Consider the following 107,075-nt stretch of genomic DNA (forward strand, 5'->3'; position numbering starts at 1 on the left):
AATCTGCACATTCCTTATGTTAGAAAAATATTGATCCGATTGGATCATTTAATAAGAAATCAGTCGTTTTCAGAAAGATTTGATTAGCTTATATATAGCTTTGAACAAGAAATTTTTTCCTATCTCAGTTTGTTTTAACATGCTTTTGTATGTCTCTATAATGAGCGTCCCGCCCGTTTACTATTTGCTAGTACTTATAATTTAACTTATTCAATTTATTTACTTTAAAAAAAGGTTAATGAATAGTGTTTGTTATCAATTATGAATAATCACTTATTAGATTTTCTAGTTTACTTGACTCAAAAAATGTAGATTATTTTAAGCTCTAATTTGATTTTTTTTTTTTAAGCTCTTATAACATGAATATACAAAAGATTATTTTGAAAAGAATCCTAAAGTTAATAAGTTATTCTTCCTCAAGTTTTAACGACAATCTAGACAATATGTTTATAAAAAGCTTGTATTTGATAATTATTTAACAAAAACATGTTATATAATTGTAGTTGCGGTAAATCCTAAACGGTACCTGATATTTGACCAGTACCGATACGTACCTTACAAGTAGGAAAACCGATATCATGACCGATACGATATTCAAAACCTTGCTAGTAGCCACCAAAGAACAATTTTCAATGACAGTGACCAAAGAGGAACTTCCCAAAATATTTTGGAGCATTGGGGAGGTAATGACTCATGAAGACAATTTTATGACGTTAATTTTTTTATGTATGGTATTTTGTCAACATGTAAATTAAATTTTTTTTTTTTTGACATTTTAGAGTAAGCATATACTCCTCTTGTGGTTTTGAATTTGCATTAACCGATTATGCTTAGATTGGAAAGTCCTCTTTTTTATAAGTCAAATATTTTTATTCACCCAAAATATTGTTTTGAATTTGCTAAAATAATTTTTAGAAGTTAGAATATAAAAATCTGTCAAAATGATTTTTCGCAAACACCCACTTCAAGTGTTTGCCCAAAATTTTGAATAACGAATTCTTGCATTGTACAGATTCTAAAAAGTTTAAAAAAGAATAAAATTCTCAAAATTTCAAAACTGGGTTTGGAAGGTTTTTTTAAAAAATTTTACAATACAAATTCTCAAAAAAGGAATAAAATTGTCATAATCTCTCTCTCTCTCTCTCTCTCTCTCTCTCTCTCTCTCTCTCTCTCTCTCTCTCTCTCTCTCTCTCTCTCTCTCTCTCTCTCTCTCTCTCTCTCTCTCTCAACCCACTCCCATCAATGGCCACCCCCTCCTCCTCACCACCACCACAAGATCCACACCAAAACCCTAACCTTAACTACCACCACTCTTCTCCCTCACAATCCCCTTCATCAAACCCTAGCAGCTCCCAAAATTCACTATTCCAACCCACTTATACTACCCTTCGTCCAATAAAAAACCCTAGGCCTCGCTCTGGTCCCATCGAGAAACGATTCACCTCATTGAGTCTTATCTGGAAAGATGGTACTCCCTCAAGCGGGACCCGCTCAAGGCTAGCCAGTGGGAGGAGATTGCAGTCATTGTCGCCGCCACATTGCGGCTACGTGACGGGAAAGGGGCCATGCCCCAATTGGTCCATGAGATCGAAAAACTCCTGGGCGGCGCAAGGATTTAGACTGTAAATTTGTAGTCTAAAATTAATTTGCACTTTAGACAGCAAAGTTTATGATAGTGCCTTTATTTGCATTCTAAAAGTATAAATTTGCAGTCTAAATTTTCTCTAGCGTTGGTGTTCATTGAACAAATTTGCAGTCTAAATTCTCATTGGTGTTAGTGTTCATTGAATAATTTGCAGTCTAAAAGTGCAAATTTGCAGTCTAAATATATAATGAAAAGTATGTATTGTGCAGTTGGTCATTGTGGTGGTGGTGGTGGTCATTGTGGTCGTGGTGGTTGAGGTGGTGGTCGAGGCGGGGTGGCAGGGTCGTAGTGGTAATTATGGTGGAGGTTGCGGTATTGTGGTTGAGGTGGTGGCGGCGGCGTGGTGGTTGAGGTGGTGGCGGCGGCGTGATGGTGTGGGAGGGGGTGGGGGGGGGGGGGATGGGGTGGGGCCGGGGGGGTGGGGGGGGGGGGGGGGTGGGGTTGTGGTGGAGGTGGAGGTGGTGGTGGTGGTTGTGTTGATGAGAATTATGGTAGAGGTTGTGGCATTGTGGCGGTGTTGTTGGTGGTGGTGGAGTGGCTGTGGTTGCGGTGTTGTTGTGGTGGTGGTGGTGGGGGCGGCAGGGTGGTGGTGGTGATGGTGGTGTGGGCGGGGTGGTGGTGGAGGTGGCGGTGGTGGTGGTGGAGTGGTGGTGGTAATTGTGGTGGAGGTTGCGGAATTGTGGTGGTGGTGGCAACAGCGGCGTGGTGGTAGTGGAACGGTAGTGGTAGTGGTGGTGGAGTCGTGGTGGCGGTGGGGCGGCGTTGTGGTGATGGTGGCGGCGGCGGCAGCGTGGTGGTGGTGATGGATGTGGTGGTGAGGGTGTGGTGGTGGTGGATGTGGTGGTGGTGGTGGAGCGATGGTGGTGGCATCGTGGTGGACGTGGTGGTTGTGGTTATGGTGGCAGCGTAGTGGTTGTAATTGTGGTGGAGGTTGCAGCATTGTGGTGGTGGTGGCGGCGGCAAGATGGTTGCGGTGGCGGTGGTGGTTGTGTAAAGTTTAATGAAAGGACAATTTTGTCCTGTCAAAAAATAAAGTGGACCTGAGGCTTTAAAAAAAGTATTGGGCTGGACTAGAGATATTTTGGAAATATGAGATGGATTGGACATGTTACAAAATCCTATAATGGACCTTACAATAATTCTTTATTAATTAAAGTTCTGCTAGTTGCTGGAATTATAAACATATATATTTTTACATATGCAAAGAGCCTATTTCTTTGATCAATTTGTTTATAGGGATGTTACATTCGTATTGACCCTGAACTGATTCTAAACCTCTATGGGCCAACTCACGATCGAGAAGGCCTAGAATATTTCAATTACATTTTTGAACGTGTTGTGACGTGAAGTAATTGGCAAATAGGTCCATTCGAGATTTAAGCAAGAACTTGGTCAAGTCTTTAACTTAGCACACGAGAAGTCAAAGGTGAGATACTCTATTCTTAGTTATATTGCTTTTCCAAGCAAATTATGTTATGTGTTTCATATGCCCAAAGTTATGATATGTATACAAGTTATCAAGAAAGCATGATCCGTTGAAAATGATGCTTGCTTCTCATTTTATGCCATGGAAATATGCTATGAACTCATTATTCAAAGATGACAATTTTATGAGAATGGCTATGTTTAAGAAGGGATGATTCCATGAACCTTGCTATCTAAAGGTGACGGTGTAATGTTATTATGATTCCATGAACACCTTGTCATCTAAAGGTGAAGATGTTATGACGTTATGATGTTATGAACTCAAAAGAAAGTTGATGTATCCAGGCAGCAGTGTCCCGGGTCAGGGGGATGGATTTTAAAGATATCATGACCAACGAAGTGGTTATAAGGGAGGAATGTTATGTGGCACCAGCTACCAGTGATTTGATCATTTCACACCACGTGGGGTCGCTCCCCTATGCATGTTAAGCTGTTGGATGTTCATCACAAGATTGTGCAAGTGTTACATGATGCAAGCTGTTCTTATGAGTTTTATGCTAAAGTTACGTTATGCTATGTACAAGAAGTTTATGAATAATATTTCCATGGTAAAACGTATAACTATGGTATAGTATCTCACACGAGCTGTCGGCTTATGAAAATTAATTATTTTCCTATAGGTATTGCCAAGTAAGAACGAGAAACACTGCTGCCTAGGGGACATGTAAAGCAAGTATTTAGTTAACATTTTAAGAACTTCAAAGTTGGGAATTGACTAATTCTTATTTTGTGTAAGTTCACTTTATGTTGATAAGATTTTAAATCTTTAAGGCTCTGACGGTATCTTTATGTCAATTATGCTTCCGCACTTTAAATTTTTACAGTCTTTACATTGCTTGGATTGAGTAATGAGGCCTCGGGTGGAGGTTAGATCCATTGGCCAGTCACGATAATCCCTTTATCTTAATTACTGGGATAGGGTCGTGACAAACGGTGACGACGATCTCCTCCCACTGGTTGGCCTTGAGTGGGCCTTGCTTGAGGGCGTACCTGGTAGGACTCAATTAGGTGGACCGTTTCTCGGTGGGACTAAAGCGAAGGCTGGGGTTTTTTATTGGACGAAGGGGTAGTAAAGGTGGGTTGGAGTAGTGGGTTTTTGGAACAGTTAAGGTTAGGGTTTTGGTGTGGGTCCTTTGTGGTGGTGCTGAGGAGGAGGGGGTGGCCATTTGATGGGATTGGGTTAAGAGAGAGAGAGAGAGAGAGAGAGAGAGAGAGCACCTTTCAAAACAACATTTTGGCTGAACAAAAATATTATTCTTATCCCTTTTAAACTCCCAAGTGTAACCCTAAAACAGCCGCCACACTCCTTCTTCTTCCCTTCCTTCCCTCTAGGTTTATACCTAAATTTGGGCAGCAAACCGCTTGTCGCTCACCGATGCACTGCTTCTGGGTTTGTAGCCGCGTAGTTGCTGATGACTTTATGGGTTGCCAGCTTGGGAGCTTGATCGATAGGAGGCTAGGCAAGAGAAGGGCTGCTCAATGACGAATGTGAGTGTATTTTTTTTTTGCTTTATTTAGTTTTTTTGTTCGATTTCTGTCCGGATTTAATCCGGTGGTTTGTTGGTCGTGTGCTTGGTATTAATTTTATTTTATGCGAACCTGATCTCGTTAGGCAAGTTTAAAATAGGGCTGCACATACTATATTCTGATTGCCCTTTCTAATAGTTTGTCCGGTCTGTAAATGTCCATTTGCCCCCATGGAGTTATTCTCTGTTATGTAAGTTTTTGCCTCACAGTTGAATACAACTTCTCACATATGTAAAAAAATAAAATAAAATAGCCCTTATTTCTTGTTCTTTTTTCTTCATGAATTAACTCGTATTTTCGTTTCGCCTTGTTGTAGATATTCCAATCCTAGAGAAGGAAACCTCTCGAAAGGGAATTTTTATTTCATACAACGTAGTTCTAGTTATTTGTAATGCCTCACATACTAAGGACCCATGTCTCACCCTATATAGGAAGGCGTCACAAATAAACAGTGTCCAAATATTTTCCCTTAGAAGGCTAAATGTTAGTCCAAGGGTTAGTCCAGTTGGTTGGTGGGTTTGGTCTCCGAATAATTGACCAGTGTTCAATCATTGCGGTCAGACCGTAAGAAAGTACTCCCTCCGTCCCAATTTGTTTGTCTAATTTCGACATACGAGTTATTCAAAAAATTGTCTATATCTCACAATCCATAATGTTTTATATAATTTCAAAAACATAGTATTACTAATCGAGATCTATCAAACAAGATCCATATTGCATATACAAAACATTATATACCGAAATATATAAACAATTTTGTAGAAGGTCCCAAATAGTGAAAATGAACAAACAAATCGGGACGGAAGGAGTAATTTTTTGTGAATTTCCTAGTCCCGGTGTGAATGGCTTGCTTTAGATCGGATCAGGAAGGGGATTAATTGAGGTGCGCATAAGTTAGCCCAGACCCTGACCGGAAACAAAAAAAGAAGAAGAAGAAGTAAATGTGACATTCGAGTTAATCTTCGGGCTCCGAGTGTCATTAGCAACTGATTTGGCACTTAGGATTTCAGAATTGGGGAAAACACCCGCCAAAACCCAAAAGGAGAAAACACACAGACAACAGTTTCAACTTTTATTGGTGTAAGGTTAATTTCTTTGAGGAATTGCAGTTGTGGAGGCGACCCATTCTAGCTAAGGAGATGTATGCAAAGAAGGCGTGCGAATTAGTGAAAGAATTTTCGAGCAGCGAATCTGGGCAGCTTTCAGCTTTCAATGTAAGTTCAGCCCTAATTTTCAACTCACAGAGTTTTTCTCTTTTTCGAACGGGATCTCGAAGTTAGTCAATCGTTAGAGGTGTTTCTTGAGGTTATTAAATGGGTAAATTGATATTTTGATTGTGTTTGATTGTTCGTCTTCTTTGAAGAATTGCTTCATCTGGTTACGGCATGAAGGTGTCGGGGACCCGGACCCCTGCTTGCACCCCCTTGGTCCGCCCTGGGTGAACTCATTATTACTGTAGATGGGGATATTATCAGTGCTTTAATTTCTTTGATTCTTCACCAATCTTCGTATTTTCTGTTGCAATTACCTTTTCACTGGCACTATACCCGAATTTGATTTCGGTCTCCATGCAGTACGTGTTAATTGAGCTTGAGGCTCGTGTCTGGGTTCAGGATTAGATTTCCAGATCAGTTTTGATAGTTTTATCTTTTGCGCTAGATTGGTTGTATAGAACTTTTTCATTGTCTTCTGGTGATATCCAGTTGTAAGAGCCGTTTAGCTTGCTTGAATGAAATTTCCCTACTTGTTCTTTTTTTCTTTTTTTTTTTGAAAAAACCCTGATTACTGTTCCATCAAATGCAATCCTCAAGCTTTGTTTTGTTCTGGGTCAAGGTGTACCTTTTTAATCAATTAACTGTGTTTATTTTATGCATATGTAGAGTGATGTGTTTGCTCAAGTAATTGAAGAATGCAATACTCATTTCAGTCAGCTCCAATCCTTGCTGAGGTAACCTTCTTTGCATTGTTTACCATATGATTCTTTTGGCGTTACCCCCCTTTATTTGTTTACTTCTACTATATTTGTATACGACTGCTGACCATTCTGTGCATCCAATATTTAGTTGCAATAATATGCTTTTGTTTTCTTACTTCCCTTTCTGGTTTTTGAGTAGTAGACATGGTTGTTATGGTCTTGTCCCTATCTTAAATCCACCTGCACAAGAGGGTGCCTGTGCCACTCCGATTTCCTTCAGTGATGTGGCAGACCAGGAGCAAAGCCTAGGTTAGGGGGTTTCAACCTGATGCACACCGACCATTTTCTGCATGTTCCTGATGTTACTCATGAGATCTTAATTTTAGGGGTCAAGTAGAGATACTTGTTGTCGTCTTGAAACAAAGAAAAACAAGAAAATGTGAACTTGATTATGTTTTGGCTTCTTTATAGCATATGGATTTTGGGACAGCAGGTTCAGAGACTAGCACGTTAACTCAAAACGTAAAAAATCATAGTTGAGCACTTTTTGGGTTGACGTAAATGAACTTGACATCAGGATGTCTACTTGCTGAGATGACCAGTGTTTGATTGAGTTTGTGCGAAGAATAAATTTCAGGATGTGACAACATTGCATTTAGTTTGATTTTGCAATGCACCCACTAATGGTATATGATATTGTCATAGCAAAATGCAAGAAGAAGGGTTGGACAACCAAACAGCTAGAAATGCGGACCACTTTGGAGCACTCATCCATCACCTTTCTTTAGTCCGTAACAAGCGCTGCCTTATGGCTTATGTGTAAGAATGCATCATCCGTTGCGTTTATGTTTCTCTAACTGAATGGTTTCTAGCTTGTTTTCCCCCCTCAAATCTTTTTCATCTACATTTTGTGTGTTGTTCTTTGTATTTAACAGATATAACCGAGCAGAAGTCATTCGAAGTTTGGGCTGGATAAAAGAGGCTCCACTTCCTGAAGGAATACAAGAGAAGCTCAGCAGTTCGGAGAAAGATTATTCGCAGAATCATTCCGCAACTATTAGATCCTATCAGTTAGAAATGGATATTGATTTGGCTGTGGTAGTTGTTCTCTCTCTCTCTCACACACACACACACGAAATGTCGTCTGTGATAATGTTTTCCAAGAATTGCATCTCCTACTGAGAAACTTGAATATGGTTTAAAGAATTAAGGTGTTGTATACGGCAGTAAATAGCTCAGATTAATGATTCCTCCATAACCTCTGTGTGATCTTTGTTTGAACCTTAAGAACCGTGGGTAATGGTTGAAGATTTCTATATGTATCCAACTACATTTTTCATCAGAGGACACTTCACTTCACAAAGCATTTGTATGTGACGGTCTAGTTCAGCCTCCATAAACCTCTCAAGGCTGTAACCTCTTTGATGATCCTTTTGCGAGAAGATGACTCTTGTAAACAGATCAACTAAAACTCTCAAGTTCTGTTTACATTGAGGGCACAAACTGGGTGTTTTTTATGGTGTCGTAGTCCCAAGACTCCCAACTGCTCAACTGTTTACTTAGGCAATTGTGGTGCGGACCTTGTTACGCCTGTACATAGCTTTGTGGATGTAAGTTTGATTTGCACTCTTCTGGTTGCTGTGGTGCAGAGACGTAGCTGCAGATTGCTGAAGAAATGGTTTCAAACTTCCAATACACTTCAAAATGGGTGTTTTAGTGTCAACTGCAACATTGCTTAATCAGTTGGCTATGTGGACCTCATTGTGCCTATAGAAAGCTTCATAGATTTACTGCATAAGCTTGAATCTCACACTTGCTGGAACTGGTGTGAAAACATAGCTTCAAGACACAAAAGAAATGGTGACAATGCACTCACGTCTCACAACCATTGCTAGTAATTTTTATGAAACGATGGGGATGTCCACTTGAACCGTGAAATACTTAACATTACTTTCTCTACAGTGCATGCTTATAAACTTGGACTAAACACGCCTTTTATCTTTTTGTGTGTGTGTGCAAGGATATGGTGCCTCCTAAAGATCCATACATTAAGGTTCGTGTCCTCGAGGACATTGGCAGTGTGGCACTCAGTGATCAGATAGCCAACCTTGCTCGCCATGCAATTCTCTTTCTTAGACGAACTGATGCTGAGACCTACATCTCACAGGTGGTTTACTTTCTTAAATTTTGCATCAATTCACTCACGAGTTTATAGAAGTCCTGACAAAATCAATATCGGCCATGATGAACAGGGCCTGATGGAAGAGCTTACAGATTGAGCCATCTATTTGTTTCTCTTACAGCATACAACAACGTTTTCTGAAGTATCCAGAACCAATCAAGGTCAACCATGGGTTGGCCGATGTGATTGATATTGAAAGGTCCAAAGTAGCAAAATCTGTGGAAAAACAAGCTGGAGTGCTGTGGACCAATGGTGACCTCCCCTAACTGCTCACCAAATTTGTAAAATTTTATCATTTGCACTTTCATTCAGGTGTTAACGAGAAGTTTATATGTTTGATGGTGTGATCTTCAAATCTAATGTATGATTTGCTGCCCTTTCGTTATCTAGTTATTTAGTTCTTACAATGACTATGGTAAATCGTTGGAGGGTTGCTGACTGCAGTACCCAGTGCCTTATGATGGAAGTCGAATAACGTGGTTAATGCTTGAATATATTCCTCGCTTAATGTGTATTCACTAATTCGCAGGCCTTTTAAGTTCATTATTTTTGTCACCTTTGGTAGCAGCAGCTGTCTGTGTAATAGTGGAAATTTGCCTACCAAACTGTCAAGTTACAGACAAATTCCTTCTGCATTCATAATGGTTGTAATTTTATTCTCTTTCGGTGGTACGTATAATGAACAAGCTTCATTCTTTCATTGAAGTATTGAACTCAAGAAAGACAATGCTTTCTGTCTACTACCACCACTTCTACCAAAGCCTCTTGTTTCCTTGAGACATTCCTGCATCTACAGATGCTAAAATTCCGGTTCCGGATCTATCGCCTTTCGCTGTTGCTCTCACCTTCCTCACCACTTGCAGTTAAAACGAATCTCTCTTGACGAGAAACAGGATACCTAATGTTCTTGTTTGACGTTCCGAGCCCTTGATTTTGTCACCTAAGCCCCAAACAAGAAGCACCAAGGTTTGGGTGAAGAACCACTCCTTTGATGGGGAAATTCTGAACTTGTTTTCCTCTCATGGAGCAGCACCCATCAACCCAAATCCATTCCCACCTACCTTTCTCCACATCTTCTCTCCAAACCACCATTCCAGACCCAAGGTCCTTGTACAAGCACACTGCCCCATCAATCCCCACACATTTAGTACCACCCCACCCCACCTTAAGCCCTAAAAATCTCCTCCCCAACTCAGCAGGCACCTTGCCAATCAAACTCCAAGTATCATCACCACTTAGCTCCCACACAAATGCATCTTCAACGCACGTGCCTCCGACAAGTGTCAGCTTCTCGTTTCGCCAAACCAACGCGGCAAACTCGAGCCGGTCCGCCATCGGCACGCTTAATTCTCTCCACGTGTTGGTGCCGATCTCGAAGCCCATAACACTATAGGCACGGGCTGAGGTCATCCAATATATGATCCCGTTCGAGTGCACGCTCTCATTGGGGGTCCAAACTGTCAACCTCACAGCAAACTCCACCGGCATTGGCCCGATAATCTGCCACGCGTCCATCTGTGAATCGTACATTTCCAATGTGGTCTCGTATGAGGAGCCACGTGGCGCCTCGGACATGCCTCCAGCGATGTAGACCCTGAATTGAGGGATTGCAACTTGTGGGCTTGGTCCTACCTCTATTAGGCCCACTGCTGGATTAGTACGAGTGATGTTTAGCAATGGCAGGGGCTTGAATTGCTTAGTGAATGGATTGCATACGGATAATCGGAGGGATGTGGTGCTTGTCTGCCTAAAGAGTATAAGCCCACAAACCGAAGCGATTGGACGGATTGGATGGGGAACAAAGTCGAGGGACAGGACGTGCCAATTGTCGGTAATCGGGTTGTGGGCGTAGCAAAGGTGCCCACGGTGGCGCGTGGGGAAGGCGAAGAACCACGGTGCGTGGCGGCACGAATAATCCGGCGGAGCCGCGTAAGCCGACATGGCACATTTGTTCCAGTGCGAACAAGCTGACCTAGCGTGTACCAAGGAGTCCGGGGGAAGGAAGGAGAAGATGGTGGAAAGGAGGTCGAAGGGGAGGTTGCTCCACATGCTGGGAATTGTGGTGAAAGGTTCTTGCAATAATAAGTTGCAATGGGACTTTATACACATACGGATCTTGAAAATGTTGGGTTGGCTGTAAGAATTAACTATTGAAAGTGAATTATTGGAGGGGAATAATTTGCATAGGGATGTGTGACCCACTGAAATATATACAATCAGATCCACATGGGTAAAGTCAGATCTTTATGGCTGTCTTTTTGTACATTTTTTTGTTGTTTTGTAGGGTACAACTAAGATGGCTCTTGGAAGAGCCGATAGGACAAGATACATAAATGAAAATTGTCCCTACTCTTTTGCGTTTATTTATTTTTAATTTAATGCAGTTTTTTTTTTTTTGACACCAGAAAATGGAAAAAACATGAAACTCTGTCAAAAGCCACTTCTCGCATGTCCGCCTCCAGGTGTGGGATTAGACATATCGTTCGGCAGAATGATACGAGGCACCATTTTAATGCAGGTAATGTGCGAATATACTAATGAGTTGACTGTTAAAAAATTTGCATACAGTTTAAGGTCCCCATCGTTGTTTCCTCAAGACAGAATGATGATGATAACTGAAAAAGAAAAACATTAACAGCTATAATTAAACCAATTTGCTTATTTGCTTCTTGGCTTGAATAAGATTAACTGTTTGATCAATCTCAAATCCAATAGTCTTGACCATTTTTTGGCTGCTAAAGCCAACTTCTGGCTTGCTACAAAGCTTTTTGCTGTAATTTGGCTAAACACAGTGACAAAGATAAAATTTGGCTACTTCCCCGACTACCATCTGACAACCATTTTTTTTGAACAACTTTGATCTATCAACTAATTCTCTATGTACCCAACTATCTCTAATCACCATTTGTATCTAAGATTTCAGTGATCAATAACTAATTTCCTATAAGAGAACCACTGGTGGTTCAATACTTCAACGGTGAAAAATTTTTGCAAGGCAAATGATGATTTCGTTCAGCTTGTCATATCCACATAGCAGTAGCCAATATATCGAGTCTCGCTATACGGAACTTTTTCTTGTTCTATGGAAGAATATCAATTGCTCCGCCACAAATTGGCGTGAGCTCCACCAAGCCCGGGGCTCCCTGTTCGATTCCCTAGCGCAAAAGGGGGAAAAAAAAAATTTGAAGTAGCTCCAAAATTCTGTCAATAAAGATGAATGCTGCCCAACAAACATCATACCATGTGGTGATTGACACATGACATTCTCAGACAGGTCAGGGATAAACTGACAAAACTCAAAGGCATCTTTGCATTGAAAGGTCACATTTCTAACAGCCTTGATGGCTATGTATGCTATGCGCCAATTAACTTCTTTTCCCTGTTGCAAAAAGACTTTTGTTAACACCTAATCAATAGAATATTATCTTTTGCGCAAACTGGTCCGTACAGCCGGTTATCGAATAAAATAAAAAGTTATATCTTCAGTATTCAAGAAGAAGAATTACAGGTGAATCTCATATGCTCTATTATTCGTAATTACCAAAAGAGATGTGAAAGTAAAAGATCATTGGAGAGAAACTGTGCTCGTAACTGGATTACATTTAACATGTGAATTCAGGCCCTATTTCTCGTTTTATTTTGGGATGAGGTATTCTGGATAACGGTAACACTTGAGCTACTATCACTCCTCTCTCGAACAAATTCGTTCTAATTTTTTTTTTTTCGAAACGATTATTCTTTTTTTCGAAACAATTATTCTTTTTTTCTCAAACTAATTCAAATCGTATAAATTGTTCTCTATAAGTATCTCTTATTTTGAAACTTTGGTCATTTCTGTCTACCTCTTATATATATCTTGTTACCTCTTAGCCATTTTGATCCTTTCTTTTTCCTTTTACCCTCTCTCTGTCATTTGATTTGTAAAAGAGGTCAATGACTCAGATTTGGTCCTGCGTCAAGGTTTTAGATGTCCAACTTTCTTTCTTTTTCTGAATAATGCAAGGTGTTTAGGCAACAACCGTACCTCAGATTAATCCCTATAGGCCCTCCGATCAAATACAATCGAAAATAAAAATAGGACCCCATGTAGCTTTGATATGAATTCATAAATGCAGAGGTTTGGTTGTGGGGACTATTGAATCTTAACCTATGAACTAAGTTGCGATTTCAGATTTTTGTTGAAAGTACTTGAATATTAACAAACTAGAATCGTGAACCGAACAAGAATTGGCAATTAAATAAGAATCACACTGGTCTTGCTGGCGTTCTAATTGCTACCCCCTTTTGAAAAACTAAACTTTATTATTTTTATGGTTGGAATCAACCATCTTTTAGAACCTTAAAAATCCTTTTCAACGATATATTATAGGTCTTTATCTGATTTAAAATAAAGGAGATGCGAGCGTTTTACCGAAATGATTTATATTTCAACTTACCGAGAGTAAATTGATCATATCTTTTTATGCACAAATAATTTTAAATCCAAACTACTTGGGTTTGAAAGTATACTCAACAAGCTTTCTTAACGGCTTAAACCTTGCAAAAATCGGAACTCAGTAGTGTCCGGAGCGAACCCGCAAAGTTTGACCAATTACTGAGTGTTAATGCGCCCCAGGCGCAAAGCCCTGCGCCCCAGGCGCATTTCATCGCGCCCTAGGCGCATTCTTGAAATTTCAAAAGTGACCAAACTTTACGGCCTTGCCAATGACACTCTTGAACTCCGATTTGCTTGTGGTTTGAACCATTGAAAAGTTTGTCTAGCCTACTTTCCAACCAATTTTGTTTGGCTCTAAAATTATTTATACATCAAAATATAGACAACTTTACCCTCAACAGGTCAAAGAACAAACTGTTTCGGAAAAATTCTTGAATCAAACTAACGTTAAACCGAAACGAAACCTATTGTATATATATAAAGAGGGTATTCAGAGTCTTAAAAGATGGTGAGATCAAACCATAAAAATAATGTATTTTGATTTACATTGACAGTGTTGGTAGTGGAAGGGTAGTAGTGCTCAGATAATTTTTGTAGCGGTCTAATTGCTACCCTTTTTTATAAACTAAACTTTATCATTTCTATGATTGGAATCAACCATCTTTTACTTTAAAATCCTCTTCATTATATAGGTTTTTATCCTATTTAAAATGAAGAAGATGCGAGCATTTTACTGGAATGATTTGAATTTTTAACTTACTGAGAGTAAATTGTTCATATCATTTTATGTACAAATACTTTTAAATCCAAACTACTTGGGTTAGAAAGTACACTCAACAAGATTTTTAATGGTTCAAACCTTGCAAAAATCCAAGCTCGGGAGTGTCCGGAGCGAATCTGCAAAGTTTAACCAATTACTGAGTGTTAATGCGCCCGAAGCGCAAATCAGTGCGCCTGAGGCGCATCTTGGGGAGCCACCCCCACTAGCCATGTTGGAAGATCCACACAAGATAACAAATGCAACCGTCAGCTTTTTCTTTGTCTCCTGTTATTTCTTGGCCAATTTATTCCATTTTAGCAAGTGAGAACATGAGATAGAAGACGAACACGAAGCTTCCTTTTTTCATTCAGTTGAAATCTCTCAATGATTGTTGCATATCATCAAATCTTCACTGTCTCTATTCAATTCAGTCCCTTACCCAATAAAATTTGACATAGGTGCTGCCCTTTTCCTTCAGGCATTCCAGAGAGAAAATTCTGGGTTTTTCCACCGTTGGAGCTGTTCGTCAGAAAACCTAGTTCGGATCAGTCGAAGTGCACGTAAACTGGTCCAGACATTTTAGTTCAAAAAAATAGTGTTTTCCTTGGGTACATGATAGTGGGATAGAGGCATGACAATATCTTTCCACTCTCTGAATTACCCTTATCATACATTTGGCTATGTGAATAAGAATAGAATTAGCCAGTATTCAACAAGGACAAATCCAGCTTTAGCCATTCCTCCTCCATCTTCAATTCTCCTACAAAATGATGAGAGTGGAAATTTATTGGACTCCAACAAAATACCTGGTTCAAATGCAGCTTGCGATTCTGTTGGTACTTCCCTACTCAATCATGATAATACAGTAGGAATCATCGGAGGCGTATCTATTCATTCCACTCTAAATTTCTTGAAAAAACTTGTTCATTGGAGTACCAAAGTAGGAGATGATTGCCCTCCATTTGTTCTTTGCTCTAATCCTGCACCAAGCATAAGTGAGGGTTTCCAAACGGATTGCGCTCCATTGGAAAACCTGAGGCGTGAACGGGTTTTTCTTGAGAAGTCTGGAGCCAGGTGTATAGTAATGCCTTGTCACGTATCGCACACGTGGCACGATGAAGTTTCAAGGGGATGTTCTGTTCCTTTCCTTCACATGGGTGAATGTGTGGCTAGGGAGCTTAAGGAAGCAAATTTGAGGCCAGTTGAAACAGGAAGCCCTCTGCGGATTGGGGTACTTGCCGCTGATGCAGTGCTGAAGACAGATTTTTATCAGGAGAAACTCCGGAATGAGGTATATCTATCTATTTGGTATGGTCATATAGCTACTTGTATACTTATATGCTATGTAGAGTTCAATTGAACGATTTCGTGTGGAAGATTAAAGAACACCGTGTTTTACACCTGGGGTGAAGATCATTCGTTCGGTTTGTAATACATTTCCCTTACCTCCAGTCTTCAGTAAATGTGTAATCTGCTTAGAAAATATGTTGGAGGGAGTAAGTCATACTGTAGTCTGAATTATCAGTTGGAAAGTCTTTTCTGAAGTTAGCTCTCCCGCTTCATCGTTTAGAAGTCAAAGTTTTTCCTATTGTTGTTGTTCATGACACAGTTAAGCTAGTGCTCTAGGTTCTCAGGGAACTGCGTTCGGTTAGTAATCAAGTAAAACCGTTCTTGTCTATGCTGAAGATGATTTGCAAGTGTTTCGTTTTGATTTTCCGACTACATCAGGGATCGTGTTTTTGTTGCACTCTGGAATGGAATTCATCCGCCTGGCTCTACATAGCACATTAATTGTGTTTGGAGTTGTGATTTTCCTTTGTCATTGCACTTGAATTCCCTTGAGTTTCCTGGTTATGTTTTTAGCTTTAAGTTGACATTCTACCATCTGTGAAATAATTTCCTTGTAATGTTCTTAGCCTCCTATTCCTATTGGAGTACAAATTACTGCAATTTCACTGGAAATAATTGCGATTTCTTGTACAAGCAGGGTTTTGAGGTTGTGCTGCCTGACAAAGCAACTATTGAACATACTGTAATTCCTGCAGTTGAAGCTTTAAACAGAAGGGATATGGAAGGGGCACGGAACCTGTTAAGAATCGCGCTACAAGTTCTTCTGCTTAGGGCCGTGCATACTGTCATCCTCGCGTCGGATAACATGCGGGAGCTGTTGCCTCATGATGATCCAATTCTTAAGAAATGTGTTGATCCATTGGATGCTTTAGCAAGGTCAACTATTAAGTGGACTCGATCTGCTCAAAAAGGTATATGAAAAACCTAGAATATAATGCATACAATTCACCATAGGGATATGATAATGCCAAAACTGTTTTTGTTGGTGCCAAAACTCTAGTACACAAAAGGCTTGTACCATTTGCAATGTACAAGACTTTTATGCACCAGAGTTTTGGCACCAACAAAAACAGTTTTGGCATTATCATCTCCCTTCACCATATCATTAAATAGTTAGCAAAGCCTTTCCTCTAGTATTTTAGGTAGTTGGTTGTTTATCTGTTATAGATTGTAGTTTTGATGTAGCACATAATATTGCTATTGTGTTAGGTATATTGGAGTTGTAATCTGGTCCATAGATTCTCTCTGTTGTATTGATCATAATTTTAGTAAAAGGGACCTATATATTCTGAAAATTGTTTGTTCTTTTGATCTCATATATTCTGAAAATGGGTTGTGCAACATAACGTGAGTTCTTCATCTGTGTCCTGATTATGGCACAAAGAAATCTTGAGCAAACAAAAGAATCACAGTGACGTAAACGTAGTAGTTTTTCATCGCTTCATATCTGGTGTTTGCAAAAAGCAACAAGTGCTTGGATAATTGAGAATTAATGCGACTTCACACCCTGTACAAGCAATTAAGATGATAATGGCAGACCAAAATAAGCATGAAGCAAACCTTTGGTATTCAACATTCAGTTAGTCTATGATTCATAATTCCCAGAGGTGACGAGTTTGCGACAACAGTAGGTAGAACTCTCATTCGGTAAAAAAGACTCGCGACTGATATTCGATCGGTGGTCAGATCGGTGGTCAGATCAGTGGTTAAGAACCAGCAACAACAGGAATCTAAACACGACAAACTTTTTCTCAGCCTGTACAAAACGGTGCCATAAAACGAACTCGCACTATGATGATAATCTCACATAACATAAGCATGAAGGAAACTCTTTGAACGCATCATTCACAAGGAACTTTGTTTTTCATCATTCCTACAGTTTATACTTCATAACACCCACTTGTGACAAGTTTGTGGTAACAACAGTAAGAAGCAACATTTGGTATAAGACACCCGACTCATGTTCAATCGATGACTTGATTGATGGTTGCAGAAACTCTCAACCCATAGTAATCTAAAGATTCTAAACACAACTAACTTTTCCCAACCTGTGCAAAATGGTGCAATGAAACAACAGATGACACAAATCGTATACAAACTAGCTCCCCACTTTTCCCAGTGAGGTATGCACAAGAGGCATATCGTCAATCCAATCAGCGTAGATGTGACTAATCTTCTCAAATGCTTTCCACTTGAGTAAGCACTTCTTACCCTGCATTTTCTTCTCACAAGAAGTCCCATTCCCTGTTGTCGTTGATGATGCATGCAGGACAGCAGTTGGTGTCATATTTGAAGTAGAAACATTCCCAAATTCCATGGCAGTCCGAGACCTCACCTTCTTCAGTTCTGTGAATCAAAGTAACAGAATTATCAAACAGATGGAAGTCTTTTCGCTTGCCACCATGCTTAGACTTACTATGGCATCAAGAATGGCACCACAGGAATTTGTGTCGCATGAGTGACGTGTCTGCATGAGGTTTTGCATTCAGCTAATGCCTCAGTCACCAAGATTTGTATAGGTGACGAGTAGAAAATTCATTCATTAACAAATAGGAGTACCATTTAAACCTTTTAAATCTGTTTGTGCTGTGTCTGCAAAATAATTTCTTATGGGCCCCTCTTCGATGAATATGCCCACAAAGGATTGTAGATTTGTGCAGCCAAATGCTCATAAAACTCAAAAGCCACCAAAGTTCCTAGTTTCCACAGGACATCTGAAATAAGTACTGATATCTTCCACTCGAAGCGTAAGTATTCCTGTCTTGCTGGTAAGGAGAACTCAAGATACCAAAATTGCAGTTATTTACAAACACAATGTATAAACGAATCAGCTTCCGGAGCTACCGCGAAGTCAAAAACAAAATTGAAAAATGATCCAAAAGGATGTCATCAGTTGTAATGAACTGGGCTGTAATCTGACATCAAATGCGACAGAATTGCCAACTAGTGCACCATAAATAAGACTATAATTAGCTATTCTCAATTAATCGTCCTCACAAAAGTTGATTACCATTAGCCCAAAGTAAAAATCTAGATACGTTCAGTCACATCCAAATACCCCTGCTACTATCTAATCTCCTTGAAGAGTTGATGCAGGTTATGCCAGTGACCGGAAAAAGCATAAAAGCTGAACCAAACAAACAATGGCTGGACAGCAGCAGCCAAAATAATCTTCTAATCATGATTGAAAGCATCTGAATGTAGTTAGATATATTCCTCTTTAACAAAGAAATTAGAGGAAGTTTGGGTTCAAGTACTTTCAAGACAGTGAATGGCTAAGTAAATACAAGACAATGCAAAATCGCTCCATCTCAAGAGCCCATACTGGTTAAACGCGAATTGAATTGTAGTTTCCCCTTTTGTTTTTTTAACACGAAAGATTCCTTGAACCGAAATGGTTTCGTGAACTATCTCAGCAGATGTATTGGAATAAAATTGCAGCAGCTGGTTCGATAAATCAAGGTCGACAGTAATGACATAGTTTAGGAGACTAGGCATAAGGCCATTCAGAATACCTGCATGTCCATGAGCAAAGCCACAACTGATGCCATAGGGACAGTTACCGGTCGCCCCCCACTTGTTACACAGCCTTGTCTTCCAATACACCGGCTTCTGAGACACTTCAATAGCATCCAAACTTTGTTTCACAAGAGCCTTACATTCCAATTGCTCACTCTCAATTCTGGAAAACCCTCCAGACCCATTACTCCCAGTACTTGTAGCAAAATTCTTCCGAAATTTCGCAGGAACTTCATGACGGAAATGACATCTCATACCAAAAGGGCATTGTTCCCCATTACAAAACCTCCAACACAGCTTCATAGATGAGATAATTATTTGGTCCTCATTCCAAGTCTCGTTGCTCATCAGTTCCTCCCTTTGAGGTAAAATCTTCTGGGTGGTATCCACAATACCATGGGAATACTGACAATTGTCCCCATAAGTGCAATGACCCCTACTAAATTGCAAGCATGGTACATTCTTGAAAGGAATTCCCATGTTAGGTTTGTTAAACAACACGGGAATCCTCGAATTCACCGGTGTTTGAGAAGTTCTGGGCTTCTTGAAAGATGGATATTCAGCATTGGAGGCATTCGCATACTGTTCGTCACAAGTCAAGAATTGGGGCGAGAAATTAACGGCATTGCCACCAGATTCAAGAGTTGGATGGAAATGAGCATGGGCTATCTGGTTTGTGGTAACAGGATTTAGGGTTGTCAAGTTTGGATCCATTTGTACGCAAATCAGAAAGCCCCGATGAAAATATCAAAAAAAAAAAATGCAGATGAAAATTTGAAACTAGACGTTGTTCAAGAGGAATTTAAGAGAAAACCCAGATGGGTTTGAGAATTTCATTGGCATTCAACTAACCCATTTGCGCAAAACCATCTGAACGAGCTATCACTATCAAGAAATCACGAGATGTTAAAGCAGATGGGAAAAGAAAATTTCATTAAAGTGTGTTCTGATGTGAACTTTCTTGAATGGGGTTAAGTTTGCAGAGGCACAGACTGTATTTACAAAACATCAACATCAGAACGCCAAGAATGGCGTTCGATGTGCAAGCAACGAGAGAAACCCTAGGAAATAGTAGTACTATCTCCTGAGCCTAGACGAAAACGGAAAGAATTTTGTCGGGTTCAGGAAATATTACCCAAGAGGGAAATTTTTTTGCGAAGAAGCTAAAGGGACAGACGATGTGCATGCCGATAAGGTAAAAAGGGCACGCAGAGCTCACTTTGGGCCTTCACGGATATAAGAGCCGTTCAATTATATATTTAGGTGTTCAATTCAATTTTTATTTTTTTTCATTCAGATTTCAAGATTCTGTAATCTGAATGAAAAAATTGAAGATTGAATCAAGTACCTACACATATCATATCGGATTAAGATGATTTTTTGTAGGCCCACTCATTTTTTGGTAAAATTATTAAACGGCTCGAATCATCTATGAGAGACCCGGAGTAGGTCCCGCGTGCCTGTCGGTACCTATAGTAGGTTTTTTTGGATGCAACTACTCCCTCTGTTCCGATTTGTTTGTCTCTCTTTAAAGAGCATTTGACCTCTAAAAAAATTGTCTATAATTTTTAATTCGTAATGGTTTTAATATGCAATATAGATATTGTTTAGTAGATTTCAATTAGTTTTATTATACAAAATCTTAAAAATCATAAAAAATATTATAAAATGTAAGATATAAGTATATTTTTGAAAAACACGAATTTCGATAATTGGACAAACAAATTGAGACTGAGGATGTATCATTTCTAATGTTCTTTCACATGTGATGGGTCATATGTATGCGTAGAGTTCACCAATATGAAAGGAGCGCTGCAAATAAGCAACTTCAAAAAAAAGAGAGAGGAGGACTAGGAGAGAGAACGGCCTCACTGAAACTCACCATCTGGAGCCGCAGATCGGAGGAAACAGTTAGGATTCTATTCCAAATGGGAATAATTAAACTTACCCAAATATTTTAGGTATTCAAACTCAAATATTCTTCGTCGTTTTGTTATGTTTGAAGTGGTTCGATGCATGCAAATTTTTATGGTGCATTTGTGGTTCTGCGTCAACCAATATACATTAGACTATTCAAAATACATATATGTCCTAATTTGGATTTAGATACTAGTGTTCCAAGCATTATTGAAGTAGGAGGAGGAATAAACTTTTCTTGGGGCTTTCGTGTTGTCCCTTGCGGACAACAAGAACCCCGGGTTCCTTCCCTTCCCTTCCCTTCCAACGCAAGAACCCCATGTTCCTTCCCTTCCCTTCCCTTCCAACGCATCTGCTCTGGCTTGATAAAAAGAAATTATCGTTCACGTTTCGCTAACAATGAGGAAAAACGCAGTGTCGGTTTCCAAAACGTCAAACCCCAAAGGGTAGCTCAAGTGGCAATATGGATGAAACGTAAACCTAAACATCCTCAGTTCGAAACTTAGCAACCTCTTCCTGCCAAGCCGCAAGAGATGAATCTCTTGTGAATCCCCTAATCCCGACGTAGATGCGCTGCCTTTTGACCGGACTGGAGAGGGGAAGAGTCGAGGTGCACGTGAACTAACCCGAACACCTTTACAGTCGAAACAAAGGAAAAACGTTTCCTTCCTCAATGACATTTCCACCGAAATAGTAATCACATTTGATGAGAAACTGGAATGGCTGAATTTGTGTTCTTCCATCAGATTGCACACAACAATACTTAGGACTCCATTCCCTCTTCCTCTTAAGTTAAAAGTCTTAACACATCCGCTATAATATTGAGAAAACACACCCATCTTTTTATAGTAGAAGATAATTATCATCTTCTGATTAAGAAGAGGCTCCACACACACAAAAAAAATGCTTATCAAAAAAAAGAAAAGACTACACACAAACCACGCGTAGAAAATGCTTGTTTTCAACCATCTTGTCCAAGGATTTCATGAAATCTCTCAAACCCCAACCAGAAAATCCCTAGTCACGAAATTCTAGTGATACAAACCTCACAGAAAAGAAAATACAAGAAATAAACTGCATACAGATCTACAAGCCATCACGCCTTCAAGTTCGGGCAAAGATGTCAAGAAGTTCTGCTCAAAAAAAGATGAAGTTTAAACCCGCAGAAGAGAGAATGACAAAACAAAACCATCTATTGAAGCATCTTTATCCCAGGAAAAGATGGAAGGATTGCCATAAGAGCATCGCCATAGCCCACAGGCTCTGTTGAGTGAATCAGAAAGAAGAGGACACAATGGGTTAACAGAACATTAACGCGATATGGAAAGACAAGAAATTAGGCTACACGTACCACCATCTTCTCGAACTATCTTGATAACCTCTCCCGATGTGTCGCACTGGCAGAAAATAAGTGGGGGCAATTCGCATCAGTGTTAGATATCTTTAAAAGAAAGGCTAATGCAGAAGGAAGTAACTGGAACTAAACTCCATTCTTTTCTCCAAGATCGCAGACACGAATGGCAGGTACAAAAAGGAAACAAACGCATGTTACAGTTAAGTCAAGGTCCATACCATAACTGGGAGCACACCACCAAATTGTTCAATGAAGCAAACCACTTTGCCCTCTTTCACTGTTTGCCCCTGTTAGGCGTAGTGCAAATAATATCAATAGACACAGCATAAGAGTGGGTAAATCTGGTTGAAAATAAACAAAAACAGTGAAACTGTCAACATAAAATTTTAAATTTTGAACCTTCTGGATCATATGATAAAGACATTTGCACAAAATTTGATAAACTCTTAGTAAGTTACTTAAACTATACTTCAATATGGTGTCAACTAGAACAAATCTGTTTCAAAAGCATGTGAATATAGAAATTAGTAGTTTATTGTGGACGTCTAGTAAAGGAAACACAAGGGAGTAAAATGAAAGAGATTAATCACTCTAGGTAGGAAAGGGGAAAATCATGGCAATTTTTTACGAGCAAAGAACATAAAAAAAAATCGGCATTCATTATGAACTCATTTGAACAGAAAAGTAAATACGGCATATAATTTAACGCATTGTTCCTTATTTAAGTTCCTATAAACAAAGAAAGCCATAAATAGAGGAAATTATCAAAACCCCACAAAAACAAGTGAAAGTAGTGTACCTCTTGACACAATGGAGGTAAACGCTTCCCCTTTACAGTTCGAGATGTCCTAAAATATCCAACCTGCGTAGCACGAGGTTAGCAACCAGAATTTCTTTTGTAAAAAAATTAAAATAATAGAAGAGTATAATTAACTCTAACCCTTGGAGCCTTAAGAATCGCCAAGCCTTCATCCACAGCTCTATCAAGCAATGATTGAACCCCATTGGAAGAAGGCATCGGCTTGGAGATGGCTAAAGAGGGTGAAGAGACATATCCATTTTGATCAGGTGCCTCGACAGTTGAACTCGTGTTGACTGGAGCAGATATTGGTGGCGATTCAGGTTTACTTTTTCCTGTCAAGTCCCTTAATACATATAGCCGAAACCCACCGAGCTAACAGTAAGAAGAGAAAGATGAAGTGTGAAGGACAGAAGACAGAAGGAAAGCATCCACAGAAGATGAAGCATCTTCATCCACTAACTCCAATCCAAAATGATGAGAATCATGTGTTTAAATTTCAAAAAAGGTGCAACTCAAAGAAGACCTGAGTTTACAAGTTAGAGTTGCTCACCTTTAGTTCAAACTCTGCAATGGATGAGGTATCACATATTTGATTGAGAAGACATTCCACCTGCAAACAACATCAAGTGATATAAGGTTCTCAGATGTGTAAAGATGTAGGTGAGCATGCCTGTCTTGGCCAATTCACAATATCCTACCAAATAGAACTAAGGTACTCTCTCTTGCATAGTCAAGACTCAAGATGTTGGGCGTTTCATCATGACACCATGCCTATATTCAATCTACTCAGGAGACAAGATGCAATGCAATTCCGATATGTTGCATCATTGTTATCATCTTACTGTAACAAGAAAGGAGCCAAACCTATAGCAGAGACATTGAATTGCATCATCCTGACTAGATCCAATGGGACGTCCATAAATATAAAAATACAAATAATATGTCCTATGTCAAGCAAATGCAGATATGCATCCAAAATGTGCAATCACACAACGAAATATTACAGGCATTGTAGTCAATAACCAAATGGAGTTTCTTTATGGTTCAAAATCAAATACATGGCACCTTCCCCCACTTCAACCTCTGCATTTTTATAATCCTCACAGTCAAGAGCAAGATCAAGAATTTAGTTATATGGTGTTGGCATAGAAGATGTTCTAGGAAAATCTCAGGCAAGCAATAATATTAGCACCACTTTGCATGCGTCGAGTGTTTTTAGGGAATCAGCATGTTTGCACATGTAGAGACTATGTTCTAAGGGCTACCTACTGCACGGGCTCCCGCTACTGTAGGGGAAGGGTTGGATGTACACAGTCTTAACCCCACCAGCGGAGAGGTTGTTTCCATGACTCAAACCCGTGACCACCAAGTCAAATCGGGACAATCTTACCATTGCGCCCGGGATGCCCTTCTAGAGTCTGTTCTTAGGGTTAAAAATAGTTGTTCAAAGTTGAAACCTTTCATTTTGCAAAATAGAATAGCAGGAACGACGGGGCACAAGAAGGTCTGAATCTATATATCCTACCATGTAAAAAACAAGCAAGCTACTAACCTCATATGAGTTTGGAATGAGTTGGCTAGTTGTGCACTTTGCCTCTTCAGAATCATCATCCGAATTTGCAACGGCTGCACTCTTGTCAAAGTAGAGTTTAAAAGTTAAGGCCACAACCAAATCACGAACAAAACATAGAAGATAGAGAAACATTCCACTAATGTGAAGAGAACAATGCCCTGAAGAGATACAATGGTGACAAAAGCAAACTCTCACAAGAGACAAACTCACCAACCCCAAAATACAAGTTTTCGCACCAAAACCTAAATGGAATCTGTCACCAAAACTCTCTCTCATCAAGACTCACGACACTAGGGTTTCAACCAAGAGGGAACACAGATCTCAATGAGATCACCAAAGAACGAAGTTCCACCAAGTGACCGGAGGCCACACCAAAATAAAAATCTTCCAAGCCCACCAAAAAGGGGAAACCAAAGAACCTTGAAGATCTAACAAAGAACCCTAAGGTTCTACCAAGAACCCCCATGAGGATTCTCCCAAGGAACTAACAAGTCCAACCTTAATTGAGAGAGTCAAGCTATATGTATAGGCATAGCAAAAGAAACCTTCCCAAAGATACTTCTCGCCTAAAGTGATTTCCTTGCACCCCAAGTCCTAAACCAACAAGGAAACCTCCAAAATATATCTTTGGGAAGTCCAAAATCGGCCAAAATATGCATCAACCGTCCGGATGGACTTGACCACAGGCTGGACGAAACTACTGAGGCTTCAGAGTCAAAATACCATACGAGCGTCCAGACACCCGTGATCTCCGTCTAGACGGTGCACACCAATTGAGTCGATCCCACAGGTCCATTTTTTCATTTTACGATGTTTCAAAGTGTTACTCCCCTTTCAAAAAATCAAAGTGTAAACTAAACTCAGTAGAGTTCCAAAATTATCCCTTATAAATGACAAGGAGTGGTATGAGCGTTCCAAAGTTGGTAGTTATGTGAGGATCATGATGAGATCATATCTTTAAACTTTTGAATTCAAATATAAACTGCATGTGAAAAACAGTTTGGCATATATATATACACTTATATGATATATATCATACTAGTTGTCTTCCGGCATCACACAGTCACAAGCTTGCTTGTGCACAAGCATGTGTGTGTATACAATTGCGTAAGCATGTAACTTAACTCCAACGACAGGCAACTGCGGCTATGCCGATTGGGATGCTAAAGAGGGACACAGTCCGGCAGTTATTTTGTAAGTTATGAAGTGAAGAAGGGAATTGAAAAATAGAAGAGTTGACCTCATCCACCCCTTATTATATTACAAGTATAGAAATGCCTTTTTCCTATCTTACTAGTAATATAAATAAGAAAGGGTCTGCTAGCGCTGCTTCTTCTTCTTCTTCTTCTTCTTTGGTTTGATGCCAAGCGGTATTCAAAGAATTCCAATAACAGGAGACTACATCATTTATATAAGGTCCGTAACAACTAAATCAAGCCAAACGGCAAACAAGGCTGCAAACGAACCCAGCTGCTCAGGCTCGACTCGGCTCGTTTAGTTATCGAGCCGAGCTCGAGCTCAAGTTTTAGGCTTGTTTATTAAACGACGAGCCAAGCTCAGCACTCAAGAGCTTGGCTCGGCTAGTTTAAAGACGGTTGTTAAGTAAATTAGCCAGGCTCGGCTCATTTACAAAGAAGCCGAGCTTGAACACTACAAAGCTCGGCTCTGCTCGTTTGCACCCCTAACGGCAAAGAAATAAACTACCAACGTAACACTTCTATACATGAGAACTAATAATCAATTCCTTTTTCTTTTTTTTGAACTAATAATCAATTCCTTACCAAACAAAAAACTAATAATCAATGCCTTATTGTGTACCCAATTGTGTAAGCAATTGCGTAAACGTGACTTGGGTCTTGCGAAAATATCAAGAGCGAAACCACTTACGTTCGGATTCAGACGAGCATCTGCACTCAATCAATGCATTCCCCAATCGCTTAGATAACGTCAGGCTGGGATACTGAACACGACTTCTCAGGCCATGAATTGCTTGCAATGTGCCGAATTTGATTCTCCCAAATCCCAAGTTCAAGTTCGAAGCTTTTACACTTGAGCCTCCAAGAGTACCTGAATTACGATACCAAGAGACCAAATTCGATTAAACATAGACTTAATCGATCGAGAAAACAGAAACCCAATTCAAATTCGATATGAATATGGGTCGAGAAAGTGCTCGTGGAAGCAAAATTGAGAAGCAGTTCAAGAAGAAACCAGGCAGCTTCAATCCAGAGACATACTTACATGATCACATCTTTGTGGAAGGATATACATAAGTATTCATGTATAGGAAGATAGAGAGAGAGAGAGAGAGAGAGAGAGAGAGAGAGAGGACTCACATGCAGCCATAGGAACCCCTGCACTTCCAGGGGAGTGGGAAAGAAAAAGTGACAGGAAGAAGGTGTACAGATAAAATTGGGCCCTACTTGTTACTAAGGCCCAATCTGTTTTGCTGGGTTATGGGTCCAGCTCCGTGCTTGGACTTACTTGTGGGCCCTTTCCAGACCCCACTCTCTGATCGGAATCATTTTACTTTTCTAAACTGTGGACGTTAAGTCTATAACGATAGAGAGAGATCGAAAGAATTTATTAGAAACCGTATCTAAGGATTTTGAGTTCTCCAAACGAACAAGATCTACATGATGGCAGAACATTTATCGTGAGATAAATGAATTTCGATCTTCTGTGTCAATCTATATTTTGTATACATGAGTGAGTTTTGAAATTGCATTAATCGTGTTTGATCATCATGATTCTTGCCTTGATAGACATTATTGACGAGTTGTATAAATGAACGGTTTCGATCGATCTGAAAAGGTTCAACATCCAATGCCTAAAAGAGATAGGAGAGGTTTTGATTTTTAAGTACTCTTAAGCAACGACCCACATAAGAGCAAAGCATGTTCGTAAAACTTTGCACCATTCGCAGCGACAAGACTTGACCCAAGCGTCATCGACAAAAAATTGAACCCTTGTATAGGTATGCAATATCAAAAGGCACAACAACTGAATACAGGGTTGGCCCAAGCCCAAGGCTCAAGAGGCCTAGGCTTTGGACATCAAAAAAATTTTAAAATTTAGGGGTATTCCAATATTATCTGTAAATTAATATATTTTTTTTGTTCGCATTATAACACAAATGTCTTTGCTAGCTCCACGGCAAGTTGATTTTAGTCCGTGTCAAAGTGTCTGAGTTCAAATCTTGAGGGCAGTTTTTTCTTGTTTCAAAACCAAGTCAAGTAGAATTCAAGTCAACCACTTTTGCTGTCGGTAACAAAGCAGTTAACATGCGTTATAAAGTCTAAAGTAGTAATATAAAGAAACATTTGTATCATTGTTGTTTAATTCTAAAAATACGTAGAACAACCATTCCATAATTTAGCCTTAGGCATTCAAATCTCTTGGACTGAATAGATAGTCCACATTCTCATGATGTTCAGATCTTCCCTTCTTCTTTTTTTAATACCCTTTTCTTAGGTAAAGTCTCCCAACTATTTTTGGCAGTGGATTAGTTATCCATAAAGAGAAAGAAAGCTTTCTTTCTGAATGGATTGCTTTTTGCTGTAAAATAAAGAAAGACTTGTCGGAAATAATTAAGGTCTTAGCTTCTTGAATCTCGACCTCATACACGTATCCAGAAACAACACTCTTGAAATAAAGGAAGATAAATATCTCCATAGATTATTGCAATTAATAATAAGATGACAATTAAAGAAAAGATGAGTACTTTTCAAAGACGAAGACAATATTATTGCACCCTCACAAGAAAGGCATGCATGTAAACAGCCAGCCACAACAATCTGTGACAAAGACAAACGGAAGACCAACTCAAAGCGGAAGAGCACTAAAACTTTCAAACCCTAGAGTTTGGGTTGTTTGGGTGATATGTGGGGGTGGTGGTGTCGGCTGTGCCGGGGGTGGAGCTGGTCATGTCAGTGTTCATCCCAAGAGTGTTCTTCACGGCGGTGGCTGCTCCCTGTGCTATGTTTGCTGCACCCATTGCCGCTTCTTTTGCCACGCTTGCCGCTCCTTGCACTGCTCCCTGCGCCATGTTCATGACACCTCCTCCTGTCTGTAGCCAACAATTAATGTGCATGTTGTTTCGTTATCATGTGCTAGTGAGGAGATTGATTTTATTGATGATGGCTGATAAAAATGCTTCGTGTGGTGCCTTGATTTTCAGGTGATCTCTGTTTGTCAAAAAATTGGAAAGTGGTTTTGGATTATAGCTTCTACAGAATGTAATTTTGGAGGGTTTGCCAACAATTCTAAATATTGTTCTGATGATGAAAAAATTGTCTATGCCTTTTACAACTGATTTTTTTACTCTAAATGATTTAAAAACCGATGTCGATATCTTCCACTGGCTTTGGCTACAACTTAGTTTGTATGTTAAAGCTGTAACAAATAAACAGCTTATAGTACTATAATCCACATAATGCATATTTTAAAGCAAAATCTTTGTATTCGAAGGTCTGTTTCATTAGTTATTGTAAATATCTCCCTTTTATGAAATCATTTAGGATTACCTGTTGAAGGACACTGTTGTCTTGGCCAGAGTTTCTGTATCCTTGATTCATGTAATCATCATTGCCAGACCGGTTCATGTATTCGTCATTGCCCGAGGTTTTGTATTCTTGGTTCATGTAATCATCATTGCCAGACCGGTTCATGTATCCGTCATTGCCAGAGGTTTTGTATCCTTGGTTCATGTTATCATCATTGCCAGACCGGTTCATGTATCCGTCATTGCCAGAGGTTTTGTATCCTTGATTCATGTAATTATCGTTGGCAGAGTTTTGGTAGCCCTGGTTTGCATATCCATCATTGCCAGATTGATTCATGTATCCATCATTGGTAGAGTTTTTGTACCCTTGATTCATATATCCATCGTTGCCAGACTGGTTCTTATATCCATCATTGCCAGAGGCTTTGTATCCTTGGTCTATGTATCCATCACTCCTTGTCTGAGAGAGAGAGAGAGAGAGAGAGAGAGAGAGAGAGAGAGAGAGAGAGAGAGAGAGAGAGAGAGAGAGAGGCATTTAGAATGCAAAGAAAAATAGAAAAAGACTAAGGCACAGTTTATTAGAATTGTATCACCTGTTGATGGTAGTTAGTGCCCTGGTTTGTCAAGTCATCTTTGAACAACTGTAACAATATGATAGAGAAAAAGATTATGGTGTCTTGAGATTGCAATTGCATGACACAAGACAAGCACTTGAAAAGCTAAATATGCTTTCTTTTACCTTTCCTATTTTTCTGAAAATTGCTTCTTTTGTTTTTTTTTACCAAGAAAAACAACAAAGAAAGAATCAAATTGTAGCAATCGACCTATTCACTGGTTTTTCTCACATGCATGTGTGGTTCCAACAACCAATTCAACAATCGAAAAGTAGGTCACATTCTCAATTACGCGAAGGACAGAGCCACTTTGGTACAAGTGGGATCACCCTATCCACACTTTGAAATTTCGCGAAAGAGTATAAACATCAAAATTGTCACAAATCCAAGATCCTTAACCTCATAGTACCCCCAAGATGTCTTTAATCAGCAAGTAGAGTACTGATAGTCAAATGATAGGCACCATGTACTCTCATGCATTTGACATGGGTTTAAACTTCACTAATCTCATCTAACAATGCTGATTTTCGCCAAGCAAAACAAAAATACATCTTTAGTAACAATATAAATGAAGCCATCGCACGTTTTTTCTTGACGTAGAACATCCTCAAGATCAGTTGTAACTTGAGATTTTACATTCGAATTTACGTGGAGTTTCAGTTAGTATTTAATTCGATTTACAGAGAGAGAGAGAGAGAGAGAGAGAGAGAGAGAGAGAGAGAGTACCTGAGGTTGACCGGTAATTTGATCACCAGCGGCAGCCCTGTAGTTCACATTACGGCCTTCATCGCCCATCTCAGCAGAGTCATAGCTCATATCCCGACCTTTGTTTTCCATTGCTATAGATAGATTTCTTTAATTCCTTGGTTAATGATTCTCCAGCTAGCTGCTAATAATTATTAATCGGGTAATTAAGAAAGTTGAGTGAAATTTGAGAGATCACATGGAGAAATTTATAGGAGAGAGAATGCTCTAACAATGCACCCTCAACTCATGCATTGGATTACACATGGCAGGCAGGCTGCGTACGTGAATTACTCCTCATATATGGATGGTCCTTTAACGGAGGAATCGGATATTGGAATGCTTCAAATATGTTGCTCAGTTAAAGGCAGAGATCGAAGAGGGTGAAAAACCCCGTCCCGATCGGATGATTGGTCGGCTTTTATCAGCTTCACTAGCACGAAACCCGTGCTATGCATGACAATTGAACCCAACTAAACAGAAATTAATTAGTAGTATAAAATTATGAAATTATTTTTTACCCGTTCATTTTTTGTTTCCTTGTAATTGACTTATTAATGTACCTATCTCCTGTTTGGTTTGGGTCCTCTCTTTTTCAACTTTTGTTGCACCTTATCAATTTTAGAATTAGTCCAGTTAAGTCATGCCCGACCCGGCCGTGAACCCATTTTGGTGTCGTAGCTTATGTTTTTTTTTTTTTAAATATTGGTACATAAAATGGAATTGCGAGTATAGTACATCGTCACTTCCTCCAAAGACTATTGTCCCATCATATCACACTATCATTCGTGTAGAATTCCACCGCACTTATGTCGGAACCGAAGTTAAGGACGTGGACGGTATTAAAAATATGTTTGGTCTCAATAAGAGCAAGTACACCAATAGTTAGCTAAACTACCTTGTGAATAGTACACAATTCTATTTTACCTATCAACTTTTTCTTTCACAACTACATCAACACTATCTATTTTATCTAACACCTATTAAAATATACATTTTTCACTCTTTTTAAATGAGAGAGAAAGAAAGAGAGAGAGAGGGAGAGAGAAACAAATTGTTTATAGCTTTGCTCATGAACAGGGCATCGGTACTAATACAGAACCATTTCACCAGGATGTATTTTAGCTTCCCTTCTAGCTCACCTGCTGCAACTTGTTTTTTCTCTTTTTCTTCGGTAAAATAGTTTTTTCGGCATTTTAGATTCTCTAGTGTACTTGCTCTAAGGGGTTTTAGAGACCTAAGCCTGAGCCTTAACCAAGTCCAAGTTTCCTGATATCGAGGCCCAAAAGTCCCTAACAAAAGCCCGTTTTCAAATGGCCCACCACAATATGAGGCCGAACCAGAGGACTAGTCTTGAATCTTGATCCTCTCTTCCTTTCGGAAAAATTTCAGGTGTTTGGTGGGTACCACGTGGTATCCGCTCGGCGCATTAAAACCATTCATTGTATTTATGGACAGCTCAAATGAGGAGAGAGAAAAAGGAAAGAAAAAGTGTTGGGATGAAAGGAGGAAAAGGGTTTCAATTCAAGTCGTTCAAAAGTGTATTGAACGACCTGAATGTTCCAAGCGGGTACCACGTGAGATATACCCACCTGGCGCCGAAAAATTTCTCTTTTCTTTCTGTCAAACAAGCCAAAAAACACCGCAGCAGCTGACGGACACGTGAGTGTACACGTGTCGGACAGGAGGCCACATGTCACCAGGGACCCTTTGGGAAATCCCCTATATACATGCATGCACGAATGTGCAGCCCTTTCATTCACCCCAACTCGAAAATCTCTCAGAATTTTGACACAGCCAAAGTCTTGTCCATTTCCTCATTTCAGAGCAGCAGCAGCAGCAGAAGAGTTGTAACCAAGCACCGAAAATGGCATCTCGTGATCAGAGCTACCAAGCTGGTGAAACCAAGGGGCGGGCTGAGGTAACCATGCATAGCACATATGTTTCGTTTATTGGTTGAGTCAATCTCAAACGGGTTTTAATATCGAGCAATTAGACGACTTTATTTATCTAGCTTATACTAATAACTTCGAGTAATTTGACGTAGATGTTTAACGAGCTTGGTTTGGATAGTTAACAAATTAACAACTTGAAATGTTCGGGTAGAAAAAAAATTCTGAAAAGTTATGACTAAAATAGTATCACTTTGTCGAAATGGTGGAAATTGAATAGTACTGTTTTTTTTCCTAATCTATCTATGGACTATGGTTAATAAGTTCGATGGGTTTTGTTTGATTGGGCAGGAGAAGACGGGTCAGATGACAGAAACCATGAGGCAGAAGGCAGAGGAGGCCAAAGAGAAGACAAGAGAGACGGCCCAATCCGCCAAGGAGAAGGCCTCCGGAACGGCCCAGGCAACCAGGGAGAAGGCGTCGGAGACTACCGAAGCCGGGAAGGAGAAAACCAGCGGCATACTGCAGAAAACGAGCGAGCAAGTGAAGAGCATGGCCGGATCCGCCAAGGAGGCAGTCAAGCATACCTTCGGCATGGCTGGCGACGAGGCTAATCGGGACAACCCTGCTAGTCGGGACGATCCGAACCGGGGCACCGCCCGGGACGACACCACTCGTCGGGACGTCTAGACATTGAATTTGTATGATACGTGTTTGGTTGTTCGTAGTTGCATGCGTGTGTTATCGTAAACGGGTTTGGTTTGTAGTTGTAGTTTGTTTGTTCAAAGTGTCCCTTTGGTGTTAAATAAAACAAACAGTACATGCAGTTCCTTTTTTATCTTTGTTGTTTCCATTTGATGTGTTTTAAGAAACTGATTTGAAAATGGTTCAAATCAGTTAGTCTTCGTAATCATTTTTAAAAATTAAGAAATAAAAAATTCGCTCTTTAAAAAAAAAGAAACTGAATTGATGGCCGTTTAGAAAAAGAAAAGGAAAAAAATTATTCGATGTGTTTGGAATGTGCATCACGAGTAATTATTCGGGTTTCACAAAGATTTAGAAAAAGAAGAGGAAAAAATGATTTGATGTGTTTGGAATGTGCATCATGAGTAATTATTTCGGTTTCACAAAGATGTATTTTGTATTCTTATTGAACCTCGAATACGTACTTAAGAACAGATACTTTAAAAAATGTGTAGTACTTAAGAACAGATACTTTAAAAAATGTGTAGTGGGGTGTACTTAGGGTGGATTCCAGAACTCAAAAAAAGTCTTTATTTTTTAAGAAGGCAATTTCAAGTTAAAAAATGAAGGGCTTATTAAAATTTAAGAAGGCAATTTCAAGTTCAAAAATGAAGGGCTTATTAAAATTTAAAAATATGCACTATGGATCTTATTTGAAAGATCTTTTATATGATGCAAAAAAAAATTAAAAAATTATTTTTTATTTAGATTATTTTTGAATTTAAAAATATAAAATAAGATGCTTTTTTTTTTAAAAAGATTTCTGGAATGAAACCTTAGTACTTAAAGAACATATACTTAAAAAGACGTGTAGTAAAAAAACGTGTAGTGGGGTGGAGAAGAAGCCTGGTCCTCGAATTAGAGAAATTAAAATTTGTGTATATATACAAAATAAAATTACCAAATAAAAAATGTTAAAATTTATGACATTCGAAACATGAAAATATTCACAGAAGAAAAAGAACTGTCCAAAAGGAAATGAACTATCCAGAATCACAATAAAAGAAATGAACGGTCAGATTCACCGACTTTGGACCTGTACCGACTTTGGACCTGTTAATGAATCAGAACCATTCGTTTCTTTTCGTGGACATAAATTCACTATGACTCCGGACCTATCAATGAATAAGAACCATTCGTTTCTTTTCGTGGACATTTTTATGGACCGTTCAGTTCGTTTCTTTAGACTCAAACATATGAACGTTTTTAAAGTGTCTTTAAAAACAAAAATAATCATAATCTAGAAATCTTACATAGATTCGAGAATGTTATTCAACTCATACAAGGAAAAGCTTTCGCAAGGGTCCATTTGATACTGAAAAACACGTTCAGAGACGACGCCATATCAAAGACTACAGGCAAACGCCAACAGCTAATTTCTAATACACCGGAGACAAACAAGTTCACCACCGCAGTGGTGGAAAATGCACAGCAAATTCGGACTGTCCCCATAGCAAAAACTCTTCCCCATGGAAACGATTCGAGCTTCGGCGGCCATCCGTCAATCTCCCGAGGTTTAACAACTCCGAATGCTTGGATCCTATCCACTGCCAAGCAGTTGACGATAAATCGTTTTTGTAGATGTTATAATAAACTGCAGCCTTTATCAATCAAAACCCAGGTCATCATCACTTCCCTCGATGTCACTAACATCGTTAAATGGTTCGCGATGGTCGCTGCCTTCTTGATCTGTTTCCATGGCATCCTCCGCTTCATCCTCTTCTTCACTTTCATCTGTGTCCTCCAAACCAGCCGGTGTAGTCGTGCCATTCTCGTCAAAACCATCATCAGCATTCTGCTAACAAAATCACTTGCATTAGTTCGCACTTTCATGTCCCTCTTCCTGAGTTTAGAAATTTACTCACCGCAGCGTAAAGCAAGTCCAAGCAACAAGACAGTTGAAGAGCTGGTTGGAACGTTGAAACTCTAGATTCTATGAGCTGCAGACAAGCCAATGGATCCAATAAAGGATGACTAAACAATGAGAGAGGTGAATGTATATCTTCCATTAATTGAGCTATTTTGTGGCATTGTAAACAAATCTAGGAAGCATATTTGAAGCGTACGATACATAATACATATGGATACTGGTGCGATATGAGCATGTCGATACGGAAAAAACTAAAAGAAATAGGGCATGCATACGGCTCTCCGTTCCAGAACCAAAAATAAGTACTTATTTTTTAAGAAGGCAATTTCAAGCTCAAAAATTATGAGCTTATTGAAATCTAAAAATATGCAATATGGATCTTGTTTGGAAGATCTCGATGAGATCTTTTATACGATGCAAAAAAATTTGAAAAATTATTTTGCATTTACTTTATTTTTGAGTTTGAAAATGTGAAATAAGCTGCTTATTTTTTAAGAAGGTTTCTGGAACGGGGAGTCAAAAAAAAAAAATTATACTCTTACTTCAAAGAGATGCATAATAGATAACAATTAGAAAACTAAATTAAAAAAAATAACTTCAATTGCCTAATCGAATAAGTATCTAGCATGCAAACAACCGTTTAAAACTAAAAAGTGAAGCACGAATAAGAATTCAATCTCATTGCACAAAGAAAATTACACAACAAAGCTTATTCTATAAATATGATAAGGATAACTAGAAGTCTCACCAAGCTAAATCGTATAAAAGGATGTATTATTCCGAGTGGTACAGCTCTGGTATATACTTGGTATTTTGGGGTAAGAAAAAATTATGGGGGAAAAAATTCGGTATGTATTTCGTGTACCCGGTACCCACATACAAATATCATGTCAAATACCGGCACCCAAATAGATACCCGGCACGGGTACGGGTACGGGAACGACATGTTTTCTGAAGTTCCCATGCTTCATGGTAAACAATAGAGTTGTGTATCCAGATTTCTAAAAAGAGAACATACTGAAGTCACAAAGTTTAAAATAAATTACTGAGATTAAGAAGCAAAAATATCAGAACCATGAAAATCCATGTATGAGGACATAGCAATAGGAAAGAATCACACGGGATGGTCAATCCTTTTTTGACGTGAAATCAGGCTATAATTTGTATGTAGTAGTTATTCTCAACCTCAACTGCATGTCCCCATCTCTGGACTAATCAATCTTCTATTTCCCATGCAAAACACGGTTTCTCACCTGATATAGAGAGTTGAGGGCAACTAAAGAAGATTCCTGGGACATTATTACGCTTGCCTGCTGAAGAAGTAAACTCCTCAGCCATGGAATGGCACAAGCCAGCACTGTACCCCTGTCAAGATTGTGTACTTCTGATCAAAACAATCATTTCATAAAACACACCACAAAATTATAAAGTTACCAATAGTTGATTCATTATTGACCATACAGAAAAAATTAGTTGGAAAGTAGCTACAACGAAATTTGTAAAATAACACATCACATACAGGTAATACTATATGAGACAAGTTAAGGAAAAAGTGTTCTACCTAGACTGGATTATGGATATTAGTGAATCTAAAAGTTTGAGAACGTCAGCTGGATTTAACATTGAGACAGAGTTCGCAATCACCTGCCAGAAATATCAAGAGCCTAGTATTAGGAGAGACATTCACAATAATTATAGATGTAACAAGAGAAAAAGTGAATAAGGAAGAACCTTCTGGTTTTGGGTAAATAAGCAATTTATGATAAGTGCTCGATCATCAGCGTGTAGAGCTTGCTTAAGCAAAACATGAACAGAGTCCGCACTTGGAGGCTTTGCGAGCTGAGAAGACTCTTTTTCCTCAAGGCTTTTAACCTCCTTATTCTCTAGTAAATTTAAAGATGCCAGTTTCTCACCCATGGTTGGCTCATCTAAATCATCGTCTGTTTGGCTTCCATCCAATGGTTCTCCACGACTTATATCTAGAAGCAAATGAGGTTATTTGTGAGACAAATCTGAAATTGCATTCTAGTAGTCTTCTTATTAACATATCCTAAAAATCAAACTATGAATTCTAGTAGTCTTCTTATTAACATATCCTAAAAATCAAACTATGAAGAGCAAAAAGAGTCTCGGTCCGACATTGCAATATAATGATGAGTCATGGATCACCAGGAAATCAAGCAAATATTTAACTGGACTACAGAATCAAAAAAGGTCTTGGTTTTAACCCCCTTAAAAACAATGATGATACTGTATTGTTGGCATGAAATTCGTAACGGTGGCAGCAGGGTTGTATAACATTTGAAGACCTTTTGCAAAACTAGCACACTATGAGTTTGTAACATCTCAACAGTCCATGGAAAACTACTCCTACCAATAGCAAAGTCGACACAACTAATCTTTTGTTATAGCACCACAATAGAGAGGGATAAGGAACTTCTTTAAAAGAAGCTTGTACACAAGAATCTCCTGGCCTTTTTAAAAAACGCTTCCAGCACTTCTGGAAGTGTCATCAAAGAGGTAGATGGGAGAAAGAACAACAGAGAAATTGAACAGCTGTTGTTCAAAGCTTGTCCCATAGCTATAGGGCGAACTGTGAAACTGATAGCTGCGTATTGTGAATGTGAGCAAGCTCAAGTCGGTTGATTAATAAAGTTGATGACTTGATTTTAAAATGCTTTAACTTGCACGGTTAGGCTTTCTTGTAACTTTTAGAACGCAAACTTATCCTAAATCAACAACTTACTGTATAAAAGATCAATGCTATTCTTAAGCAAATATTCAACATGCAGATTGACTCAATCAAGATCTGACCAGATAATTAAGGTTAAGCAACAATCTAGAAAATGACACACTCACCATAATCAACCAAGTTCTCCGTGTCTGCAAGATCCAGGTCAGATGCTGCACGTTTCTTATTGGGTATTTTATTTTGGTTTGGTACAGCTACTTCTTCTAAAACCCTTTCATGGAGCCCTGTGAGAAAATTTTATGCAGCTGTACTTAACCATTACCAAAAAACCAGAGTATGAATTGAAATTCATATACATCACACTTCAACAAGGATTCCACAACATACGGAATACATCTACTTCACACCTACCTAACTCCTCAAAAAGAAAAGTGGATCTGTAACAAGGATTTTGGAAACAAATGGTACCACTTGAATTCTCAGCTACTAATTGCGAATAGAAATGAATCAATCATAATAACAAAAACTAACATTTCTTCTGGTATAATTGAAGCAACTTTTAAACTTGAAATTGTATTTAAGAAAACATAAGACACCTGAGGAATCAACTAATTCAGCAATGTAGAACCTAAAAAAGGCGAAATGCAAAAAAAGAAAAAAATTAAACTTTAAATGTGGTTCCCCACCAAACATGCATACAACATCACAGAATTAGGTTAGCTAAACCCCCCAAAAAGCTTACCATTTCCTTGAACAATCTCACTAGTTTTCTTTGTTTCATCATCAGCAGTAATAACAATGTCCTCACCAGGATTACTGACATCCACTAAAGAAAACCGTGGATTATCTGGGGAACCATAAACAATTAGGGCTGTCACGCGCCCCTCAGTATCTAAATGATGCAATCTGGCAGCCATTATTAACAAGCGACTTGCAATTCCACTATTCTGCAAGTCCATATCACCTTTGCTAGCTCTAACTGTCACTTTAGTTGGAGTTACCTCCTCCTCAGTGATGGCTTTCAAATTCCACATATCAGCTACACCTGATTCTGAAACCGAGAGGACAACTAAACCATCTTCTCCATTAGCTCCATTATTACATTCAAATGCCAAAGAAGGATGTCTCATGGAAAGAACAGGTCCTTTGCTTACAGTTCCACTACTCAAATCACATTTCCAGACTTGAAGATGTTTCTCGTCAGAGCCGGACGTAACTATGGCCTTGGCTTCATGAGTAATGGAAACACGTTGCACCAGACCCTGTGATAATAGACAATAAAAAAAATTCAGTTCTCCATCTTTGTTATGTGCTGTCCAATGAATGTGGTAGTACTAAGCTAACTTGCCCCATCAGCAGAAAACTTCAGAAGCTCTTTCCCAGATTCCCATCTAAAAATTCGTATCTTACCACTGGCTATGGCTAAGAGTTGCTCATCTGCCACAAAAAAATGAAGAGAGAGAGAGAGTTTAAAAACAAAAACTTGGTTAATAATGCAGAAGACAACAATGCCTTAGTTACACACCACACGAAGCTGAGGAAGAGATATGTGTCTTTGAAACTTTGAATGTCCTTACAACTTCTCCACTTTCTGAGTTCATCTCAGATGCTATTCCATCATTGCCAACTGTGTGAAGTATGCGGCCTCTATTCGTAAAAGAAAGACCAACAATACCACTATATAGAAAACAGCAAAAAGCAGAATCATTCATCAAGCTATATACTAGTGTCTACAGTGCAAAAAAAAAAACAGCAATACAACAAGATTCCATTCCACAAGATAATTCGTGAGATAATTTTGTTGGGCCCGGAATGCCCACATGGATTTGGTTACACAATGTCACTCCCTGCGACCGCTCTAAAAACAGACTTGCGGGTGTAGTGTCGAATGCCATAAAAGACTTAATTGAAGCACTCTCTAACACCAATTGGTTTTAGGAGAGATGGTGGAAAAACGGTCCGACAAATTTCTTGAAATTAGATACTGATATATAGCAAGATCATGGCTTTAATGCTCTTTTGTTGGCACTACTGCCCTTTTAGGCATATGAAATTCCACAAATCCTCCAAAGTCCAGGCCAGTGTTTCCAGTTTTTAAATAAGTAAACGAACTGTTCATTTACTAGTAACTAGTGATCAACGTTGAGTAACTTACTCGGCATGACATCCAGATGATTTCCACTTCTCCTCACCAGTGAAAACATCAACAGCAAAAACTTCCCCAGCATTTGAGCCAACAGCTAATAAGCAAGTACCATGCTCTTTTCTGCGCTAAAGGTTCAAAATGATAGAACAACTCAAATATTGCACATTCAAGATATCAGTCTTCAAAGCAACGGAAACTAAACAGATTAAAAGATTTTTAAGGATTGCCAAGAGAGCGTGAGATCACCTTCTTCCCAATGAAACTACAAGCCATACAAGAGATACTAGGCTCAGAAGGGGCATCTGTTTGCTTCCACTCTGCCACTAGACTTCCACTTTTTGTGTTCCAAATCTGCAAATCATGCATCAAGTGTTTCGTTCCATTGGAAGAACAGCATAACCAAGTATAAACGAAGATGCATATCGTTGCATTCCATGTACAATATCATATGAAGTTTAAGTCTTTGGGGATATTAAGTACGAAGTGAAATACAGGTAGGAAAATACACAAACGGAGAAAAGACCCGCCGTCACATTGCAACTACAAGATATATATAGCTGGACAACTGAAACACAGAATACCATTTCGAAAAAAAGAATAAAAAGGGAGTCCATGCAATTACACTTCCAAACAAGATAGGTGTAGAAGATCAGTGCAACCAATAGGATATACAAGCAAAAACATCAAATAAAATAATAATTAAAACACACAAATGAACCATAGGAAAAACATGTTCGAGACCTAATTGGTCCAACTATCAAACAAAGAAACACAACCCTTCAAGGATTTGTCTACTTTTTGGCTTATGCTTATGTTAGATGGAAATACATTAAACAACCTTGTCGGGCTTGGAACCTATACAAGTTTGTGGAGAATGTTGTCCCATACTTTTCATCAGGCACTATACAATGCTGTTTTAGCATTGTTGTCCTATTGGTTACATTATTGCTCCAAAATATACAAAATGTCTTTTTCTGGCATATTGTCACATGAAAGATCACTTTCCCCCACAAAATAGTTCAAAATATGATCCCATTTTAACAATTATGCATGCCCTTTTTCTCATGGTTTTGATGGCTCCAACCACTAGGCATTATTTCCTTAAGTTTTTACTTGCACTAAATTCCTTGTTTCCCGACTTGTGACAAACAGACAAAGTAAAAGAATCAATAAGTCTTCTATCCCATTCAATTAGAATCGGTTACATTAATCTTTTTTCTACCACTTCCTCTGTTTCATATCCTCTTTTAACACAGAATTGCACGTTTTACCTTTCCCCTAGCATTTCCATGAACTCTTCTATATACGGAATCATCATATCGAGAAAAAGAACTAAAGGCATCACATCAACCGACACATAGATGCAATAGCACGAAAAAACCATGAGAGTACTGCTACGGAAAACACATGTCATAAACAGAATATCATCGCTATGATTTTAGCTCCTATGTCCCAAATTCAAAGCCCAAATACATTTAGTTTTCAAAAATAGTTTTCTTTGAAACATAAGCATATCATTCGTACTCATTCCTGAGCGGAAACAATTCCTAAGTTTTTTCTTTGTCGAAAAATAGTTCTTTTTCCGTAAAAAAAAATGGCACTTCCGTAGGAATTGGTTCTTGAAAATATTCATCTAAACTAAGTACCGCAATCCACCAACCCAACAAATTTTCGAAAAGGCATACGACAAATTGATTCCGAAAACAATAACCGAAGCCTTCCACGAATTCTCTCCGGCAAGTTCATGTAAAAACCACTAGCTTTACAAGAGCATCTGCTGCCTATATGCAAATGAATACACCTAAAAGTAGTATATATATGGATGTATATACATGGAGAGAGAGAGAGAGAGAGAGAGAGAGAGAGAGAGAGAGTACTTACTTTGACGACACCGCTAGGGGATAAAACGGCGAAATAGTCGCCGTCGGGAGTGAAACATGTGATAAGGGATTTGAGTTTCTGTCTCGCCATGCCTGAAAAATCAGGTGAGAGAGAGAGAGAGAGAGAGAGAGAGAGAGAGGCTGCGGAGAGACGAGGAACGGCCGAAGGGGTCAGAAGAAGGGTTTTGGGTTTATGGAATTGGGAAATTATTAGGACCCATTTGTTCGACCCGTATAACCTACGACAATGTATGATTCACGGGTCGGGTATTACTTATCCGGGGTGCTGCAATGAATCCTGTGTACTGCACGTATAGGGCGGCACACAGCCGTCAATCACATCAATCAACAGTCCAGATTTAAAATAATCTTTTACAGGTAAAATATATTTATTACCAGTTAAAGATTAAAAACGCATCGCAACCGTTAATTGACGAGATCAATGGTTCATGTTCCGCATTACACGTGCACTGCACCAAGGTGCACTACAACACCTCCGGTTCCAAAACGGAGACACCTTGCTAATCACGAAATGTGACAAGACTGAAAATTTTTCCGAGGAGTAGGGTAGTGATTTTCACGTTTCTTTTTTGATAAATTGTTTCAATTTTCAATCCTCTTGAACCGATGCGAAAATTTTATTATTATCATATTATTCTAAAGGGTTCTAATTTAATTTTGTCTCTAGGACTTTAATAATTAAATATCTACCTCACAGGATTCTAAATCAGAGCCCTAGAAACAAAAATTATTTACGACCTTTTATAAAACGTCCTATTATTAGAGAGGTTAAATTAACTATCGGATTATTGTTGATACTTGATTGTAAGATGATTGTAAGGTGTAGTTTCACGTTTTTTAACTATGGTTTAGTGATTGTAAGGTGTAGTTTCACGTTTTTTAACTATGGTTTAGTGATTTTGTTGGGTGGTTCTATGTGCCAGGGGTTTGAGATGTAGTAAATATAGTTATGCAATTGTTTTTGGAGTTACATTTCTGACATATCAAAAATAATATGTTTTGGGAGTCTGAGATGTAGTTCTACAGTTGTTTATTGTTGTTGTTTTTCCATGTAATTCAAATCTTTGTTATCTTTCATTTTTTTTTTTTGAAATTATGTATATTGGTTTTAATTTACATGTGTGGTCTAATGAAAATAGGTCGCAAACTGGTTCAGACGTCCAGAGGATATTAGGTTATAAAAAAAATAAAAGAAGGTTGCAAATTAGTCCGAATATCTGATTATAAAAAAAAAATAGAAGAAGGTCCAGGGTGGAAATGAGGCGGGAAGCATATTCAGAGGTCCGTGGGCGGCATAACCCGACCCGTTGTTTTTGACAGTCACCCACTTCGTATGTAGACGTGAATGTGAGGGATTCTTTCGAGAAGAGAAAGGTTTGGATATTTCCAGTACACTTTTACTGCAGATGAATCCCATGAGGGAAAGACAGCTCAATGGACAAAAAAAATGATAAGAATAGATACATGAAACTCAGTCCATATAAAAGTGTCCATGAAAGAAAATGAATAGTCGAGTCCATTTTTCACAAACATCCGTGAACCCGATATATATCTTGATCCAAAACTAAAAAAAGTGATGCAAATTTATCAGACATTTTAAATAAGACATGAAAAGACTGTATTTAAGCGAACCCCAATACTTTTCACTTCATGCTACGTCACACAGAGAGAGAGAGAGAGAGAGAGAGAGAGAGAGAGAGAGAACAACTACTCTTCTAGAATCATAGAATCATGGTTCCCAGTTTGCCTGGAGAGTTAAAATTAGATTACCTGTGTGCTCATATAATAATGGGGACAGAAGGATGAGGAACTTGCCAACTTAATATTTCAATCACATTAGCAGGGGATATTTTATCCAGCGAAATCTATATCCCATATGGTCACAAAATTATAGACCTGTAGGCAAAATTTGACATTGCCAAGCCTCTCTTGATAACAACAGACCAGAAAAAAAGAGAGGGCAAAAGTGGCAATCTCCCAACCTTATAATGTAAACAGCAACACGAAGCGCTACGAGCCTATGATCCAACAGTTGCATTGAGCAAAAATTGTCTTCCACTCTTCAACCAGAAGATGACAGAATCATCTTCAAACAATGAGAGGCATATAAATGAAGTCTTGTCAACTAAATTTATGCTTCATCTGGTAATTTGCAATATTGAGTGCACAACAATACCTCTAGCCCATGTAAGAATTATTACTGTGTATCGCCCCTGGGCCAACATATCTAAATTGTATCCAAGCCAAGAAACTTGCAGTAGAGATAGTAGGTTCAGCTTGGAATCAAATTTTCATCCTCCAATTGTAATGAGCCATCTGTCAATACCATAGCCTGTATAAGCAAATCCCATATCAGAAATGGGTCGATTAATGAAACGCAAAGAATGATAGTATGGTATTGGGAGGCTGTTGTTTCTGCCCTATTTTATGAGCACTACATCTTTCACATGGTTTCTGGAACATACAGATTAACATTGACTCTTGAGAGATTAATCAAGAATCCGCAAGTTCAAATTTCCTATAAAACCTACCTATGACACAACGAAGATGCAATATGCAGAATAAGCAAATTCAATTGCTCAAAACTGGTAAGCAAACCGCCACATCTCCTATCAGCTTGTGGCACTAGAATAAACTGAAATGACGGTGCAGGTTTTTCTTAACAACCAGATGTCATATATTATTTTCCTTTCCACAACCTTACCAAAATTAGCCAATTGAAAACACGAACATCATTTCTTGGTTCCTGTAGAGCATAAATATCGAAGCAAATATTCGTTGGTAGAACATGTTTCGGCCAAATCTTGATGTACTCTGGTAATTGCTTTCTGCAATGATTTTAGAGCAGGAAGCAAATTCCTGGAGTTCTGTTGGATAGAATGACCATGAGCTTTGCAGAGTTCCTGCAACAGAAGACAATAAAAACAAACATGAGATTCTATCATTCAAGTAAGATGAAAGCGTAAAGTTATGAGACAAACCTGAGACCATCGAAGAATGAACTCCAAGTGTGGACAGCTTTCCAGAAGTTCTGCAAATGCTTCAATTAACCTTTGCAAATATCTGAAAGGGACTGCTGAAGCAACAACTGGTATAGCTTCCGGACTAACAGCAACAATGCACTTTTTTATCAGACTATCTTCGTTTAATCGAAGACTGAGGATCAAAGCCCTGCTTGGTTGATCTTCATTTAGTGCTGCATCAACTGCCTGTGCAACAAGGTTAAACAAAAGGCACAGAAAACATTTGTGTCACAAATAGCAAGCTTTCCCGAGAAAGCAGAAATCATAAAGAATAATACACCCACTGTCCCTTTTCGTTGGTCCATTTGACTTCCAACATCTAAGGGGACATGCATCGAGTTCATGCCTCCTTAACAGTGTTCTAAAAATCAGCCTAGACGGCCGATTAATCGGCGCCTAGGCAGTTGTCTAGGTGCCTGGCCAGTTAATCAGCCGCAAGGCAGGATTAATCGGCTAGGTGGGCTAGGCGAATTAGGCAGGATTACGCGGCTAGGTCGACGAATAGGTGGGTAGGCAATGTGTTTTTAGAAAATTAAGGGTTTTAGTGTCGTGCTAATATAATATAAGGGGCTTTGGTGTAGTTTTACTATGATATACACACATTTTCAGTCTGCCAAGTTCTCTTCACAATCAAAAATTTAAAAAGCCCTAAATATCAAAACTCCAGTAGCACTTACACTAATCAACAATTTCCAGTCTACCCAGTTGACTAGTAATTTAGTACTATTTAGTTTCATTTGATTTTGAACTTTGTAATTAACTAGTTAGTTGGTACTACTTATAGTATTTGGTTTGAACTTTTAACACTGACCTTCACATTATCTTAATTTCCATGTTATTTAATGTATTATTCTACTTATGTTGTTGTATTTGCTCTCATAACTTGGGGAGGAGGTAGAACCGTAGAAGAATATATTAGAAAAAGGAAAATGCGCCTAATGTCTAGGCGCCAATTAATCGGCCTAGGCGCTAGGCGGTGCCCAGCTGCCCGACTAGCGCCTAGCAACTTTTAGAACCTTGCTCCTTAATATCCAACATTGCCCCTTAATCATCACTATTAAAACTACTTCCAATCTTTCATGACAGCTAATTTTGGAATCTAAAACTTTTGACTTTTCAAAGAGGATTATCCTCATGGGACAGTCCAAAATGGAATAGAGGACTAGCAGTAGGTGATGGACAGAGTAGCAAAAATAACAACTCAAATTGGTCACAACCAAACCCAACAACATTACAATGACATACCTCTGGTGTGACATCTATGTCAAGATCGGTTGGATCAAAGATAAAGGATTCATCTATTGAATAAATTAGAACCCCCTCTGTTGTTGCAGCTGCCCAACTCCTGCCAGTTGGTGCAATTCTCAGGCATCTTGTCCGAATAATGGGTCTTCCACGATTAGGCATGGACCCTGGTAAATTATAACCTAAATTCCCCCGGGTTTGTTTATCAACTCCTTCTTCTGCATCACTATTATCATCATCAATCAAGTCCATTGGACCAGCTTCAGTCATTTTCTTTGAGTTCAAGAAGTCAAGAACTCCATCCAGAGAAAGATTGTGAGTTATTTGAAACCTCCGGAGAAGTACCTGAAAGTTCAAAACGGACAAAGATGGAGCCAGTTCACTATCAAAACGCACAACACCTTAGACTCGAATAATGTAGAAAATACTATACAGCATATAGCCCAAACCTGATGGATTTATTGGCAATGTCAGAAACGTGATAATACCAAGTCAAAAGAAAATGTAATATAAGACGGTGGAAAAGAAAGAGGGTTTGAAAAAGAGGAAGACCAATAAGTCAATATCTGTAAGATGCAATTTTATCAAACAAACCTGATCAGCAATGTCATACATACAAATGTATTTACTACTTCCCCCAGCCAAAATGTAACTCCCATCAGCAGAGTAACATAAGCTCGTGAAGCATTTTCCAGAACTGGAGTTAGCGGCTGATCTACGATCAGTCATAAGACGACCACCAGCAATATCTCTACGGCCATCAATTGTGTGCATTAACAAGCCATCAATAGGATCCCAGAAATGGATTTGCCCATCTAAGGTGCTGCAGGCCAATTGCCTTCCATCTGGTCGATAAACAACTGCAAGAACATCATGTGTGTGGGGAAATGTTTCAACTGCACCTTTTCCTTCAAAAACATCCCACAAGCGAACAGTTTTGTCCCATGAAGATGAAGCTAAGATTGCCTAAACATCAAAGAAATTGCTGCATTAAGCCCCATATGAAGCAAAAAGGATATGAAAACATTAGTCATTAACTCCACATAGAAGTAGAGTAACGATAGTTACGATATCATAAAGAAGTACATCTAAAATGCCCAAAATAGGGGAGAGGAGGTGATATGTTCTGGCAACCAATGTTTGTATTAAAGAATGAAGAGTAGAACTCAGTCTGACACATATTAGGAGTACAAATACATGAAGAAGTACTAATCTATATACATATGAAACACAAGAGGACTCACAGTTGTAGGAGAAAACATTAGCCCATGAACAGGACCCTCGTGACCGCTAAGAACGTCCAACAGCCGCCCTGTCTTCATTGACCAGACAAATATCTGATATACAAACATGCAGTGCCACCAAATCAGCCAAAATCGAGGATTGTAGAAGAGCGTTGTCAAAATGAATCCAGAGATAGACACATACCTCAAACGAATCTAGAGTTCCAGCACAAATCACTTCACCACTTTGATCTGATGCTAAAGAAACAAATTGTTTCGAAGAAGGAGTAGTGAAGGTCCTAAAATTTCGATAGCGGAAAAGATCCCATGCACGAACAGTCCCATCAAGAGACGCACTCAAGAGACAGTGGTTGCCGGGCATAAAATGTAGCGCAGTGACTGCATTAGTGTGCTCGGAAAACGTCACAAAACAGAAGCCTGAGGAAACAGTCCACACCTATAACAAGGAAGAGCTGGATCTCCATGAGCTTATGACATTAATAAATTGAGAAAATGACTCAAAACAAGCACAAGACACACCTAGTTCAGAAGGTAGAAAAACTTACATAGTGAAACCTCAGTCAACCATTTATCAAAAAAAATGGAAATCCAATCAAAGGTCAGAATAGGCCATGCTACTATGCTAGTCAATCAATAGTTATATGCAATTGAAAAGTAAGATGCAAAACCCAATTACTAATAATCTATTATATGCAATCCATTCAAAATTTACAATAGGCCACACGAAACTGATTATTATATGCATGAAGGATCTAGCGATTAAAGGAATTCAATCAGAAGATAGACTAGGGAAAGCAAAACCCATCATATGCAGGAAGGATCTATGCGCAAATCAGTCGCAAAAGCAATGAACCCAGCTTCACTTTTCTCAATTCAGAAAGAGCTCACAACAAACAAGCATGCATTCCTTTTGCACATAACCAAGACCTAAAATCAGGGGCAGTCCCAAGGGGGTGCAAGGGGGGAATCAGGCCCCCACCCAACTCCAAATACTCTGACGAAGTATACTACTAATTTTTAGGTTAATTAGGAAAAAATTCTATGGGATTGGCCCCTACAAGTCCCTTGACTTGAGTGAAAAAAAATTCTTAAAAATTCTGTGTGGTGTAAAAATTCCTAAAATTTCAAGTTATCAATCATTTTTTAGGTTGTATGTATAACATGGAATGATGGCTGCTCACATACACATAATATAATCTCTTCTTCGGACCTCGAAAGTAGCAATAGATACTTACAAAATATATTTTCGATTATCAATATGAAAATGCACTTGAGTCGGCCCCTGCTAGACACAAATCATGCATATGCCACTGCCTAAAATTAGCTTATCCTAGTTATGAATAGATAATCATATCAATGCTTCCGTAAACAATCCTGTAACTAATCACTAATTCATGCAGAAACCACATTAACATGCTCTATTTTCATTCACCTTGATTTTGTTATCATCCGCTCCTGTAGCCAAGAGCTGTGAGTCGGGAGAAAACGCAAGACAATTCACATCAAAGTAATGCCCCTGCTGTTTCAAGATGTAACTTTCCGACTTCCATTCCCATACGAGCAACTGCCCTAGTTTTGCACATCCGAACGTTAACCAATTCCCCAGATCATTGAAAACAGCAGTTGTGATCTTCTCCCTCGATATCGACAACAAGTGAATGCAGATAAAGTTCGGCATCTGATACAGCCCAAACACCCCATTTGAGAACCCAACAACCACAAGATCAAGATCCCGGTGATAATCACAAGCAGTCAATTTTGCTGGAGCCTGCATAAAGTAGTCCTTTTTAACCAATTCCCATTTCCCTGTATGCAACAAATACCCACTCTCATCACCCAAATCAACATCTCTCTCATCATAATTCTTCCTTTTCTTGGCATTAGCATTACAATCACCATCATCATCACCATCACCAACATCACTCTCAATAGGCCTCTGGTCAGGAGTACCCGGAGAAGGTGGCTCTGACTTTTCACCTTCTAATTCATCAAATTTATTCTCATTACCACTAGAAGTATAACTCCAACTAAAAATCCCGCCATCTCGCGACACAGTATAAGCCCTAGAAACCCTTTTAGTCTTCTTATCAACACCAAAGAAACAACCAACAATTGTATCCCTATGCCCTAAAAACAAGAAAGGCTTATTATACGCACTCAATTTCTTCAAACAAAACAACCTAACCGTCAAATCCTTCGACCCGGCGAGCAAATACTCCGAATCTGGACTCCACTCCAACGCCGTGACCTTATCGGCACAGTCCGCAAACGTCCTCACCAGCTCAAACGGAAAGAACTCCTTTTTAAAACCGGGCGATTTCCAGACCTGGACGAGCTTCCCGACAGCGACGGCGATGTAGACGCCGTTGGGGCTGAATTTGGCGGCGGCGACGGGGGACTTGAATGTGATGCGGTGGAGGATGACGCGGCGGGGGAGGTTGACGAAGAGGGCGCGGGAGTTGTCGTCGACGGCGAGGAGGAAGAGGCCGTCGGGGGAGGCAGCGAGGCGGTGGAGGTTGGAGGAGGAGTGGAAGGGGAGGGTGGTGGTGGAGGAGTTGAGGAGGTCGGTGACGGAGATGCGGTTGCCGACGGGGGATACGAGGAGGTGGTTGTTGGTGATGAGGGCGTTGCCGCCGCGGTAGGGGGCGCCGAGGAGGTTTTGGAATCTGAAGTTCATGGTTGGAAGGATAGTTGTAAACTAAAACCCTAAAGCAAGCTTTGATGACGATGTATCGTTAAACCCTAGCGCGGGAGCTAGCCGCAAAGTTAAAGTCACATAAAATTCGCATTCGTTAGCGCTAGAGGTTGCACAAGCGTCAAAGCGCCCCCCTAAAACATCTCAAATTATGTCTCCGTTGCGCTAATATTTTTATTTTTTAGGTAAGCGAGGGAGCTAGCTGCAAAGTTTAGTCGCATAAATTTTGCATGTGTGAGCGCTAGCGGATGCACAAGCGTTAAAGACTTAAAAGTGACCTCTCGAAACATCTCAAATTAGGCTTCGTTCAGTTCAGTTAATATTAAGTGCTTATATTTTTTATTTTACAAGATAGATTATTCTCTCATAATAGATCACATTTAATTCAAAAGATAAATACTTATTTAAAAATTAAATACTTACTTATTTCTTATTTACATTGGCAAGAGCAACTATTGGATGGAGTTAGAAGTGGCAAGCCGCAAGCGGGTGTGACCGCCACCGCAATGATTCCAAAAACTTCTACTATTAGGGGGTGTTTCTCTTTTTCAAAAAAGTTCTTTTTTGAAAAAGAAGGTAATTTCAAATATAATGAAAAATATCTTAATGAAATCTATCAAATAAGATCCATATTGATAGAAAAATTATTTACGTAAACATGTGATTTTTGAGCTTGAAATTACCTTCTTTTTCAAAAAAAAAAACTTTTTTGAAAAAGGGAAACACCCCCTATCTATTATCGTGGAAATTTATAGATTTCCAACTAAATTCAATAATTCCGCCACTGCTAAAATATTTCAAAATATTTTCCAAAAATTATGACTAGCTTTCTGATTCTCCAACTCTTTTAGTATTTTTCACAAAAGAAAACCTAAAGAATTACCTGTTCGTGCGTGTATAACTTTTCAGTACCCAAAAGAGAATAAATTCTATCCGGACTACCCGGACACTCTCATTGTCCGCATAGCCAATGCCCATCTGCCACGTTTGTTCTGGCCCCCCCCACTCCTTTCTCTTGCATGTCCTCCTCTCTGTCCTACTGTATGTATGTATGTATGTATGTATATATATATATTTATATATATATATATATATATATATATATTTTGTCCTCTTCTCCTAAGGACCACCTTAACTTAATAAAATAAGGATCTCCCTTTTCCGATAGAATTTTTATGATCCAAGCCGCTCAATGTGTTCAGAACGTGATTTTAAGAGAGTTCGCGAGAAATTAGCAAAAAAAATGATCGGAAATGCTTCATCCGAGCAGTTTTTTGTTTGTTTTTTTATCGAACGGTTCAAATAAAAACTGCTCGGATGAAGCTCTTTCCGGTCATTTTTTTTTCTGATTCCTCGCGAGTACTCCTAAAATCACGTTCTGAACACATTGAGCTGCTTGGATCATCGAAATTCAAACGGAAAATGGGAGGAATGGAGAGGTCCTTATTTTAACTAAAATAAAAACCTCCTTATTTGGAAATAACTGTATATTATATATATCAATTGTGAACGCAAGAAAGCCTTAAAGTCAAAAATTAAATATGACCTATTCCGTTCACACTTATATAGTACAGTATAAACGGCAAGAGAGAGAGGAGGACATGCGAGAAAAAGGAAGGGGGGGGGGGGGGGGGTGGGACCCGGAACAAGAAACGTTGCAGATGGGCATTGACTATCCGGATAATGGAGGTGTCCAGGTAGTCCGGATAGAATTTATTCTTAATCCGAAAATAACAAGGGTTTGTAATAAAGGTTGGTTGTTTGTTTAAAACAGAGATTTAAATGACTTGTTCGTATCCATTCATGATATTCAATTTTCTAAGAATTGGCATCCAATACTAAAAATAAGAAACCATTGGCTATCAGCAAACCAAGCACTTGCATCAAACTCCCAAATTTAAAGCAAAATAGAAAGTACCAGCCAATTCTCAACCAAGCCCAGAGAGAGAGAGAGAGAGGCCATAACCTATAAATTGATTAGTCATTCTGGAAAACCAACACAAAGTGCTTACAAATAGTAGTAGAATTTCAAAACCATACCATACCATATTCTACCAATTACTTATTATAGGACAGGTGAGAACACAAAACCATACCGTACCATATACCAATTACAATATTACAAAGGTTTCAAACTTTCAATCTACCTATACCATATACCGTGCTCACTCAACCCAATCAACGAATAATGTGCTTTTCACTTCTCTTATTTCTTTCCCCTTTCTTGACCCCTTACTATCCGCAATTACAAAATGAAATCTCATCCGGTGATTAAGAGCGCTACCCATCAAGCCCAAGCCTCACATGTAGCCAATTGCAGACTTCATCCATTTCATTAGGGACTGTGTAATGACCAAGCCTGCACAATCGAAACAACGATTCAGAAACTACATGAAGCTTACCGAGTTACCTAATAGTTCCTAATAACAAGATGATCGGTAAAATACCCGTTGTAGGTTTTGAATGTGAGGTATCTGAATCCTGCTGAACTCAAGATGCTTGCGGACTTCTCTCCATAGTTATACTCAACTACATCATCACCTGCAGTAGGTATATGACAAAGCAAAATGTTAGGTTTCTTCTCCTGGGATTGAAGCTACATGCATTCAATTGAAGAACAAAAGGAGAAAAGAACTTCCCATCCCTAGGCAAACTGAAAAAGGAGTGGCTAAAATGGAAAATACTCACTGTTTCCATGACAGATCAAAATGGGCAAAGTGGCAGCGCGCCTTGCAGCGTCGTGTGATCCTTCTATCTTGTTCCTCAACGTCCTGCATAAACCAGATCTGAATTATTAACCACGGGCGTTCACTATAAAAATCACTAATCTTTATAAGTAACGGCATGCAAGTTATTTCATCCACCTAAGAACGTGCACTTATACTGGAAACTATTCCAATCATAGCCGTAGGGAACCATCAGATGAGATATTTAAAAAACACCTCACATGAGGCTTCTCTTGAGGCAGAAGCTAATAAAAGTTCACCCTCCTCCATGTATTAGTTCCATTGGCAAAAAGATCAATTCATGTATGAGAGGATCGAAGAAGAGGCAAGAGGGTTCAATTTAGAAGGAAATATCAGATCATACCTTGAACCTGGAAGCCAACCACTTAGACCAACAATAGCCCTTAAGTTAACTGGGTAAGGGATTCCGTTTCCAAATTTTCCTTGGGCGAAACAAGTTGCAGAGTAAAGGGCCGTTGCAGCGCCCATACTGAAGCCCCCAATACCAAGTTTTACTGTCAACAAGCTGAAAATTAATAGATGATACTAATCCAATTGTGCAATACACCAACCAGAGTCAGCTAGAATGGCCTAAACAACATCATCTGGACTATAATTGATACACATGGCAATTATAAACTATAGTTGATGAAGCGACAAGAGAGCAACTAACTTGCAGCAGGCTCTGTCGACAAGAAGTTTGCAATATGTGCTGCCGAAGCATCTAAACCTTCAAAATCATCTGGACTATCTTCAGAAATTTCTCCAACGTCACACCCTGACACGAACCACAAAGAGATATTAGACAAATTTAATCCGTACTACTAAAATCAGAAAATCTGGCTTTAAACTTACATGCCGTGCTAGGGAATCCACCAAGCATAGCCACTGGACGAGTAGGAGCAGTTGGGCATATCCATTTGATCTGCATGATAGAATATCAGCGCAAAGGTGGAACCAATGATTCTCATCAACCAAGAATCGCAGAACTCAAGGGGAAAAGAAAGTGCCAATCTCCAACTATGGGTGCGCAAAATAACGTTTGATGTGTGGTTAAGAGGCTAATAAAGAAAGCATACAAGCATGCAAAGTCCAAAAGTATTCCAAGGACAGGTTCCTTACATTCGGAAGAGGAAGCGATTCCAAGACTTGGGACCAGCTGCAATAACAAAACTTGTACAGATGAGTAGCCGTGTCTCTTTGTTCATAATTCTAATTGTTGACCAGCTTAATACAATATAGTTTCGTTAATTGAAGGATGATAATCAGAATTCAGGAGTCCAATGTATTTTCCACGCATCTTAACAATGTTACTTCAACAAACCAAAAAATTTAGACACTTCATCATGCTTACCACTTGCTTACAATATTAGTATTGGGACCACAATGATTAAGTGAAAGAAGAATCCCAAGTGTAGGAATCATTAAGAAACTGCAGAAAGTTGCAAGATAACAGCCAGGTTTCCCTTGGATTAGGGATGTGTGTCCCTCGTGCTGCTGTGGGGACTTAAGAAAAAGAGTAGATGGACTTCCAGTTTACTTCTATCTGTTCGAAACCAAGTTAGTGAACTAAGGGCCCCAAGTGAGAATCGGGCATCAATTCCTTCTCAAATCTAAGGAAAAATTGAATGAGAAAAGGTATGAACGCGGAAAGCATTGAGTTTTATAACTTCAAGCTGCGGCTGCTTTCTCCGTCATGTCACCCAAAATTGGAATCACGTTGAAAAGTGAGAAAGTAGCTCAGCACTAAAAATGTTTAACATCAAACACACCTCTAGAAAGAACATAAACATATGAAGATATTGACATTCTTGAAATGGCCTCATCTTTCTTTGGTTTTCGAACAAACAAAATCCACCAATTTATTTACATAGCATATACCTATCATAAAAGGAAAAATATAGAATTTCCACAATTGTTGATGCGGAATTCAGAGATAAACAGTAAATTAAGAAGGGAAAAAGTCTGGAACTCCACCATCTGATCTCCAACTGCTATTATAAGCAAGCAACAGGCTGGTTGTGTATGAAATGAATCTAGGTTATCGTATTTCTAGGCAGAGAGACGTTTTCAAATTTCAGACTCGGGTATTGGCCAGCAGAGTTTGTTTAATTTGCCGAAAATATGCTATTATTCCCATTATCAAAGTGAAAAGAAGGATCATGAAAGATTCAAATAAGTAGAATGAATGTAGACAGTTAACTTTTGATCACAATAATGCTAATAGCCATAACACAAATGGATATGAAAAGGTAGAAATTATACCTAGAGCCATTATCACCAAGGCCATGCAACCACACTATTGTCGCCTGGTGCCTACCTTTTGGCTTCACCACATATGTCCTTCCAAATTCCAGTGTCCTTCTATTCGTTCTACTACCTGATATTTATAGTAACAAATTCATTGCTCCAAAATCATAAGAGTTTGAGCAAATAAACAAAATTACAAGGCCGAAAAATGCTCTTCCAACAATAACTGACCCAAATTTTCTGTAGAACCAAAAACCCAGTTGAACAGCTCAATGTATAAGATGATAACATGACTACTCTAATCATAACTACTGCCAAGATGGGGCGAAACTAAAATGGAGAAGAACTGAAACTTACCGGAACTCATTGAACTGCTTGAACGACTCATTGTCCTGTCTAGAGGGAGGGAAGCAATTAGACCACCTAATGTGTGACTAGTGAGTGAGAACAGGCCTAATGTGGTGAGAAGAGGTAATACAATGAAGATAACCCAGATGGTATTCTCTATTTATAACCAAATGGGTAGGTTGAAATTGGAAATAAAGATATCTGTGTGAACCTATACCACTACGTTTATGTACACGGCTTGTGATTAAAGAACCCTAAAAAACCAAAAGGAGAGCATCCAAGAAAAGGAGAAAGAGTGCGGAAAAAAAAAAGCTGGCAATCTTTCTATGAGCAACACAAGGAATCTAAATTACAGTGGACATAGGGAATCTATGGTGGTGACAAGCAGCGGCCATAAATAAACTCAGTTCAAAAATGAAACTCCAGAGTATTACTTAAAGCTAAAATCCAAGAAAGAATAATCCCAATTTCGTAAAAGGAAAAATTGTCCTTCTTCCCATCGTTTATATATCTATTTTGGATGATTTGATTGATACCCACTAACTGGAAAGTGAAGTTCAGCCTGTCCAATCTCAAAATCTGGTAAAGTAAGGGAATAATCAAGAAGAACTTATGTTTTGATCGAAAAAATCAAGAACTTGTGGGGTTTAAGAACGGGGTTTATGTTCTTGCTGGCAGTTATATATCTATCTATAGATAATTAGATATTAGAATCACCAACCTTGAATACACGGGCAGTAAAAAGCATAGGAACTTTTTCTCTCCTTCTGTCTCTTTTCGTGTTTGCCAGCCATTATTTGGAGCTCAAGTCTGGCATTCATTATGAATCTTGTCTGTTTGTATTCATGAGAAGCAGAAAGCAAAGTCCAAAATCTGATTTTGTTCGCTGCTTGATGATATTTCTCCACTGAAAACAACGTACATTGCAGAGTTTGTGTCTGGAGTTAGGTCACTTATCCTATGTTGAGATCCCGCCTCCCGTACTCAATTTCCGGATTATTGTTCGTGCCCATACACGCGCATTATTTAACCGTCAATGCTACAATGGCATCAGATCCTTTTTAGGGTTGAGTTACATCCAGTTTTGCATATTTGTGAGCTCATTTAAGACTTACACAAATAGATGGTTCGTATTTGTAAAGTTTTGCATATTTGTAAAGTTTGTTGAGGAAATCATTCATTGTTACTAGTAATAAATTTAATCCAATCTCAGTTTTCTATATGAACAAGTTACTTTCGTGCACAAATAGATGGTTCCATCATCAATAAACTTCCTAAAATTTTGTCTAATCTGTGGCATCTCATTTTCCATTTGAAAAGTCTACGCCAGCCATCGCTTACCTTTTACAGCTCCCCCACTGCTTTTAAAAAGTATTTTGGATGGCCCGAATTTTTAAAAAACTTTACCAAGACGGGACCATTGATTTCCAAGACAGACAGTGAAATATTAAACGGTGACTATTGAGTGGTAAATCAAAACGATGGGTGTAGCACCGTTGATATTTTCCATTCTAAACATAAACTTTTGTGTGTGCTCCTTGTCCGTCCTTTAGGGGGAAACTTTCGTTTGTCAACTCCTTATTTAAAGCCTCGACCTAAAAAAGAACAATTCCAGGTTAATGGAAAACGGTTGATGCTTTCACTTGTGGGCTTTTTTTATTTCAACAGAAAACAACATATTCTGCTGCCACTACTTTGCTGTCAGAGTTAAAATACGATCTAACTTCTCGGCAATTCGGCAATGAGGACCACAGAGTCGTTCATCTCAACAATCAATAATCTAAATTTTAAAAAAATCTTTCCAGAAATAAACTACTCTCCCCAGGAAGTCTTTCAACAAAATCTACCCATTGAAATTCTTTTGAACAGCTGGGATTTCACAGAGAGCTCTATGCAGTCTAAACACATACTAGAGAGAAGCCAAATTCATCAAGATATTTCCTTTCAACAACTGATGTTCATGACTGAACAATTTGAAAATTACCCGTACGAAAACAAGATTTGCATTCTCAATAAAATTGGCCATGGAACCCCGAGTTTCTACGAAGGAAGGTTCCCATAAGATAATATAGAAGAATAATGAACTATTAGAAAGCTTTTTTCACAGAATCTCTCCAATGAAAAGCAAGCAATAAAGTTTTTTTTTTTTTAACATTTGATAGGACTTCGAACTCGGAAAACAATTGATTCACCCAGAAGGAATAATAGAGGCCATATGTCCAAATTTTTCTCCGCGCAATTTCCTCACCCCATTATTCCATGGGAATCGGAACAAAAGCGCACATAATGTTCCTTTCTCATTATTGGAAAGACTGTGATGGGCACAGTTTCAAATAAATTACAAGATGATTCCCATCACATTGTCCCAAAACGAGTTTTCAGCACAAGCCAGCTTGCAACTTTCTGGAATGTACCCTGTCATTTTCGAAAACTAATATCCAGCCAATAGTCATAAAAGCTACAGAAGAAAACCTTGAATCTCCCTGATGAAATTTCACAATTAGAGCTCTGAAAGACGCAACAGGTGCCAAAAATTCACAATCATGTTTCGACAATGCTTCTAACAGGAAGTGAATGGAAAAGGATATATGCAGCCCGAATTCATTTCGAAAGTAACCCACAACAAACTAGATTTGAAGATCAGCCAAAACGACCATTAGTCAGCCAAAAGAATAAAACCGTAGCCATCATTTATTTGTATAGCATTGAAGAAAACTGAGAGGAATCCATAACTGCACCAGATGACTAACCCGCGTCTAACATCTGAAGGGGGAAAAATATCAGATCAACTGTTGCCAGGGCAACCACCATGGCAACAACCATTGACCACTACGGACTCGTAAAAATGAAAGAAAACACAGAGCCTTTGAGTTCTGAAGCTGCAAAATATACTAACACTGTCGCATTCTCTCACCAGATTTTATTCCGGCAGAAACACTTTAATCAGGAATTAATGATGCTCGTCATCACCATGTCCATCTGGTGGTCCTCCTGGGCCAATCACATCCAGCTGCAAAACACACATCAAACGTTTAGAAAGTTCTGGCTCAACAGGAACTAAGGCCTGTTTAATAATGCAATTAATTAGTGTTTCAAACTGAAGCACTCAATGTTTTGGCCAATAAGGGTGCTTGATAACACAATCAACTTACCAGTTCAATGCAAAAAATAACTGAAAATAGGTATTCATTTTGCGTAAACGGGAACTGAATTCTCACTTAATGTAAGACACATTTGGTAAAATGAAGTTTCATGTTTGTTCAGCAGTATTATATGTTAAAGTACCAGATTTGACTACAAAGCACTTAAATACATGGAAAGCAAGCTATATGACCTTCACCTTAATCCTATCCAAGCTTCATATCCAGTACCAGCATAAATGGAATTTATTCAGTGGCCAAAAAGCATTTTAAGTTGCAAATTGTTTTATAACTGCTCTCAGTTCAAATTGTAACCCCAATCAATTCCCACTGGAAAGTACACAAGTTTTTCTACATTGATAGATGAATTTGAATAAAGTAGCATAATAAATTATGAATTCCAAGAATGACCCACAGAACTGATCAAAAAAAAAAAGGAATGACCCACAGAAAGCCTTCATATCCGAACCCATGTTCAAGGATTATACTTCACTTACCACAAAGTACTGCGAGCACACTGGACATTCATGTGGCTTGCCTTTCTCTAGCCAGAACCAAACAACATCATGCTCATCTTCTGCTTAAAACAGGAAAAAATTGTGTTGAATAGCTAAAATTAAGAAGCTAATTCCACGAATGCACTAAAGTAATGCTTACTCTGTCACGGAGAAATTAAGATTAGGGCGATACATTATAGCTTGGCAAGTAGAAAACATAAATAGGACTTACCCCCTTCACCTCCAGGGCATCCAACAATTCTTTTGTCATAGGTTGATTTGATGACTGCAGGTGCTTCCTACAGGCAAACAAATTAGGAAACTATTTTTAGATGATATCATGCTTCAGGTATCACCGCTGATACTAATGGAAAAGAAATTCTAAATTTCTCCCTGAATCATTAAGTTTTACATGAGTAGGCAACAAATTGACATGTATGGGTAGTTTGGTACCGGCTGGTACAGCTCAATATGCACCAGTTCGGGGAAACATTGTAAATGTGGAAATGGGTTTCATTCTGGTCAAATTATTGACATGTTCCGGTGAATACCAGTGATAAATACCGCTAATCACTGACAGTGCAGTATGGACAGCATTGGTTTGGACTTTGGGCCAGTACTCAAACTTGGAATTGTGATATTACTTGGAAGACATGCAGCCAAAAGCTTCCAACAGAATACGATTTCGAAGCTTGGAACCTCTAGTTATCATAAGCTATTGTACTGCAGTTTTAGCTTTCAACTAAAATCCCACGCTCCCCAAATTATCCTCAGGAACGATATGGTACGTAACTTTTATCCCCATACATTCTGGAAATCATCAGTTAACCAAAACCATTCCATGTAACTTACTAAAAGGTTTAGTGATGCATAAGACCTCAGAAACAAGTAGAGAAGTAAAACAGAAATTGCTTCCTTAGTTGAGTTAAAATTCAGCGAAAAGGGTGCTAAGGATAAAGTTATGTAGCTGCTTCAAGGGATGTCAAATTAATGAAGACGACGGCAGCCATCTTAATGGTGGCGGATTTGAGCTCAACTAATATTCTTTATCAACCCAAGTACCAACAATAACTCCTTGCTTGATTAATCAATGAGACAAATTTGATCACCCTTTTGTTCAACAATTTGGTTACGCTCATGAGCATGCATGCACGAGCACACACATATATTATCACAGGCTTTAAATTCCTCAACCAAGAAAATCATCTATAACTCGAAAATTAAAAACCAAATCATGAAAACTTATCAGCACTTCTACTTCACCCATAATAGATGCCACTTTTGCAGAAATGGGACTGTTCAATGCTTTCTTAAACAAAGGAAAGTCCCACAAAATGCCCAAAGTAAGACATCCAAACGGTGTTGGAACAGGGACTTGAACTTTAAGGTGGCCGGAAATACAGATCAAGCTGCCAACTAGTGGTGCCCAAACAGCATAATTTCTGCAACTTCAATAGGCAGAAATTCCAAAATTTGATGAATTAATGGACTTGACACTGGAAAAATTCATCTGACTTCACTAATTACCCGTAACCAAAAAATTCGGGAGGGAAAACAATTCTAAGTGGTAGTATTTAGTAGAACTTCAAACGTAGAGAAAGTGCAACAAGTTTAGAATTGCTTTAGATAGCAAAAGTACTTACAAGTTACAACTAAAAGAAATATACCATGAGTGGAACATCTTGGTGGTTAATACATGCAATCATAACGAGAAATATAGGAAACCTACCAGCTATCACAGGGAGATTTTATGTTCTTTTCAATACCACCATAAGCAAGGAACAAACGTATCATATGATGCAGGTCATACAAAAATTTCATGAAAAATACATCGATACCAGTAGGCAGTAGTAATACCGATGTCAGGTTATACTGCAATTAGAGAAATCAGAAGGCACAACAAGGTATGCTCAAACGCCCGTAGAGATTACGCAAGGTTCAAAGCATACTAAAAATTGCCAGGCTTTTCCTATATATAAGGTTCAGATACCTACGGTTAACCCCTAGTAATATATGGGCGCACACAATCTCTAACAATGCAAGCACAATAACTTCAATTTCCATTCTAGTCAACTTGAAGAACTTATTCAAATCTCTTGTTGTCCTACTCTCATTATTGACAGGTTAATATAGAGTTAATACTAGACAGCTGTTAAATTAAACACATCTCAAAAATTCAGTTAACATCACTTAAATTCCTCAACACGCCTTACATTCGAATGATGAGTCAATCAGATTAATGTTATACAGTGAAACTTCACATTACAAAACAGGAATCAATACATCATTCAATTGACCCATTTCATTTCCTGTTGGGCAATGGTCACTACAACTTAAAAATTTTTTTTTTGGTAATTCCGAAATTCGTCACTACAACTTAATGTGACACAAACAAACTAGCATTAGCACGTAGTGACCAAAAGTGGGGTCTTGTGGTGCGCCTGGCCCGTTTTCTACCACACATTGGTGTGGCCCAAGACAAAGTGCGTCGGTCCCATGTCAATGTGTGGTGGAAGAGGGGCCTGTGGCACCACATGGCAGTGCTGCAGGGGCACTGAATAACCTCTCACTCTCAATCGAACACGAAGGAACAGTAACCTTTTCTCATTTCAAATCTGAATCTATCTAATTACGTTAATAACCATCAAAACTAAGTAACGATATCTATAACTCATACAGACCTTTGTACCGAAAGGACCAGCCGGATGGTCGATATCATCAAGCTTCCGTCCCTAACCAAATCAAACCACCAAAAACCACAATTACTCCACACGAACAGTTACAACCAATCACACAAAACGCATAAGATAAAACTCACTTCGAGCTCGGCTTCAAGCTCCTCGCGCTCGTGCCCGGTCGCAATCGGCATTACATCTTCGACCCTCTTCTTCGAAACCACATTTTCTGCTACACAAAATAACAAAACCGATTCAAATCACCGCAAAACCCCAAAATTAGAGCGCCAAAGTAAAGAAATGAGGGACGACCTGAATCAGAAGCGAAGTGGCGGTAGAAGGCGGCGACGGCGGGGCGATGCGCGGATCGGTTGAGGGTGGAAGATCGGGTTGCGGTGGCTAGGGTTCGGAGCGGCGTAGAGAGTCTTCTCCACATGGTTTTTTTGACACCGCTAGGGTTTTTGTGTTCTGATCTTAGGTCCGCCCCCTGTTTTCCGAAACTGGACGGATGCTTCTCTCTCTCTCTCTCTCCCTCACTCCCTGTAGTTCCTCTCTCTCTAAAATTTTTTGTTCAGGTAAAAGTAGAAAAATGTATTAGAAAAGAAAATTAAGATTAATTTGCAAATACTTGTAATTGCGAAAGTCTTGGTGGGGTAACGGTGGGAACTGGGAAGTGACCGTAGCACTAGCACCACGGGAGATGAAACTGCACGTGGGAAAAGGATGTTGCACGCTTGTTTTCTTTTCAACTTTAATCCATTTCGAAATCATATCAATCCATGTAATCCAATTATATGAAGCTCAAACATGATTCTTAACGTAGTTAATGTTCGCGACAAGCTTTACAAAGCGAATAGCTCCGATCATTATTGTGAATTCGGAAAGAGCCCACAAATGACCCAAAATTGGACCGAATCATAAAGGATTAAACTGAATCTGCTTTCGATTTGCTCTTAAATTGTGGCATGCTAGTATTAATGATGTGCAGTCGTGTAGTTTACATTAGTTTCCTTTTGAGAAATACCCCCTTGGCCCCTTTTATTCATTAATAACATTTCATTTTTTTTCTCTTTTTTTCCGGAAATAATTATAAGAATAATTTAATAATTTAACATAACTAAAATAAAAAAAAGGAGTGTCAATAGATACAAGAGGAGTGTATAATCATTCTCCTTTTCTTTTTTCCTTCACTTATAGACGAGACTACATGAGGACTAGTCAAATTGATAGATATAACGATTTAAGGAAGTAAATCATCTCGAGTAATTGTTAGAGTTGTGGGTTCTAAAAAAAATATTTTTCTCTAAATTATTTTTTAAAAAAAATTCAGGCATCCGAATTAAATTATGTATATTTTGACTAATATCAGGAACCACTGTCATGAATGAGAGGAACCCAGAATGAGGTACATATAATGTAAAAGGGTTATGGGATGGGTCAAAATTAAGTATATCCAGAAACTTAAAAAAAAGGCATTATTCTCATAAGCAAGACTCATTACTAAAAAAAACTACCGAAACTGCAAAATTATTCTTCACATTTATTTCAAGGCAGAATCTAATCTCACAGCTATGTTTCGGCGTATTCCCCTCTCTGGGAGAGAGTTATCAACAAGGGTTTAACAAACACTATACTACTCCTACTTTACTCTGCGCAAAATAACAAAATCTCCCAATTCACATTCTCAAAACCACGACCCCAATTTCTCTTCGATTTCAATTTTTTATGATAAAGGTAATTCGTCTTTGTTTTCCATCTCTTTCAGTATCCTAGGTCTGCCAAAGAAGGATTTTATTGCTAGGTAAGGAAGAGTATTGTTTCCCCTTGTATTTTTGCCAAAACCGGTTAGTTTTCTGATTTCTTTTTCTTGTGAAATGGCATTCTGGTGGGTTGAAGTGGGTTGAGCATTAAATTTTAAAAATACCTTCAAATCTGGTTTCTGTGTATATGGTTTTTTGATCAGAAACCTGTTTTCTGTTTTTTAGATCAGCAAACTGGTTTCTGGATTTTTGTTTTTTTTTTTTTAATCAGGAATCTGGTTTTTGGGTTTTCTAGCGCTAGTAGCAGTATATGGCAGAGAAAGGAGGAAAAGGGTTCTCCCTGCCCAAGTCTTCTCTCAAATCTCCCGGTATGCATGCCTTTATACATATATATATCCCAAATTTTCCTTTCTAACTTCCGACCAAGCATGCAGTTAAATGTTTGTACATCTTGGTAAAAACCCCAAATCAGCACATGTTAAGATATGCAGTACCCCATTTCTGCTAGTAAGAAAAAACATAATTTCAAGATACCCGGAACAAATTTCAGTTGAGAAGCGCATCGAATGATGGCAGTCTTTTTGTTGCGTGACACACATATGGTTATAACGGGCAATAAAACAAATTTCTGTTGAGCAGCACATCGAATGATGGCAGTCTTTTCGTTGCGTGACACACATATGCTTATAACAGGCAATGATCTGTTCTTACTTGAGAATGTAGAAATGTGTGCTAAGCAACAAAATTGATCTTTTGATAGGCCCTTTCCTTTTGGTGGGTGCATTATATGTGTAGGTTTTGTTTGTTGTTATTTTTCTTCTTCTTGTTATTTACTTGGTGAAGGTATCCTCGAAAGAAAGATTTAGTGATGCTATTTGTCTTAACCATCTCCTTTTCTCATTCAAATTTCTTTGCCTAGCTCATTTGAAAGGGAAGGATGATAGCCCAGCAAAGTCAAAGAGTGGGCGAAAAGTTCAGTTTGATTCTGAAGGTGTAAACCTATTCATTCTTTGTTCTTCTCTCGCAAAAGTCCTTAGTTAGTATCCTCAGCTGGTCCAAAGATGCATGGGACTCTGAATTCTAATCCCGTCTCACCATTTTCAAATGTTACTCTTGATGCTATAGATTCACTAGAATCCGACATCAACCAGTCATCAAAAGCTGGTGGGAAGGGTGATACTCCTTTTGGTATGTTAGATTTCTTAGAGGGTTCCAACTTAAAACCAATTGGCAATAGGTGGAGTAGCCTCTAGAATAGATTAACCAAGTTTGGGTGGCTTAAATGAGCGATGTGGGACAAGTCTATCACTCCCCCTCACATGCATGACAGACCAGGAGCTGAGCGATTGACTCGGGTGACAGAGATGACACAGACTTTCCCATGAAGGGTGAAGCCACCCAAGCCTAGCTCTGATACCATGTTAGATTTCCTAGAGGGTTCCAATCTAAAACCAATTGGCAATAGGTGGAGTAGCCTCTAGAATAGATTAACAAAGCTTGGGTGGCTTAAATGAGTGATGTGGGACAAGTCTAACATGGTAAAGGTAAAAAGTTGTTCTATGCTTACCAGAGATACTTCCTATGTGTGATTTCTTGTTTTGTTGATACTTATGTGTACTGATATGTGACTGATGTACATATTTCTAGGTGATTGGGGAAAAGGGGGGAAAGGAGACAAGGTTGCAAATGGTGGCAAGAGCTCAATGCCAAAAGGATCTTCCACATCCAGGCAAAAAAATGAGCAGGGTTAGTGCTTGCTTTTCCTGGACACAATATATATGGTCCTTTGAAAGACATGACGTTAATTTTGTTTTGTTCTTTCTATTTAATAGGTCATACTAGTGTCACTACATTTATAGAATTGCTGCGAAAATGGTGATACCATGTTGGATAATTGCAGAATTAAATAAACTCTTAGTGCAAAAAGTGACATTAAACTCTAAAGTGGCTTCACAAAATTAATTGCTTAGAGGAGCATTTGGAAAAAAAACAAAAAAAGAATCTTTGATTGGAATTTCCTGTGAATGAGTTAAAGATCCATTTATTTGTCACTTGGGAAAGAGTTCTTCAGAACCTAACAGTGCATGAAAATGGTATGTTTTGAGCTAAAGCCTTAAAAGGACCTTCCTCGTTTTTCTTCTGTTTTTTTTTTTTTTGTGTGTTATTTGTTTCATCTACTTTGGTGATTTTTGCTTACCTCCTTGGAAAGTATTTTGTTACCATCTTGACATTAGAATGGCAACACCCTTGAACCTTTTTTTGTAGTAGATTAGGTCAAGATGAATACAACCTGAACAGTATTGGATTGTTGGTGTCTGTTGAAAATGTTTGGCCTCTGGTATGGGTGGTAGATGTGGCTGAGCTTGACAGGTATTAGGTTAGTTGTCTATGCCCTCGACATAGCTTAATGGAGAAACAGATTCATGTATCCGACCACCCAAAATAAATGGGCTTAAGGCTTTGCTTGGTCTGGTCTGGTTTGGTTTGGTTTAGCTAAATACACTATGAATGTATGAAGTAGAAATTGTTTTTCACATCATTTGTTGGTATTGGGCAGAACTTCCAAAGAACGCCAAATGTCTGATGGACTGTGAGGCAGCAGATATTGTACAAGGAATCCAGGAGCAAATGGTTGTACTATCTGAAGATCCAACAATTAAAATCCCAATGTGAGGAACATTGTTTAAAGTTTTATCTTCTTGATTAAGGAAACTGCTGTAGGTATAAGGATTTGGTTCATCTCATTGAGAAGCCCTAACACGTTTCTTTGCAGACCATTTGATAGGGGCCTCCAGTATGCTAAGAATGGTAGCCGCTATACAGACCCTGAATCTGTTCGACAAGTGCTTGAGTATCCTTTTACTTATTGGAAAACGATGTTATTGTTGTTTGCCTTGTTATTAATTATTGTTAATCTTATTATGTGGGAGAGTATCTGTCATCATTCACGAGGTTTATCCCAATTATGATTTTGACCAATCTGTTGTTGAGCCATTAACTCAAATATCAGGCCTCTCAAAGCACATGGCGTTTCTGACAGCGAGGTATCTATCTCAGCCTGAGTTACTGACCTAATTTGATGATAACTGGGTGATGTTTTGATTCGGTGTTTGTCTACAGATATGCATGATTGCCAATATATGTCCAGAGTCTTTGGATGAAGTTTTTGCCCTAATCCCATCCTTGAAGGTATGACACGTCTGAGGTTAGCTTGTGGTCTCATAAATCTTCTGCATAATGCTTATGTGCTTGTGGAACTATTCTTGATGGACAAGCAAAAATGGGGACTCAGCTATGAAGCATGGATACTGATACAGGAAACGGACAATACGATACGGATACGGCGATACGCAAAAATCTAAAAAAATGGATACGGGTATGACTAGGATACGTTAGATTTAAGAGGCATTTTTATACTAGCTATTTAGCTTCTTATTACCCCTAATAACAAGCATAGTGATAAAACTGTTATATTTTCCATATGCATTATTGTTGTCTATAAGTCATTAAGTTTACTTGGTTACTTGATTAATTATCGAAGTATAATTTTTATTCGAACACATGTATGACAATTGACACAGTAAAAAATGTTCAAATAACTATTAACAAAGCAGCTACTTCTCTATTCTCAGAATCTCACTATCTCTTAACAAAGCAAGTGCTACAAATCTATCATTCCATTATTCCTAACAATGTTACTCTACTACTATGCAAGAAATGTCACAATCTTAATTTCGTAGAAGTTTGGATGTGTGTCTTAAAGTATCCAATACTTCAAAAATTAAATACTCCTCCGTTCCAATTTGGTAGTCCTGCTTTGGGAATCCAACTTTTTAAGGGAGCTTAATTATTACATGTACAGAATTTTACCCTTCATGGAATAACTTGTGTACCAATTTAAATTGGTACCGCTTGTTTCCTAATAAAATTCCCAAATCCTGAAAATTTAGGTGGCAAGCTTGGCTCCAAACCAGAGGTATTGGTTCCAATTGGAGGTAAAATTGGCTGGGCTATTCAGTAGTCTCAGAAGGAATTCAGAATTCAATCTAAAAGGAAACCATAATGAACAATTTAAAGAAGGGCAAACATGGAAAGTTGGATCACTTTTTGTTTTGACTTTTGAAATTGGACATTTATTTTGGAACATCCTAACATGGGAAGGTGGACTGTAACGGAGGGAGTAATAATTTTCATATGGTGGATACTTCTGGGGTACGTATTCGCGAGTATTGGAATTAGATACCGCGATATGGATACGACTCCAATCTGTATCTGTGCTTCATAGGGGCTTAGTGTTTCTCATTGTCAGCAATAGTTAAAAGTGTCAATTTCAGCTGCTGGGGCAGATATCTCTTTCTTGTCGAGATGAACTTTTGTGACCAGAGTGCTTCTATCTGATGTTTTTGAAGTTTTACTTCAAATACCAGTGCTACACCAGTTTAGCCTGTTCCCTGCGTATTAGCCTCCGACCAACAAATGCGGGGTCAATTATAAGGTAGATAAAGTGGTAAATCATTGCGGGGGCCTGCAAGTATGAATTGGAAGTGTTGCTTCTCATTCATCGGGAGATATCTGTACATATTATTATTCTTGATCAAGTATATGATAATTTTTATTTTTATTTTTCATTCTTCAACTTTTGGAAGCTGCTTGTTTTGAAACATATGTTCTTTCAGGGTAAGAAAAACAAGGTGACACAACCCCTCAAAGATGCATTGAGTGAATTAACTAAACTTAAGCAATCGACACGAAGTTCCAACTGAAGAGATCCATTGTAAGTTATTTCACCTCTTGACATCTTGCATCCTAATTTCAAACCTCTTGAAATCAAACCAGTGTACAGCTATATATGTTCTATATTGTCTGAGACGGCTTGTCGGCAGTCTTGCCTAGAACTGCAGTTCAGTGTTGTCCAGCCACTTGCCAGACCTAATTCAATCTTGTCGAACACCATGAGTATGGTTTGAAATAATGTCAATTTGATACCATTTAGTTTGTGAATGGAATACAAAAACAAATAAAAATTGGGTTTCTGAACACACTGGGTCGGAACCCAGCAAAAATCAGTTCCGAGTTATTTTGTATTAAGGATCCAATTAACATGATTTTAAACAACAACTAAGTGTCTCAATGTGATGTGCAATATTAATGGAATCAATTATTGAATTAGATCCGTCAGGGGTCCGAAAACGCTGAACTGTTTGTTGGGTGCAATTCTTAGCGAAACTGGTGACAATCCATTTCCGTGTTTTTGGTTGTTGGATTCTTAATGCTAGTGCACTTCCCGAAGGAACATTGCAGGGTGTGGACATGTTGCGGGCTAGGTAGAACAGAACCTGGTACTGTTTTATGGAGGAACTTTTTAACAGGCTTCCTTAATAGGGTTGGCGATAACTACAAATTTGAGATAGAGCATAACTACAAATTTGAGATAGAGCATAACTCGCATCAAAGTGGGGAGGTAGTCCTCGGGCCAATCTTTGAATGCCGGAGTTCCAAGCCATACAGTGTACAAACTCATGGTTTTTGTTTTTGATCAAGTGTACAAGCTCATGGTGGGGTGGATAGAAATTTGAGTGTGGTGCTGCCTTTTTTTTTTATTCTTTTATGTTCTCTCTTTTCAGGGCCTAAAATGAGTCTCATTTGGACCAGAGACTTTTGTTTTGCGGCATTTTCGGCCGCCAAAAGAAGCAATGTCCGGGTTACAACTTCAAAACACGAACTCCAGGCATTAATGCGTCCATAGCTGTTTGATACAAATACTGTATGAATTAACATAAATTCACCGGCATTGAGCAGTCTTGTCCGGAATTGTGTTTTGACTTTTTGAAAAACAGCCACTATTAGTACTGCATAATTGTCATTAGTAGAGGCTAAAGTTGGCTAAATGCCATTACTCACTATTTAAAGGATGGGGTTATATCCTCAAAGCGAAAGCTGGTTATCCATTTGGCGTAGAACAAGTTTCTGAAAAAAATTCTGCGCCATTAGAGCGCCAAGGAACGAAATCAATCCAACTTCAGTTTTTATTCTTTAGAGCATCTCGAATGGTGGGTGCCATTTTTTACGGGGGCCAAAGTCAAATTTGGCATGCTACAGTGTTTTTTTGGCATTCTAATTTGGCCAAAGTGCTCCATTGGAGGGGGAGCCAAAATTTGGCACATTTCCGTAACTATCATCCAACAACCCTTTTTTTCAACAAACTTTTGAAATATCAATTAATTTTTTTTATATACTTTAATTATTGTTTAACCACCTAACCACGATTTCAGGGTTTTACCTAATTTTTTATCTACCTCACCTTCCTAATTTTATTGGTTTTAAGTCTTTTTTATTTATTTATCTACCTCTCCTACCTACTTTTTTGTATACCTCATGTTCGTTCTTAATTTTTTATCAATTAAATTTGTACAGTCACTCTCTGGCAATTTGCAACCACAATGGATAATTAACCCTCCTTGGTTAGACTAAGTCATCAACATCCAATGAAGAAAACAACCCCCCCCACCCACCACACACACACACACACCCAATTTGTCTCTTATCACTTGCGTTCTTCAGCGACTTTTAGGAAGGGAAGTGACGGTCCAGCGATCGGAGGTTCAATGAATAGAGCAACAATCTGGCTATGGTTCTTGTTTCCAATTTATTAATTTCTAGGAAGGTAAAAATAATAATTTTTTAGGTTCATTTTCGGTTAATCTTTTTGTTTGCCAAAAAATGGGTATGGATCTTGTGATTTTTATTTATTTTGTTGGGTTTTTTTTTTTTTTTTGATCCGCTATTTTGTTGGGTTTGGTAGTTGAAAATGGGAGGGAAAGCTGACGTGGCATGAGCCATTTTTCAGTTAAATTGGGCCAGAAAAATGTCTCGACCCAAATTTGGTAGGTGAAATGGCTCCCCATTGGAGGGGGTGAAAATGGGAGGGGAGCCAAAAAAATGGATACGTATGAGACCCTCTTTGGCGGGGCGTTGGAGATGCTCTTAGTGCTTAATCAAGGCTCGTAGGTCTCCCTCCCTTATCAAATTAATGTGGATTTTATTGTTGGAGAATAATTGATATACTATCATCTATTAGTACTCCCTCTGTCCGTTTTTAAATATCTTATACGGTTCTGCATATCGTTTTCAATTGCTTGTATGTCTTAATATATATTACTAAAAATATACAATATGAATCTTGTTTGATAGATTTCAATTATTTTCTATAAGACAATGATTTTAAAAACATAAAACGTAACATACGTCGAAAGATATAAGCTATTGAAAATGACACGCAGAACCGTAGTGGACACTTAAAAAGAGACGGAGGAAGTATTAAGTAGATGTATCATTTATTCCTACAAAACACAAATGTATTGAGCCCCCACAAGTCTCAAATTCTCCAATCCTAAAATCCTACAATTAAAATAAAAAAAAAAAAGGGACGGAAAATCACACAGTTTTGGTTTCTTTACTTGCTTAGCTAATTTATGTCAGTTTTTACTTTTTAGTATGACAAACTAAAAATCCCACTGCGTATCAACAAAAAAAAAATACACTGGGAAAAGGGTGGCGATTCTGTATTTCTTAGGAAAATGAATTTTTTAAAGATGGGAACCAAACAAAACAAATGTACTGTAGTTGTAGCACAAAATCTCTCATTACAGGAATTTTAAAGAAAAAAAAGGGCTCCCAAACATTCCTAACATCATAGTTCAGTCCTTTTAAGTCACAGTGTGAGCAGGAGAGAGCGCGCAAGCTCGAGTATGAAAAATTTTTGAGAGCGAGAATTAAGAGCGTGCACGGTGCGAGAGTTGAGGGTTGGAGCACAATAGAGAACATTTTGAAGGAGCAATAATAAGCTCTTTTCCCATTGACGGTGGAGAGACATCCATTCGGTTTTTGAAACTGTTTTTGTTTCCACGATGACATGGCCATCCCGCCACTCGCCACCTCTCTCTCTCTCTCTCTCTCTCTCTCTCTCTCTCTCTCTCTCTATCTGGTTAAAGAATCATGAGTAAGCTCTCTGTGAATCTCTTCCAAAACTCTTTTTGGGTGCAGTTTCTTTAATTTGTCTGTTGAACATGATCAGCTAATCAACGGGTTGAAGCCTACTCGTTCAAGTTTCTAACTTTAAAGAAATCAATTTCTGTTTCAGGGTTTGGAAAGATCAACCGTTTCGTCTCAAGGCTCACTTTTCCAAGAGACTCGCCCAAGCTTTCCAATGTATGTGATCTCTTTTAAGGTCTATTCTGCTACCAATTGTCCCAAAAACTTAAGGAAACGGTCAAAGTATATGAAACTTTTTTTTGATAACTTGGCCGTCCGGGTCAGCTTACGCGCACCTCGATTAATTTTGGGGCCCAATCCCATTGTCCACATGCGGAGAGCCCAATTAATGCCGAAGCAATTGGTCTGAATGGGCTGGCCTCAAAGGAGTCGATAGCACCTATGAGGTTTAGAACCTGAGACCTTAGGAGAAAGCAAACCCTTCTCAGACCTTGACCATCAGGCCAACCCCTTGGGGTTCAAAGTATATGAAGTTAATTAACACCCTCCCACACATGGGATGTGGTTTTGCGCATCATTTAGATAGAGGGAAAAAGAATGCAAAGGGGAGAAGCAGAACTTAAAATGAGCGATAAACTGATGGAGAAGTAGAATATTCATTAGATGGAGGGAAACAAAATGCAAAGGGGAGGAGGGGATAAGCAGAATTCAAACGAGAACAAATGTAGATGGAGACTTAACCCAACACCTCTACCAAACCAAACCAAACCAAAGCTTTAATTTACCAATTGTTCCAAAAGCTTAAACGGTTAGGAATAGAGACCAGCAATGTATATCAAGCTGTCAAATGAGTTCAACTCATGCATGCAACTGTGCAAGCATAGCGTACTCCAAGATTAACACTTGAAGTTCTAACACCGAGTTCTCCAAAAAATTTCCACTTGAAATACAATCCTATGTTTCAACTTTCAATAAGAGGTTCTTCTCAATTTTGTTCAAAATTTATTCTGATAACTCATGTATTTTCATAAATTTCAGGCCACTCAATCGCCTTTCCTTATTCCAAGTCACGGATCTGCTGGGACAAAGCCTTTAACAGCGCTCGCGCTTCTTGGGGCAGGGGTTTCTGAGCTTTTGAGCTGCACGACAATAGCTTATTCTGATGAGGCAGAACATGGCTTGGAGCCCCCTAGCTATCCCTGGCCTCACAAAGGCGTTCTCAGTGCATATGACCATCCTTCGTAAGTGTAGCGTTTTTTTAAAAACAGACAAAGACAATGCTGAAGTATGGTGTTACAATGTGTTCTTAGGATACATGTAATAATCAATTGCCCAAACTAGACATACAATCCTTTCCCTTTCTTTTTCTGTTTCTTTTTTTCTATTTTTAGTTATCCAGTTTTGGCTTATTGCTGTATTTTGAGTTCTTTCATAGGCAACCTTCATGCCTGGCTTCCAAAACTTAGATTTGAAGATCCATGAGTTCAACCTGATCAAAGGGTGACCACTGGGGGTCAGAAATTGGGCCTAATAGCCTCTAGGTTGTGGGTTCTGAGTTTAGGGATAGCCACTTTGTGCATTTAATGCAAAAATTAGTTTTTCCCCCTTTGCAGGAACTCATTAACAGGTATTGACTACGCGTACTTTTTAAGCTCGTCTTGATAGACCATGTGCCAATCTTTATGTGTGCAGGATACGTCGCGGCCACCAGGTCTACCAGCAAGTTTGTGCATCGTGCCATTCCATGTCACTGATTTCTTTCCGCAATCTTGTTGGTGTTGCTTACACAGAAGAAGAAGCAAAAGGCTTTGGCAGCGGAGGTTGACGTGGTTGATGGACCTAATGACGAGGGAGAGATGTTCACCCGCCCTGGCAAGCTCAGTGACCGTTTCCCTCAGCCTTACCCGAATGAACAAGCTGCTAGGTTTGCCAATGGTGGGGCATATCCTCCTGATCTAACTCTCATTGCAAAGGTAATCTTGTCATTCTGAAATCAGTTAGGCAGTGTTTGCTAGACTGCAATGAAGCTGGAAAGGGAATGGTCGTTCTCTTGCAATACTCGTTCTAATATTTTGTTTTTTGATAAAGAAAAAGAGAAAATTTGCATTACACTTCGAGTCATCATTCACCAGCAATTCTGTTCCTTCAAAAAATCATTTCACCTAACCAATACTGGTTTAGAGAAAATGAAGATATTCATTGTTATACGTCGTAACTCTTTTACCTTTCAGGCACGTCATAAAGGTCATGACTATGTATTTTCTCTTTTGACTGGATACCGTGATCCTCCAGCTGGTGTTTCGGTAATTTCTGCTCCCAGACTACTTGCCTTCAATTAGCGTGAAGAAAGGAAACAAGGAAAATAATTGGCTATTTATTGATGCATTTTGTTAAATGTCCTGAAATTCGACTGTCTTTGGAACCTGACATTTTCTCGGTCATATCTGTGTTGTTTGACCATGGTCACGGCTGTATCTAATATGTGCTGCCTCATAATTTGAATAATGTTTTGTTTTTGGTTCATGTCTTAATGGGGACCGATAGTCTTCTTATATGTCAAATCATTTATAGCACACACCATGAACTCCCCAAATTGTTTTTACATAAACTGAAAAAACAGTGTCATTGTCATAGTGCTAAGATTTCAATATTATTTGGCCGTACATTCTTTAAGAACAAAGGACTGTGATCCATTTTGTGATTCCTGAATAACATTGCAGCTTTGAGAAGGTCTGTACTACAATCCTTACTTCCCCGGTGGAGCGATCTCTATGCCTAAAATGCTGCAGTATGGTGCGGTTGAATGTGAAGATGGTACCCCTCCATTTGAGTCGCAGGCAGTATTTCTTGGCCTATCTTTCGTACTTTCGTTTGTAGCTAAGTTCATAAAGCTTTGCCATCTGTGACAACAGATGGCAAAAGACATCACAGAGTTCTTGGCATGGGCTGCTGAACCCGAAATGGAAGAGAGAAAACTCGTACGAAAAATGAATCTTGTTCTGCTCCTGTGGCTGTAGATTAAGTTTTAGAGCAACAACATCAGCAGAGGTAAAGAGAAGATTTCGGTAAAATAGCTATGCAAACCTTGGAAAACCATGCTACACCAGAGTAGCAAAATCTCAAGGTAAAATACATTTTGGTGTTTTGGTTCTGCAAAAATACCGAACAACTGTAGCCATATATAAATAAACAAATATTATTCTTCCTCTCTCTCCTCTCTATCACTCCCTCATTCTCTCTCTACCCCTCTCTCTGTCTTTCTCTTTTAGTATATTTTATAAGGACAAAAAAGTATAATAGTGAAGATTGGTACGAGGTTGATAATGATTTAAGAGCATGTACACTAGTATTGGTAAAATATCTTTTTTAGTTATTTTGGAGAGGAGAAACTCAAAAAATAGCCCTGCACTAGATTAGGTAAAATGGTAGGTAAAATACATTTATGAATAGGGCTTAGCCATTCTTACCTAAGCATTATTCACACTTCTTTCTTTTTTTATTGTTTTTTTCTCTCTCTCCTCCCTCCTTGGGGGAAAAAAATAACAGGAAAAAAGTGAAAAAATATATATTTTAATTGGTGTTAGGTAAAATAAATAGTATTGGTAACTTGCTCTTACAGGCCAAAGTGAAATTCTTAGCTAAATTTAAAGCACCATAAGCATACGCATTACTGGAACATATTTATGGCCAGAATGCTAAAATGATTGTGAATCTGGGTCATTTGGCTTTATTGTGCTTCAATTTGGTGGAAGGGTATGATGGATTGTGGGGTATAACCAACTGAAACAGTTCTATATGTGTATCTCGGCCGGTATTTCCCGAAACGGTCGGTACCGAGCGGTATTGGGTCCGGAACGGAATTGGGGGGTTAGGGTACCGGTTATTTGTCAAAACGGTACGTACCGGCCAGTACGGAATGTTATTCATAACTATGGTGCTACCTGCCAAAGTAGTTAACCAGTTGGAAATCGAACGGTACAATGGCCATATTGTGTGGATTTCGCGTCCCTGCAGCGCTGGGAAAGCACTGCAACTTGCAGTGCTCCGAAACGGCACCGTCCAAAGGAAGTATAATCCACTGCTTTTATTTGTGAAAGTCAAATGGTCAATATCCAAGTTTGTCCGGTCAATTGAAAAGTCAATTGATTGGAATATTTTTCAGTCAATATATTTGGAAATTGTTTTCTACACTCTATTTTTTTGATATTCACACTTCTTTTTTTTGTCTTTTAGCACAATATATATACACACACACACACACACACACACACACACATACACACACACTTTTAATACTAAAATCCAAAAAAGGAGTGTGATTATCAAAAAAATAAAGAAGTGTAAAAATTAATTCCTTATTTTTTACTTTCTTTTATTTGTATTATCGAGACAAATATCAAAAATTGTTATTATTTTCATCTCATCACATAGGTAATTCCAGCAAAATATGATCACACATTGATAGTTATGTTAGTAGGACATACATTTATCTACACAAAATAACTATTCCATCCATCCAATAAAGTTAGTCCCTTATGAAACTAGGTGCATTTTTCAAACTGAAAGATAAGGTACTTATCGAAATAATTTTTTGCGCAATTTGAATATTGTTTAATACTAGATCTCGGTGAGATTTTTTGTGCAATAAGTTTGTTTTTTTGTTTTTTGTGTGTGTGTGTGTGTGTGTGTGTGGGTGGGTGGGGGGGGGGGGAGAAGGTTGTGTGTGTGCAATAAATATGGATGCAAAATTTGTCTACATGGGATCCATCATCCGGCGTATTCAGTGGCAAGTCTAGGAATTTAACATAGCGGAACACTAATTATTTGTGACCGTAAAATATGAGTTGCAATTAAGCACAATCACATCGAAATAATCATAGCATTTGGGATAAAGTAACTATCATAAAGTATGTATATTATTTGATAACTACTCCGTAGTTTTTTTTTTTTTGCTCGGCATAACTACTCCGTAGTTACTTGGACAAGCTTGTGCACCTTGATGTTAAAAAAAAAAAATCACTTGTTGATCATCTATTTTCCTATTAGTAAATTTATAGTTATTTTGTTCAAATAATTGTATCCAAATGGCATAACAACCAATATGTGATCATATTTTACCGGAATTACCTATGTGATGAGATGAAAATAATAAAGAATTTTGATATTTGTCTCAACAATACTAATAAAAGAAAAGTAAAAATATATTGACTGAAAAATATTGCAATCAATTACTTGACTTTTAATTGACCGGACAAACTTGGATGATTGGCCATTTGGCCTTCACAAAATAAAAGCAGTGGATTATACGGAGTACTTCCAATGGCCTTCACAAATAAAAGCAATGAATTATACGGAGTACTTCCTTTGGACGGTGCCGTTTCGGAGCACTGGAAGTTGCAGTGCTTTCCCCGCGCTGCAGGGACGTTAGATCCATATTGTGTAAGTGTCACTCTCTTCTTTTTGTCAAACTGCGTATAGTATGTAAATAAGTTTGAAGAAATGAAGTCCTATAATAGTGCAAGGCATGAGATGTTAATTCCTGCATTCCTTAGTTTGTTTTCTAGGGCTTCCGATAACTAATGGATAGCAGCATTGGTACCAATAAGCTGTGGAGTTGTGTGCCCAAAACAAGAGAAATATGGAAGGGTGAACAAACACTCTATGCTTGTTTGATTTCTCCCTTTAAACAGGCCATAGTTGGCAGGCCAAGTTGAATGGATATGCGAGGGGTTATGCCACCACCTCGGCTAAGAAATGCAATCAAATAAAAGTAACTATACTAACTAAAAACAACTCAATATTAAGCATGGCTTCGTTACACCTCAGGTTAGCATAAAAACAGGTTAGAGGTATCCACCAAGCTAAATATGAGATACTAACACATAACTACTAGAGTCTAGAGATTGAAAATGCTCCAATCCTTACTATTTAACGTATTTACTTTTGGTATTCAAACAGATCAAACTGCATATGTTGTATGCACTATTTCCAACACATAAGCAGACTAAGCAGTAAGCACCATTTACTTTAATTGAGGGAATCATAAAACAACTATAGATACAAAAATAAGTAAGAAAATCCACCTTCAACATTTTGTTGGTATTAATTTGCTCCAGCCTTCACGTGGTTTGGTTCTTGGCGTCTATGGTCTACATTGGTCCTACAAAACAAGAACCAGCAGCAGCAGCAGCAGAAAACAGGTATATAAAAGCCAAATGAACAAGGAAATTGAATAAGAAAATTGAATTCTGCTCAGATATTAGTTCCTTTTATCATCATAGCAGAAAATTGAAATGGATGCAACGTTAAGTTGCCATTATGGCCTTCATAAGTTGCAACACCACTTCATAGTTCATAACAACACAACTACGGCTCAGACATAAGTGTTTTTTTTATCATCATAGCCAGAAACTGAAATGGATGCGGCAACGTTAAGTTGCCTTAAAGGCCTTCATAAGTTGCAACACAATCACACTTCGCTTTGCCAAAAACTGGGGTTATGTCTGTGGCTTATTCATTTCAGACTAAAAGGAGACACACACACACCCCACACTGCCACACTGTCCACACACACCACAACGCATGCAGGCAACATCCACTTCAGTTAAGTGAAGCTAAACAGACCACAAGACATGTAGCATAACTTAGGGCCTTAGGCTCAGCATGTTAGTTAACAAAATACATCATAGCCAAAAATTGAAGCGGGGGCAACATCATGTTACCATTTAAGGCCTTCATAAGTTGCCACAATATCCACTTCAGCCCACTTACTGAAATGAATAAGCCATACACAATGCTGAAATGAATAAGCCACAGACACAACCCCAACAGAAAAAATGAATAATAGATTCAAACCAAATGACAGCAGGTCCCCCTAATCACTGTCTATATCAGAATCTGCAAAATAGCCTCTGAATTCATCTTTAGCCGATCTTTTTTGAATTCCAAGGCGTGCATCCTCCCAATCTTTCAAACATATGAGACAATCCAAAATGTCTGGAGCAAGTCTGCTCCTCCTCTCATCCAACACTCTTTTACCTGCACTAAAAGCAGATTCGGATGCTACTGTAGACACAGGAGGGGTAAGTAGATCACGTGCCATGATTGAAAGAACAGGATATTTATCTTCATTTTTTTTCCACCAAGCTAAGACATCAAAATCACGCCTGTCATTCACGTTAATAGATTCTAGGTCCAAATATTTCTCGAGTTCAATGCGTGAAGTTCCAGTGCTACTTCCTATTCCTAAATTTGAACTAACAAAATCCCAAAATTCATCATTGGTACTTGTAGAAGATGTTAAAGGAGCAGTAGTACATGAAGCATTAGAACGAAACTTAGATTCATATTTGGCATACATGATATTCAGTAAATCATTCACATTAGCAGAAGAAGGTAAAGCGGTAATCCCCAAATTCGTACCAATCTCTCTTAAGAGCAAGCTAACACCTTGTAACTTCATCCTAGGGTCCATTATTGCAGCTAACATAAATATTGGTGGCATTTCCTCATAATATTTTCTGAATTTTCCTTCCATATCTATACAAGCATGTGCAAAATTTGGATGTTCCCTATGTTTACGAAAATTGACACTGATATTGAAAAGATGATGAAGCACAATACAAGAAGTAGGATAACGAACACCCGAACAAGCTACGGTAGCAGCATAAAACACTTTCAAAAATTTCATGAACTCAAAACCAATTTCCCAATCAGCTATAGTTAAAGGATTACCACGACACGGTCGATACCTCTGATTAACATAAGCAGATATTGCATCACTATATTTTTGACAAGACTTTAACATAAGGTAGGTCGAATTCCAACGATTTTGAACATCAGAGTTCATATTTTTGGGTTTAAGACTGTAAAGTGATGTGCACAATTTATCAAATTCTTGTTGCCTAGATGGGGAAGTAGCAATAAAAAGAACAGCATCTCTAATTTTTTTAATCTGTGGTGCTATATGTTTTAAACCATCTTGCACAACTAAATTAATGACATGACATACACATCGCAAATGCAATAATTCACCAAAATAAGGAGTCATCAAATTTCTTATAAACAATGGAAGTGTAGCACTATTAGCACTATGGTTGTCAAAAGTAATGCTATAAACTCTATCAACAACTTCAAAATCCCTAAAAACACCCATAATACTTTCATAAATCTGTTCAGCATCATGAGGAAACTCCACTAAACGGAAAGCAATAATTTTTTTTTGCAAAGTCCAACTAGAGTCTATATAATGAGCAGTCACACAAATATAACCACGATTATTTATACCAGACCACATATCAGAAGTAAAACCTATAGCACCAACAGTTGCAAGTTCACTAATCAAATCTTTTTTAACTTCACTATAAGCTTTCTTCGTATCATTACGGGTTGAATTTCTAGAAACTTTAGCAAATGAAGGATTCAGACAATTTTTGACAAAATATTCAAATCTAATATCATCACCAAAAGTAAATGGTTGTTCTGCTGCAGCTACATAAAGGGCCAGTCCATGTCTCATTTTTTCTTTTGAATAAACAAAATTACTACTATCAGATGCATCACCAATTTTATCAGCATGTTTACTCCTTAGATGTCTACCATGTGGCCCTACACCGTTATTACTTTTGCATTTATAATATGTGTCACAATAATGGCATACTGCCCTAGCTCCTATGTCAACACCATTTTCATTTTTGAAGTTTTCATTTATAGAGAAATGATTCCATACCCATGAGTGGCGTCGTGACCTTTTTGAACCACTAAGGCCTGAATTTGCAGCTGCATGAGTAGAATCTGTCGGAGTACCAGTGGAACCTAGAAGGCCTGTTCCACTTGGACCACTTCCACCACCAACAATGTTTGAAGCAGCCTCCTCACCTATAGAACCCACACGCTGTGGTCCAATAGGGTTTCGTGGTAGTTCTTCAGAACCTGAGTGGGGGTCACGATCCTCCCCATTTCCAGCATCCATCTACAAAAAAAACAATATAACAGGGGTTAGTGGGAAACACGAAAGCCCTAATTTTGTAACCCCAAATGCAATATTCAAGTAATGCAAAAATAAACTAATCCATATCAAGTATGAAGTATCAACAGACAACAGTGCATATCTATAACAAAATCCACAGATCTGGTCATTTCTAGAATATACAAAATATCAACAGTGCATCTGTGCATGTGTGTACTAATATACGAAATTAGTGCAGGTGTGTCCCGTGTCGTGTGTGTACAAAATCAGTTTCGACAAATTTGTCGAAAATATACTAATATACGAAATCACTCAAGTTAGTAACAAAAGCCCTAATTTCTTGTTACTAATTTCAGAAATTAGCAACAAAAACCCTAATTACGTAACCCTAATTTCAGAAATTAGCAACAAAAATCCTAATTCCGTAACCCTAATTTCAGAAATTAGTAACAAAATTGAAAAGCCCTAATTTGTTGTTACAAATTTGAGAAATTAGAAACAAAAACCCTAATTTCGTAACAAAAGTGAAACTTCGTCAATAGATAAGGGGAAACCAGGTTAAAACCCTATTTTCAGAAACCCTATTTACAGTAGATAAGGGGAAACTGAAGAGGGAAGTGAGAGAGGTACCTGTGCAACTGTGCTCAGAGAGATACGGTGACTGGTGAGTCACGTGAGTGAGTCGGTGAGCTCACTGCTCAGTACCTGAGCGGCTGAGCCTGAGGTGATGAGAGAGTCTGACCGTGAGCAGCGAGACAGAGAGAGGAGCAGCGAGAGAGAGAGAGAGAGAGAGAGAGAGAGAGAGAGAGAGAGAGAGAGAGACAGAGAGTGTATCTGTGTATGTGAGTCCGAGTCTCTGAGAGAGTGAGAGACAGAGAGAGGTGAATCACTCGGTGAATGGATCCAAAGAATGCAAGAGGCCCAGAATCCGAACGTTGCTCACAGAGAGACGTTGAGACTGGAGAGAGACAGAGAGACGTTGAGAACTTGAGAGTTGAGAGGAGTGACAGAACAGAAGTCTGAGAGAGTGAGATCGGAGAATGACTGAATGAGATGTCTGCTAGGGCAGCATCTCATTCCTTTTATATGATGTGTGTGATCATGTGCATACGATACACCATAATGCATGTGCACCAACTTATCGAAAATTCTCGTAGAGTCCTATAATGCATCACTCGAGGGCATCTTGAGCTGGTTATTGAAAATCCGAACCGTCTACCTTTTATGTGAGAGTGACTATATCATTCATGCAAAAAATGAAGCAAATTGGCTATCGTTATATGTTACATCGCACATGACAAAAAATTCCTATTAATGAATCTATGTTTCGATGAAAGGGTGTCCAAAACCCGATAGACCCGAATTTTTGCCAAAGTGATTAAAACACCAATAACAACGAAATGAACGGTATGGATCATCATACTTGTGTCGCAATCGTGTGGCTAGCGTACATTGGACTATAGCGGAATACATTAGTTTAGAACTAGATAAGTTAGATGTATAGATTTAAACGGTAGCTGCAGACTCATTATTTCAAATATTCGATCTAAACCGTTACGATTTAAGATCTTATCAGATTTATCATCCTCCCCAAAATAGGAGATAATTGGATATCGGAGAACATGTGATCAGAACATATTCGGTGCTTCCAACGACGTAAAAGTCCTATAATGCACCACTTTAGGCCCGCCCGAGTTGTTTTTTGAAAATCGGAACTGTCTACCTTTTATGTGGGACTATTTATATCATTTGTGCAAAAAAAAAAAAAAATTGGTTATCGTTATATACTCGATCGCACATAAAAAAAAATCCCCTATCAATAAATCTATGTCCCGATAAAAGGGTTTCAAAAACCCGATAGACCCGAAAATGTGCGAGAGCGATTAAACCACCAAAAGCAACGAAATGAACGGTATGGATCGTCATACTTGTATTGCAATCATGTGGCTAGCGACCTAGCGTACAAGAGGCCATTTTTTAAAAATAGAATTATATAATATTAATATAATTGTTTGGATAAGTTTTCTTTTTAATTTAATTTTTAACTTTTAATATGTAGTTCACATCACAGGGAAAAAAAAATACTTTTGACTATATAAAACTAATAAAAGCATAATATTTACTTCGAACTCAACAAAATTTGATAAAAGTTGTTTAAAACAATTAATTCTCTTATTATTAAAAATAACATTCTTACAATTAAAGTTCATTAGTAAAAAAAAAAACATAATCGAGCGATACTGATACGTTTGATTCATTTTTTTTTCTAATGGTATAAATCGTTTTAAAATTTTATTTTAGTTAAATTATGAAGCTAAAAGTTTAATCTCTTAACCTCATTTCCTCATATTAGACACATACTGACATACATTGATTTTTTTTGTTAAAAATATAGAGCCTCATTTTTTAAATTCGCTTTATGCCTCGAAAATCTCAAGATCGGCCCTGCGTGCTCGTGCCCGTGTCGTGCCGTCCCGTGCCAAGCCAACTTTCGTATCGTGCCCGTGTCGTTTTCCCTCACTTCCGTGCCCAAACCGTGCCGCGTGCCCGTGCCGTGCCCCGTGTCTGGCTAGAACCGTGTCGTGCCGTGTCGTGACTCGTGCCCCATTCCACTTCCGTGTCGTGCTAGTGTCGTGCCTGTCTAAGATCGTGCCGTGCCGTGCCCTGCCAAGTCAAACTTTCCATGCCCGTGCCGTGTCGCATGCCCGTGCCGTGCCGTGCCGTGCCGTGCCAAGTCAACTTTCCGTGCCCGTGCCATGTCGCGTGCCCGTGTCGTGCTGTGCCGTGCCGTGCCAAGTCAACTTTCCGTGTCCGTGCCGTGTCGCGTGCCCGTGCCGTGCCGTGCCGTGCCGTGCTAGAACCGTGTCGTGCCATGTCGTGACTCGTGCCCCATCCCACTTCTGTGCCGTGCCAGTGTCGTGCCCGTCTAAGACCGTGCCGTGCCGTGCCGTGCCAAATCAACTTCCGTGCCGTGCCCGTGTCGTTCCTGCTCACTTCCGTGCCCGTGCCGTGCCGCATGCCCACTAAGACCGTGCCGTTCCCGTGCCGTGCCAGGATTATTCCGTGCCCGTGCCCGTGCCGTGCCGCCTTCAAACGTGCCGTGCCGTGCCGTGCCCGTGCCGACACGGCCCATATTACACCTCTACGCTTTTGTATTGCTCTCTCACATGTGTATTCGACATTTTCAAAACTCGGGTTCACTTTCTATGTGGATTCTCGAGGTACAATGACCTCTTAACCAATTTTTCCATAGATTTAGTCCAAAATTCCTAAGTTGCTTATGAATAAATAAATGATTTATTTCACACTTTTTTTTTTCTGTTAATCAGATGTCTGATTCATCTCACGTGCACACCTAGACTATTCAGGCCTCCGACCCTAAAATTAAGGACCAAGCAAACCCTCGATCCCATGCAAACGCTTATTGATTTCTCATGCTTACTTGGCAAATCAATTGAGGTTAAATACTTCTAGTTCGTTTCTTTCACAACTCCAGCGATTCATGCTGGTTTTTTCTGACAATCAAAACGGGGGTACCCGATAACCTCCACACTTTCATTATTCCTACTCAATAAAAAAAAATTGTCTATATTTTTTAATTCGTAATATTTTTTACAAATAATTTGAATCTTGTTTAATACAAAATTATGAAAATCACATACTCGTACATAGGTCTGTCAATGGGCCTGATTTGATTCAAATTCGACAAGACTTGAATCCGAATCCGAAAACTTTTGCACTTTAAAAAATTTAGCAAAAAAATTATTTTTTTCAAAAAAATACAATTTTTTTTTGAATTTTTTTAAAATTAAAATAAACATACAACTTCTTAAACATTTTTTTTTTCAAAATAAAAATTTTATAGTTTTTAAAAAAAATTAAAAATAAAGTTCAGATCGAATTGATAACGGATTTAATCCAATCCGATCCGTATTTAAATTACCGAATTCTGATTGTCGGATCGACGTTATCGGATTCGGATCGGATTTTTCAGATCAGATCCGGTCTATTGACAAACTTACTATTACATTATGAATAAAAAGATATATACAATTTAAAAATAGCATATAATCCCGAAAGTGTAATACTTGGACAGAGGGAGCAGCATTTTATATGGAGTACATGGATAAACCACCACCCACAATCAAAGATCAGACGGTGGATAAACTAATAAACAAAACTAAAAAACAAAACGAAACGAAAAGAAATCAAAGACTGACAATTGACTAAAAACAGAACACACACACAAAAACCACAACCAAACTTTCAAGTCGACAGATTGCAAAGGAAACGCCACAACACCAGATCCGAGCCAAAACCATAACTCGCCGGAAATAATACCACCGGCGAGCGGCTTTACCGGGTCGGCGGCGTCGCCTAATAAATAACTTATTTCTCCGACGTCGTACCGGAAGCGAGCCGAGACGCGATCGCCGAGTGGTACATGACGTCGTGGAACGTGGTTATCTCCGCCGTCTTCCGCCGCAGCTCCCTCGCCTTCTCTTCGGTGAAGCAACCCACCCTGAAACGGGGCCCGGCCCGGCCCGGATCCGAGTCGGACGAGCGAGGGGTTCGCTCCACCGGTTCCTTGTTATCGCTGGTGATGTAGTCGGGATCGGTGGGCCAGCCGAAGAGTGGGTTCCACCAGTTCGCGGAAGAGGAGGAGGAGGACGGTGGTTTGCGGCGGTTGGAGGAGGCGGAGGAGCAGAGGATTGTGGACGGGCGGAATGCGGTAAATGGTGTCGCCATGGATTAGAGAGAGAGTGAGAGAGAGAGAGAGACGGTGGTTTCGAGAGCGTTCAACGGAGATGGTATATGGGGCGTAGTGAAACGGATAAGGCTGAGTACGTGGCAATCTAGCAAGGGTTTTTTAATTAAATTTCTTTTTTTCTTTTTCTTTTTTCAGTTTCGCTTTTGCTTTCAAGGTTGGTGCACTTTTTCTAGGGGTTAGAAGTTGACTGAAAACGACGACGGAGGGAGACTTTTGACGGAGGGTTGAAGATATTTCCAGTTGTTCTTTTTGCCCATTTTGCCCTTGGCGAGTTTTACTACTACAACAATAAACACTTGCACATATAAACACACAAACTCTTTCGTACTAAGTGTGAAGCGGACACACATTGCACACCCAGAGTGCGCGTGGGGCAATGTGAAAAAGTTAATGCGTAAGTGTTTGTGGTTGTGCGCTTGTTATTCGTAAGACGTTCCCATTCCCTGTGTTATTTCGTTGATCCAGATCATGAACCATGCTAAAAGTTACGGTCATTGGATATCAATTAATTTGTGATCAAGAGACGCGTATCACGAAGGATTTCAATTGTGTGAACGTATGTTTTCTCAAATGTAAATGTTTTTCGAAATAGCATCGACGACGTTAATATTACAAGATTTAAAAATATAACGGTTCCAATCATCAAAATAGGCTCAAAACTCTTTAGCCCTTACTGTTAAAAGATTTAACTAATTATTTTTTGCAAAACTAGCCACTACACTGTTTTTTGCCCATTGTCAAGTTTTTGTACGAAATCTTCTGTAAGCGAGTGTTGGACGATGCACTGCTTGGTCTTCAATGTTCAAAAGTGGATAATATTACTCAATATTTCTAGCATTAGTTGTAAACAATGAATCTAATTAATTAAGAATGAGTCACAATGTTCATAATTACGGATAAAGAAGTATCATAGTTTTTTATCTCTGCTTATAAAGTTTAAGAATTGCAAAAGATTGATAATTGAGTAGGTGTTTGGGTTGTAAGTCAAAATGTAATGATGCAACTCATACCTATTTGCATCCTTTATATTTTGTCCATTGTTTCATGATTGCAATTCTCAAAAAAATGTTTATTTTTTTAATTTATTGTTCAATTTTAGTTATAACTCTTTGATAATGATTTATGTCAATTATTTAAAAATATATGACCAATTTTTTAATAAAAGAATTTTTTTCATCTTTACAATGCCCGAGTAAGAAAATAGTCCAATTGGCGGCACAGGCACGGCACGAAGCAGCATTTATATGGAGTATACATGGATAAACCACCACCTACAATCAAAGATCAGAGGGTGGATAAACTAAAACACAAAACGAAAAGAACTCAAAGACGACAATTGACTAAAAACAGAACACACACACACACACAAAAAAAAACCAAACTTTCAAGTCTACAGATTTCAAAGGAAACGCCACAACACCAGATCCGAGCCCAAACCATAACTCGCCGGAAATAATACCACCGGCGAGCGGCTTTACCGGATCTCCGGCCTCGCCTAATAAATAACTTAATTCTCCGACGTCGTACCGGAAGCGAGCCGAGACGCAATCGCCGAGTGGTACATGACGTCGTGGAACGTGGTTATCTCCGCCGTCTTCCGCCGCAGCTCCCTCGCCTTCTCTTCGGTGAAGCAACCCACCCCGAACCGGGGCCCGGCCCGGCCCGGATCCGAGTCGGACGAGCGAGGGGTTCGCTCCACCGGTTCCTTGTTATTGCTGGTGATGTAGTCGGGATCGGTGGGCCAGCCGAAGAGTAGGGTCCACCAGTTAGCGGAAGAGGAGGCGGACGGCGGTTTGCGGCGGTTGGAGGAGGCGGAGGAGCAGAGGATTGGGGACGGCCGGAATGCTGTAAATGGTGTCGCCATGGATTAGAGAGAGAGGGAAGAGAGAGTGGAAGCCAGGAAGTTTTAACGGAGATGGTATATGGGGAGTCGTGAAACGGATAAGGCTGAGTACGTGGCAATCTAGCAAAGGGTTTTTTAAATTAATTTTTTTTGTTCCCAGTTTCGCTTTTTGCTTTTGGTGCACTTTTTCTAGGGGTTAGAAGTTGACTGAAAACGACGACGGAGGGTTGAAGTCGAAGAGATATTTCCAGGCAGTGTTCTTCTGTTTGCCCATTTGTACACACAAATTCTTTCGTACAAGTGTGAAGCGGACGCGAATTGCACACCCACAGTGCGCGTGGGGCAATGTGAAACAGTAGTTTGGATTGAAAAGTTATGCAGCTTATTTTTTTTTTTCTTTATTTGAATTTTTTTTGCATTTATTTGTTTTGCGTCAAAATTTTTATGATATGACTTATTAATTCGTCTCGACGAGAGGAATTGAAAAAATAAAAAATTACGATCGAAAATCACAATTTTTGAATAAAAACGAAAATAAGTCAAAAAAAACAATTTCTTTTTTTTTTTTTTACTTATTTATCTTTTTTTTTAAAAGTATGAGTTTCGATCAAAATTTTATACTTTTCCAATTTCTTTTGCCGAGACAAATCAATAAGTCACAAAATTTTGACTCAAAATTAAAAAATGCAAATTTTTTTCAAATAAAGAAAAATAAGTTACTATTTCACTTTTCAATCCAAATTCACCCATGCATAAATGTTTGTGATTGTGGAGTTATTGCTTGTAAGACATCCCCATTCCCCGGGTTATTTCGTTGATCCATATCATGAACCATGCTAAAAGTAACGATCGTTGGATACCAATTAATTTGTGATCATGAGACGCGTATCTTAACTCTCGAGTTGAAAGGATTTCAATTGTGTGAACATATATTTTCATTTTCTCAAATGTAAATGTTTTTCGAATAGCATCGATCGACATTAATATTACAAGATTTAAAAATATAACGGTTCCAATCGTAGCCCTTGTTGTTAAAAGATTTAACTAATTGTTTTTGCCAAACTAGCTAGTACACTGTTTTTGCCCATTGTCAAGTTTTTGTATTACGATATCTTCTGTAAGTAACCGTTGGACGACGCACTGCTTGGTCTTCAATATTCAAATGTGGATAATATTACTCAAAATTTCCAGCATAGTTGTAAACAATGAATCTAATTAAGAATGAGTCATAATGTTCATAATTGCAGACAAAGAAGTACTCCTACCATATTTTATATTTTATTTTTTTGTGCTTATAAAGTTGAAGAATTGCAAAAGTAGTAATGATTCTCACACATATGTTTTTGCACATATCTTGTACATACAAAATGATCCGAATCGCTTATCTTTTTTAAAATATTTTTTGGAGGATTTTTGTAAAAAATTAACTCCAACGGATACCAGTAAGGGCTTTCTTAGAAACCGTAGGACGAATCATTCTGCTTTGCCCTACAAATTCTAAGAAAGCCTTTGCCAATATCCGTTAGAGCTGATTTTTTACAGAAACCCTCCAAAAAAAATATTAAAAAAAAATAAACAGTTCGGATCATTTTGTAAAACCCAGATATAGGCCCCACAAAAATGTATGTGTAAGATATGTGCAAAAACATATATGCATATAGCATGCTTGTCGCAAAAGATTGATAATCGAGTATAGGTAGTTGGGTTGTACTCAAAGGCGTAATGATGCAACTCCTACCCAATTTACATCCATTGTATCACAATTGTAACTCTCAATAAAATGTTCAACATTTTTAATTTATTGTTTAATTTTAATTAAAACTATTTAATACTTGTCAATTATTTAAAAAATGTGAGCAATTTTTCATAAAAGATTTTTGTCTTTACAATGCCCGAGTAAGAAAATAGTCCAATTGGAGGCACAGGCACGGCACGAAGTGTGGCTTACCCGTGAGCTTGGCCAAGCATAATCTAAAATGGACCGGCACGGCATAACACGACTAATAAGTAAGCCGGGTTAGGCATGACACAAAACACGTTTGACACAGAACTAAATGCCCATTTGACATCTCACACGCAATTATACAATCGTCTATCCTCCAAAAAAATGATGTCTCAACAGAAAATCATGGATAGCTTTGGTAGGGTTGATGTCTTCATTTTTCTTAAAAGAAAGAGAAATGAAGAAGTCTGGATTTTTCCAAAGTGGGTTGGAGCATTTGGTGAGAAACTGGGAATGGGATTCAGCACAGGAAGTTAAGTCCAGTACAATAGTCTAGGCTAGAATAGTAGGAGCAATAATATGCACCGTGTACAGTAATATCTAATTATGAGTAGTTACTGTTTGTATGATGCAATAGATGATGTAAGCAACCTTTTCCTCCCTATAAAAAGGAGGACATCCCCGTAATGTAATCCAGGCTAGTCCAAGTAAATGAATACCAGTACCAGTGTTCTATAATATCTCCCCTCTTGTTTCCATTATTGCGATCCTAACCTACTTAGTGTTTGTACCAAGCCATATCCCACGATTCACATTCACGAAGCACACAATCCCCAACCATGGGAACTGCAAGAATTCTTGAAGAAACAAACTATACTGCATATACCGATGAGGATTAAACCATCTAATAATCTAAAATGGACCGGCACGGCATGACACGACTAATAAGTAAGCCGGGTTAGGCATGACGCAAAGCACGTTTGACACGGAACTAAATGCCCATTTGACATCTCACGCAATTATACAATCATCTGTCCTCCAAAAAAATGATGTTTCAACAGAAATGCCATATCCCACGATTCATATTCACGAAGCACACAATCTCCAACATGGGAACTGCAAGAATTCTTGAAGAAACAAACCATACTGCATATACCGATGAGGATTAAACCATCTATACAGATATGAGCTTGGGCACAACCCCTGTATGCCATCAAACCATGGGGATAAACCCTTGTATGCCTACTCTTTTTTGTACCGCTAAACAAAAATCCTACCTGTGTATGTCATCTCTCTGCAGAAGAACCGTGGTGGAAAAAAATGCACTAAGGTGACCCATCAAAAAGAAAGGTAACAAAAACCTTTATCAGTTCCTCCTAAAAAGCTTCACATGTGATTTTTAAAAAAAGTGCGTTCAGAAGGCAAATTTACGCGTTGTGATGGGTCTTTAGTTGGCTTCTAAGTTGTTCTATCTCCTCCGCCTGTTGCTGCATAGATGAAAGGGGTAAAAACTCGCAACTCAAGTTTGTCAGAATAACGGCATCAGACCCACAAAAGGGTATGTATATCTATAACAGCATGTGTGCTAGAAAGAGAGATTCATTGAAAACAAGAAGAAGTTGTAGGGGTTTCTTGCTTACCTTATTCAAAGCATCCCACCGTAGTTTTGATCTCTCTTGTAACACAAGCCATTCCAAGGCCATATCGTATTCGATCGTGTTGGGCTGGGAGTAGTGGGATGTAGATACAGCAATTTTCTGTTTAAAACAGAATATAGTATAATATGGGTACATTCTTCAAGAAAAGTCCGCTGTAAGCAAGATTGATGGTACATAGATGAGGGAAAGTTACCCATTCTGCTTTTTGCTTCTGCAATTTGAGGTTGTTAATGACCATATGGCCAACAAAACTAGTAGAAGCGTTGTTTGGCTCTACTAGACATCCTTTGCGACCAAGAAGAGGTCTGCAGAATCAAGCGCAACCAAAACAAAACCTTGTGAGAAGTCCTGCGACCAATAACCAAACCAAACCGAGCCTTACATCCCAATCACTTGGGGTCGGCTACATGAATCCGTTTCCTCCATTGACAAAATACAAGGCACTCGATAGAAGTGAGTACACATATATACATACATACACACACACAAATGTTCAAGTCCACACCTCTTACGATCCACACCGTCCACACCACTCATTTCCCGATCGATTTGCGATGATCCGAGCCGCTCAATGTGTTCGGAACGTGATTTTAAGGGTACCCGCGAGAAATAAGCAAAAAAAATAACCAGAAACGGCTTGATCCGAGCAGTTTTTTATTGAACGGTTCAATAAAAAACTGCTCGGATCAAGCCCTTCCCGATCATTTTTCATGCTGATTTCTCACGGGTACGCTTAAAATCATGTTTTGATCACATTGAGCGGCTCGGATCATCGAAATTCAATCGGAAAATGGGAGGTCCGGATGGTCCGGACCGTAAGACGTCCGGACCTGAAAACGATTGCATACATACATATCTACCATCGATATGACTGTTGTAAGATGCCACATCATCACCACGTCATTACTATGTTGTTACCATGTATACAATAAATATTTTACTCAAAATTGGTTAAGTTAGTTTGAATAGATAGCAAAGTAGGGAGTGGCCGAGTGGGGTTGGAATGCATAGATGAAAAAATGAATAGGTAAAGTAAAGATTGTCCTTATTTCGTACATTTGCTGGGTAAAGTAAAGAGTAGGATTGGAGATGCTCTTACCAAATCTTACCAATCGAATTAAAAAAACACTGGAACATGACAATAAGCAAATCATCAAAGTACCTTCCATTTGATAGCATTAGGCATTTCTCCTTTAACTCAGAAATTGCACGTTCTGCTGCATCCACTGATTTGAATATGAAAAAAGCTTGTCCTGTTAACAGAACAATTATATGTTACGGTGAGTAACAGCATGTCAATCAAACGAAATTTATACAACCATCACCTGTAGAAGAACAAATTCATGCATGAAAGGTTGAAAACAGAAGGCGAAAAGAAAATGTTATACCATGGTCAGGACTGGACAATGTGCAACGCGGTACCATCTTAGCTTCACCCATTTCCTTCAAGGCACTCCAAACAATATCCTGAGTAGTAACAAGGCAAAGAATTTAAACGACGTATAATCAACTTTCACAAAGGGTTCAGCTATTAGGCATTCCGACTACAATTGATGGCGATAACAAATACTTGGAAAAGAAATCCCGATGAAACAACAGTTCATAGTTGCTGGAATTGTATGTTGCTTTGGCATCTTTAGAATCATATTCACCTGACTGACTGTATTGCTTTCCAAATACATAGCATTAACATAATTATTGGTTAATCCCAAAAATCTAAGAGATATGAATGAACACCATAACGCTACCATCACATGTGTATATCTGAATGAAATGGTGAAAAATTGATTTTTCGGATTACCAACTCTACGGGGTTTTGGGATTATTCCCTAGGGAGACAATTATCTTTGCTCGACCCTTTTGAATATTTGATTCTGAATTAACCCCTTCCCATTGAAGGAATTGGTCCAACTTTCTGGAACCTGACAATTCTGACACCTTATTCTAGGTTTGAGACTCAAAAAGCATACTTGCACACTTTCAATATTGTTTTCTACAATAGTCAAACAAATTAAGACCTTGAAAGATTCTTTCCTTCCTTTAAGGTAGGTACCTTGAAACTTCCATACACCATGCAAGAGCATAAAAATTGTGCCGTCTCAAATTGAATGAAGATCACAAGCAGGAGTTTGGCATACCTCTACTTCTGAAGATGTATACGACGGATCCAAGTTTTCTAGTAAGACAAGAGTGCCTCTTTCATAAGCACTCTTCAACTTTTCCATCCAAGACTGGAGAATATAGAAATTAGAGAACTATTAGAAAGGAACCAGTATGGCAGTCTATTTAATGACTTGATTGGCAGCATTTAGTTTCAACTGAATTAACTACGTCTAAAGATTCTAAACAAGGGACAACATTATTGTGACGGGATATTACAGGTTCATGGACAATAATAAGTAAGACAACAAAAAGTTAGCTAATAAGATGGGAAATTAATGATTTCAGCAAAAAGAAAATGAGAACTTTGAGTACAAAGAAATGACTCAACCAACCACCTCCATCCCCCAATCCATTGACACTTTAAAAAAATACGAAAAAAGAAAGAGAAACAAGAAATGCTAGAAATTGTATCGTCTCGGTTATGCAAAAATGTCACGTCATTGGTTGTAAATAAGAAACTTGAGAACATTACAAACCAAGTCAAGAAGAAACAAAAAAAGGAATGTTATGAAATTTGAATATAATATAGATCGTGCACCGTGGAATCTGTGACTTCCGAACAATTTCCAATCGTTCTTCCAATGTTTCATAGCATTGCTAACTATTCTTTCTCCCATTATTGCTTCTTTTGTTTTTAAGGTTTTTCTTTTTCGTTTACTTCCTAACCCATAAACGCGATAAATACTCAACACTATTATCTAGGGCAACAAACAAGCTAAGCAAACATAGCTTTCATCCCAACAAAATAAAGAAAAGAATAAACAATAATACTTAGATTTATCAAAGAATGAACTCACTTGTTGATCGAACCATTTACTTGTTTGCTGCAAGCAAGAAGAGAAAAAGTTAGATAATTTATTTGATAAGAAGAGAAGCTCTCTAGTACATGGAATAATAGCCACTAAATCAGTAAGGGTAAAACAGCAGAACCAGTATGGTCAATGGTCAACTAGAATACTAACTCAAACATAGCAAAAATGGTTTCAAGTACCCATATACACAGAACTTATGAGACAAATTTCAATGCGCCTTTCCAAAACTAACAATCCAAGTCCGCCCTAGTCTGCCATAGTCAATAATTTCATTAAACAGAAATTTAAAGGAGTCACATTTGAAAGTTAAGGACTTTACCACAGCCGGCCTTCTTGTAATCTCCTGAGGTTGGTTGTCGGATTTGCTGCCCTTAACCCCATAAGAAAGTTCTTCTTTAGGTAACAAACCAAGTCCGCCCTAGTCAGCCATAGCCAATAATTTCATTAAATAAGAAATTTAAGGAGTCACATTTAAAAGTTAAGGGCTTTACCACAGCCGGCCTTCTTGTAATCTCCTGAGGTTGGTTGTCGGATTTGCTGCCCTTAACCCCATTAAAAAGTTCTTCTTTAGGTAACAAACCAAGTCCGCCCTAGTCAGCCATAGCCAATAATTTCATTAAATAGGAAATTTAAAGGAGTCACATTTAAAAGTTAAGGGCTTTACCACAACCGGCCTTCTTGTAATCTCCTGAGGTTGGTTGTCGGATTTGCTGCCCTTAACTCTATTAGAATGTTCTTCTTTAGGATCAACTGCCAATGTTTAAGGGATTTTAGCATTATTTCCATGGCGAGTTCAAAGGAATATTAAATGTCACAAAAAGATTTACCAATACTAAAATGAACCCTCCTCCGTTTATGTGACTTATCAGATAAACTGGTGGGTGACAGATTGTGGACACATTTCATCTCAGCTTTATCTGCAACTAGAAAAACGTAATTTCAATCAGTTGAATTTGACTCAACCGTAAAGTATTTTTGCACAAAATCACCTTTGGCTGCTGGTTTAGGGCTCATGTCAAACTTGCCATCTTTCACTGGGTTCCTCAAAGCTGTAACCCCTTCAACCTTAACAAACGAACTTGGGTTTGCAATCTTCCCTTTCAAGTTTGCACCATCTTCTGATGCAATGAGCTTTGGGTCTTTTTCCCTGTTAAAGAAATGTTTCACTGCAAACCATAAATTAGAAGAGTATGACAGCCCTGTAAAGTATTCAGCTCTCTGGAAAAATACATAGCTCTCCTATACCATAAGACAGGGCAGGAAAATCAGCCTGTAGTTCCCCAGGACTTCGAAGTTCATTTGCCTTTACTTTGGCTGACTTGAAGAAATGTTTAAAAAAAAAAAGGGGGGCGGGGGGAGAAAAATCAGCAATAAAGATTATATTGACTAGGGATGAGGTGGTGACTTGCTAAATAAAAACACAGTACGCAAACTTGGGGGTGATGAAACACAATTCCTATACTCACTAAGTCTGCAAAAAAATATCTTGTAAATTCATTACGTGAATGCACAAATTTGCATATGACATGCCGGCCTTGAGGGGGAGGGGGGCAGACCCAAACTGTGGCAGAAGAAACGTGCATCTGTACTGATCCTACTTTGAAAATCATATGCACGCACTCAAAATATAACTGATTCAAATAGGGTTAGGATTTCAGAATAGTTAATAACAGGAAGCAGGCAAAGTTCCACTTCCTAGAAACAGTAACATCAGCCAGAGCTAAAAATTCTAACCTTCGGATTCTGCTATCACATCCGGAAAGATGGGAGATATTGTGCACCTCGCAACATCAAAAGTACGATTGAAAATGTAATCAGCCATTCTCAAATCTTCTTTCGATGGTTGAGGATTTCTCTTGTCCTTTGACGTACAGACAACATTGCATTTTCCACAAATTGCTTCCTAAAACAAACGAAACAGGTAAGGTCAGCCAAGGGAAACGGTTTTATACCCCACCTTTAGATTCCTTTACAGTTAATAGTGCACTAAATCCATCAATTCATCATTGCCCTTCTATTCAATGCTGGTTCTTCGTGGCCATGATGTTGAACATCTGACACTTCAATACTCAATGTTCCTGTTTTTCTGAAATGTTATCGCTAAGATTTATTTCAAAGCTACTGCAATTGATATTCAAATAGCATGCACACAAAATCTTATTATTCTGAATTCATGCACATAATAAGCTCATTGTTAGGCACCACAACTGGTCACTGGCTAAAGTCTAAAAAAGCCCTTTTTTAAGATAAGTATCGACTCAACAAAGCCTATAGGACTCTTAGATAAGCCTGACTGACAGTTAGGTGCTATAATGCCACGGAGTTTGTTTAGGACAAGTGATCCCACCAACCATAATTACCACAGATGATCTACAGCTCACATTTTGAAACCATTTTCTAGCAGCAATGTAATTTGTGATGGCCTATACTACATTCAGTGGGAAGAAGAATATCGAATCTCATTAAGTAGCGACTTAGATTTTCATTGTACAACTGTTCAAGAAATTTTCCATAGAAAGCTTGAGAAGAAAAAGGTGTGTGAGGGCTGTTTAGGCATGTTTGCTTGGGTGTGGGCAGTCTTTGTGTTCCAGGCACAGCAGACAATAATGTACTAGAAAAGGCCAGGCAGTTACAAATAGGTATTAAAATTAAGCCTGTCAATGTGCTAGAGGCTCCGGATAAGGGTAAAGGCTCTAAGTTCGTGGACCTTTACACATGTATGGGTTGCTTACTATCCCACATCGCCAGCTGGAAGTCAATGCGATGAGGTCGCTGCACATTGCAGGACGTAGATTGTCATGACCATCGGGTAGGAAGAAGAATGGCTAAGACCATAGAAGTGAAGACTTGGAACATCATAATTCAAGGCTATTTTTTAAGGGAAACTTAGGAATAACAAAAGCCATGCATTGGCAACCTGCTAAGTTACATTAACTCCTCCAATAGTGTGAAGTACCCTTGTTGGACATCCAACACACGGATAAGGATGTGAGATCTGTTTCCAACGTGTTTCTTTGGAGATTTACTTGGCCAATGTGTAGGGCATAGAATCCACCTCAAAATCTCGCTCCCAAGTCAGAACCTTGCTAGGAATCTCGCTCCCATCGAGAAAGAGCTCATTGCCAACTACCATAAAACCTCTCGAGCTTGTTGAATATAAAAAAAGAGCAACCAAGCAAGAGAAAATATGAATTTACGGTAACATACTAGAAAAATATTCATACCCAATCGACATGATACTAGAAATTTTTTACTCAAGCACATAGTATAAACATGGGATTTACATTATATAGAAAAAAGCATTTGCAATTGACTCCAATTCTTAGCTACAAGGATCGCCTAAAAGAGGAGCTGCTATTATTGGTAATTGATTAATTGGTGGGTTTTGCGGAACTTGGGTTCTATGTAAAAGACTAAATAAATAAATTTCCATTTTATAAATTACTCATAAAAGCTCCTCTAGCTCTACCAAACGAGGAACTTCCATGATCCTCCGCTCTCCCAAGTCAGAACCTCCTAGGAATCTCACCCATCGAGACTCCCAACTACGATGAAACCTCTCAAGCATGTTGAATATCAAAAAAAGAGCAATCAAGCAAGAGAAAATATGAACTTACGGTAACATACTAGAAAAATATTAATTCCACGTCATCACGATACTAGAAAAACATTTACTACTTGAGCACTTAATAAAAGCATCTTTCATTCAGGAAAAATATCTTTGCAATTGACTCCCATTCTTAGCTGCAGGGAGCACCTAAAAAGGAGCTTCTATTATTGGAAATTGATTAATTGGTGGATTTTGCCAAGCTTGGGTTCTATGTAAGACTAAATAAATAAATTTAGCCTTTTATAAACTACCCATAAAAGCTCCTAGCTTTTTACCAAATGAGGAACTCCCGTGATCCTCCGCTCTCCAGCCCTCCTCTCGCTTTGTCCAAGTACGCATAGTATTTCTAGATTATGCATGAATTGCCGCGAGAAAGCATGTAAACTACACCAGCTAGGAAATAAAAGAGATGTACTGAAAATTTTAAAATTTTGGGTTCTACCTGTGTAATTGAGATGGAAATTAGGTGAATTTGGCAACTAGACACATCTTTGCACCCAACACCCGTACCCAAGCCCATGTAACATGGACCACATGAGAGTGTGTGTAAATGAAGATCAAGAGAAAACTATTCCCCTTCCTGAAAACTACAAACACAAAATTCTTTCCTCTAGAGAGGTGAATCCAAATGTCTCACCAACTATGAAGCACGGATACTCTACTTTGGCCTCTGTATCACGTATCGTATCCGTATACCGATACTCTCCGGATACGTATCCGATACACTTTTTAAAGCATCCTACTTTTAGAATTATTTTTGGGTATCCCAATATGTTATGGATACTCTCGGATACACTCCGGATACGTATCTGATACATTTTGGATACACGCGGATACGTGTTGGATACGCTCGGATATGTTTTGGATACGCGCGAGGGTAAATATGTAATTACTTAAAATATATGGATTAAAATTGCAAATAGAACTATATTTTTCTTTTTCCCCCACCAATCGACACCAGAAACACACCAACGATATCCTCTCTCTCGACAACCTTGTAAGCCTCTTGTCTCTCTCTCGTTGTCTGTATGTACATATATATATATATATAACTACATAGATATTGTTATATATATAACCATATGCGAATATATCTCTCTTGGCATGTGAAATGGTGAACTTATGTAATGGAAAACTTTAATCATTAATGAAATTTTAGGAATTAAAAATTTTATATAATATATTTTTTATTTACTTTTATATTCAACGTATCCCCCAACATATCATATCCTTCTTTTTGGAAAAATCACGTATCCATATCGTATCCATATCCCGTATCCGTGTCCATACTTCTTAGCTCTCCAAGAGCATCTTCTACAAATGCTTCCAACATCATATGTCAAAAACTTTGAAGGTTTTGTAAGGGTTTAGGTGCTCCAACAAAATCACTTTTTCTCTTAACATTTAACATATGGGAGGCATATTTCAAGCAATAAATCATATTACATAACAACTAGTGAATGTGTAGTTGAAGAATGACATTCCAATAGAAAAAAACACAAAGTAAAAAAGAAAATAGACAACAAAATATGAAGGGCATGCTAGAGTGCATTCTGTTCGCTCTTTAAAATGTAAAGTGAGATAGCAAAGTACAATTTCAATGATGAACGTTTAAGCGCCTACTAGAGTATAGAGATGATCTAAGGAGTCTTCCCCTACCCATAAAGCATCAATAATTTAATAATATCAAAGTACATAGATAAAAATGAAAAGAAGCTCATATTACCAACGGATTACGATTGCAGAGGCCATTGCCTTCACCGGAAGCTAAGAATATTTCATTCCAAAGCGGCTCAACATCTCCAAGCCATTGTCGTATTTCAATAGGACGAAAAAACCATACAACCTTCACCTTCTTTGAGTGGCTTGGAGTCTCCCATATCTTTACAATTTTACCAATGTCAAGCTCATTGTCACGCCACATGTATACACAATCATAAAGAAAGTACTCCACACCGCCATGTGTAAAAGATCCGTATAAGAGGAAATCTTTGTTTGGACCACCAACGCCTGTCTGACGACCCCAGTTAAACTCGGTATGATCTTCATGTGCTTCTCCAAGTAGCGACATAGCATGTAACCACTTAACTAGTCGTCAAGACTTTGGTTGGCAAGTTTTTGGCAACCTAAAGTTTCAAAGAGAGCAACAAAGTATTATAGAGAAAAACATTTAATGAATCAACCATAAAGCTACATGAATAATCTAAAAAAGGCTATCTCACGCGAAAAAAAGGGGATTTGCAAAGATAACCACCAGACATATTAGACATGTCCACCAAAACAAGGTTTGGTATGACAAACTTAAGTGGGTTTACTCTAAGAACTAAGAGAAAACTTTTATTGGACTGCATGATATACGATGTCCGACCTATTTCTCGATGTTTGGATCTTAACGTGCAAAGCAAGATTTCATGTAAGAGAAGGTTTTGGCGCACTGCCGTGTCATATTGACCTCATATCCTAGCAGAATAGTTTTTGGGTTTGGACTACTAGTGATCTTACTTCTTTCATCACAAAAAGAAAATCTTGAAAATCAACTACAAGGGTATGTAAATATCCATTGCAAGATTGTGTATCCAAAAGTTGGATAAGAGGAACTTTACACACCTTTCAAAGTTTTGTCATACTAGTACTGTATATGATATAACTGTTGATGTTGTAAATGATTAACAAAGCACTCGATTAAAGTGAGATTGTCAGAAAACAGGGGGTTTCTACCTCTCATCCATACGAGAGGCTAGTATGTTGTTTTTAGCTCCAAATGTGAGCACCTTGTGAAAAGGCTGAAAATATTTAAGTGCACTGTTATTCTGTATTTGTAAGCCTTACCACTCGTTTTTAGTGTGCATGCTTACTCTAGGATATGATCCAAGTGTACAGTTATTTCGTATTCGTAAGCTCTACCGGTCAATTTTAGTGTGCATGCTTACTCTAGGAAGAATATACGAGTCTGTGGTCACATTTGAAACTAAAGACAACATACTAGCCTTTCGTATAGATGAGAGGTAGAAACCCCCTCTTTTCTGTCAATCTCATTTTAATCGAGTACTTCGTTAATCATTTACAACATCAAATATGTCATACAATACTACTATAACAAAACTCTCAATGTGTGTAAGTCCTCACACTCATCTTTTAGATACGCACTCTAGCATCTAAGACTTGTACTTGAAGTGCATGTAACATAGTTGTTCTTACATTTGAAACTTGTACCTAAGGGCTAAGTGCGCGTGACATTGTTGATTTTATTTGTAAGCTAAAATAAGCAAAGGGAAAGGACCAATCATGCAACACATTTCAACTTAGAATAGCCAGAACTCCACTGAAAGGTAGAACGTTCGCTGGATACCATTTAGGAAAGAATGGAATAATCATTTTGTGGCATCCGGATGGGATGATCAATTGATCATTCACCTAAATAGGGTGATAATAACTCTAATGGTAATGAACATTAATTCCTTAGTTTGTGGCGAATCGGAAGATCATTGACTCATATCTTTACTCAAATTCGGAAGACTTTTTTCGAGTCTTCAAATTTGGAAGACATTTTTGTATCTTAACTCGAATATTAGTTGAGTTTATACATTGCCAAATTCAAAACTATGTCATTAATGATTCGAACTACCACTTGGATATGAGTTGAGTTCATCCACTACAGTGTCACATATCAAGTACAACTTTTACTCAAAAAAAAAATCTCAAATTCAGGTAAAAGTATGAGTAAGGGTTTTAGATCGTCTTATTGTTGTGGTAGGATTTTACAAAATGGAACGCACACAAAGAGATCACGCAAATGTTACTCACTATTTGTATACAATGCAACTCAAACACTACAAAAAATAAAAAAGATTCACACTCTCTCTCTCTCTCTCTCTCTCTCTCTCTCCCCGTCCGTTTGAACAGCCACCACATTATACAGTCACCCCTTAATTTATACATAACCCTAACAAACTACAGCCACAGAAATTAACCACATCATTCATCTCCTCAACCTCCAAATTAAGCTCCCGACAGGATATGCTGGCCTTGACCCCACTTCATCCAATTCTAACCCCTCCTATGCTCCCCAACTCACACACACGAAGGCCCCACACACGTAATCAAGCTCATCACAACACTTACCCTTCGATTTGGATAGACAGTGACAACACGCAGCCAAAATGCGATCAAACAAAATCCCAAACAAAACGAGAAAACAGCGGCCATTAATATTGCGAAAACGTAAACACGACAAGGTCGGAAAGTAAATACCGCTATGAAGATCACAAAACCCCATTCGACCTCGAAATACGATATCAGCAGAAGACATCCGTACAGAGTGGAGTCACAAACAAACAGATGCATCCGCCGAAAACCTAAACCGCACTAAGCAAACAGAGATTAGCATTGTAGTAAAACCTAAAACACGATTGGAGAGCTAGTAAAAGCTAGAAGCGTAGAGTATTTGCGACATGTTCTTCATCAACATAAACACGTTCAGCACTGTGTTGTACAACTATTCCTATCAATACGATCAATGTACAGTACAGAGAGAGAGACGTACGTATTACTGGTAAACAAAAATTAGTCGTAGAACAGAGAGACAGTGAAGGACTAAAAGAGTTCATGAGAGAGAGAGAGAGAGAGAGAGAGAGAGAGAGAGAGAGAGAGAGAAGAGAATACCAGAAGGGCAAGGCAAGAGCAGAAAACACACTGTTGGTGGACAGTTGATCGTGTATATAGGAGAGAGAGAGAGAGAGAGAGAAGAAAATACCACAAGAGGAAGGCAAGAGCAGAAAACACGGTGTTGGTGGACAGTTGATCGTGTATATAGGCGAAAAACGGAATGTACTGGAAAAGGACGAAAGGCTCCGGGGGTTACGCTATGCTGCGCCGTGTGCACCAAAAACTCGCCTGAGGCTACCGTGCGCGATAGCGACGCTGTTTCGGTTTCCCAATGCCATGCAGTCCGAGTGAGAGTTGGCCGTACGGGAAAGCGGGGGGGTGGGAAGCGAGAGGCAGACAGAGGGTGGCTTGGTTGCCGCGTGTAGAACACTCTGGCCCATCCTATAAATCTTCTTATAAAATAAGTATGTATTTTAAAAATTTTAAACTTAAAAATAATATACTTATAAAAATAATTTTTTAATTTTTTTTGCATCGTATAATCGAGATTTTTCAAACAAAATTTATATTGCATATTTTTATATTTTAATAAGCCTATAACTATTTTAAAGCTTGAAAATTACAAAAAAAAATTTAGTTATTTCAAAATAAGTACTTCTTTGAGTTTGTGGATGGTCCCACTAAAATAAGTGTTTATTCTTTGAAATGAGTACTTATTTTTTAAAATAAATGTAACGTATTGTAAGAGAATGACTTATCTTGAAAAATAATTATTTAAAAAATAAGACTATTAGTGGAACGGGGCTTAATCAATTCTTATCGCTCTCAATTCACACACTACGCTTGTACTCTAGTTCTTGCTCTAACGGATTTTAGCAATTTTGAAATGTGATTGAAAGACATTTCATGCTCACACTCGGCAAAAAGAAATCTTGTAGTGCTGCAATGCAAGGTGTAGGACGTCTCATTGGGTCAAATCGAAATTTTGTCATCGTGATTTGAATTGTTCAGTTTGTAGACTACGTCGGGTAGATCATTGAGGAGAAAAAATAAATTGATCAGATATCATTAGCCCATTGGTCAGATAATATTAGGTATACTAACAAAAATGTACAGTGAGATAAATCTATAGATATAATGGAGATATCAATGTCAGATTAACTTGATTTTTGATTTTAAACATAGTGTTTAGCAATTTCTACAAAAATTGAACGGTTCAGATCATAATAACAAATTTTCGATGGGGCACATCAGGGCCTCCTGTACCTCCCGCAGTGCATTGGTGCACTACAGATTTCCTTGGTCCTCGAACTCACGCTCACACAACGCACACGCACGAGAATTATGAGACTTTACTACAGGCCATGTTTACGTGGATTTCGCGCATAGTTGTTTCCACCCTAAACTTACCACTGTTTGGTAAACAATATACTGTAGCATTAAATATGGGTCCATGCCAATCTGCATTCTGGCCCGGGGTTGATTCCAGTTCCAGATTCGGGAGCTGGACTACGGGAATGGAGAAAGTAGTAGTCCTAGTCCATAGCTATAGCAATAGCATAGAGAGCTATAAATGAGGAGGACCCTTTTAAAGCCCTGTGATTCCACTAGTAGTTACACGACAAAGGCAAAAAAGTCGAAATATCAAGGGATCCTTTCATTTCACAAGGATCCTGGTCTTCTGATCCAAAGATATGTTGACTTCTTGGGGGGCCGGTGGGGCTTCCTATCCTGGCAGTTCCTTCATCACGAAAATTGCTATTCCCCCCCCCCCCCCCCCGGGCCCACACCAAATTGACCTCCTTACCCCTTACCCCCAGCCTTCCCTTTTTCTTTTTGTTTTCTTTTACCCGGCCCCCCTCCCCCCACAGCCTTCCATTTTTGTCATCTTTTTCCCTTTCCCTTTTTGTTTTCTTTAACCTTTTTCCCTTTTCCTTTTTGTTTTCTTTTACCCGCCCCCCAGCCTTCCATTTTTGTTTTCTTTTTTTCTTATCCGGCCGTTTTCCTTTTTTTAGCACCCCCCAGCCTTCTCTTTTTGTTTTTTTTTTTAAATCAAACTCCAGCCTTTTCTTAAAACCCGGATTATCCCCCGGCCCCCCCTTCCCTCTTAAAACACCTTCACCTTTTAAAATTTATTTTTATTTAATTAATTTTATCTTATTTATTTAATTTCTATAAATATACCGGGTCAAAAATCGTATTTTTTTGATCATTTTATTTTAAATGGTCATAATTAATTTTTTGCTCTAAGACTTTTCAACAAACACCCTAAAACTCATTATATAGTTTCAAGACTCTTTTAGGGTGTTCATTGAAAGGCCTTGGAGGCAAAAATTTATTACGACCATTTATGATGAAATGATCAGAAAAATAACATATTTGCACCAGTTCAAACAGATTGAAAATTGAAACATTTATTTTTGTAATTATATTTTTATTAGACTTGAACCTAGAATTAGACTTCAACCATAGAGCAAATATAGGGGGGGCCCGCCATATGGGGTGAGGAGAGAGGTCCTCATTTTCTTATAAATAGAACCCTTTGTGAAACCATTCAATTCACACCTTGAATCTCTCCAACTTTCCTCTCTAGAAACTTTGTGTTTGCTCTTTGTTCTTACTTTGTTCTTGGTATTATTGAGTTTCTTCTTGAATTCTTTAAGAAACTCAACCCAAGGCCGCCACCAAATCACCACCCGATCAGCCTCTCGATCCAAAAAATTTAGTAGTTTAGTCAATATTTATTTTCGAGAGAAAAAAAAAGTATTTTCTTTTCTCTTTCGAAGCTACCATAAGCTTACCGTAAGAAGTCACTTCGTTCGATAGCCACATTCATCTTCCGTAAGCTACCGTAACCTTCTGTTATATTTTATTTTTGTGTTTAAAAATGCATATTAAGATAAAATACTAAAGATAGCTAGAAAACTTATTCTACTAAAATTACTGGTCTATATGCTTTATGATTGTTTTTACAATTGTGGAGTAACCCGAGGCTAACACCCTCGAAAGTTTGTCAACAAGTCTGGCTTCGTACCGACTAAGGAAGGAATGGTGATTCTAATTGGACTCGTCCGACCATCCGACCTGGGACTTTCCTGGTTATTTCTATTTCTATGCCAGGAGCAGCATTTGGAGGAGATATTGATTAAAAATTGTGTTTTTATGTATTTTCATGTTTTGACAATATGTACTCAATTATAATAAAATGAAAATTTATTTCAATTTATGATTGTTCATTACAAGTTATTTTTATTATTCATTGTTAAGACTAATTAACTAATTAAAATAATATAAATTTATTAAGTATAAAGTCAATTTTAATTGAAAATAGAATTTGAGTTAACAAAAAAAAAATAAAGAAGGGAGGTAAATGGAAAAAGAAACAAATAAAAAAAATAGAAAAGATTATTAAAATAATAAAAAAAAGATTCAAAGGGGAAGGAATCAAAAGGAAATAAAGAGAAAAAAAACGAAAAAAAATTCTAATAGAAAAAAATAAAAGCAAATAAAGAAGAAAAAAAAAAGTAAATGGAAAGAGGGAGGAGCGGGAGAAGGAGGGGAGGAGGTAATATGAGATATGGGGTGTGGGGCCGGGGGGGGAAACAGCCCCTCCTTCATCACATTAGCAATCAGCTCGGCAGCCTTCAGTCTCTTTTAAAGCTGATGATTCCGGGATATCTCTTCAGCCTTTGGCTCTTGTATTTTGTAGTACGTATCAGAAAATCACGGATAGGACACTGTGTTCGTCCAATCTTTTCTTTATGTACATTGTCTTTAATAATTTCTTTTTCCTATTATAACTCTCATTTCGGATGTCATTCTGTCAGGTGTACCAGTTTTTTTGTGATCCACCGTATGAATAAGATCCGTCATTCACTTGTCCCGGTGGATGTACCCATTCTATGGGAACCACGTAAATCTAGTCTTGTGTGATTGTTTGCTTGGGTCTGCGTTTGTCTTTTTCGATCCTAAAAATCACTACAAATTAGTACTATTGGTTCGCATAGTTTTCTGAGTATATTATACTTGTGTAAACAATTAAATTCACTGATAATAACTCCATTAACAAATTAAAATTGTCTTTAAAAAATATCATATCATGTAAAATTTTAAGTACTTTCATTGGTTTTCGATGTTTGTGTGATTTCAGTATTCTTCAAATTGATTTCTGATTGAGACGTTGATAATATAAATGTACGCATCAAGACCTAAACCTAATGCACACATAATATAGATCTCCAATAAACCATCAAAATAAACCCGTATTGGGCCCAGTATGCAATCAAATCCTATACCTGAAAAAGTAATATTTTCCTCTCATAGTTCATATTGTGGAGAAATCACTTCTCCATTTTTTTTTTTGATCATTGGGAGAAATTACTTGGAAATGGGCAACTTTTTTTTTCCTTACTGGGCCATTTTGGCTTGAGCCATTTTCATAAAATAGTCATGAATATTGTCATTTGACCAAAAAATGGCAATAGTAGGAATGTGAATTGCCATTTTTTTCAAAATTCCCCTTTTATCTTTTTTTCTAACTAACTTACACCAACTATCTCTATCTACCGTTCTCTCTTCATCTATCATTCTCCATCTACCATCCCTCGTGTCTATAAATAAAAAACTCCAAAACTGATCCGGATCCTCTGTGAGGATTTACCTGCTAGGATCGTGTGAAGGTTTTGCTGAGAAGTTGACAACACATTAATGGGGAGATCAAATGGTCCACAACAGCCCTCACTGTTTCCAAACAAAACGACGCCGTTTAGGGGGTAATATCCTAACAGAGAAAATTCGCAAACGTTTTCTTCTCTTCTCCGTTTCGTTCCCACAGCGACATACCGAACTCTTCCGACGCTGATCGGCACCTCCTCTGCTCCGTTAATAATTGTATGTCAGGCTGTTTTCGCTCCGATGAGGTCTCTCTTCCCTCTTTCATCACTTCAATTTTTTTTTTCAATTTACCAGTGTTAGGACTCCATTTTTGTTTTGGATAGCAATCCTTCAAATCAAGGTCTCTCTTGCCCCTTCCCTGTTGAATCTTCGAAATCGTCGATCAGGTTAAAAATCATCAAACCCCAAAATGACTCCCACTGGCCGGATGTTCTTCTCGTCAATATGACTGCTGTCACGGGTGGAGCCGGTGCCACTGGCAGTGCCGTGGAACGGAGGAGAGGCATGGTCAGCGTTGGAAGAATTGGGTGAGAACAGAGAAGAAGGTTTTCGCCGGAGAAGAAGGAAATAACGGCTGTGTAACGGAGAAGAAGAAGAAAACGGTTCGGATACTCCTCCGTTAGAGTTTTGTCCCCCTAAAGCGGCGCCGTTTTGTTTAGAAACAAGGAGGGCTGTTGTGGACTATTGGATCTCTCATTAATGTATTGTCAGCTTCTCCGTCAAACCCTCACACGATCCTCACAGATAAATCCTCACACTCACACGATCCTCATAGATAAATCCTCACAGAGGATTCAGATCCACTATTAGCATTATCAACAATCAATAAGTTTTAAAAAAAAAATTCTCGCAGAAGAAATTGTTGCGTCTTCGTCTTCGTCTTCATCCGATGAAGATGAGGCAACAATGACCCAAATTATGGTACTGGAGTATCACAACATGATGGAACAAAATCAGCAACAAGCTAAACATGTTGGTTCAAATAGTGGCAGATGACACTACCGTTGAAATAAAGCCTCCGGCAATGAGCAACTAAGGAAGGATTACTTTGATGACGATTCCACATGGTCGGCCAACGCCTT

The 107,075-nt window shown here is 38.5% G+C and overlaps 16 protein-coding genes and 1 pseudogene across 42 annotated transcripts; 5 read left to right on the top strand and 12 right to left on the bottom strand.

Moving 5' to 3' along the window:
- The first annotated feature begins 5,614 nt into the window (after positions 1-5,614).
- Positions 5,615-9,139, top strand: LOC131335441 (uncharacterized). The gene is made up of 6 exons (XM_058370777.1): positions 5,615-5,871; positions 6,538-6,605; positions 7,278-7,391; positions 7,508-7,670; positions 8,593-8,739; positions 8,825-9,139. Exons 1-6 carry the CDS (start codon positions 5,797-5,799, stop codon positions 8,849-8,851), a joined length of 594 nt encoding a protein of 197 aa, XP_058226760.1. The 5' UTR covers positions 5,615-5,796; the 3' UTR covers positions 8,852-9,139.
- A 228-nt stretch (positions 9,140-9,367) lies between these two features.
- On the bottom strand, positions 9,368-11,095 carry LOC131335440 (F-box/kelch-repeat protein At3g61590-like). The gene has a single exon (XM_058370776.1). The coding sequence runs from the start codon at positions 10,861-10,863 to the stop codon at positions 9,691-9,693; it is 1,173 nt and encodes a 390-aa protein (XP_058226759.1). The 5' UTR covers positions 10,864-11,095; the 3' UTR covers positions 9,368-9,690.
- A 3,041-nt stretch (positions 11,096-14,136) lies between these two features.
- On the top strand, positions 14,137-17,875 carry LOC131335444 (uncharacterized). Of its 3 annotated transcripts, none has more exons than XM_058370780.1 (4): positions 14,138-14,544; positions 14,577-15,240; positions 15,937-16,210; positions 17,569-17,875. In XM_058370780.1, the coding sequence occupies exons 2-4, from the start codon at positions 14,581-14,583 to the stop codon at positions 17,595-17,597; spliced, it is 963 nt and encodes a 320-aa protein (XP_058226763.1). In that variant the 5' UTR covers positions 14,138-14,544; positions 14,577-14,580; the 3' UTR covers positions 17,598-17,875. The 3 variants fall into 3 exon arrangements, with proteins under 3 accessions (XP_058226764.1, XP_058226763.1, XP_058226765.1); XM_058370782.1 differs by lacking the exon at positions 17,569-17,875 and adding an exon at positions 16,393-16,480 and having other exon boundaries at positions 14,140-14,544; positions 15,937-16,243; XM_058370781.1 differs by having other exon boundaries at positions 14,137-15,240.
- LOC131335443 (zinc finger CCCH domain-containing protein 39-like) lies at positions 17,092-20,013 on the bottom strand. 2 transcript variants are annotated; one of them, XM_058370779.1, is made up of 3 exons: positions 18,815-19,978; positions 17,868-17,995; positions 17,533-17,645 (listed from the first exon to the last, which is right to left on the bottom strand). In XM_058370779.1, exons 1-2 carry the CDS (start codon positions 19,530-19,532, stop codon positions 17,907-17,909), a joined length of 807 nt encoding a protein of 268 aa, XP_058226762.1. In that variant the 5' UTR covers positions 19,533-19,978; the 3' UTR covers positions 17,533-17,645; positions 17,868-17,906. The 2 variants fall into 2 exon arrangements, with proteins under 2 accessions (XP_058226761.1, XP_058226762.1); XM_058370778.1 differs by lacking the exon at positions 17,868-17,995 and having other exon boundaries at positions 17,092-17,645; positions 18,815-20,013.
- Positions 20,014-21,680: 1,667 nt separating this feature from the next.
- LOC131335445 (uncharacterized) lies at positions 21,681-26,952 on the bottom strand. Its single transcript, XM_058370783.1, has 9 exons — positions 26,801-26,952; positions 26,352-26,531; positions 24,444-24,517; positions 23,442-23,501; positions 23,030-23,263; positions 22,889-22,951; positions 22,308-22,376; positions 22,087-22,132; positions 21,681-21,998 (listed from the first exon to the last, which is right to left on the bottom strand). The coding sequence occupies exons 1-9, from the start codon at positions 26,808-26,810 to the stop codon at positions 21,928-21,930; spliced, it is 807 nt and encodes a 268-aa protein (XP_058226766.1). The 5' UTR covers positions 26,811-26,952; the 3' UTR covers positions 21,681-21,927.
- A 1,362-nt stretch (positions 26,953-28,314) lies between these two features.
- Positions 28,315-30,507, bottom strand: LOC131298780 (uncharacterized). The gene is made up of 4 exons (XM_058324251.1): positions 30,309-30,507; positions 29,562-29,609; positions 28,991-29,428; positions 28,315-28,533 (listed from the first exon to the last, which is right to left on the bottom strand). Exons 1-4 carry the CDS (start codon positions 30,417-30,419, stop codon positions 28,315-28,317), a joined length of 816 nt encoding a protein of 271 aa, XP_058180234.1. The 5' UTR covers positions 30,420-30,507.
- A 1,556-nt stretch (positions 30,508-32,063) lies between these two features.
- Positions 32,064-32,988, top strand: LOC131335446 (late embryogenesis abundant protein 7). Its single transcript, XM_058370784.1, has 2 exons — positions 32,064-32,247; positions 32,570-32,988. Exons 1-2 carry the CDS (start codon positions 32,194-32,196, stop codon positions 32,906-32,908), a joined length of 393 nt encoding a protein of 130 aa, XP_058226767.1. The 5' UTR covers positions 32,064-32,193; the 3' UTR covers positions 32,909-32,988.
- Positions 32,989-34,192: 1,204 nt separating this feature from the next.
- Positions 34,193-41,735, bottom strand: LOC131335448 (uncharacterized). Of its 3 annotated transcripts, none has more exons than XM_058370785.1 (12): positions 41,552-41,735; positions 39,917-40,021; positions 39,680-39,795; positions 39,050-39,201; positions 38,873-38,961; positions 38,267-38,786; positions 37,692-37,808; positions 36,564-36,811; positions 36,394-36,476; positions 36,086-36,197; positions 34,828-34,902; positions 34,193-34,760 (listed from the first exon to the last, which is right to left on the bottom strand). In XM_058370785.1, exons 1-12 carry the CDS (start codon positions 41,639-41,641, stop codon positions 34,569-34,571), a joined length of 1,899 nt encoding a protein of 632 aa, XP_058226768.1. In that variant the 5' UTR covers positions 41,642-41,735; the 3' UTR covers positions 34,193-34,568. The 3 variants fall into 3 exon arrangements, with proteins under 3 accessions (XP_058226768.1, XP_058226769.1, XP_058226770.1); XM_058370786.1 differs by having other exon boundaries at positions 34,193-34,757; positions 41,552-41,733; XM_058370787.1 differs by having other exon boundaries at positions 39,680-39,790; positions 41,552-41,691.
- A 1,639-nt stretch (positions 41,736-43,374) lies between these two features.
- LOC131335449 (periodic tryptophan protein 2) lies at positions 43,375-49,904 on the bottom strand. 2 transcript variants are annotated; one of them, XR_009202519.1, is made up of 9 exons: positions 48,516-49,904; positions 47,268-47,519; positions 47,084-47,176; positions 46,434-46,805; positions 45,840-46,184; positions 44,553-44,780; positions 44,276-44,474; positions 43,748-43,903; positions 43,375-43,657 (listed from the first exon to the last, which is right to left on the bottom strand). XR_009202519.1 is itself a non-coding variant. In XM_058370788.1 (8 exons), exons 1-7 carry the CDS (start codon positions 49,758-49,760, stop codon positions 44,304-44,306), a joined length of 2,706 nt encoding a protein of 901 aa, XP_058226771.1. In that variant the 5' UTR covers positions 49,761-49,904; the 3' UTR covers positions 43,375-43,903; positions 44,276-44,303. The 2 variants fall into 2 exon arrangements, 1 of the variants encoding a protein (XP_058226771.1); XM_058370788.1 differs by having other exon boundaries at positions 43,375-43,903.
- A 1,819-nt stretch (positions 49,905-51,723) lies between these two features.
- On the bottom strand, positions 51,724-56,105 carry LOC131335450 (uncharacterized). Its single transcript, XM_058370790.1, has 10 exons — positions 55,824-56,105; positions 55,112-55,150; positions 54,770-54,884; positions 53,627-53,663; positions 53,360-53,429; positions 53,178-53,282; positions 52,869-53,019; positions 52,467-52,549; positions 52,226-52,319; positions 51,724-52,137 (listed from the first exon to the last, which is right to left on the bottom strand). Exons 1-10 carry the CDS (start codon positions 55,921-55,923, stop codon positions 52,059-52,061), a joined length of 873 nt encoding a protein of 290 aa, XP_058226773.1. The 5' UTR covers positions 55,924-56,105; the 3' UTR covers positions 51,724-52,058.
- A 1,159-nt stretch (positions 56,106-57,264) lies between these two features.
- Positions 57,265-62,100, bottom strand: LOC131335451 (cytochrome c oxidase subunit 5b-1, mitochondrial-like). Of its 2 annotated transcripts, XM_058370792.1 has the most exons (7): positions 61,727-62,100; positions 61,558-61,643; positions 61,421-61,471; positions 58,972-59,038; positions 58,740-58,819; positions 58,017-58,112; positions 57,265-57,585 (listed from the first exon to the last, which is right to left on the bottom strand). In XM_058370792.1, exons 1-6 carry the CDS (start codon positions 61,848-61,850, stop codon positions 58,053-58,055), a joined length of 468 nt encoding a protein of 155 aa, XP_058226775.1. In that variant the 5' UTR covers positions 61,851-62,100; the 3' UTR covers positions 57,265-57,585; positions 58,017-58,052. The 2 variants fall into 2 exon arrangements, with proteins under 2 accessions (XP_058226775.1, XP_058226774.1); XM_058370791.1 differs by lacking the exon at positions 57,265-57,585 and having other exon boundaries at positions 57,773-58,112.
- An 843-nt stretch (positions 62,101-62,943) lies between these two features.
- On the top strand, positions 62,944-68,965 carry LOC131335452 (DNA-directed RNA polymerases IV and V subunit 4-like). Of its 11 annotated transcripts, none has more exons than XM_058370793.1 (10): positions 62,944-63,148; positions 63,470-63,542; positions 64,094-64,165; positions 64,822-64,920; positions 65,732-65,843; positions 65,948-66,025; positions 66,185-66,218; positions 66,295-66,363; positions 67,851-67,948; positions 68,465-68,965. In XM_058370793.1, exons 2-9 carry the CDS (start codon positions 63,485-63,487, stop codon positions 67,935-67,937), a joined length of 609 nt encoding a protein of 202 aa, XP_058226776.1. In that variant the 5' UTR covers positions 62,944-63,148; positions 63,470-63,484; the 3' UTR covers positions 67,938-67,948; positions 68,465-68,965. The 11 variants fall into 11 exon arrangements, with proteins under 11 accessions (XP_058226776.1, XP_058226785.1, XP_058226778.1 ...); XM_058370795.1 differs by having other exon boundaries at positions 62,971-63,215; positions 63,446-63,542; positions 68,476-68,965; XM_058370802.1 differs by lacking the exon at positions 64,094-64,165.
- A 1,884-nt stretch (positions 68,966-70,849) lies between these two features.
- On the top strand, positions 70,850-74,072 carry LOC131298781 (cytochrome c1-1, heme protein, mitochondrial-like; annotated as a pseudogene).
- A 3,968-nt stretch (positions 74,073-78,040) lies between these two features.
- LOC131298782 (zinc finger BED domain-containing protein RICESLEEPER 2-like) lies at positions 78,041-80,137 on the bottom strand. The gene is made up of 3 exons (XM_058324252.1): positions 79,630-80,137; positions 79,233-79,569; positions 78,041-79,070 (listed from the first exon to the last, which is right to left on the bottom strand). Exons 1-3 carry the CDS (start codon positions 80,135-80,137, stop codon positions 78,041-78,043), a joined length of 1,875 nt encoding a protein of 624 aa, XP_058180235.1.
- A 4,006-nt stretch (positions 80,138-84,143) lies between these two features.
- LOC131335453 (uncharacterized) lies at positions 84,144-84,976 on the bottom strand. The gene has a single exon (XM_058370805.1). The coding sequence runs from the start codon at positions 84,881-84,883 to the stop codon at positions 84,524-84,526; it is 360 nt and encodes a 119-aa protein (XP_058226788.1). The 5' UTR covers positions 84,884-84,976; the 3' UTR covers positions 84,144-84,523.
- Positions 84,977-86,132: 1,156 nt separating this feature from the next.
- Positions 86,133-86,985, bottom strand: LOC131335454 (uncharacterized). The gene has a single exon (XM_058370806.1). The coding sequence runs from the start codon at positions 86,767-86,769 to the stop codon at positions 86,413-86,415; it is 357 nt and encodes a 118-aa protein (XP_058226789.1). The 5' UTR covers positions 86,770-86,985; the 3' UTR covers positions 86,133-86,412.
- Positions 86,986-89,505: 2,520 nt separating this feature from the next.
- LOC131335455 (protein ANTI-SILENCING 1-like) lies at positions 89,506-101,667 on the bottom strand. 10 transcript variants are annotated; one of them, XM_058370810.1, is made up of 15 exons: positions 100,966-101,258; positions 98,441-98,840; positions 94,839-95,007; positions 94,094-94,270; positions 93,932-94,027; positions 93,769-93,854; positions 93,596-93,694; positions 93,424-93,522; positions 93,090-93,116; positions 92,268-92,360; positions 91,518-91,596; positions 91,292-91,382; positions 90,323-90,434; positions 90,112-90,228; positions 89,506-89,958 (listed from the first exon to the last, which is right to left on the bottom strand). In XM_058370810.1, exons 2-15 carry the CDS (start codon positions 98,783-98,785, stop codon positions 89,899-89,901), a joined length of 1,650 nt encoding a protein of 549 aa, XP_058226793.1. In that variant the 5' UTR covers positions 98,786-98,840; positions 100,966-101,258; the 3' UTR covers positions 89,506-89,898. The 10 variants fall into 10 exon arrangements, with proteins under 10 accessions (XP_058226793.1, XP_058226799.1, XP_058226795.1 ...); XM_058370816.1 differs by lacking the exon at positions 98,441-98,840 and adding an exon at positions 101,468-101,667 and having other exon boundaries at positions 89,506-90,228; positions 100,966-101,069; XM_058370812.1 differs by having other exon boundaries at positions 89,506-90,228; positions 93,769-93,839; positions 100,966-101,259.
- Positions 101,668-107,075: the final 5,408 nt, after the last annotated feature.

The sequence above is a fragment of the Rhododendron vialii genome, chromosome 8a (genome assembly GCF_030253575.1).
Source record: "Rhododendron vialii isolate Sample 1 chromosome 8a, ASM3025357v1".
NCBI lineage: Eukaryota > Viridiplantae > Streptophyta > Magnoliopsida > Ericales > Ericaceae > Rhododendron > Rhododendron vialii.

Bases quoted from the DNA above. Each gene is read 5' to 3' on its own strand.
- LOC131298780 (XM_058324251.1), bottom strand. From the start codon at position 30,419: ATGGAAAACAAAGGTCGGGATATGAGCTATGACTCTGCTGAGATGGGC. The intron at 29,429-29,561 runs GTGATACAATTC...TCTCTCTCTCAG, and splicing joins GCACTAACTACCATCAACAG to ACAAGGAGTGATGGATACAT. The intron at 28,534-28,990 runs GTAATCCTAAAT...TGTTGGCTACAG, and splicing joins ACAACAGTGTCCTTCAACAG to ACAGGAGGAGGTGTCATGAA.
- LOC131335445 (XM_058370783.1), bottom strand. The intron at 23,264-23,441 runs GTGAGCAACTCT...TCTTACTGTTAG, and splicing joins TTGCAGAGTTTGAACTAAAG to CTCGGTGGGTTTCGGCTATA. The intron at 22,952-23,029 runs GTTAGAGTTAAT...CGTGCTACGCAG, and splicing joins CGATTCTTAAGGCTCCAAGG to GTTGGATATTTTAGGACATC.
- LOC131335440 (XM_058370776.1), bottom strand. From the start codon at position 10,863: ATGTGTATAAAGTCCCATTGCAACTTATTATTGCAAGAACCTTTCACC.
- LOC131335455 (XM_058370807.1), bottom strand. From the start codon at position 98,785: ATGTCGCTACTTGGAGAAGCACATGAAGATCATACCGAGTTTAACTGG. The intron at 94,028-94,093 runs GTGATTTTGTGC...ACGTTTTTCTAG, and splicing joins CCCTAAACCAGCAGCCAAAG to TTGCAGATAAAGCTGAGATG. The intron at 91,597-92,267 runs GTATGCCAAACT...GTTACTACTCAG, and splicing joins ATACATCTTCAGAAGTAGAG to GATATTGTTTGGAGTGCCTT.
- LOC131335454 (XM_058370806.1), bottom strand. From the start codon at position 86,769: ATGGCGACACCATTTACAGCATTCCGGCCGTCCCCAATCCTCTGCTCC.
- LOC131335449 (XM_058370788.1), bottom strand. From the start codon at position 49,760: ATGAACTTCAGATTCCAAAACCTCCTCGGCGCCCCCTACCGCGGCGGC. The intron at 46,806-47,083 runs GTGAGTCCTCTT...TTTGATGTTTAG, and splicing joins TAATGTTTTCTCCTACAACT to GCAATCTTAGCTTCATCTTC. The intron at 46,185-46,433 runs GTTTGTTTGATA...TTGAACTTTCAG, and splicing joins TGTATGACATTGCTGATCAG to GTACTTCTCCGGAGGTTTCA.
- LOC131335451 (XM_058370792.1), bottom strand. From the start codon at position 61,850: ATGTGGAGAAGACTCTCTACGCCGCTCCGAACCCTAGCCACCGCAACC. The intron at 58,820-58,971 runs GTAAGTCCTATT...TGTTTTAAGCAG, and splicing joins ATGCCCTGGAGGTGAAGGGG to AAGATGAGCATGATGTTGTT. The intron at 58,113-58,739 runs GTAAGTGAAGTA...TGTGTTTTGCAG, and splicing joins TGTGCTCGCAGTACTTTGTG to CTGGATGTGATTGGCCCAGG.
- LOC131335448 (XM_058370785.1), bottom strand. From the start codon at position 41,641: ATGGCGAGACAGAAACTCAAATCCCTTATCACATGTTTCACTCCCGAC. The intron at 39,202-39,679 runs GTAAGTTACTCA...TTTTCTATATAG, and splicing joins TCATCTGGATGTCATGCCGA to TGGTATTGTTGGTCTTTCTT. The intron at 37,809-38,266 runs GTAAGCTTTTTG...ATTTTCTCACAG, and splicing joins TGAGATTGTTCAAGGAAATG to GGCTCCATGAAAGGGTTTTA.
- LOC131335450 (XM_058370790.1), bottom strand. From the start codon at position 55,923: ATGAATGCCAGACTTGAGCTCCAAATAATGGCTGGCAAACACGAAAAG. The intron at 52,550-52,868 runs GTATGATCTGAT...TGGTTTATGCAG, and splicing joins GGTTGGCTTCCAGGTTCAAG to GACGTTGAGGAACAAGATAG. The intron at 52,320-52,466 runs GTGAGTATTTTC...TACCTACTGCAG, and splicing joins TTTGATCTGTCATGGAAACA to GTGATGATGTAGTTGAGTAT.
- LOC131335452 (XM_058370793.1), top strand. From the start codon at position 63,485: ATGGCAGAGAAAGGAGGAAAAGGGTTCTCCCTGCCCAAGTCTTCTCTC. The intron at 64,921-65,731 runs GTTAGTGCTTGC...GGTATTGGGCAG, and splicing joins CAGGCAAAAAAATGAGCAGG to AACTTCCAAAGAACGCCAAA. The intron at 66,364-67,850 runs GTATGACACGTC...ATGTTCTTTCAG, and splicing joins CCCTAATCCCATCCTTGAAG to GGTAAGAAAAACAAGGTGAC.
- LOC131335446 (XM_058370784.1), top strand. From the start codon at position 32,194: ATGGCATCTCGTGATCAGAGCTACCAAGCTGGTGAAACCAAGGGGCGG. The intron at 32,248-32,569 runs GTAACCATGCAT...TTGATTGGGCAG, and splicing joins AAACCAAGGGGCGGGCTGAG to GAGAAGACGGGTCAGATGAC.
- LOC131298782 (XM_058324252.1), bottom strand. From the start codon at position 80,137: ATGGATGCTGGAAATGGGGAGGATCGTGACCCCCACTCAGGTTCTGAA. The intron at 79,570-79,629 runs GTGATGATATTA...CATTTGCTAAAG, and splicing joins AGAACAACCATTTACTTTTG to TTTCTAGAAATTCAACCCGT. The intron at 79,071-79,232 runs GTTTATAAGAAA...TTCCCCATCTAG, and splicing joins AATAGTGCTACACTTCCATT to GCAACAAGAATTTGATAAAT.
- LOC131335444 (XM_058370781.1), top strand. From the start codon at position 14,581: ATGACAATATCTTTCCACTCTCTGAATTACCCTTATCATACATTTGGC. The intron at 15,241-15,936 runs GTATATCTATCT...TTGTACAAGCAG, and splicing joins AGGAGAAACTCCGGAATGAG to GGTTTTGAGGTTGTGCTGCC. The intron at 16,211-17,568 runs GTATATGAAAAA...TGATGCATGCAG, and splicing joins GACTCGATCTGCTCAAAAAG to GACAGCAGTTGGTGTCATAT.
- LOC131335441 (XM_058370777.1), top strand. From the start codon at position 5,797: ATGTATGCAAAGAAGGCGTGCGAATTAGTGAAAGAATTTTCGAGCAGC. The intron at 5,872-6,537 runs GTAAGTTCAGCC...ATGCATATGTAG, and splicing joins GGCAGCTTTCAGCTTTCAAT to AGTGATGTGTTTGCTCAAGT. The intron at 6,606-7,277 runs GTAACCTTCTTT...ATATTGTCATAG, and splicing joins CAGCTCCAATCCTTGCTGAG to CAAAATGCAAGAAGAAGGGT.
- LOC131335443 (XM_058370778.1), bottom strand. From the start codon at position 19,532: ATGGATCCAAACTTGACAACCCTAAATCCTGTTACCACAAACCAGATA. The intron at 17,646-18,814 runs GTATTCTGAATG...TTTGATTCACAG, and splicing joins CTTTGCTCATGGACATGCAG to AACTGAAGAAGGTGAGGTCT.
- LOC131335453 (XM_058370805.1), bottom strand. From the start codon at position 84,883: ATGGCGACACCATTTACCGCATTCCGCCCGTCCACAATCCTCTGCTCC.